Genomic DNA, 130713 nt, shown 5'->3' with positions numbered 1-130713 from the left:
GTAACAGCTTTACTACAATATAAGCTAACGTTTACACCGTAACTTTAAGCTAGCACCATAAAGACGGTAAAACACGTAATAATATCTACAAATGCATCTTAAAGCTGTTATATTAGCTTTTCGGTGTATTACTAACATAACCACATTAACATTATTGACACTCGCTGACTTTTAATAGTCCTTCTATAAATGCCGTCCGTTTAAATGGTCTTACCTGTAACACTGCTGTATCCACCGGATTCCAGCCAGAGTGGATTCTGGAGTCTTCCCACGCTCCTGTTAGTGATCCTCCATCTGGATGGATGAGAACAACCTTCTGAACAATCTAGCAGGTGGAGATGGTCCATATCTATGGGACTGATTTCTGCTAATAACGCCCATTGTATGGACTGATAACAGCCGAAGCGGGTGAATAAAGTCACCGTGTCGCTAGCTGTGCCATTACCCAGCATACACCTCTCCCTCCATAAATGCAATAAACGATACAAAAGTAATGGCCTATAATTAATGTATCTGCTGTATCTGCTGTTTCTCAGGTAGTTGTTTACATTGTATAATATATTGTGTTCAGTACAGGTCACTACAATGTGATTTCGGAAATGTATAAATATACGAACAACACGCTCTTCCGCGGCAATCTCTTGTCGTCAATAAACAACGTTTAGGGAGCAGCATAGTATTCAATAGGAGGACCCTGCACGTCAATTCTCGACGCGAGGGGGGTACCCTGCGCGTCGATAAGTGAAGCAGAGGGAGCCTGACCATGCGTCACACATTTGACGAGTTGGGAGTGAGAACGTGTTGGTCACTCCACACCCCGCTCAAGCGTTGTGGGGAGCCCTTCAGGAGCCATCAGGAGAAATAGACATCACCTCCAGCCAGAATTCACACCAAAGTTACAAACCCCTAGTACACCAGTCAGACCAACAGAGAGTGCCTTGCCTGCATCAAACCCATCGACACCTACAGCTCTGACTCCAACGAGAGCTGACCCAGATCCTGTCAGAACTGGGTTGGCAGGGTTGTCATAAAACCATAAAGACTAAACTGATGAAAAGAGTTTAAAAGTAAAGAAAAGCTTAAGAAGAAAGAAAAGTTTCTATAAAAGGTTCCACGAAAAAAAAGTTACCAGTCTTAAGAGAATATTTACTGCATATGTGAAAGTGGTGTTTCCAAAGAAAGGAGGATGTGGTGTAACCTGTCTTATTGTGAAAGGTTTAACAGAAATAAACGTCCTCACCAGCAGCTTGCAAAATAGAGAAATGGTTCTGACAGTACTAGTAACTAAGAAATGTATGTAAAAATTACCTTAAATAACTGTAAAATGGCAATGGTAAATTACCATTAAATCAAAAAGAGTAAATGATTGTAATATGTATATTAAATTTCTGTAAATTGACAAACGGTGATTTGCTTTTATTGTTACACTGCTAATATGTTGAAAATATATTAATTTACAGTAATATGGCACATTGCTTCGAAAACAACAGGAAAAATCTGTAACATTATTTACAATTAATGACCCTACAATTTACATAATAACTGTATGAATGACAATCTTTCCTGCTTTTTTCATTTGAATTTACAATTTTCAACTGTACTGTACCGTACTTTTAATTTTAACAAAATGTCAAAACATTGTTAGAATTATTATTATTATTATTATTATTATACAGAATGCTTTCTAAAACAGATGAATCAATATCACTTCCTATTGCAAAATGGGAAGCGGATTTATCAGTTAACTTAGACCAAAACTTCTGGTCTCAGATTTGCTTAAAAACCTTTCATCTAATTAGAAACCCAAGTCTTCAATTAATTCAATACAAAATACTACATAGAGTGCACTATACAGGTCATCGGATGTTCAAGATGCACTCTAATAAATAAAACATTGGTTCAAATAAAAAAAAACATGTTAACGTTTTCCACTAGAATTTTTGAGTTAAGCCAACTTCTGGCAGAATAACATTAATTCAAAGCAATATTTTTGAGTATGGTGAAGTAGCTTTTTTGGCCACAATTAAACACATTCCTAAGTAAAATTAACTTAATAATTTTTGACTAGAACACAAAAATTTAAGTTGATCCAACGTGAATTTTATGTATAGTGAAGTTACTTTTTGGCCACAAAAAAAAACACATTCTGAGTAACATGAACTTAATAATTGTCAACAAATACACAGGAATTTAAGTTGATCCAAGATTATATTTATGTATGGTGAAGTAACTTTTTGATCAAAATAAAACACATTTATAATTAAAATGAACTTAACTGTCGGCATAAATAGTATTTATGTTGGTCAAATATGATATTTTGGTTACAGTGTAGTAATTTTTTGGTCCTACAGGAGATTCTATAAGGGCATTTACCTGTTTCCCAGCAGGCTAAGTCACTCCAAAATACAACCTTGATCATTTGGCTGTGTCTTATAACCATGACTACCGCGTGGGCAGGCTCATGCATGGTGGTGCCTGCCCACAAAGAAGTCAAGGTTCTAAGACCTTATAAACTTGTCGATCACTTTTTTCCCCAAACGAAGGTCAGTCTTAACATGCACTGTGTGTGCTCTTGTGTCATGACCTTCAGAAAAAGAAATGGATGTTGTGTGTATTTGTTTGAATGCGGCAGATGTGATGCCAAATACCTGGACATCAGCTAAGGGACTCGTACCTGGTGCTCAGAAAGAATAGAAATTCAGACAGATGTATTCAAATGAGTTAGACCCATTTAATTACAATAACAAACATCACAATTCTTTAACGTGTGATGCATAAGTGCAAGATTTGTGGGCTTCAGTTTCCTAGAACACAAATTGCCCGCTGAAACTTAAGGAACTGTGTATTAAAATTGTAATACAACCTACTACTTGAATCCTCTTTTTTTTTACTTTAACATGTGACAGTGAATCAAAACAAAAGATGACAGGCTGCTATACATTAAATGCACTAATTTAAACATAAAATGAGCAAAGCTTCTTTCATTCAACTTTGTCAGCACTCTTACAAAGTATTCTTGATTCTCTTCTATATTTGACTTTTCACCCTCAAGATTAAGGCCAGCTAAAGAGGGCATTAAACAAACTTTAAAACACACCAGTACCCTTAGAGCACAGGTCATGGGAGAAATGAAACGCATTCCTTAAAAATGTGCAAATAACAGCATTTAAGACACGGCAAAACATTAACTCAGAAGACTTAAGAACAGCGCTTTAAAATTTAGTAAAACACAATGAAGTAGTGCCAGAAATGCAGGAATAAGGTTTTTGTGAAACTCACGAATGGTCTATCAAGTCTGCTCTAGAAAATACCAAACTTAAGATTCATTACTTTAGGGCTGGCTTTTTGTCCATCAAGCTCAAGGCATAGCTTTTGAAATACCTCAAAGGTAAATTTCAGCTGCTTGGGATAGGAAAGGTTCAGAGCGTAGATTACTCCCATCATCAAAGCACAGGATCTGGCAACATCAATCCTCTCCAGGATCTTGGATCCCTCAACGATGATGGTTGCAGGCCCATCACCAATGATAGCAATCTTCATGATTTGCATTGCAAGGTCTGCGTTGAGCTCCTCCTCATCCTTGTAGGAGAAATTAAATGTTAGGATGTATAAAATACATAGCTCAAGCACTTCAGGATGACGTGCATAAGGGAATGAACTACTACAGGTAGGAAAATAAGCTAAGCACTCTTTTGCAAGAATATCAGATTACTCAATTAACTGGTCAAAATCTACAGTCCTTCCGATTAATTGCTCCTTCCATAATTCCTCTTCTACTCCACTGCAATCGGGAAATATAAAATATTTAGGTATTAATGTTTCTCCCAAGCTTGCAGATCTAGCTAAATTAAACCATATCCCACTTTTAAAGAAAGTAGAAGGTGATCTGGCTAGGTGGAAATGTCTACCCATATCACTCATGGGAAGGGTTGCCGCTATAAAAATGATGGTATTACCAAAAATAAATTATTTATTCTCAATGATTCAATTCAATTCAATTCAATTTTATTTATATAGCGCCAAATCACAACAAAAGTCGCCTCAAGGCGCTTTATATTGTACAGTAGATAGCACAATAATAAATACAGAGAAAAACCCAACAATCATATGACCCCCTATGAGCAAGCACTTTGGCGACAGTGGGAAGGAAAAACTCCCTTTTAACAGGAAGAAACCTCCGGCAGAACCAGGCTCAGGGAGGGGCGGCCATCTGCTGCGACCGGTTGGGGTGAAAGAAGGAAAACAGGATGAAAGACATGCTGTGGAAGAGAGACAGAGATTAATAACAGATATGATTCGATGCAGAGAGGTCTGTTAACACATAGTGAGTGAGAAAGGTGACTGGAAGGGAAAAACTCAATGCATCATGGGAATCCCCGGCAGCCTACGTCTATTGCAGCATAACTAAGGGAGGATTCAGGGTCACCTGGTCCAGCCCTAACTATATGCTTTAGCAAAAAGGAAAGTTTTAAGCCTAATCTTGAAAGTAGAGATAGTGTCTGTCTCCTGAATCCAAACTGGAAGTTGGTTCCACAGAAGAGGGGCCTGAAAACTGAAGGCTCTGCCTCCCATTCTACTTTTAAATACTCTAGGAACAACAAGTAGGCCTGCAGTGCAAGAGCGAAGTGCTCTAATAGGGTGATATGGTACTACAAGGTCATTAAGATAAGATGGGGCCTGATTATTTAAGACCTTGTATGTGAGGAGCAGGATTTTGAATTCAATTCTGGATTTAACAGGAAGCCAATGAAGGGAAGCCAAAACAGGAGAAATCTGCTCTCTCTTTCTAGTCCCTGTCAGGACTCTTGCTGCAGCATTTTGGATCAGCTGAAGGCTTCTCAGCGAGTTTTTAGGACTTCCTGATAATAGTGAATTACAGTAGTCCAGCCTGGAAGTAATAAATGCATGAACTAGTTTTTCAGCATCACTCTGAGACAGGATATTTCTAATTTTAGAGATGTTGCGCAAATGGAAGAAAGCAGTCTTACATATTTGTTTAATATGTGCATTGAAGGACATGTCCTGGTCAAAAATGACTCCAAGGTTTCTCACAGTGTTACTGGAGGCCAAGGTAATGCCATCCAGAGTAAGAATCTGCTTAGATACCATATTTCTAAGATTTTCAGGGCCGAGTACAATAACCTCAGTTTTATCTGAATTAAGAAGCAGAAAGTTAGCGGCCAACTAAACCGCCGCAAGATTGGTTCAGATCTCTAGATTCATATATGTCCAAATTCCTTTGGAAAAATAAGCCCCCACATATAAGCTTAAAAACACTACAAAAGACCAAGGATAAAGGAGGATTAGAACTACCTAACTTTCAGCACTACTTCTTAGCCAACAGGCTTCAGTTTATCTCAGGATGGCTAAAACATACCCTCTTAGATGAACCTTGGCTAGATGTAGAACAAGCACTTTGCAATAATCTAGAGATTTCAGATCTACCATTTATCAGCTCAAACATCCAACGACATGAATGCTTCAAAAGCATCAACATCAGCTCTTCTCTTACAGCATGGTGGGAGTTTCTGAAGTTGACAGAGTCTTCATTAATCCCATGCAAACGTACACCTATCTGGAACAACCCTGACATATTACAAAACAATAATATGATAAACTTTCCAGATTGGAGTAGTAAAGGAATCAAATATTTAGAACATATACTAGAAGGAACAGACTTTATTTCATTTGACAGACTAGTTACACAATATGGGATCAACAAGAAAAGATTTTTAGAATATCAGCAAATTAAATCCATAATAAAAAAGAGATTTAAACCGGGTCAAGTTGAATTACAAACACCACCAAGTGTGGTTCAATTTCTGACTCTTAAAACCCCCAAATTACTATCCAAAATATACAGAATGCTTTCTAAAACAGATGAATCAATATCACTTCCTATTGCAAAATGGGAAGCGGATTTATCAGTTAACTTTGACCAAAACTTCTGGTCTCAGATTTGCTCAAAAACCTTTCATCTAATTAGAAATCCCAGTCTTCAATTAATTCAATACAAAATACTACATAGAGTGCACTATACAGGTCATCGGATGTTCAAGATGGGCTTTACGTCTTCCAACAACTGCTCACACTGCCAAACCAATTCACCGGACAATTATATCCACGCTCTTTGGTTCTGTCCACCAGTTCAGAAGTTTTGCCGCGAGATATGTGAAGACTTATCAAAGTGTCTGAAATGTAACATTCCAACTTCCCCTTTAGTGTGTTTGTTGGGCAGTTTAGATAATGTCACTACAGAAAAGAATATAGCCCATATGGTTTTCACTGCCCTATGCATAGCCAAGAAAACAGTCCTCATGAACTGGAAAAATAAAAATAATCTTAATTCTAACCAATATAGAAATTATCTATTAGATTACATTAGTCTTGATACAGCCTCTGCCACCACATCAGATCAATTGCTCTGGGCTCCTTTGATCAGCTCCATCACCTAGTGGGGGTGGGGGGTCTTAGTTTGGTCCCACCTTCACTGTTGTGATTGGTGTGAGGGTAGGGACAGGCTTAGGGCATCGGGGGGTTCCCCAGGAGCATCTTCCTTGGGGGGCTCAACCCGGGGTAGCGGTCATGGCCTATTAAGGGCTCTGTTGGCTCTTGGGTGACGGTTTCCTCGTGGCTGCATGCAGCAGGGCTAGGGGAGGGTCTGTGCTGACGGACGTGGGTTACTGACCTGGTAGCCTGGCTGCCCCTGGGTGGGTCCGGGATGGGCGTGAGGTTCTGGGGGCGTTCCGTCTCTGGGCTGGGGCCCTGGCCGGGCCTCAGGGGCCTGGGTCCTGGTTGGTGTGTTGCCGGGGTTGTGGGCGGGTGGGTGTATGGGGGCCCGGTCCTGGCGCAGGGTGCCGCCGGTGCATCGAGCCACCTGGGGGGCTCTTCAACTGGTGGGGGAGGTTGTCACATCCTGCAGGAGCTTTCCTCTCTTCAGGAACTCTCTCTGCAGGAGGGGGAGATACAGGAGAGGTGGAGGAAGATCTCAGCCTGGGCGTCTATTGTCTTGTGTAGTCTGGAAGATGAGTGGATGATGGGGTGGGTGTAGTTTTCTCTGTGGTGGGGTCGGGTGGACTGTCCCGGGCTCTGTGGGGCCGGGCGGCGCTGCTTCACTGGGCCCCGGTCCGGATGGGCCTGGGACCCCCTTTCCCTGGCGGGTTGCAGAGTATGGGGGTGCCTACTGGGGTCAGCGGGGGAGCTGGCCCCAGGGAGGGGTCACTTGCCCCTCCCTTCCTTCCCTCCCCATCTCCAGCTGCCTCCCTCTTCTCGCTCCACCACAGTCACCCACACATGCAGGGCCTTGGGGTAGGGGTGTGTCACCAGGGTGCAGGGGAGGCATCCCCCCCCTCTGTCCCCTTCTGGCTGCCTCTGCCTCAATTTTATCCCACACCTTAGACATTCACATTACTCACACTCTCATTACACATACATATAGGATCTTGGGGGTGGGCACGCTACACGGATTCCAATCACCATCAGGGTGTACACCTCACCCCTGGCGTCGTTGCCCACCTCTCAATTTTAAATACACGTAGACATTGAGGGCTAGCAGGAGGGGCTATGTGCTTACCTGCTGCTCTGGCAGGTAGCTCCATGCCCTCCTGGGTTTTAAATGCACCTTAGAACACACATGCATCAACACTACATATGAGCGAGTGGAGGGAGGTTTGGAGTCTTCACACACGCCCGTTCTCTGCGGCCTGCTGGAGCGGGGGGGCTAGGAGGAGGAGTTGGCCGTCCGACTGGGGTCTGGAATGTGGGGCCTCCCTGCTGCTACGGAGTCGGGGCGGTCTGCTTCTCCCCACCGCAGGGAAAAGGGTAACACCACCTGGGTCTGGGTGCAGTTTCCCCCTCCAGGGGCAAGGGTACCCAGACCCGGTTCTTAGAGTACGCTTGGGGAGAGTGATTGTGTGTACAGCGTCTCTTTATGTCTGTCTCCGCGTTGGTTGAGTGTGGAATAATTGCCTATGAGAGCATGAGGGTGGGAATGGATGTTTGTATCTGTGTGTGCCTGTATGTCTGTGTCTATATGTCAGGTTGGGTATCAGACGCCACCTCTCTGGGGACATCTCAGGCCCTCCAAGGTTTGGAGGCCTATCTCCCCCCACCACTTCCCCTGCTGGTGGCGGATGCCCTCAGACATCGTTGCGTTGGTGGTTCTGTGTGTCTGGGGGTGGGCGCCCAGGTACACACCGGCTCACTCCTTGGCGGCTGCTTATCGGGGCATGGAGCCTGGGGCTCGCTCGGGCCACTTCGGGGGTGGGGTGCCTTCGGCCTCTCGGCCCGGAGCTCGGTCACTCAGGCACAGCTGGCTGCCGGCGGAGCTCACGGGCACGTCACTGCAACCCCCCCTGGCTTCTGCTCCGCGGCTGCTGAGTGACCCCTCATCTGGGACTCTCCTCAGCTCTTTCTGGGATAGTGACGCGGCTGCCCCTCTGTTGGTCTTCCTTGGTCTCTTGTGTTCTGGGGGCCTCTGGATGTCTGGAGTTTTGATCTCCTCCATACCTGCTTCATGCCCTGGAGGACGGGCAGTGGCCCCCACACCCTCTAGCAGATCATTACATGAAGGAACCTTTTAAAAAAAAAAAAAAAAAAGCTGCATGCGCGTTCATGCTCACAGGTGTACACAGGTGATCACACACACAAACTACACCCTTTTTGGCTCTTACCTCAAAGCACACTGTGCGCTGTCGATCTTACGTGCTGCACAATAATGTTTAATATTTAGTATTTACTGTCATATTCCCATATATCATTGTGATGATGTTTATTACTCTCGTTTTCTTCTGCTTGCTTTCTTCTTTCTTTCTCAACAGGTGATCCAGATGATCGATATATGTATTTTTTGTCTGCTTATTCTGTTGGTTTTTGGTTTTTTGCCCTTTTTCCCCGTCCCTCTTCCCCGCTGTTTTTCTTTCCCTCTTTCCTTCCCCCAGTTAAGTCTGTCCCGTATTCAGCAAGTGAAAATAAAATAAACAATAAAAGGTGAATCAAATGGACCATTACGGCAAGGCTGGGATGGTCCATTTGGTAAAGTAAATCCGTTGGGCATCTTTCTTCGCCTTTAGACAATAATTCTGATGGCAAAAGAGCCAAACGGGACAGGTTAAAAAAAAAAGAAAAAAAAAAAAGAATTATTGTGAAAATTATAGTGAAATCTTTTTTATATTAACAAGCTCAGACTGTTTGATAAAGCAGTATATCTTAACAGTAAATACGATCAATTGTTAAAAATAAAAAATATGTATATTTCTTTAAGTTCTACAGGCTCACCATGTATATAACAGCTACTAACAATGAAAACAAAAATATTTTGTGGCATAATTAATGGCAAAGGGCCATTTTCTACTGTAGAACCAACTACCCTAAAAATAACACCGTCTGTGTGCTTTTACAGTGTTCTTTAACCCTCTGATGCACATCATGAGTCACAAGTGATTGTGTTTTCATCTTCCTTATCATTGCAAAAAAATACATTCAGATATAGAATGTCAGGGATTCATCAGTTAACTTGGTTTGATCATTAAACATAGTTATTCTTATTAGTTAATTGCTTACTTGAATTCAAACTTCCACCATTCATGTCTATCCGTTTATGATCACTGTGTACCCATCTTCTGATGACTACTTCCAGAAGGATGATGCACCATATCACAAAACTGTCATCATGTCAAACTGGCTTATTAAACATCACAATGACTTCACTGAACTCCGTCAACCTCCACATTCACCAGATCCCAAACCAAGGGCACCTTTGAACAGTGGTAAATCCATGATTTAAATCTCCTGTTCCACCACATCCCAATCTGTTTGAGTGTGATACCACCTGCTGAAATTAAAAGTAATTGATAAAAATGAAATACCAAAAAAATAATGAAATAATGTTAATAAAATAATTGGTGTCGTTTGCAAGGTCACGAGCAGTCAAAGAATTTATTATAAAAGCTGTAACAATCAGTTTCTTTAAAAAGTTTCATTTATATGCACGTTTTGGAGACATTGCATCACGTGTCTAAACCGTTACCTCTATATTAAAAAAAAGGAGGGTACTATTATTGTCACAGAGAGATAGCTGTCTGACTGTGAGGTACTGCAACAGCAGAGGGCACCAATACTCCTTGGTGGCGTGTAGTCCACCAAACCAACGAAGAAGAAGATAGCGCCACTTCTAACGGTGCAGACTGACTCAGCTCAGCAAGGGAGCCCAGCAGCACCCTGCACTGAACCAACAACCTTCTATTTCAATGTAAGTATATAATTAGATGTGAAACGTATATCAGCTGTAACCATAGTTCGCTTGGTCAGTTTTCTTGTTGCATTGAAAGTGTTCCTCTGTTACAGGCTTCGCCTTCAGTCCTGTTTAGTTTTCTGGAAAGTTCATGCTAATGCAGCAGGTTGAAGATTTTAGCTAGCTTTACTGTGAACCAAACACCTGTTTAATTTACCAGGAGCAGCTAAAGACAATGTTCCTTTTTGATTTCTGTGGCAAGTCAGTGAAGTCACTGAGGGGTTATTTATTTCATTGCGACCTGCTTCTGCCATCCTGACCATTGTAGAGGAAATTTTAAAAAATACATGAGTTGGGTCAGTCATATACTCTGAATAAACTACACTTCTTAAAACTGAAACAACATTATCTGATGAGGGTATTTCCAAGCTTTTTGAGGCGGTCAATGGATCCAGGCTGTTTTCTGCATGTCATAAAGGGCCAGTGAGGACAACATACTCCAGAACACAGTCCTTCATACACATGTTGAACTATGTGGAGCCCAAGAAAAATTTTTTAGGACAAAGTGAGAATAGAACAGATCAGTTTGCATACTATGTACCTCTAAGAGAGACTTTGAAATATTTGTTAGACTCTGATTTGTGGCAGAGATGTGTAACAGGTGAGCAATCAGCTGAGTCTTCATCAGATGTACTGTGTGACATTAGTGATGGTCAGATATTCAAAAGTAGTACTTTTTTTTTTTTTTAACCAAAATCCATCATGTTTCAAACTACTGCTATACCAAGATGCCTTTGAAGTTGTTAATCCTTTATGGAAATAAATAAATAAAACTGTAGTTAAAGGAACCATGTTTTGCATGCTGGAGATAATTTGGGCTCACATTGCACTGGTGGCTTCTGCTTTAGTTGTACACATCATTTCTGTAGATACTGTTTAATGACGCAATCTGTTTTTCAGGGTGGTGATCCAAATCAGTGTGGAGCAGAATGCACCATAGAGATGTACAACTCTCCTGTTGAACACCTCAAGACTGAAGGTACACCAGATATAGAAGGAGTAAAGTTTGAGTCAGTTTTCAACTGTTTAAAATATTTTCACATCTGTCAGCCAGGTTTGCCATTTTGATTAGGACACAAGATTTATATGGCATTTTGTCATATGATGTTGTGTTTCTCTGTGTTTTTTGTGAAAAAAAAAAAAAGAAAGAATGGTTCACCCACTCCATTCTGAATCAGAGCATTAAACAGTTTAAATACTCTGACTCTGATACCTCTTCAAAGCCGTGTGAGGTCAGTTCCAAGGTTATTATCGTTAACGAAAACTAACGAAATAACGAATAAAAAACATTTTCGTTAACGGAAATAAAAATAAAAACGAGACTTTGCAATAAAAGGAAAACTAACTAAAACTGAAATGACCGTTCACAAAACTAACTAAAATTAACTGAATTTATAGAGAAAATGTGTTTAGTTTTCGTTGATGTGTATGTGTCATACGTTAGTCTAGGGTGAGAATGAAGTGTATTTTCCAGGTTATGTTCTTGCTGTGCCTTATTATGCCAGCAGGTGGCAAGTACCTCAGTCGGGTCGTCTGTGTTGCTGCTCCGTCCACGCGTAGCATCATGTCAACAAAAGTCTGGAGAAAGCGTCAGAGTCCAATTTGGGATTACTTTGAATATGACTGTGTTTTGGATAAAGCAAGTGTCTTGTAGTGGAACGAGACAAATTATGAGGACATTTCTAAAGGGAAAGAAATCCCACAAACCTTAAAGTGCACTTGAAAAGCTCACACAAGAAGGCTAACCTAGCTTACCTGGGAAGGTAAGGGAGCACACTCAACCCTCATCCCCAGAAACAGAAGCTAACCCCAGGCAAGGCAGCGTGATGCATCCCGAGACAACAGGACTGGGATATCTACATAACTGTGTGAGTCAATTCCCTTAACACCCGGTGCTGCAAGAGTTAATAGTCTCATTGGGGCCAAGATATACATTTTATAGTTGCCTGGTATCAATGGTTGTTCATCTGCCTTTATTTATTTATTTAAAGAACCCATAGGTGGGAATGTGAGTTGTCTGTCTCTGCGTGTTAGCCCTGCGACAGACAGGCGACCTGTCCAGGGTGCAGGGTATGGTAGCTGGAATAGCAACATACCCAAGGATAAGCAGAAGAGAATGACTGATATGATGAAACTGGGATTTTGTTACACTTAATTATTGCAAACACAACTAAAACTATAACTGAAACTAATCAAAACTAAACTGAAACTAAGGATTTTCAAAAAAATAAAAACTAAACTAAACTAGCAAACAATTGGTAAAAACTAATTAAAACTAATATAAAATTGAAAATCTGAAGTCAAAACGAAATAAAAATAAAAACTAATGAAAATTGCAAAACTATTAAAACCCTGGTCAGTCCTCAACAAACTCTCAGCACAGTTAATACAAAACTGGAACTTTTTAAGGCTGTTGCCTCTCATAATTGGTGACAGAGTGGAAGATGGAACAGATGATTTTTACCCCACTGCATCCAGACTGCAAATGAATCGCGCATGTACGAAGCCACTGTTGGCATGTGATGCGCAGCAGCAGAAGAAAAGGACCTGTGAGGCTCAGTAACAGAGATTTTATTAGAAAACTACAGACATTTTGCACCCAAAAAACTATTTTTTTTCGGTATCAATACCTACTCAATGTTTTCAGTCAGTACTAAAAAGGTGTTTTGGTACCCAGCTCTACTCGCATTTCTATTCAATTGCAATTATCATGTCAACGATACAATTCAATATCCCAATGCATCACGCTAACTTCATTTCAGTTTGTTTCTTTTCATCAACAAATAAAGGAGGTTACATATAAGCTACTTTTTTTATTGCTCAAAACTTGTCTGAACAAAAACTGCACTTGTTGGTCCACTGTGATGTATGTGGCTGAAGAAAACAAATTGCTGTTATTTTTAGGTTGTACAGTCCTGATTAAAATGGCAAAAAATCATATTTTGCATGGTTGGATCTTAACAAGGTTCCAAGTAGAGCTTCAACATGCAACAAGAAGAAATAGGAGTAAGGCAAAACATTTTTTTGAGCATGTAATTTATTAAAAGCAATCTAGTAATGACTTCATGAACTTCTTCACAAATAAAATTCTTATCATTAGAGAAAAAATTACCAATAATCATCCCACAGATGTAATATTATCTACAGCTACTTTTAGTACCATTGATGTTAAGTTAGACTCTTTTTCTCCAGTTGATCTTTCTGAGTTAACTTCAATAATTAATTCCTCCAAACCATCAACGTGTCTTTTAGACCCCATTCCTACAAAACTGCTCCAATTTGTACATGTAAATGGAGAGTCCTCTTCACCCACTAAGGTCAATTATGGTGTTCCACAGGGTTCAGTGCTAGGACCAATTCTGTTTACATTATACATGCTTCCCTTAGGCAGCATCATTAGAAGACATAGCATAAATTTTCACTGCTATGCAGATGACACGCAGCTCTATCTGTCCATGAAGCCAGGTAACACACACCAATGAGTTAAACTGCAGGAATGTCTTAAAGACATAAAGACCTGGATGGCCGCTAACTTTCTGCTTCTTAATTCAGATCAAACTGAGGTTATTGTACTCGGCCCTGAAAATCTTAGAAATATGGTATCTAACCAGATTCTTACTCTGGATGGCATTACCTTGGCCTCCAGTAATGCTGTGAGGAACCTTGGAGTCATTTTTGACCAGGACATGTCCTTCAATGCACATATTAAACAAATATGTAAGACTGCTTTCTTCCATTTGCGCCACATCTCTAAAATTAGAAATATCCTGTCTCAGAGTGACGCTGAAAAACTAGTTCATGCATTTATTACTTCCAGGCTGGACTACTGTAATTCATTATTATCAGGATGTCCTAAAAACTCCCTGAAAAGCCTTCAGCTAATCCAAAATGCTGCAGCAAGAGTCCTGACAGGGACTAGAAAGAGAGAGCAGATTTCTCCTGTTTTGGCTTCCCTTAATTGGCTTCCTGTTAAATCCAGAATTCAAAATCCTGCTCCTCACATACAAGGTCTTAAATAATCAGGCCCCATCTTATCTTAATGACCTTGTAGTACCATATCACCCTATTAGAGCACTTCGCTCTCACACTGCAGGCCTACTTGTTGTTCCTAGAGTATTTAAAAGTAGAATGGGAGGCAGAGCCTTCAGTTTTCAGGCCCCTCTGGGAAACACATCAAACAGCATCTGAGTGCTCCCGCTGGGAGCACTGTGAAAATCATGTTCTTTGATTTCTCCAGTGCCTTCAACACCATTCTTCCCTCGGTTCTGAAGGACAAGCTGGAGAACTCTGGAGTGGACCATCACCTCACTACCTGGTGTTAGGTGTAGGCTGTGTGCAGGCAGGAGTGGTGGTAAGGAGGACCCAAAGTGCAGACTCTCGGAGGCAAAAGGGTGAACTCAAAAACAGCTTTAATGCTGAACTCAAAGTAACAAACTTCCAAAGTGCAAAATAAACTCAGGCAAGCAGACAGAAACACACAGCATAGTAAACGGTAGATCACGACAGAGAGCACAGGAAAACACGGGGCTTAAATACACAGAGGGAGCAATCAGGGAATGGGCAACAGGAGGGAAACACAGCTGGGGCAAATCAGGACTAACGAGACAAGGAGAGCAAAACCAGATACACTAACATGAGACATGGACTTTCAAAGTAAAACAGGAAACATAACACAGACTCACAGGCAGGCATTATAACAAAGGGAACAAAGACGTGGGACCAGGGCAGACAGACACTGACTGGACGTGGGGATACAGCAAACAGGGGAGACAGCAACTCAGAATCACAGACAGAAAACCAGAACACTAAAACTCTAACAGAACCCACCCAGAGAACCCAAACTAAGAATAATCCAAAAACCCAAAAAGCAAAACTAGAATATAATGAAATAACAAACTCAAAGAACCAAAACACAAACCACTGGGTCGATGACACAGGGATCCTAACACCTGGATTTTGGACTACCTCACTGACCGACCACAGTATGTGAGGACTCAGGGCTGTGTGTCGGACAGGGTCGTCTGCAGTTCGGGGGCCCCACAGGGAACGGTTCTGGCTCCGTTCCTCTTCACCATCTACACTGCAGACTTCTCCCACAACTCCACCCAGTGCTTCCTGCAGAAGTTCTCTGATGACTCTGCAATAGTCGGCCTCATCACTGATGGGGACGACAAGGAGTACAGAGGACTGACCCAAGACTTTGTGGACTGGTGCCAGCTGAACTACCTCCACATCAACACCAGTAAAACCAAGGAGCTGGTGGTAGACTTCCGCAGGCACAAACATCCTCCACTGCAACCACTGAACATCCAAGGTATGGACATTGAGGCTGTGGACAGCTACAGGTACCTTGGTGTTCATCTGAACAGCAAACTGGACTGGACTCATAACTCAGACGCCCTCTACAGGAAAGGGCAGAGCAGGCTGTACCTGCTCTGCCCTCTACAGGAAAGGGCAGAGCAGGCTGTACCTGCTCTGCCCTCTACAGGAAAGGGCAGAGCAGGCTGTACCTGCTGCGGAGACTCAGGTTGTTTGGAGTGGAGGGCCCACTCCTGAAGACCTTCTATGACTCTGTGGTGGCCTCAGCCATCTTTTATGGTGTGGTCTGCTGGGGCGGCAGCATCTCTGCTGGGGACAGGAAGAGACTGAACAGGCTGATCCGAAGGGCCAGCTCTGTTCTAGGATGCCCTCTGGACCCAGTGGAGGTGGTGAGTGACAGGAGAATGGTGGCTAAGCTGTCATCCCTGTTGGACAACATCTCCCACCCCATGCATGAGACTGTGACAGCACTGAGCAGCTCCTTCAGTGGGAGACTGTGGCACCCACGGTGTGGGACGGAGAGATTTCGCAGGTCTTTCCTCCCCACTGCTGTCAGACTCCACAACAAAGACTTTGCAAGTGATCAAACACACACATCCACAAATGTGCAATAACACTAATGTGCAATAATCTTTTCTGGCATCGTTGTATTTTTACTCAGTTGTATATAGCATTTGTACTCTATTTTTATCTCATTGTATATTTTATTCTATTTTATTCTACTGTATATAGTATTTTATTTATTCTATTCTGTACAGTTGTGTACTGTATTTATTCTTATTTTATTTTATTCTAATTTTTGCTTCATAACTTTTGCACTGTCCACTTCCTGCTGTGACAAAACAAATTTCCCACGTGTGGGACTAATAAAGGTTATCTTATCTTATCTTATCTCTTCTGTGGAACCAGCTTCCAGTTTGGATTCAGGAGACAGACACTATCTCTACTTTCAAGATTAGGCTTCAAACTTTCCTTTTTGCTAAAGCATATAGTTAGGGCTGGACCAGGTGACCCTGAATCCTCCCTTAGTTATGCTGCAATAGACGTAGGCTGCCGGGGATTCCCATGACGCACTGAAGTTTTTCCTTTCCAGTCACCTTTCTCACTCACTATGTGTTAACAGACCTCTCTGCATCGAATCATATCTGTTATTAACCTCTGTCTCTCTTCCACAGCATGTCTTTATCCTGTTTTCCTTCTCTTACCCCAACCAATCACAGCAGATGGCCCCGCCCCTCCCTGAGCCTGGTTCTGCTGGAGGTTTCTTCCTGTTAAAAGGGAGTTTTTCCTTCCCACTGTCGCCAAAGTGCTTGCTCATAGGGGGTCATATGATTGTTGGGTTTTTCTCTGTATCTGTTATTGTGCGATCTACTGTACAATATAAAGCACCTTGAGGCGACTGCTGTTGTGATTTGGCACTATATAAATAAAATTGAATTGAAATGAACTAAAAAGAAAGCTTAAACTGAAACAGGCTGTTTTACAGCTGATCAAGAGTTTAGGACCACACCTCCAAAAAACATGGGTAAACCCCCAAAACAGAAATCAAAGTTCCAAACTTGAACTCAGTAATGAATAGGTTCACTGTTATTGTAGATCACTTCATGCAAGCGTTTCCATGAGGTGAGTGGGAACATTTCTCCAAGTGGTGAAGACACGAAGGGTGTCTACTGTCTGGAACTGTTGTCCATTCTCAGTTGGATTTAGATCAGGGAAAGACGCAGGATGGTCCAAAAGAGTGATGTTATTCTCCTGGAAGAAGTCCTTTGTCCTGTGGGCATTGTCTACTGTGGCGTTGTTCTGTTGAAAAACCCAGTCGTTACCACACAGATGAGGGCCCTCAGTCATGAGGGATGCTCTCTGCAACATCTGGACATAGCCAGCAGCCGTTTGACACCCCTGCACCTCCTGAAGCTCCATTGTTCCACTGAAGGAAAAAGCACCCCAGACCATTATGGCGCACCCTCCACTGTGGGGCGTAGAAAACATCTCAGGTGGGATCTGCTTGTCATGCCAGTAACATTGGAAACCATCAGGACCATCAAGTTAACATTTTTTTCTCATCAGAGAATTTGTTTTTGAAGCCCTTCAGTCTCAGATGCTGTTTGATGGTTATGGGGCTGCAGTTGGCACCAGTAATGGTCTTAATTTGGGTTGAGGATTTTTTTGGGTCTTCCACTTGACTTTTTTGTTCCATAACCCCCAGGATAATTTAAGAAATTCCAAATGACTGTCTTACTGCGTCCCACCTCAGCAGTGATGGCACGCTGTGAGAGACCCTGCTTATGCAGTTCAACAACCCGACCACGTTCAAAAAGGAAAGTTTTTTTGCTTTTGCCATCAGAACATCATGAGAGTCTGACTACCTGACAGAAAATGACAATGAATCCACATTTTTGCACAGATATGGCCTTTTAAAGGCATGTGGTCCTAGACATTTGATCAGCTGTAAAACAGCCTGTTTCAGTTTAAGTTTGTTAAATGAAAGTCAAATGTTTCGTCTCACTCCTATTTCTGCTTGTTACATGTTGTTGGAACCTTGTTAAGATCCAACCATGCAAAAGATGATTTTTTTTGCCATTTTTCAAGTGGTCTTAAACTTTTGATCGGGACTGTATTTAATAATCGTTTAGTTTCTTCTGAATGGAATAAGAATGCTTTATGTCTATGGCGTTATTTTTGTGCCACTATTCTGAGCGCACGTAAAAAAAAATTTGCACGTGCAACTGTTGCATTTTGAAGAGAAATTTATTTTGAGTGAAGAAAAGCTAAATTTGAGTGAACAAAAGTCATTGCTGCGTGCAAAAAATGTATTTCAGTGTTTGCTATTATCCATCGCCCAATAACAGAAATAACAGTTTCCATACAGCAGACAGACAGACTTGTCTCTTTAAAGTTCCATGAGCTGCAAAGAGCAGCTTTAATCAATCATAAATCTATTGTACAACTTTTCTAAAAAGCATCTGTACAAATAAAATAAAAATTATATCAATGTTTGTCAGGCAAAGCATTTTCATTATAAATTTTGTCCATAAAAATAGGTCGTTTTATTGATGAATAGTCTAAAAAGTGAAACTTATTGGTATTCAAATCTATGTTCTTGTCTCTGCAATTCCAGCAGGGTAAAAGAAGCTTATCAGCATTAACAGCTGGACTTCATTCAGTAGTATTAGTAAGATGCGATTCATTTCCCATTAGAAAATCTATGTAGCATTTACGGTTTACTGTAACTACAACAGTTAGAATCTAGCACTACCAGGTAATTTTAAATGTAACTTTGGACAAGTGTTCTGCATATCACTGTAAAAAAAAAATTGTAGAATTTACGGTGAATTATTGGCAGCTGTGGTTGCCAGAATTTCACCATGAAAAATAAACCATAAATGTAGAACACAAGACGGTATTCTATTTTGGTAACCATAAATTTCACAGTAAATAATATAAATTTTTTACAGTAAATGACTATGAATTTAAAAATAAAATGTAAAATTGTTTATGGGTAATTCATGTAAAAACAACAGACATTCCATTAACCTGATTACAATCTTACTTAAATATAGTGAAACTGTATAAAATAATACGGTACCATACTAAAAAGTTGAATATTATGATAAATTATTGGCAGCTGTGGTTGCCAGAATTTCATTGTGGAAAATATAGAGATAATGTTGAATATATAACGGTATACATTGTTGATAAATGTAAAATTCACAATAAAGAATCATAAACCTGTTCATGGTAACTCATGTAAAAACAACAAACATTCAATTAACCTGATTACAGTTTTGCATTGTGAAATACAGTCAAACTGTATAAAATAAATATTAAAAAGTTCAATATTACGGTAAAATACTGGCAGCTGTGGTTGCCAGAATTTCACCGTGGAAAATAATGTGATAATGTAGAATACATAACGGTATACACTGTTGATAAATGTAAAATTCACAGTGAACTTTGGTTTTTGTACAATAATTACATTGAAATAAAAAACTAATATAATGTAAACCAGTTAAAATACATTTTAATAAGCTTGATTACCGTTTCCTATTGACAAAGCACAGAAGAGCTGTATAATACAAAACATGTTTTTTTATTCAAAAGTTCATATTTACAGTAAAGTTTTGGCAGCTGTTGCAGAATGTCGTCTAAAAAATTAAGGTCCAACAAATGAGGTAATAAACATAATAGGGCTGATTGGCGTAAAATTGACATTCTATGACTTTTTGTTATAATTTGCTAGAAACATTAATGAAAAACCAAAACAGACAATGATTAAATTAAACAGTTGATATTAAATAATTAAATTAACGACTAAAAAGGCACTGATCTAATTAATATCAAACTTAATACAACCAAAAACAAATAAGTACATAATAAACAGTCAAATAACATTTAAAACACTTGGTACTTACAGTGGTTGACAAAGTTTCTTTTTATCCAGACTTGATAGTAGAGGGCTTTCAAAACAGTCTCTGATGGTGTCTGAGGAACTGGAACAGGTTTTGGATCCAATGTGTTTGAGGACTTGCATGTTGTTCTTCAGATGCTCGGTGTAGATTAGCGTTCTTTCCTTGCAGTCTGAAAGCACAATAAAGCAAACTGGCCATTTCAAAAACAAATAGTCATGTATCAAGCAAATATACAATCTTACATTTAATAGAGCTGACACAATTAATCGTATAATGATTTACAATTGTGATACATTGTAATGCGGACATATATGGTGTTATTTTTGTGCAACTATTCTGAGCTCACGTAAAAAAAATTTGAGTGCACGTAAAAAAAATTTGCAGGTGCAACTGTTGCATTTTGAGGAGAAATATATTTTGAGCAAAGAAAAGCTGAATTTGAGTGAACAAAATTCATTGCTGCATGCAAAAAATGTATTTCAGTGTTTGCTATTATCCATGTACACACACAATAGCAGCCCCTCTCGCTCAGGTTTTGCATTTGCTCTTGCTTGGAATGTGTTGCTTGCGCTCTCAACTTTTCTGCCCCTGCGCGCTCAACTCTTTCTGTACGCCGTTATATTTTTGCCACAAAACCAACCAATCACAGACTTGGATGTAAAAAATTCTGATTGGCTGTTTTGGTCTCCAATCAGCTCGAAATGATGAAATGCAATATCCCAAAATGCATTTCGTCCATAACTCAAACGAAGCAGTAGCGAAGGAGCACAGAGTGGCGGAGTTTGAAATATTACTTTAATTATTTAATTATTTTTCTGCATGTTTTTGTGTGTGTTAGAGCTCTGACTTTAGTTTAGGAGATGAAGGTGAGGAGGAAGAGGATGATGTTTTATCCAGATGCCAGAAGTGCTTACGAGTTCTCTTCTCCTCCACCTTTGGCATACTACCCGTGTTGCTGGTTTCTTGCAACATACATAAAATACGATTAGACCGAATCATGATGTCCATCTCAAACAGTGTATTCATAATGGTGAGTCAATATTGCATCTTCTACAAAACAGCACATGCCAAGGAGGTTATGATTTTGGTAGAGTGGTCGAGGGGTGTGTGATCAAACTTTGTGAAGGTGTAGAATGGGGTCATGTTAACAGTTTATTCAAATTTGATTTATATTCACCGAGGTCTTCATAGTCAATTCAATTCAGTTCAATTCAATTGTATTTATATAGCACCAAATCACAACAACAGTCACCTCAAGGTGCTTTATGTTGTAAGGTAGACCCTACAATAATAGATTCAGAGAAAAACCCAACAATCATATGACCCCCTATGAGCAAGCACTTTGGCGACAGTGGGAAGGAAAAACTCCCTTTTAACAGGAAGAAACCTCCGGCAGAACCAGGCTCAGGGAGGGGCGGGGCCATCTGCTGCGACCGGTTGGGGTGAGAGAAGGAAGACAGGATAAAGACATGCTGTGGAAGAGAGACAGAGATTAATAACAGATATGATTCAATGCAGAGAGGTCTATTAACACATAGTGAGTGAGAAAGGTGACTGGAAAGGAAAAACTCAATGCATCATGGGAATCCCCGGCAGCCTACGTCTATTGCAGCATAACCAAGGGAGGATTCAGGGTCACCTGATCCTGCCCTAACTACACTGAACAAAAATATAAACGTAACACTTTTGTTTTTGCTCCCATTTTTTCATGAGCTGAACTTAAAGATCTGAAACATTTTCTACATACACAAAGGGCCCATTAGTATAAAATATTGTTCACAAATCTGTCTAAATCTGTGTTAGTGAGAACTTCTCTTTTGCCGAGATAATCCATCCCACCTCACAGGTGTGGCATGTCAAGGTGCTGATTAGACAGGATGAATATTGCACAGGTGTACCTTAGACTGCCCACAATAAAAGGACACTCTGAAATATGCAGAGGTGATATATTTGATCTGAATTAAGAAGCAGAAAGTTAGCGGCCATCCAGGTCTTTATGTCTTTAAGACATTCCTGCAGTTTAAATAATTGGTGTGTGTTACCTGGCTTCATGGACAGATAGAGCTGCGTGTCATCTGCATAGCAGTGAAAATTTATGCTATGTCTTCTAATGATGCTGCCTAAGGGAAGCATGTATAATGTAAACAGAATTGGTCCTAGCACTGAACCCTGTGGAACTCCATAGTTGACCTTAGTGTGTGAAGAGGACTCTCCATTTACATGTACAAACTGGAGTCTATTAGATAGATATGATACAAACCACTGCAGTGCAGTACCTGTAATACCTACAGCATGTTCTAATCGCTCTAATAGGATATTATGGTCAACAGTATCGAACGCTGCACTGAGGTCTAGCAGGACAAGCACAGAGATGAGTCCACTGTCAGAGGCCATAAGAAGATCATTTGTAACCTTCACTAAAGCTGTTTCTGTGCTGTGATGAGCTCTGAAACCTGACTGAAACTCTTCAAATAAGCCATTCCTCTGCAGATGATCTGTTAGCTGTTTGACAACTACTCTTTCAAGGATGTTTGATATGAAAGGAAGGTTGGAGATTGGCCTATAATTAGCTAAGACAGCTGGGTCTAGAGATGGCTTTTTGAGTAAAGGTTTAACTACAGCCAGCTTGAAGGCCTGTGGTACATAGCCGATTATTAGAGATAGGTTGATCATATTTAAGATTGAAGCATTAATTAATGGCAGGACTTCTTTGAGCAGTTTTGTAGGAATGGGGTCTAAAAGACACGTTGATGGTTTGGAGGAATTAATTATTGAAGTTAACTCAGAAAGATCAATTGGAGAAAAAGAGTCTAACTTAACATCAATGGTACTAAAAGTAGCTGTAGATAATATTACATCTGTGGGATGATTATTGGTAATTTTTTCTCTAATGATAAAAATTTTATTTCTGAAGAAGTTCATGAAGTCATTACTAGTTAACGTTAAAGGGATGGTTGGCTCAGTAGAGCTCTGACTGTTTGTCAGCCTGGCTACAGTGCTGAAGAGAAACCTGGGGTTGTTCTTATTTTCTTCAATCAGTGACGAATAGTAAGATGTTCTGGCTTTGCGGAGGGCTTTCTTATAAAGCAGCAAACTATTTCTCCAGGCTAAATGATGATCCTCTAAATTTGTGACACACCATTTCCTCTCCAGCTTACGAGTTATCTGCTTTAGGCTACGTGTTTGAGAATTATACCACGGAGTCAGGTACTTCGGATTTGAGGCCTTAGTTTTCACAGGAGCTACAGTATCCAGAGTCGTACGTAGTGAGGAGGTAAAATTATTAACAAGATAATCGACCTCTGTTGGAGTAGCGTTCAGATAGCTGCTCTGCTCTGTGTTGGTACAGGGCATTGAAGATGATAACAGTGGGTGGATTATATTCTTAAACTTAGTTACAGCACTTTCAGAAAGACATCTACTGTGATAAAGTCTACTCTCCACTGCTGTGTAATCAATTATTGTAAATGTAAATGTTATCAGGAAATGATCAGACAGCAGAGGGTTTTCAGGAAACACTGTTAAATGTTCAGTTTCTATGCCATATGTTAAAACAAGATCTAGAGTGTGATTAAAGTGGTGGGTGGGTTCTTTTACATTTTGAGAGAAGCCAATTGAGTCTAATAACAGATTAAATGCGATGTTGAGGCTGTCATTTTTAGCATCTACATGGATGTTAAAATCACCCACAATAATTATTTTATCTGAGCTGAGCACTAAATCAGATAAAAAGTCTGAGAAATCAGAGAGAAACTCTGTAAGGCCCAGGTGGATGATAGATGATAACAAGTAAGACTGGTTTCTGAGTTTTACAGCTGGGGTGGACGAGGCTAAGCATCAGGCTTTCAAATGAATTAAAAGTCTGTCTGGGTCTTTGGTTGATTAATAGACTGGTGTGAAAAATTGCTGCCACACCGCCCCCTCGGCCTGTGCTTCGAGGTTTCTGGTAGTTAGAATTAGAGATGGCACGATACCACTTTTTTATGTCTGATACCGATACCGATATCATAAATTTGGATATCTGCCGATACCGATATGAATCCGATATAGTGTGTTTTTTAATCAATAAAACTGTTTTTAATATCTTGTTGCATTTTGTATAAGTTCATACTCAAGTTTAAATAAACAACAACACTAAAGCTATTCTGTTATACCTGTATGTAAAAAAAAATACACTGCGCCCAAAATATTTCATAGTTCAGCAACACTGATCAATCTAATAAACTTAAACCTGCTCCATCCTCCCTATTCTGGTATTTTAAAGAGTACTTAGCAGAAATATTAAGCAACCTAACTAATAGGGTTGCAAACTCCCAGCAAAAAAAAAATAGGGAACCACCCCCCACCCTCCACCTCATGATGCTTAATCGACGTAATCAACTTTAATTTGATGCAGTGTGAAAAAAAAATGCACAGAATTAAATTATTTTTCAAGAATAATTAAATAGACTCAACATCTTTCTTCAACAGAATTGCAGACTGCACAGATGGTACCTTCCCAAAGGAAAAAGTACTATAGCTTACTAGGGTATATTAGACTTAAGAGTTACTATATACAGTAATGGACTTCTATACATTTGACATCAGATTAAAACTTTGGGTGTAAGATTCAGATAATTATTTATTAAAAGCGAGACATTTTAAATGAGAATAAGAAAGAAAAGTATGTCTTTGTGCCCCTTTTCCTGTTCATGCCCTATCGGCCCCCTGGCTAAACTTTGCTAGATCCGCCCCTGCACAGTTACCAGCCGTCAGCTACGTAGAAAAGGATCCTGGTGTAGAAAGTAATATTAAATAAATTCTAACAACAGCTTATCAAGCTTCAACGTGCTGCTGTTGTTCAGCCGCTGGTTTCCTCTTTCTGGTGCAAAGTGGGCCAAAAACAAAGAAGAGAGACGGACTCGCGACAGAAAAGCCGATCAGCTGATCGTTGATCAGTTTCACGATTGAAGTAGCAGCAGGAGAGAGAGAGAGAGAGGCATTCGCTCCATATATCGGTTGTTAAGCTTAACGTGGGAACGCTTTACAAACATTCAGAGATGAACTTACACACTTGCTTTACTTCTCTCTGGGATAACTTCCTCGGAGATGAAATGCTGGTTTGGTAGCGAGGCTACAAATACACACAGCCGCTCTATCACGTGAGCACACTGCTCCGACGTGCTACGGTTATGAGCCGAGTTACGCCGTGTCGCAAGTTTTGTGAGGTGCTTTTTTGATATTTAATGGATCGGATTACTTTTTTTTTTCTCTCCGATATCCGATCCAGTAATTTAGGTCAGTATCGGACCGATACCGATACATAATATCGGATCGGTCCATCTCTAGTTAGAATGACTTGGGGGTGTTGATTCATTTAAACTAACATAATCATCCTGCTGCAACCAGGTTTTTGTAAGGCAGAGTAAATCGATTTGTTGATCAATTATTAAGTCATGTACTAACAGAGACTTGGAGGAGAGAGACCTAATATTTAATAATCCACATTTCACTGTTTTACTCTTTGGTTCAGATGTGGATACTGTATTGTTCTTTCTTTGTGATTTTTTTATGTTTAAGTTGTTTATTGCTGGTTTTTAGTTTGTCTTTTGTCTGTTTGGGAGCTGACACAGTCTCAATGGAGATGGGTTTTTGGGGGGGTAGCAGGAGGAGAGAAGCTGCAGAGAGGCGTGTAAGACTGCAACTCTGCTTCCTGGTCCCAACTCTGGATAGTCATATTTTGGGGGGTTTAATAAATTGGTCCATATTTCTATAAATGAGAGCTGCTCCATCCAAAGTGGGATGGATGCCGTCTCTCCTAACAAGACCAGGTTTCCTCCAGAAGGTTTGCCAATTATCTATGAAGCCCACATCGTTTCTGGGACACCACTCAGACAGCCAGCAATTTAAGGAGAACATGCGGCTAAACATGTCACTCCTGGTCTGATTGGGGAGGGACCAGAGAAAACTACAGAGTCCGACATTGTTTTGGCAAAGTTACACACCGATTCAATATTGATTTTAGTGACCTCCGATTGGCGTAACCGGGTGTCATTACTGCCAACGTGAATTATGATCTTACTGTATTTACGTTTACCCTTAGCCAGCAGTTTTAAATTTCCTTCAATGTCGCCTGCTCTGGCCCCTGGAAGACAATTGACTATGGTTGCCGGTGTCTCTAACTTCACATGTCTGAGAACAGAATCACCAATTACCAGAGTTTGACCCCCGGCGGGTGTGTCGCCGAGTGGGGAAAAACGGTTAGACACATGAACAGGTTGGTGGTGTACCTGGGGCTTCAGTTTAAGACTATGCTTCCTCCTCACCGTCACCCAGCCGCCCTCTTTCCCCAGCTGCTTGGGGTCTGCCGGGGAACAGCTAGCGGGGCCTACGCTATCTTTGGCTGCACCAGCTACAGGGGCCTGGCTAGCTACGGGTGAATGAAGGGTGCGAAGGTGAGTCTCCAATTCAGTAATCCTGGCCTCCAGAGCTGCAAATTTACAGGTATCAGTTACAGGTATCATTACTGCTAAAGGAGGCCGAGGAGTAGCTAAACATCTGACACAATGAGCAGGAAAGTGCAGGAGGGACGGTTGAAGAGGCCATGCTGCTAGCGAGTCGGCTACGAGCTAAGCTAGCGAAACAGTAAAGAGACAGTGAGTGAATACTTTGGCTATAAATTAGGAAGTGAGTACACAGAAAGTGTGCTTCGGACGAAGCACGTGAAGATTATACTATGAAAAAAGAAGTTACCTAAAAGTTTTTAATTAAATTGCTAAGCAGATAATCTACTTAAACACACCACTGTGTTTTGGAACAGGAACAGGAAGTGATACTCTACCGCAGAGAGAGCGAACACCAAGTGACAGCCAACTTAATGCTTTATTGTTCAGGAAAAAAACCTCATACATCAGCTTGAAAACTATAATTCATATGCAGTAAGTGTGGTGTGTATTAACAACATATAGCAAGTACTGTATAAAGATTTAAAATATCATGTCACATTTGACCTCTTCTCTCGAGTCGAAAGATCTAGGGTCAAAGTGATAAAAATCCTATATAAAGCTATTTAAAGCTGTTTGTCCTTGTTTGTATTGACAACATGTAGGCATATAAGGTAATTATACATGGAGATTTTGAAGATCAACTTTCTACCACAGCATACAGAGGTCACTTGCACTGGATCTCCATCTCAGGAGTAGTGCTTTTGTTTTAATTAAATGTAATTTCATACACAGACAAAAAATATCTTATTTATTTATGAACAGAAAGGGTCTCCCAAGGCAAATTGGTCCTGGGTGAGGGGCCAGACAAAGAACAATTCAGTTGACCCCTAAGGAAAGAATAAAATCAAGGGACCAGTGTATCCTGCCTAGCAAAGTGTTACTGGGGCCTTACCTTGGAGCCAGCCCTTGGGATGGAGCTCAAGGGAGAGTGTCTGGTGGTCAGGCCTTAGCCCATGGGTCCTGGCTGGGCACAGCCTGAAGAAACATCCTACTGGGAGACTTCAACACTAAACATGGACAGCAACAGTGAAGATGGTGGAGCAGACCTGCCTGATCTGAACCCGAGTGGTTTTCTGACTTTTGTGGATAACAAGGACCATTTTGGAACATAGGGATGTCCATAAGTGCACGAGGCAATAAGATGCCCTAGGTCGCTGATTTTTGTAATCATACCATCGGATTTGTGCCCATATGTTCTGTACACTTGGGTGAAGTGAGGAGCTGAGCTTTCAACTGATCGCCAGGTGGTCAGTTGCATCAGGTTTCAGAGAAGGAAGCTAAACAAAGCTGGTACGCCTAAATATATAGTGAGGGTGCTCTGGGAACATCTGGAAGAGGCCCCAGTCTGCACGATCTTCAACTCTTTCCTCTGGCAAAACGTCGACAGCATTCTGGGGGAAGTTGGGGACATTGAGTTCAAATGGACCATGTTCTACACCTCCATCGCTGAAGCAGCTGCAAGGAGTTTTGACAGCAAGGTGGTTGGTGCCTGTCATGGTGGTAATCCCTAAACCAGATGGTGGACACCAGACCTAAAGAGAGCTATCAAGCTGAAGATGGAGTTCTGTTGGGCTTGGTTAGCTTGTGGGATTTCAGAGGCAGCTGATGGGTAGAACAAGTGCAACATGGCGCAGGTAGGGAAAGCGGTGCTGCCCTTACGTGGTGTGCAGTAGAGGTAGGGTGGTGCTGACTTCAACTGGGGATATAGTTGGGCAGTGGAAGGAATATTTCAAGGACCTGCTTAATCTCACAGACACGCCTTCTGTAGAGGAAGCAGAGTCTAGTGACAAGGGGAAGACCCGCCCATCACTGGGGACAAGATCACTGAGGTAGTTAAACACCTCCTTGGTAGCTGGGCCCCTAGGTTTGACAAGGTTCCCCCTGAGTTCCCAAAAAGCTCTGGATGTTGTAGGGCTGTCTCTGCAACATCACATAGAGATCTGGAGGGTGGTGCCTCCAGATTGGCTGACTCAGTTGGTGGTTCCCATCTTCCAGACAGGGGACTCGAGGCTGTGCTCCAACTACATGGGGATCACATTCCTCAGTTTCCTCTGAAGGATATCTGAGGGTGCGTGGAAGTTTGCCCAAACAGTCTACACATGTTTTGTGGGCATGGAGAAAACTTTCAACCGCGTCCCACGGAGTGTCCTGTAGGGCGTGTTTTGAGTATCAGGTGTCTGGCCCATTGCTACGTGCCTTTCAGTCTCAGTACAACTGTTGCAAGGAGCTTGGTCCGCATTGCCAGGAGTAAGTTCCTGATGAGTTCAAAACTTTGCCAGGGCTGCTTTGTCACTGTTTATTCTGTTCATGATTTTTATGGAAAGAATTTCTAGGCAAACCCAGGTGGTGAAAGGATTTCACTTTGGTGGCCTCATTGCTAGTGATAGCCTCCCACACTGAAAGGTTCGCAGCAGAGTGGGAAGTGGCAGGCATGAGGTTAGAACCCCCAAATCTGAGGCCATGGTCTTCAGCCAGAAAAGAGTATATAGTGCTCGCTTCAGGCCAGGAATGACTTGCTGCCCCAAGTAGAGGAGTTTAACCCTCTGAGGTCCAGGGTATACTTGGCTGTTTTAATTACTTTTGATTTTACCTCTATATTTCACCTTTAAAAACTATTTATCTTGCCTTGTTTGGCATCAACACAACCTCACATGTCTGAATTTACAGCAATTTCTTCAATTTTGACCAATTTTATTAACACAGTTGATCTAAAATCAGACATAAAACATAAAATCAGTGTAAAAAATGTATATATTTTTTACTGCAAAAACCATGAACATGTTTAATGAATTATTTTTTGTTTAAAATGAAAATAGAAATTGTACATTTTAAAAACATATGCACAAGTTTTGCAGACAAAGTTATATGCAACTGTTTTCCTAAAAATGCAGCCAAGGCATCAGGTGTTATTTTTTTGTAACCATTTAAAACAGTTTACAGAACAGTCAGGTGTTTTGTATCAAATAAGATGCTGCACAAATTATTTGTGCCACTCCAAAAAAATCATTTCTGTCCACCATAAGACAGAGGAGCACATAACCAGCCTGATACCTGCAGGCCTGGAAGCAGGAGGTATTTTGACACACAAAACAAAACAAACAACTACACTAAATACTAACTACACAAGACAACAGACTAACTTCACACTCCAAACACACTAAACGTCACAAATCTCTCACATTTCAAAACTGGCTATCTCGCTCTTTCTTTTGCTCTTGTGCTCTTCTTCCTGCAGTAAACATTACGATAGTATTCAGGAAAAAAACATTGCATATTTTATTTAATCCTAACTCTGGTATTACATGGCCTATCAACACAATTTAAAAACTGGTATATAGTTTGAAGTCCACATTTTCAACACAAGTTAAAATGGAGACTCAGGGTGGCTCCAACTTATTGCTCTGTCATCTTAAATTGGTCATGTGATTTGGATGCGCTGGCGCATCCGTGGACCCCAAAGGGTTACATATCTTAGGGTCTTGTTCATGAGTGAGGGGAGAGGGAAACAAGAGACTGACAGAGAGATTGGGGCTATACCAGCTTGTCATAGTGTAGAAGGCTAAGCTGTCATACATACATCCCTATCCACACCTATGGTCACAAGCTCTGGATGGTGACTGAAAGAAAAACAAGAACACAGAAACAAGTGCCAGAAATTAGTTTTTTCCAAAGGGTAGCTGGCCTCTCCTTTAGAGAGAGTGTGAGGAGTTCAGTCTTTTGAAAGGGACTCAGAGTAGAAGCATGGAGCCAATTGAGGTGGTTCTGGCATCTGATTAGGATGCCTCCTGGGTGAGGTGTTTGGGCATGTCCCACCAGAAGGAGGCCCCAAGCAGACCCAGGACATGCTGGGGGAGATTACATCTCTCAGCTGGCCTGGGAAAACTTGGTGTTCCCCTGGATAAGCTGAAGGAGGTGGCTGGGAAGTGGGAGGTCTTGGCGTCTCTGCTTAGAATGCTGCCCACGCGACCCATGCCCAGATAAACAGAAGATGTTGGATGGATGGATGGATGGATATTTATGAACATAGAACTTACATGAACTGTACAAATTTTGGACAACTATACATTACTCTTTTTTTCTTCTTCTTTTTTTGACCTTTTACCATGGTACTCATGTTTAAATTTGGTCTACTGACAAAATGAACTTTGAAGATTTCCACTTGGGTAACTTCTGAATTTGAAAGCAAACAAAAAGAAACAAATAATGATTTCATGGGCAAATTTTATAGCAAAATAATCAGCATGTATGCATTAAAGAGTACAGAGAAGTGACCTGAAGAAAGGATTCTTGAGATCCAGGATGTTCCCAGATCTGAAGCCTGATTGGTCCACTGTAGCTGTGATGTGGATGTCATAGCTTTGTCTGGAGCGAGAAAGATACGGGTTGGTACAAGTTGAAATCTGTAACCTGGGAAAAATGTGTTGTTGAACCTTTATTGATCCCCAACCCCACTGACTTGTCTGCGATAAGTCAGTGCCTTTATTTGCCCACAAGGCAACTGACAGATAATTCACTGGCGAATATTGTATCATTTATATTTATAAGTAACAAGGCAGTCTGAATTTGTTGATTATGTATTTTTCTGTGAGTTTCTCTGTTTTCCTGTGAAAACTTGTCCAACTGGCAACTCGAGCACTTTAAGTGCGTTTTAGAAACTGGAAAATCAGGTGATAATGAAAATAAATATATTTTTTAGGCTTACAATCTTGTTGACATGTTCTATGTCAGACTGAAAATAATGAAATGAAAACAGCAAACATTATAACAAATGAGCTGAATATAAATGAAATCTAAATCTTGAATGTGTCTCTTTATAAGAAATGTAAATCACAAGTCATTTAACAGCTTAAACTGTTGTGTATATTTTGGACAAATTTCTGTTGAATCAAATTATGTAAGCCTAACTCATGTGGAACTAAAGCAGGGTATTAGGGCTCCGTTGCTTTTCCCTATTTGCCCTATTGGTAATGTAGCCCTATGAACCGCACAGATATACCTGTTGTTAGCAGCCAGTTGGACTGTCCCAGACAAAGTCTGTCCAAGCTTGGCAAAGAGCGGCGTTTGAAGTAGACATCTGACCTGGGACCAGCGGGTCAGAGGCTCTGTGGGAGCAGTGGAGAACCATACTGTGGCCCTACAAAGAGAGTGAGAGAGATCACCTCCATACTGAACGACTTCAAGTGAATATACCTATTGAGGGGGACATGGCTTAATATTTTGTTTGCCAGATTCAAATTTTCTGTGTGTTTGAATAATCAAAGTTTTTCTGTTGCTATACCATATTTTCGTTCCATGCATCCTTCCATTTGGTCTGCTCATTAAATCTTAGAAAAGAAAGCATCGGATTACTTACTTGGATCCCAGGTAGGCCACATCAAACCAGAAGGCAAGTCCATGGATCAGACCAGACTGGAGCAGAGTAAACACAAAGGGAATCTCTATTCTGTAAACACAGATTTTGTTTTTCAATTTTCATCAAATAGTTAAAAAAAATTATAAGAAAAGTGTTGCACACAAAGGTTTTTGCATCCAGTGTTTGTTAATATGTCATTAACTTCTGTTTTTCTCAAACTGTTTGGACTATCTAGCATCACTGGTGGACCACAATACCTTACTTTCCAACCAGAAAAAGTAAAACATTAAGTAATAACATACGTAAAGTATAATAAAGTATTAAACCATAAAGTAAGTAAGTCAATATGGTAAAAATGGCCTGTATTTATATAGCGCCTTTATGGTCCCTAAGGACCCCAAAGCGCTTTACATACCCAGTCATTCACCCATTCACACACACATTCACACACACAATAATTCAACTTCGAACATTAAAAAAACCCTTGAAATGGCAAAGCTATCATTTATAGCACACTATAACAAAACCAACATAAAGGAAATTGATGTACGCTGTTTTTTTTATTCAGGTATGATTCTTTTATTTATATAACCACTTATCTGTTTTCTGCCTACAAGTACATTCCAGTCACATCTTAAATCATCAATAATGTGACATAATCACTGCATAGATGAGGTGTAGATACAATGTTTCTGATCAGGCATTAGCAATCAAATATGATTCAGTGTATAACCTGAGTAAATCCTCTTCTTTAGCTTCCATGAAATTGATGCAGTGCTTGACAGACCTGGCCATCAGGATATGAACATCAAATGTGTCCTGGAACAAACATTTAAATGTATTACAATCTTTGATCACAGTATAAAATTTAGGAGGAAAAAGAAACTACCCAAGCAACAATGCCAATTATCACATAGAGTGATGACAAATTAAAAGAGAACACATTAAAAAATGTCACAGTAAGTGTTCATTCAGAACGGGTCCAGGGCTCCTTTGCACTGATTCTTTGTCCCTTTAGGTTTGAACTTGAACTTCTGGCTCTGTGGACGCATTCGTCCAAAAGACATTTCCTTGTTTTCCTGTTTTGATGTCATGCACAGAGAGTGCTCAGTTATGTTGAGATGGAGGAACATATTAGTCATGGTCCTGGGTCCGTTCACGCAGCGTCTTGCTACACTTTGATGTTTTTGTTTTAAATTTTTAAATATTTTGTGTTTGTTTTGTGTACCTTGCCTTCAGCTTTGCCTACTGTGTCTTGTCTCCTGTGATTTTGTTTGCCTTTGTCTCGTCCTCCCTAGCTGTTTCCACTTGCCCTAGTTACTCTCCATTATATATATTGTCTCAGTCTCCCTTTGTCAGACCATCAGTTCACCTTCCCCTCATGTCTCCCAGCTTCAGTGCTCCCATCCCATCGTGTTCACTCCCAGTTTAGGTTTGTGTTTGTAGAGGTTTTTAAGTTCCCTTTTATATTTTGCGTTTCACCTTTTATTTTGTCTTTTTCCATCAGTCTAACAAATGGCTTGCTTTTAGTTCAACACGATCCACCTGCTTTTGTCTGCTTTTGGGTCCTCACACTCTTTGCACTCCACAATTCTGACAATATTATTTACATCATTTTGATCAAAACCATCCAATGAGCCCTCGATAAAACAACTTTATCTTTTGTTTTTATCATAACATGATGAGGAAGACAATCAAAACAACTGGGAATTGATCTGCAGTCAATTGAAAAAACTAATCACATGTTCCTGGTCATGCTGACCATATTATTCCCTGCTTGGTTTAGCCTGTTCGCACACTATATTTTTCAGTAAAAATGAGGATGGTCTCTGGGTTCAAGCCAATGACCCATCTGTGAGAACGATTTTCATTGCTAAAAGTGGAGTCAGTTTAACACAGAATTTGGCATTGACTGATGACCATAAAACCCTGAGCATGATTAATCTTGTCCAAACTCAAATGCTAAATACGATCTGGCCTGGTTAGTACTCGAATCGAAGAGTACTTTGATGCCATGATCCAACCGCCATAGGCAGAATCTGGACTCAATGCTGAACATTATGTTGCTCCACATGTTCAGGTTCCAGTGCACATGTTGCAAACACAAGCACAGATGGGCCTGACAGTGAAGAGCAGTCATGGCAGAGCTCCTGGCAGCTATATGAGACCAGAGATTGGCTGAATTGTCTGGGTGGAGAGTCATTGACTATATCATCCTGCGGACTTTGACTGCAAATCTGTAGAAGACTGCCTACAGTTTCTTTGTGGGAACAGGGTGAGGAAATAGTTGGCTTGTGGTGTCTTCATGGGAGGCTCACATCATGGACTGTCTCGGACACCTCTCATTATATGGAACTTCACCTTCAATTTAGAGATGGTACTAGGGCTAACGTGAAATAATTCTTGATTTTGCAGAAGATCAAGTTGTAGTTGCCAGATCAGCCAAATATGTCATGCTTGGATAAGATATCTGTTGACTGTTGAAACAGGGTCCATGCTAACAGGTCCTGAGTCAACGATACAATAAGCTGACTGGAAATGGTAGTGCAGATTTGGTAAGTTTTTCATGGGTGCAACCCACTAATACATTTTCCTTACAAATGTGGCACCATTTAAGATCACAAATATCCTTACTTTTTGTGCTAAGTTTAATGTTTATTAGACATTTACTATTTATCTATGTGTATGTTTTGTATCATACAGTGCACCATACCACTATAGGCTGCCTGAATAACTCTTCCACCGCAGCATTGTGAAGAGCACTCAGGTTCACACCATAGAAGCTCCTCTGCTGCCTAAAGGGAAACATGTAAAGAGCAGAGATCAAGTTATTTGCAGTCGACTGATTGGCACAACTGGTGGTTAACACTGTACTCTGTAATTTTACCCCTCAGTTTCTAAATGCGCTCAGATTGAAGCTTAATTAGTCTGAGCAAAATATTTAACAATAGTTTATACATAGTGTGGTGTGAAAAAATGTTTGCCCTCTTCCTTTTTTCCTATTTAGATAAAACATAACGAAAGTAAACACAACATGCAGTTTCTGAATGAAGGTGTTTATGATTATGGACAAAAAAAATCTACATCTACAACCTACAAAAGTAATTACCCCCTAAACCTAATGACTGGTTGGGCCACGCTTAGCACCAAAAACAGTAGTCAAGTGTTTGTCATAACTGGCAATGAGTGTTTTAGAGTGCTGCAGAGGAATTTAGGCCCACTCATCTTTGCAGAATTGTAATTCAGCCACATTGCAGGGTATTTTTAAGGTCGTGCCACAGCATCTCAATCAGATTCAGGTCAGGACTTTGAATGGTTTAAGAAAAACAAAATGAAGACTTTGGAGTGGTCTAGTCAGAGGTGGACTTGCTGATGTGTTTGGATCATTATCCTGCTGTAGAACTCAAGGTCACAAACAGATGGTCGGACATTCTCCTTCAGTATGTTTTGGTAGACAGCAGAATTCATGGTTCCATTTACCACAGCCAGTCTTCCAGGTCTCGCAGCAGCAAAACCGCCCCAGACCAGACCCCCAGGGCCATGTAGGTTTTGATTTTTTTCCCCCTATAATAATAAACACATTCATTTTGAAATGTTGTGTTCACTTGTGTTAACTTTGTCTAATATTTAAGTTTGTTGGATCAGAAATGTGTATGAGAAATACACAACCCCGAACCCCCACCCCCCAAAAAACAGGAAATCATGCAGAACTTCACAGGATAATTAATGTTATTGTAAATGTGATTACAAAGATTAAAATTGTCAAATGTGTTTCTTCTACTGCTGAAAAGTGAGGGAAGATAAAGTAGAAACTGATGGAAAACGTTTACAGTTTACATTCATTCCTCACTGCTGACTGAGCCTGACCTGCACATAGTGGTAAAGCAGTGAGGGGAAGAGAGCATAGCAGCACTCACATACACACACATGGTGGTATGCATGCATGCACATGCAAACTCCAAAACAGAGGTGGTATTGTTTGCAGGCTGAACACATCAAAGGCATGGAAGCGATCGTGAAGTCAGGGATCTAATAATCATGTTCTGTGAACTGGCCAAAGCATGCTGGTACATACAGGCAGTGTGAAACATGGTCCATCAGGCCTGAGAGCCGAGTAATTAGGGCTGTATCCACATGAGTCAGGTGCTCAGAGCAGAGAGTCCCTTGTATGATTTTCTTTACCTCTGGTCTAGTATTCATGTCATTTTCCTTATTTTCCACTTTGTCCAATATCACATCAAACAAATGTTATAAAAACAAGAAAGAAAAGAAATATATAAAAAGGAGCATTGTGGCCTTGCTATATGTATGTCTTTGTACTACATTGTTGATGCTCAATAAAAAATTAGAAACCCCCCCAAAAAACCAAGAAAGGCATGCTGTCTCATCATGAAAGTTCTTTCTGTTCCTTTCTTGTTTTGTGTCTTCAAAGTATATTTCTTCTTGTGTTAAGATGAAATGATGGGTCTAGGTGATCAGAAACATTCCTGCCTTAGCTTAAATGTTTGTGGTTTTGGGTTAAAAAACCAAAAAATCAGAAGGTCAAAACTAGGGTCCAGTTGTGTTTCAGAGAATAAGGTTTAAATACTATTTTGAGAAAACATCTCTATTTGGGAATTTGTGCTAATATGCAGATTACAGTTGTTGTTTCAAGATAAACTGCCATGGATACTATACCCTTTACGAAACGCCTTATGTAGATGATTAGCCGTCTTGTGATAGAACATACGTCCTTTATTGCACGAGGGTGGAACCGTTGATAACCTTGCATCTGTGCATTACCAGCCATTTCATTTTGAACAAATCCACTCTTCCTTGTTTGTGAGGTTGACCAGATGGAGCTTTTTGCACCATCTTATTAACCACACTGTGTCTATGTGCAAAAAGAGAGATCATTTCCTTCCTTGCTACTAAAAGCGATTTCACTCACTCAGAGGGTACAGCAACCACGGCAGTTTGTCTTGAAACAACAACTATAATTACTTTTATCTCAAAATAGTAATTCAACTTTTTTTCTTAAATACAATTTTGTCTTTTTTCTAAAAATAGATTTTCTCAAGATTTTGACTTTATTCTCAAATGATCAGTAATATATATTTTTTACATCTTGTCGACCCCACCCCTCTGTGTTAGGTGTGTCGTTCCTATATTACTTTCTATGTGTTAATTAGATTAGTTTTTTGTGCCTTGCATTTGGTTTTACTTCCCCTCCTGTCTTGTTTGTCCGGTTCAGTTCACCAGTCCATTGTTTTCCCAGCTGTGTTGCCTCTCTCGAATCACCTCCTGTGCATATTTAAGCCCTCAGTTTGACTTGGTTTTTTTCCTCGTTTGCACCCTACTATATGTTCCGTGCCTCTTCGGCTTGTGACTTTTTCTTTCTGTCTTTATGGACTTTGACTGATACAAAAAACCAAAAACAAATCCATTTTGTTCTGTATGAGTCAGGACTGGACTGTCAAACACGTGAGATATAAAAAGGAACCAGTGTGTTCGTGTCCCCAGGAATAGAGTTATGTCTGTGCATCCGTGAGTGAGTGACAGACCAGAAATTGGCCCGTGCGTAGTGCTCAAAGTACAGCTGGTCATCACTGAAAGGAGCCACGTGAATGTCTCCATAGGAGGGAAACATCACACCTGGAAATTGAGAGAAGCGGACAATAATAGAAAGGCAGAGAAAATGAATAAGTGAAAGACAAAAACGCTAAGACATTAAACAGAGGAAGATATAGTAGCTCCTGTTCCACTGCAGGCTCAAGGTGCAAATATTCACAAGAACAGTTTCATAAAACTGCTTCAGCCAATGAGTTTCTGTCAGCTTTGACCATAAAATAGAGCCCAAACCTTGTCAGTTAGAAAAACAGCAGAGGAAATCAAGATTTCACTGCATTGCTGTTTATTACTTCCATCAATAAAGTGACAGCAGCAGTTTTAATTTGTTATTCCTCTCATGTAAAAAAAAAAAATGCACTGAGCTGAAGAGCTGAACTAATCAGCCCAGCCCTGCTCAGCACTTTTTGAGGTGCCACTTAGAACAAAGTACCTTCTTACTCAGAACTTGTCCAAAGAGAATTCTTGCAGTTGAAACTCAATTAAAGGTGTTCTTTTTCTCAGTGTTTTTAATCACATCAATAGTGGGTTATTCAAATGATGCCTAATTATATTAAAACATGGTTTAACCTCGATATCTGGATTCCTACCATTGGGTTTGAGCCATCTCCTGGCAAACAAGAAGTTCTCCATGAGCCTTTCGTTAACTAACATATAACCCATGGGCTCAGAGATGATGACATCCACCATGTCAGGAAGATTGACCTGCTCCACCTCCCCCTCAAAGACCCTGATGTGCTCAGAGAGACGGTTATCCTCGACCAGGATCTGAACAGGAGACAGAAAATATCTCCTGCTTTAAACAATTCACTGTAAGACTACATGACTATTAAAGAATATTAACTTCACTCTATAGCACCAGGACACTCTACCACATACTATACTGTACCGTGCAACACTCTGGAAACATATTAGCAGACATTCCTATTTTGTCTTATGTTTGTATCCCAGTCATTATTAATTTTGTTTCATAATAATTAAACATTTTAACCATTGTGAACCCTGCTTTTTAGACAAGTTTGTCTCCAAATAAACTTTCATGTTTATGAGAAATAGTTTTCTCAAGTTTTGTTAACGGGACTTTAGCTAGGGTTTTATTAAACTCTTTTGTCTCTGGAATGGACTTTTGTAGTCTAAAGCCTGCAGTACTAAAGTACTTTAGCCTACAAGCTACATGGCCAATTTGGAATTACCAGTTCACCTAACACGAATGTCTTCTAACTGTGGTAGGACGCCAGAATATTTGGAGGAAATCCATGCAGACACAAAGCAAGAATGCACACACAGAAACTCTCCTACTGTTAAAGTTTGCATTAATTATTTAACCCAAAGAGTTTTTACAAATAGCTGTCCTTTTCTGATTACATTTTTAAAAAACACTTTTGCATGACAGTAGTATTGTTTCAGTTACGAATGTATCATTTCCAGCACTGGTGTAAGTCTGTACTTGTGCATCGGCATTCTGCAGCCCCTATCCTACTAAACTCTTGGCCACATGTTGAAGCAATCCATTAACTCCTGAGAATGCCACGCTCTGCATCTCATGTATGTGCCCTGTGTGCTTGCACGCACGACTCTGGTCTCACTTAAGACTTTATCAAAGCCAAAATGCATATAAACTGTTCTCCAAGCCCTTCATTTCTTTAACTCTTACACAACAAAACTTCAAATTATGCTTGTAGGTTAGTTAGAGAATGCTAAAAAATGGCTTCATTATTGCAAGAAAGGTTTTCAAACAAACAAAGAGTTAAACCTGCACAGTTAAGGAAAACAATATAAACGGTAAAAGAATTAACCACGCTGACCTGTGTATACTTGGCCATAGGGCTGGACTCAACAGCATACACTCTGGCAGCCCCTGCCTGGACTGCAAAAAAAGACAGAATACCAGAACCACAGCCCACATCCAGAACCACCTACAGAGACAAGAAAGCATGCAGAGACCAAGTCAAACTTCCCATAGGATAAAGTCAAAGTGAATACCTCAGACCAAAAGTGAAAAGAAAAAGAACTGAAAGTGTCACAAAGCAAATTGTTGGTTCAAACTGTAGACAGCTTTTCGGCAAGAGCACAAAATTTATATCGAAAACAATAAGAAATCAGGAAATGGGAAAACACGTTTTCACAACAGTGTAATAAGTAAACTGTATAGACCTTGTAGACATAATTAAGGAACGTGCTATAACACTATCCATTCATAGAAGTGCACCTTGTCTCTGAAGTCAGCCTCATTGACTAAAATGGCTTTCTGATAGGTGGCATTCCTCAAGTAGTCCTGAAGCAGGCTTTGCTGCTGGGTCAGACAGCTGTGGAACTGCAAACACAGAAATATTAAACGGTGTTCGAGTGTCAAATTTAAGGTTAGAATTCTTGGTTCGGTTACCTGGTAGCACTGTGCAGGGTTCTTTTCAATCCTTTTGTTAAACATTGTTGGTCCTCTCTCTGCATCCTTATTGCCTCCCTGATGTACTTCAATCCAACCTTTCCCGTTCTCTTCATTTTCCTCAGTCTTCAGTAATCTCTGGAAGTTCTGCATATCTAAGGAGTCAAAGACAAGTTTCTTTCAGCATTCTACAAATAAGAACTTCTCAAGGTAGGAATTATTATAGAATATACTCTACAAACCAGCTGGAGTTTTGAATTGCAGCAGAAGACTGAAGTTGCTGTTGTTGGTGACTAAGAAGGACTGACCTCCAACCTGGCAGCAGTCCATCTCCTCGGAAACAGTAAACTGGAAAACCAATGCTTTGTTGGCTGAAAACACATTCCACACATAAAGATGACATTTAAAAACATTAAGATTTGTATCCACAGTATGGGTTTTCAGTGCCTTGGTACAACCTTAGTGATTACCAGTGTGGACTTGGAGTCACACCGTATCTGGGGGAAAATGACACTCCGCTATGCTCTCTTGTCTCTTTACACTGGACGCCACCGAGATCAGCAGCTGTGAGTCATTTAAAGAACACGTCATAGCAACTGCATTGACACCAGACATGGTGCAGTATTCAGCTTCTTCAGATCATGACATTTCCCCTCTGGGACCGTACAGAAGCAGGGGCGACTTTGTGAATCAGTACCAGAGGGGAGGATGGAAGTCAACTGACTAATGTGTGGCGCAAGGTTTTGCTGGCCATTCACTGTCCAAGGTCTATGGTGGTCTTGCCTTTTCACTTGTTCACCATGAAGGTTGCTGTAAGGGCTTTTAGGTGACTTGGGATTAGGAAGAATGATTCATTAGATGAAAAGCCAGAGTATGATCAACACTGGCTGGGCCACCTAAGTGAGCTTGAAAGACCCCAAAACCCATAAAGACCTCAGAAACATCACTGAGGAAAACTAAATACAAGACAGCAACGTATTTCCATGAAAATTTTACTTAAACAAAAAACATAAACTGCTAATGCTACCCACTCATATGCAAAGTGTTACAGCCAATGTGTGACCCACCTGCACCTGGGACACAAACTTCAACACAAGAGCAGTAAATTTAGGTCAGAACTAACCACCTTCTATTGCCAGATGATAGTCACTTTTTATATAAATACATATATACATACTTTCAATTACAAACTGACTTTCTGTTATTACTGCAGCTAACCACTGGTCTAAGCAAACATAGTGTGTTTGTATATTTGTGTATGTGTTTTGCTTTCCCTTGCGTACTTACCATCCTGCACAGTTACCTGCTGAACTTCCTGTCCTGTGGTGAGATGAAGAGTGAGTTCTTGGTCGTTTCTCTGTCTGCATACATTCACATGCTGGTCTCTGCTCACCTCTCCTTGAACCTGCTCCTCCTTCAGAACCCAACCACAGCAAAGTGTTTAGCTCTGTCTTCTAAATCTTAAGTTTGCCTACAAGTAAACTGCATTATGTATAACTGCATTATTAGTTATAGAGCAGAATTTGCTAACTGAACAGAAAAAACAATATCTATCTTGCACGGACAAAACTATATAAAGTTTTTGCTTTTGTTCACTGGATAAATTCTTAACCACGGCAATTTCAGTGATGGGAAATGCCATGGTGGGAATTTCCACTTTCAAATTGAAGGTTTAGCTGGTCGTTCTGATGCTGCTGACTTGGCCAATGCAATCCCTACAGTGAAGCATGGTGGTGGGGCATCATACTGTGGGAATGTTTGTTTTTGCTGCAAAAACAGGGAAGACTCGTCAGTGAGTGGTCCAGCCAGAACCCAGACTTTAATCAAATTTTCATGTGATGTCAGAGCTACAGGGACACGCCCACCTTGTGGGCAAAAAGTACTGCAGTCCTTTGCCCTCCAGCCATCCTTTGGACAGTTTTGGGTTTAACTTGACCAAAATTCCAGATAGCTGCTGTGCTATACACTAATCAGCATTTATTTATAGCTGCCAGAATGGCATAGATCATGGCACTAACATGTGAACACACCTCTCCTAACCCTGCCTTACAGGCCATATTGCACCAATCCCTGCTTCTCCACAGTAACACAGGCTGTCAGGCTCATTTAACCTGTAGGAATGATTTACCTGACACCAGAAAAAATATTCTGTCAACCTTATTGTTATAAAGTGACATTAATATGACAAATTAACACTACTGGAATTTTTCAGGCCCTATACTGTAAATGTTCAAGTCAACAAAATGTAAGATTTATGTGCATCTGTTAGTTTAACCTTGCTTTAACAATGAACAGTTTCTTCTTCTTCAACCTTTGACGTTGCGCCATTATTTACCCAATGATGTCAAGAATGCATGTAGCTGTTGGTACTTTGAAAGCTTTCATCTTGGCAGCAGAGTAAGGTAAGGGATTCTCTACAACAGCGGTTCCCAACCCCCGAGCCATGGACCGGTACCGGTCCGTGAGTTGTTTGGTACCGGGCCGCGACAGTTGAGGCTCCGGTGTGAAATTTATGGTTTTCAGGGTTTTTATCATTTTTTATCATTATTTTTTTGTCGTTTTTATCGTTATCTCGGTTTCCCTGGGTCTTTTCCGTGTGTTCTTCATTTTTTTTGGTACCGGTACTGGTTTTATTTTGTTGTATTTATCAGCGACACTATAAGAGCCGGTCCATGAAATTATTGTCGGACATAAACCAGTCCGTCGTGCAAGAAAGGTTGGGGACCGCTGCTCTACGAGATACAGGTAGATGTCACTGAACAGGAGCTCTGGAAGAGGGATTTAAATAAAGCTGCCAAGTTCTCAGAATTCGTAGTTTGTCTTCATATCTTGAGTTTTTCTGCATGGATAGATGACCCAAGTAGTCTCAGCTTAAGAAAAAGTCTGCACTTTAGTCCTGCAGTATTGCCAACTTCCACTACTTGTGTTCACATTGGAGTAATGTTTTCCCGCCAGGGTAGTTAGTCAGGCACAAGACTGAACTCTATGGATTGAACATCTTTGGAGAGATCTGAAAACAGCTGTGGACCAGTACTCCCCATCCAACCTGATGGAGCTTGAGAGGTTCTACAAACAAGCTAAGCTTGTAGCATCACATTCAAGACTTGAGACTGTAATTGCAGCCAAATGTAGCAAATGTATGTAACAAAGTACTGAGCAAAGGCTGTGAATATTTATAAACATGTAATACCATTTGTTTGTTTGTTTTATTTTTAATAAATTTGAATTTCAAGTAAGCATTTTCACTTTGTCATTACAGAGTATTGTAATATTTCAGAGCTGTGAATACTTTCTGGATACACTGCAAGTACCAGTCCATTTACAACATCCCCAACACATCTGGCTAAACTGGTTTAACTGCAAAAAGATGACAGAGCCTCTGCTGACTTTTACAGATGACTGTAGACACATAATTCGACGACTCTCCAGACCTCCTTTGTACATACTGATGATGATTTGAACCAAAACTTTCACTGATTTTCATTTCAGTTCTTGTGTAATTGTTCTTCTTAACAGTTAGATAATAAATAAAAAGGCATGTTTTTTATGCCTCATTATACAGAGCTGATCCTACATTCTCCACAGCAGCAGCCTGTTTGCTTTCACTTCCACAGCAATAGCAGATTGTATTCATGCAGAATTACAGCTATAGTAGCCAATGCCAGTGCATGCAAAACACTTAGAACAGTTTTGGAGGTGAAAGAGTGCACCTCTGTCACCTCCAATATCACCTCTTTATGTGTATCCACGCATGCTTCAGCTCTCACCTTTTCCTGCAGAGTGAAGACCCTGACAGAGAAAGCCAGTGAATGATCACTTCTCGCCTCCATTTTTCAGTGTAAAAGGAAGCTGCTCTTTGGAAAGAAAAACAGAAAAAAGGAGGAGGAGGCACAGAAGGAATGGAAGAAAGAGGGAGGAGGGATGAATACAGGGAGTCCAGCAGGGAACATAAATTACGTAGAAATCCAGAACTAACTAACTAACATAACATCTGAGCAGTAGCCTGGCTGACTCAATTGTACGTTGTGGTATAACTCCCAAAGAAAAAACGAAAGTTAGTCTTGGAATACTGCATTCAGTACTTGGCTGTACACAAGGAGTGTGGCTGTTAAAGGAGCATGGACTAGGAATCGTGTATTGTAAGGTAGAGGTGTTAAATCAGCGTTTCAGTCTCAGTACAGCTACACCCTGCAGATGAGCTGGAGCACAAACAGTGTTTCAAAGAGAAGAATTGTTTTCTCACATTGGTGTTAAAGTTAGGTCAGTGGAACTTTACATTATCGACAGGTTCAGAAGTGGATTATTTGCTGCTTGTTCTTATATTTGGATTGATGCTTGATACGTCTAAGATTTGGACAAGACACGCACTGAAAGTGTATTTCTGCTCTGCTCTTTAAAATTATGTTGACATTAATCATTACTATTGCATTTTTATAAAACAAACAAATATGATTTATGGTGACACAACAATAGTGAAAATAGTCTTCTTGCATTTTTAAATTAATCAAATAAACTGTTAAAACTCTTTATTAGTATGATTAAAATTATTATGTCGATTTCTTTGTGACATTTTCATTGACTAATCACAGCGTAAGTAAATCCTGGTCTTCTCACTCAGAGTACAAATGTTGGTGTAAAACTACTCTCTGTGAGCAGACTTTTTTTTTTACAGTGCTTGCAAAGAATAAACTATTTAATTAATTAGCCCAGTGTCATTTGGGGACGATATAAACCATTAAAATCTTGACACTTGCACAATATCAACAATATCCAAAGACCTTTTCTGAAACACCAAAGGTTTTATACACGAGTTACTCAGACATGTTCAATTCAATTCAGTTCAATTCAATTTTATTTATATAGCGCCAAATCACAACAAAAGTCGCCTCAAGGCGCTTTATATTGTACAGTAGATAGCACAATAATAAATACAGAGAAAAGCCCAACAATCATATGACCCCTATGAGCAAGCACTTTGGCGACAGTGGGAAGGAAAAACTCCCTTTAACAGGAAGAAACCTCCGGCAGAACCAGGCTCAGGGAGGCGGGGCCATCTGCTGCGACCGGTTGGGGTGAGAGAAGGAAAACAGGATAAAGACATGCTGTGGAAGAGAGACAGAGATTAATAACAGATATGATTCGATGCAGAGAGGTCTATCAACACATAGTGAGTGAGAAAGGTGAGTGGAAGGGAAAAACTCAATGCATCATGGGAATCCCCGGCAGCCTACGTCTATTGCAGCATAACTAAGGGAGGATTCAGGGTCACCTGGTCCAGCCCTAACTATATGCTTTAGCAAAAAGGAAAGTTTTAAGCCTAATCTTGAAAGTAGAGATAGTGTCTGTCTCCTGAATCCAAACTGGAAGCTGGTTCCACAGAAGAGGGGCCTGAAAACTGAAGGCTCTGCCTCCCATTCTACTTTTAAATACTCTAGGAACAACAAGTAAGCCTGCAGAGCGAGAGCGAAGTGCTCTAATAGGGTGATATGGTACATGTGATTTCACATATTTGACAGATATTTTCCAGAAGCGTTTTGAATTCATCTATACAGCCTCTCTGGATTTCTGGTTCGTGAAAAGACTACACCCAAACCCAAAACGACACCCAAAAGACTACACTCAAACTAGGCCACACATTGTGTTGCCATCAGGTGTTCGAGTTTAATCTGAATATAACTGATGCCTGCTTATCAGACCGCTTCCCTGTCATTTTTATGCACTGCTCCATGTTTCCTGCACCTAACACTATATTGGACACATTACGCTGATCAGGTTGTATTAATTCCTCTACTGCTAAGAATTTTGGTGAGGCCTTTGAAAGCATCTGCCTCCAGCTCCCTCGCCTTATCAACTTATTCAGCACCACTTGCGCCACAGTTATTGACACCATTGCTCCGTATAAACTGAGTAAACCCAGGCCTAAAAAGTCACCCTGGATCAGTGACACTACTGGAGCTCTCAAGACAGTGAGGGAGGAACAAGTTTCAAGTTTTGTTTTCAATTTTGGAAAATAACCCAGAAGAAATCTGTAAATCTGCTGTTGTAAATATTTCTTTGAAAAAAATCACAAAAAACTCCAATAATCCCATTATGAGGATTTTGTTCTCCACCACCAACTCTGTTATCTCTACCTCCTCCAGTGCCTTTTTAGGATGCCTCTGCTGACAAATGTGAAGAGTTTTACTAGTAAAGTTCAGAATATTAGGAGTAGTATTACTACCTCCCCTCACATTTTAACTGATTCTTTCTTCTGATCTGTTTTCAAACCACATTATCCTATTCTTCTTTCATTAAATCCACAACCTATCCACTAGACACTGGTCCAAGCATTCTCTCAATCATCAACAATTCTGTCTTTCAGTACTGGTTCAGCTCTCTTCAAGCAGGCAGTTGGACCTCTGATGAAGAACAATAACCTAGAACCCACCTTACCAAAAAAACTACTGACCAATCTACAAACTTCCAATCCTCTCAGAAGTCTCAAAAGTTGAGTTTCGGATAGTGATGGCCAAATGAAGCTTTCTGAAGCACTGAAGCTTGTATTGAAAAAGGTTTATTGCTCAAAGCTTTTCAACACAGTCCTCTTTGGTGACATCTGGTGGCCAAAAATATGAAGAGCAGCTTGAATCTACAAATTAAAAGGAACTGCTTCATTATGATTGCCCTCTCTACCAAGTTGACAGCTTCAGTTTAACATCATATGACATACCTGTGTGATATCAGGCTATCACACAGATATCACACATGTGCTGCTTTGAGTATAAATTTTTGGGGGAGAAAATAAAATGTTTTGTCTGTTTGGTTAATAAATCATTTTTGATGTGCCGTGCTGTGTTCTCCCTTTTCTTGCGACTTCTTCTTTTGACACGTGAAGCTTCAACTTCAAACAGACCATCATGAGTATCAAGTCAACCCGTAGCATAGAATAGAAACCACAATATTCTTGTACAACGCCTGCACTTCAGTGCTGGTGTCAGCGGCACAGCACTACACTGGCTCACCATTTTGAATTCTGGATTTAACAGGAAGCCAATGAAGGGAAGCCAATACAGGAGAAATCTGCTCTCTCTTTCTAGTCCCTGTCAGGACTCTTGCTGCAGCATTTTGGATCAGCTGAAGGCTTTTCAGCGAGTTTTTAGGACATTCTGATAATAATGAATGTCCTTTTTCCTTCCCACTGTCGCCAAAGTGCTTGCTCATAGGAGGTCATATGATTGTTGGGTTTTTCTCTGTATGTGTTACTGTACGATCTACTGTACAATATAAAGCGCCTTGAGGCGACTGTTGTTGTGATTTGGTGATGTATAAATAAAACTGAATTGAATTGAAAAGAATCAAATAGATGCCACTCAGATGAAACATTTTTTTTGACAAATGCAAATGGAATCATTCTTATATCGCGCTGTTCTACTCTACCTGAGCATTCACAGTGTTTTATACAACATTCCTCATTCACCCGTTCACACAAGCACTTTTAAAAAAATGCTTTTTCTATCTAACATTCACACACATTCATACTCTGATGTATGAATTGGGGTTAGTATCTTGCTCAAGGATATCTGAGATGCAGAATGGAGCATCCACAGATCGAAGCACTGACCTGCGTTTGGTTAACTGTTTGTCTGTTTTGTTTTAAATGCCTTTGTATTTTTGTGTGAAGAACTTTGTGATTATTTGTCTTGAAAGGTACTATATAAATAAAAGTTTACTTATGTTACTGATCTACCACCTGAGCTACAGTGACCCACAACAAACTGCTGAAGAGACCATTAATGTCATAACTGTAACACAGTGACCCATCAGCATTGAAGAATCCCAAAAAGTCGATTCTGTTCATGTGGAAGTTTTCAGTGGCAGAAACGTTTCGTCACTCATCCAAGTGACTTCTTCAGTCTGAAGAAGTAAATAAGGGGAGACAGCTGGATCAAAGAAAGGGCTTTTTAAGGAATGGTTTAATAACGTCCACCTTGAAAGCATGCGGTGTCTAATCTGTTAGTAAAGAAAGCATTAATTAAAGCTAAAATGTCTTTGAGAAGTCTTGAACGAATGGAGTCTAGAAGGCTCATTGATGGTTTAGAGGAAGAGATTACTGAAGTTAACACAACAGAGTGAGGATACTAATTTTTCTGATTCTAGTGGAAGGCTTTCGAACGGTGTTTATTTACACTGTCAAAACGTCCTGCCCACTGTGACCAAAATATTAAAATTTCACATACAGGAAAAACACAAACCTCATTCAAATGAGTTCGACCAGAACTCCTTTAAACAGTTCAGAAATATACTCAAACTTATATGTGTAGTACAGACATATACACTTATTGCAGGACAACGACACAGATAGAATTAGATGGTGACATATGTATTCACGGTAACTTATTATTTATTTCAAAAATAATAAAATTCTAGTAAAAAAGAAAAAAAGTAGCCAAACTACCACAGTGTCCAATTGTGAGTGTCTAAATGAAAGGGAAACAAAATAACAGGACTAATGGCGCAGTTACAGCCTGTTAAGATGCTCGACTGGCAAAGACAGACACGTTTTCAGGTGCATGTTCATTTTTAGATTCTCTTCAGCATCACAAAGTGTCACATGGCCCTAAAGTTACATTTACAGGTTGAAACAAACAAGTATGTTGTGATTCCTATTATACAGAGTTAAACTGGGATATATAGCATCAGTCCAGTTCTGAAATGTTCATGTAGAGGTGGCAGTCCTGTGTTATGAATTAGCTACACAGATTTGAGACACAGCGTTTGAACATCTGCAGCTCAGGACTATATAGCAGAAAAAGCTAAGCTAGTCTTATAAAAACTTCAGAAATGTAGACATATTAAAAAAATAGCCAGTGCTGCCCCTTAGCCTCCTAGTAGATACACTTATGGTATCAATGTGAAACAAGCCATCTCGCTTCGTTCAGTCAGTGAATACTTCTGTCCCCCCAACGTCTGCCAGCCCATACCGGCAGGGTGACAATGATGCCACGTTCACGGCTGCAACATTTTTGAAATCAAACAACAATTAGTTGGAAATTGCTGTAACCCTACTGATGCAACAGCAACACAGCACTTAGTACATCTTTGAAAACACACAGTCAAACATGCACACAACAGAGCCCTGTACTACGAAGCAAGTCCAGTATATCCCATCCTTTATTCTCTTACTGGAATATCTGAAATCAGGATAAAACTTCCCATCACTGGTCAACCCAGGATTTCTCTGCACTATCACATGAAAGGGATGGTGTTGCCCAGTCAAACATGGTCCGTAAACAGCCAGCAGAGCAGCTGATTTTACAGTGCTACCCCTCAGCCTCCTATGGTATCAATTTCAAAAACCTATGTCACCTCATTCTGGAGTTATCGCTTCACAAACTTGGGCCTGTCCACTCGGCAGGGTGACCACAGTCTCCATCAGTCTATTACGGCTGAGAGTTAAAAAGGAAGATAAAAATATAAGAAGTTAAACACATACAGTAACAGAGCTGCTGTACACTACTTTAGTATTAAAATTATATGAATAAAGTTTAGCCTATTTGAAACCAGGAAGAAAAGCTGCCAAAACTGCTGACAAACTTCTTAATATCACAACTCTATCATTAAGACATCTGAGAATCTGATGGATTATAATGTAATGCAATGTGTGCTTGAAAGAGTTTTTATTGTATCACTGCAGCCTGACAGTGAATAAATACAAGAGCAGAATTCATTTGATACAAACTGAGTGAGTACAACAAGGAGCTCCATTTTGGGATCATACACTAACCTTACAGAACAATGAAACTGTTTTGAAATCGATTGCAGCGAACATGTACAAAAATCCTCATGTGCACCTAACACACATCAGGGAAAAACAGACTTCATACACTAAAAAATAATTTAGACCCTTCCAGTATCCACACACAGAGGTCTGAGGGACCACACAAAATAGGTGGTGATCTGCAATCTCTATCATAACCTCCTTTTATAAGAGGTTAGTTACCATGAGTACATGGCCAGGTAGGCAGTGGATATATACCACGTCTTACTGCACCATCAAAGTAAAGAAAATCCAGGGTTAACCCCGAGATGGCCTGGATAAGACAGTTTTTATCTTGACCATCCTGCTTCATACACTGCAAAAACTCAAAATCTTACCAAGAGTATTTGTCTTATTTCTAGTCAAAATCATCTCATTACACTTAAAATAAGACAGAATCAGCTAAAGGGCAACATTTCAGCAAGCTAAAGGAACTTGTTTCAAGACAGTCAAAGGAGTTTGCAAAGAAAAGCGTCTGGACTTCTTTGAGTTGCTTGAAGACGTTTCACCTCTCATCCGAGAAGCTTCTTCAGTTCTAAGGTCAAATGGCCGAGAGTCCCAGATTTAAACCCAGTGGGAGTATCCCCCCAAGGAGGGACAAAGGACCCCCTGGTGATCCTCTAATCACATGAGCCAAGGTTTGACTACGATGACCTGGATGACTGAGAACCTTCACAGACATATTGTTTCAAGACAGTAAATCTTAAAAGTAGACAATTTTCACTTGTTCCATTGGCAGATTTTTTTTTACTTAATACAAGATATTTTAGCTTGAAATAAGTGAAAAAAATCTGCCAATGGAACAAGTGAAAATTGTCTAGTTTTAAGATTTACTGTCTTGAAACAAGTTCCTTTAGCTTGCTGAAATGTTGCCCTTTAGCTGATTCTGTCTTATTTTAAGTGTAATGAGATGATTTTGACTAGAAATAAGACAAATACTCTTGGTAAGATTTTGAGTTTTTGCAGTGTAGTAAAAGCCTTAGGACATGAGCTGGATGTGCCACAAGTACAAAACAGGCCTCAAAATAACCGGCAGCTTGTTTGGGCCCTGAGTCACTGGTTGAACAGCAGCACTCCCACACATTGGCAGAAAGACATTTTTCAGAATACTATTTAACCCCCACATGGCAAAAAGAGTCATGTTTTTTTTAAATGACAGCACGACATGGTCAGTGACAGTAACAGGTAAGTGTGGCATTCTTAAGTAACAGATAAACATTTGTTGGATTTTAAGTCAAAGAGTAAACGGGCGTCCACGCAGGATGTGATCACTGTGTTGTTGAGAGTCAGCGGCCTGCAGACATTCAGGTTCTTGAGGGTTAACTCCAAACTGGCCCGCTTCACGTCATCAGCAGCCATTTTGATAGTTGTTGCCTGAAGGTCTCTGTCACTACAAATCACTTCCTATGTGGGTGCCTTTAATAACAGCTGTTTGCTATAAGACAACCAAAACACACACAGAATATAGAAAACTTCAAACACTATTTTGAAGAGAATTCCAGGAACTGGGTGCAAAACTGTCGCAGCAAAGACTGTAAGACAGCAGGAGGCCAGCTTTGTTTAGGCCAAGCAGATACATCAGACAACAGTGCAGAGCAATGGACACTGTCATGACTTCATGCTAGTGAGCACACAAGCCACTAAAATGTGAAAAAGCTGAAGCAGGTTGCTTCACACCTTAATAACAGACAAATGGAGCACCAGAGCAGATAGCAACAGTCGTACAGTAAGTCCATTTAAACCATTTCCCTCTTCGGTCTGTCGAACACGACACAAATGCAGCATGCAATTCTAATCATTTGCTTCAGCTGGATATCGCAGCACCCACAGACGCCTTCTCACAGTCCCACAGCTTTATCCAAATCTCTGCGAGCATGTTCAGCTCCTGATCGTTGGAGACGCTGACACAGTACAGATTCCCCTGTAAGCACCGCTCACTGCTCAACTCTAGGTGTGTAGTCAGGCCGTCGAGTCTGAATGATCTTTGGTCGTGGTGGGCGGGGCTTGTCATCCTGGTCGCTGTCATCGGGCGCTGAGCTGTCACCGCGATCGTCGTCGCACACATGGACGACCACGCTGGGAGTGGTTGGTGTTGCCGTGTGAAGCTCGTACTTCCCCCCTAAGAATAACACAAAAACGGTCAAATTGGAGGACATGTACCGAGTCACTGTGCAGTGATGATGTTTCCCTCTTCGGCTAAAGGGATGATGCAAAATGGAGAACAAAGCTGATATCAAGATCCTGACGACCTGATGAGCTCAGTCTTAGATGTCAATGAGGACATCTTGGAGCCTGTCTGACATCAGCTGGCAATTTCAAATGTATCAAAGAAACTATTTTAATCATTCAATTTTAGGAAATATTGCTTTGATATATCTGGAGGCAGAATCTAGATGCTTTAGCCACATCAGCCGACACAGCATTAACACACCAACTCCTAACCCATACTACCTTTACTTCTTGTAACTTTGACATTGGTGGTGTGAACAGCATTAGCATGTGGAGCTGCAACAGGACCAGTCTGAATAGTTTGAACAGTCAAATATTCCATATGTTATACGTTTGTAATTTGTAATGAAGACTCAAGTGACATTTAAAGTAATAGGGAACAGCTTTACTAAGTGACAAACGTGTTTCGGGGTGTGGCCTTCCCGAATCCGGTCTTTAAGTCTGACGTCATTAGCCATTCCCGGGTCCAAACTCTGCTTCAGGTCTCAAAGTCAGACGATCACTGCAGCATCTCTGAGAGTTACAAACTGTCTAAATTCTTTCTTTTTTAATAAAATGATCAGCGTTGCTGCTTTACCAGGTGTAACAATTAAGTTTAACATCCATGAAAACAGGATTTATTAAATTTAACAGAGTTAGAAGTTAGCAGGAAGTTAGCTCGCTAGCTTCCACCTAAACATGATATAGCATGTTCTGACTGAGAGATTCCTGAAACATTCAAACGTACAGCTCTGCTATCACTTCCAACATAAATGAAGACAGAAACTAAACAGCAGTGATGTTTGTAGGGTTACTGAAGTTGGGCTAGCTGCTATATAATGATGTGCTACGTGATCCTAGCGACACAGCTATGTTAGCATAGCATAAACACAGTGAAGCTGGAGGGTGAACGCTAACTTTTTTCCACTCAATAAAAGCTAACGTGAGGGTTCCCGATGGTTAGGGACAAATGGAATCGCATGGCAGGATGCTGTAAACGGACCAAACTTCAGTCAGGAGAACAGCTGAGATAATCCATCCACAATACCAGGTTAGTCATTAATATACTGCTGCATGGGCTGGGCTGTAGTTACATTGTAAGGGTTTAAACACTGAGCTTTAAAATGAACAGTGGTGATAAAAACCGAGAGAGGCCGACAGTGATCACTGACTGTTTTTAGGGGCTTGTAGATTACATAGAGCAAGATACAAAGCACTAAAACAAGTTAAAAACACAACAGCCTTAGTGAACACAGAGTAGTTTGGGCTAGGATTTATCACGTCATCACTTAAAGAACGGATTACTTTAAGTGTTGCTGGAGTCTTCAGGTCATCAGATCTTTGTCTTGTCCGTGCACCTTGGAAGAAGGTGAAGTTGTGCCAGAAACATTTGTTGATATAGGTTTCTAATCCTCACTGCTTTTAAATGTGCTGTGTGTCTATGCCTAGCAGACGTGCATGATGTGTGGGTTTCCCATCACTTCCCTGAGCTCAGTGTCACCCATTTCTCTCGAGGAGCCAATTCACCTGTATTATTGACCAATTATCATTAAACTGACCTTGAAGACCTCAGTGAACGTTACCCAAATGTCAATGGTTTGTATCATAATTCATTAAAAACTATCAGGGACTCAGCTTCCTGAGTATCTGAAATCTAGTATGCACTGTTGCTCTATTTACGTCATGTCATCTCGATCCCGATCTGGGACATCTTTTCTCTTAGGAGATTGTTTTGTAGTACATGGTCCCTGTTAAATAAAGTGGAAATGAAAATGAAACACTGCAATGAACACCTACCATAGCGCAGCTCCTTAAGTGCAATAGATGGTTCTTTTGTCCTTTTTAAATCTCATTTTATAGTTTTTCTCTTATTATTTTTGTTCTTTTCAGTGCAGCAGGGACGGCACTTAATTTTGTTGTATTTGTTTCAGTGACAGTAACGATGCTCTGATGGCAGTGTTGAGTTTTCCCTCTAAACACGACACCTGTCTGCAGTTCTGCTGGCAGTCAGTGCTACCTGGCTCCTGACTTTGAGTTGTAGGTGTTGATGTCAATATCAGTGTGGAGACAATCTCACACACTTTGCACCTGTAATCAGTTATGATGAATTTATCGACATAAAAAGGTAAGATTAAAAGAAGTGGAACACCGTTTTAAATCATGTGCCACTCAGCTTCATTCCAAGCCTGTAAAGAGCCTTCAGTTTGTATTTGAGGCTGCAGGAAGTGTCGATTGTGTTTTACAAACCTGTCACACATTCACACACAGATGGAAAACACAAATCATAATGTGTTGTATACCTGGCCCCAGTTTAGAGATGGCACAAAGCAGGTCATAATTGATGACCGGTGTGGCGTCCTGAGACTGTTCCCAGCCGACTGGAGGGGAAGCAGGAGGTGAGATCAGGAACTGCTTCTCTGGCTTGGGAGGCTCCAGACGAGGACTCCCTATGTGAACAGACTACACAGTGCAAAGGCAGGGAAGCACTTTAAATAACCAGCAATATATCACAGGTTATACTGAAACTGTCTCATCATATAGAAAGAAACCAAAAGTTAGTCATTGCCAAAGAAACGGATTGATGATTATGTTTATGTCACCTACCTACCCAGCTAACTAATGGACTGACATTTATATAGTGCTTCTATAGTCTTACCACTGAAACCACATAGTCACATTAAACCGTAGATTCATTCAGTGATTTATTGGATATTTTTTTCTGTGTATTTCACCAACTTTAACTACAGTGAGAAAATTATTTATTCAATCCCTTTCTGACTTTGTAAGTTCGCTTCATTCTAGTAGAAGAAGACGGAAAAAACATTGCAAAAGTTCTACAATGATTTGCATGTAACTGAGCATGCAACTGGCATCAGCTCGTCCCACTGCTCCAGTGTGAGTACCACCCAAAGAACACCGTCCCCACAGCACACATGGAGGTGGAAATCCTATGCTTCCGGGATCCGCCCTACTGTGAAGTGGAACGTCTAATCACTGCCCACTGCGTCATTCACCACAGGCGCATTGTGTACCAGTCACAGCAGATGGCCCCGCCCCTCCCTGAGCCTGGTTCTGTCGGAGGTTTCTTCCTTTTAAAAGGGAGTTTTTCCTTCCCACTGTCGCCAACGTGCTTGCTCATAGGGGGTCATCTGATTGTTGGGTTTTTCTCTGTATGTGTTACTGTAGGGTCTACCTTACAATATGAAGCACCTTGAGGGGACTGTTGTTGTGATTTGGTGCTGTGTAAATAAAATTGAATTGAAATGTTTATTATTTTGTAGCATCAGAAAGGATGAATTAATCAGCTAGCTAACATAAAGCAAGCTAACAACATTGTTTAGGTAGACAGAATGTAACACCCTTATAAACTACACTAGGTTATTCTATTCTTATAAACATATACACAGCAGCAGCTCCATTCATATTAAACTGAAGCTAACATGTCAAATGTAGTCTGGAGGATGCTGATTGATGTAACAACACGTGAAAGTACGAAAAAACAATTATGAACATCTCTATAAGAGAAAAAAGTACAAGTTGTTTTTTTAGTTATTTCATTTTTCATTTATTATTCCAAACTCTGGGACAACCATAGATGACAGTCAGAAAGTGTATCAAGAGCTCTGCCTGGTTTAGCCCGTTGAAGGTCTGAAAAAGTTACATTCATGTGTCTGATAGATCTCAGCCTACAGATATTACCTGAGCGAAGTAAAGTCTCATTTCTTTGCCGTTGAAGTCCGTCTTATGTAGTCGGAGTCTCGCCTCCGCTGCAGCCAGAGCATCTCTGAAACTGATCCTGATCCGGCGAAACGACTTGAAGTACTGGAACTGCACTTCTGAGTCGAATGAACGGAACAAAGCCTCAAAGCCAGCCTGGAAACAAAGAGGAAGCAGACAGTAGGAAGAGACTGAAGTAATGACTGAAATCTCTGAATCGTCTTACAGACTTCAACTCCGTTCAGCCCATTTAGCACTTTCTTCACTTTTTAGCTAAAAATATTGAGCAAGAGCCAGTTAGAAATAGTTATTTGAAGATGCTATGAATAAAGCCACAGACATCTGATCATGCAGACACACTAAAACGATCGATATTACCTAAACGCCTAGAGATTAGCACACATTAGTGCAGATGCAGGATTCATCTTTTTCTTAACACTGTTTTATTATCCAGTTGTACCAACAGCTTAAGGAAATCCGTTTTAAAAAGCACTGCCATGCTGCAAAATCCTCATTAATGTGTTTTACAGTCAGTCTTGGCTGTCCATTACACCATCTAACAGTCGAGTTGCTACATTACTACTGAAAAACAGTTTTTAGAGGGTAGTTGAGCTGGATGCTTGGGTGTATTCAGCTGTAAAATCAAGTTTAAGCAGACCTCTCAATAGTTACATTACATGACGAACTGCACATAAAACCTATATACAGTCAACACAAAATGCAGTTGCCAGCTGCCAGTAGATCCTGGAAGCCAGTAAAGATGTCTCAGAATGCATACAGGGTCAGCTGCCTCGGTAGTCAAATTCCAGGAAATCCTTTAGTGACACCGTACTGTTACCTGCACCTCAGAGTGGTGGAATAACTCCCGGTTGGTCACCGAGGCCACCAGGCAGAACCGGTTACATTTAGTGGTCTTAATGTGCATGACAGGCGACCCGCCGATCTGCAACCTTTTCCACCTGATAACTGAGTTCAGGGTGCGATGCAATGCTGTAACAGTCAATGAAGTTGAGGAAGAGGAGGGACGAGGTTGGAGGACTGTTGCTTTCCCCAGGGTGACGGACAAGCAGAGACAACGGGATGGTTCCAAACAGGACCGTAGTCGGGTTCTTCCCCAGCACTGGCTTCACATGCGTTTTTGTTGGAAAACACAGCAGCAGTTTTTCTCCTTCGGTGCCCACAGTACATCAAGTCCACAATGTTAGAGACAGCACATTCCAAGATTATGAAATAAGAATCTAAAGTTAGAAATTGAAAACAATCTGCGTTTTCTTCTGGTGCTGCTGCAGCTTGTTCCTGTCTCGCTCAGCAGCAGACTGAAAACTCACGGAATTTTCCAGAGATTTGGGTGTGGAGAGCTGAAAATGTCACTCACACTTTAATCTCTCTCTCTCTCTCTCACCCAGCTCCACAGCCTATGACGCATTGCCCACAGTCCCCTCCTCTCTTCTTCCTGGTCTCATTCACTGCAGGCCAATCATCGGTGGAAGGAGGAGGGAAATCTATTTTCTTCTCTCTTCCTATTCCTCCACTGACAGATACAAGCCAACGCTGACTAATCCTACAGAATGAAGGGCAATGACTGTGTCTGTGCGAGAGAGTGGGAGAGACACAGTGGAACACTGACATCACTCTGCCTCCTGATACTGTTTATTAGTGGAAACTATGACAGTGAGCCTCACTTTGGATTCCACACGTAGAACAAAAACATACATTCATATCTTTTCTCTTTGTATATATGACTGAAGGACAGAGAAATGACAGATGTAGTTGGGAGACTGACACCCAAAGTAAAAAATAAAAGGGGTGAGGGAAGGGTAGAAGGACAGGACTAGTGAGAAGCATGAAGGGATCCAGAGGCAGCAGGAAAGTCTGCAGATAATAACATGTTTCTGTGAGGTATTAATAGCAGAGAGCTTAAAGCTTCACACAATGACAGACAACACTGTTTCTGACTGCTCATACAGTCAATATCATCATCATCATCTTTATTGATAAAACACTTTAAAACAACCAAAGTGCCGTACACTGGAACTAAATAATACAGTTACATAAGATATAAATAAAAGCCAAATAAAAGAAAAAGTAGAATCATTAATTAGTTAGATATTAACTACTTTAATTACAAGAAAAACGTCTCTCTGAGGCCAAAAGCCAAAGAATAAAAATGACAGTTGACATATACAACATACATGATTTCTTCTTTTCATTTCATTGTGGGGAAAAAAAAGCCACAATATTTACAAAGATCACCAAGAAGCACTTAGAGTGCAGATGTCTGCTAAATCAATTTGACTGACCTTGAAGGAGAGGTCAGAGGTCAGTGTTTTGAACAATGACCTTGGAGACTTTGGTAGATCTGAGCCAAATTTGAACGGATTGTTAAGACTCTAAAAATCATGTTTACGAACACCACACCATGAAGCTACCAGCAGATTACTCCAACCTGGAAGTTCCTCTCAGGCACTGTAGCAACCAAGCTGAGTACGCACACGTTTCCTTTACACTGTACAAAGCTAATAACACACTGATAATATTCATGGGGAACTCAGTGGGATTGTAAAAAACAACTCTGGATGCCAATTCAATTCAATTTTATTTATATAGCGCCAAATCACAATAACAGTCGCCTCAAGGCGCTTTATTGTGCAGTAGATCGCACAATAATAAATACAACTGGCCAACAGAATGTTCTTGCTGCTGTTCTACATAGACCTCAATCCCCTGATCATCACCGACATCTGTCACACATCTGTCACACATCTGTCACACTTGGGGTGGCAGTAGCTAGGTAGAACAGGTCATCTACTGATCAGACGGTTGGTGGTTCAATCTCTGGCTCTTCCAGTCTGCATGCCAAATATCCTTGAGCAAGACACTAACCCAAAGTTGTTCTCCGGTGCATCAGAGTATGAAAGTGTGTGAAGCTTAATTAAGTTACTTGGGTAAGTCTAAATTGCCCATAGGTGTGAACCTGAGTGTGAATGGTTGTCTGTTAGCCCTGCGACAGACTGGAGACCTGTCCAGGGTGCACCCTGCCTCTTGCCCTATGGTAGCTGGGATAGGCTCTAGCTGCCCTGCAACCCTGACAATGAGAATGGGTGGATGGATGGCATGTTGTATAAAGGACTTTGAGAGTAGAATCAGTCCATTTACCATTTAACAGTGGACATGGCTACAGATTTTGCAGTGGAGCAACCATCAGCCAACTACTGTACATGGGTGACAAGCTATAAGCCAGGACACTGACTCACTGATCCACATCACCAGGATGTACAGTGAAGGCATCAGGATGTTATTCAGACTGGATAAGTAAAGTCGAATGGCTGCAAAGACAGGCAAGCTCATCCGGACTGAAGGGTGGAGGCACAATAGCAGATATAGTACAAAAGCTACACATACCTGGAAATCCCACAGGCCAGTGGGAACCTGATGAATATGCAAAAAGGTCAGCCACAGTCAGGTAAAGCCAGAAGGACAGACAGGTGCTGACAAGCCAGTTGAATGGTAAGAATAAGCTCCAAGCTATTGCTTGGATGCATATGTCCTGTAACAATAAGCAGGCACAGAAAGAAATAGGGAAAACCCTCCACCCAAAGTCCATGACCACGACACTATCTCCCAATAAAAGAGGGAGGACAAGGATTATTAAGTGTCAGAGCCACAATCCAGGACCTCAGCCCCAAACTATGCAAAGCTGCCCCGGAGACTATCCAGCACAATGCAGCAGGATGTAGGATGCAAGCTGTGACAGTGCTCACTGAAAGGCACGACCAAGTAGCTTGATTGATGTACAGGATCATCTGTGTGGCACATGGACAACACAGTCCCAAGTCCTGATGGCAGCCATCAACAAATGCTGTTGAGAACAATGAGGCTAAGGTCCTGTGGGACTCCAGACAAGCAGCTGTTGGACAACCAACCAGACACAGCGGTAGCAGAGAACCATAGCTGTTATAGATCCTGGTCCAGCTTAGAATATCAGGAAGAACGAGCATGGGAAAATCGAGAGGTACCAGGGCTGAGGGAACAACTGAAGCAGATGTAGAAAGGTCTCTGAGGAGCTCTGATAATGGCTGTGCGTCAGTGCTCCCCATCCAACCTGTAGGAGCTTCAGAGGTGCTCGAAAGCAGAATGGGAGACACTGTCCAAAAATAGGTGTGCCAAGCTTTCAGCATCATACTCAGAAAGACCAAAAGCTTCAGCAACGTATTGTGCAAAGGCTGTGAATTCTTATATACAGGTTACATTTCTGTTTTTTTACTTTCAATAATAAAACATGTCACTTTGTCACTGTAGAATTTTGAGGTGAAAAATGTCATTCATTTGGGACTAATGCTATGACACGACTAAATATGGAAGAAATGAGTTCCCAGTTGCACTGTACATGGTAAGGCATGAATATACAAAGAATAAGAAAAAAATCTAGTGACTGTCTTTGTGTGAAATAAATTAGCTAAAATACTGGAGAAGAAAAAAAGTATCCTAAGAGGAAGCAGATTGCTACACATGCCAAATAAGCAAAGACACAACCGGTGAGAGAAAGTCCACACAAGAGGTTCACTTACAGGAAAATCCATAAAACAAAATGACCAAAACAGAAACGCCAAGACGGAAACAGCATGCACCATTTATGGCCAGCTGAGCATGGGTGTAAATGCACAGTGACTCATGTCACCATCCTGTGTGTGTGTGTGTGTGTGTGTGTGTGTGTGTGTGTGTGTGTGTGTGTGTGTGTGTGTGTGTGTGTGTGTCAGTGTCAGACAGAAAATGTGCAAACAGTGCTGTAATATTAGTGAGCCACCTGACAGCCTGCTGATGCTCCCATGTCCATCGAGTGTTGTGTATTGATGTTGAGCAACACAGAAACTACAGACATGCACTAATCACCTCCAGGTCTCAGCCTCACCCTGCTGCAGCCACTGTGTGTGCAAGCCCAGCCCTGCATTTTTTCCATCCCACTGTTTTTGTTTCATCTGCACATTTTTTTCCATTGCCTCACCAGGCAGACACAAAACAAGCACACATATTTTTATTGCACCATGCTCTCCTTTCGAGCGCAGAAATACAACTTGCACAGCTCAGCAGACATTAGTATTTAAATTGATACTGAGCTACAGTGATCATGTAGAGACAGGCCTCTACTGCCCTCCTGAGGCCAGTAGGTGCATAGCAAAACTATAATAGAAGATTTGGAAAATCATCATTTTGCTGATAATACTGACAAGCCTTCAGGTCTTAGCTGGACACTAACTTCATTTTTCTCTAACTAGGTAAGTAGAACCAAGAAAGTTTAGAAAACTGTTTAGCAGAACCTTACTGTGTCCACTAGTTAAAAACATTTGTCCAAATGTTTGTTTGTTAAAAAGATTTTTCAGTGTTTTGCACACCTTTGTAGGGCTGTGCGATATGACCAAAGTCTCATATCCCAATATAAGACATTTATCGTCCCGACAACGATATTTATCACAAAAATTTAACATTTTCAGCTAATTCTGTGAATCTCGTGTTCCATAAGTTGAAACAGGCGCAATTTTCTTTTTGAGTATTTATTACACGGCATGCTGTGGGGAAAAGCCTGCTCTAAGGTGTATTTTTTAGCATCTGACAGCTCTTTTTGGCCTCTCATCCATAAACACTCTCCATACTATTTCACATGATTCAGTTTATTTTGAAAAATCTCAACAGAATCTTCAGCTTTATTGTGAAAGGTTTATGTGGAAAATAAACAAGCGGACAGCGGAGCCACACGATCGTTGTTGCTAACGATAACACATAAAAACAGGCGCTTGTCCGTCTGTAGTGTGGTTATATTAAATATAAGAGAACAAGAGAACTTTAAGAAATTCTACAGTGACCATCAAAACGATGAAAAAAATATTGCCGTAAACAGTTTATTTTGCGACACAACAAAACAAACGATAGCGTAAAATGAAACGACAGACGTTTTTATATCGTGAGCCGATGTACAGTGGCGTGCAAAAGTATTCGGCCCCTTGAACTTTTCCACATTTTGTCACATTACAGCCACAAACATGAATCAATGTTATTGGAATTCCAGGTGAAAGACCAATACAAAGTGGTGTACACGTGAGAAGTGGAACGGAAATCATACACGATTCCAAACATTTTTTACAAATAACTGCAAAGTGGGGTGTGCGTAATTATTCAGCCCCCTGAGTCAATACTTTGTAGAACCACCTTTTGCTGCAGTTACAGCTGCCAGTCTTTTAGGGTATGTCTCTACCAGCTTTGCACATCTACAGACTGAAATCTTTGCCCATTCTTCTTTGCAAAACAGCTCCAGCTCAGTCAGATTAGATGGACAGCGTTTGTGAACAGCAGTTTTCAGATCTTGCCACAGATTCTCGATTGGATTTAGATCTGGACTTTGACTGGGCCATTCTAACATGGATATGTTTTGTTTTAAACCATTCCATTGTTGCCCTGGCTTTATGTTTAGGGTGGTTGTCCTGCTGGAAGGTGAACCTCCGCCCCAGTCTCAAGTCTTTTGCAGACTCCAAGAGGTTTTCTTCCAAGATTGCCCTGTATTTGGCTCCATCCATCTTCCCATCAACTCTGACCAGCTTCCCTGTCCCTGCTGAAGAGAAGCACCCCCAGAGCATGATGCTGCCACCGCCATATTTGACAGTGGGGATGGTGCGTTCAGAGTGATGTGCAGTGTTAGTTTTCCACCACACATAGCGTTTTGCATTTTGGTCTCATCTGACCAGAGCACCTTCTTCCACATGTTTGCTGTATCCCCCACATGGCTTGTGGCAAACTGCAAACGGGACTTCTTATGGTTTTCTGTTAACAATGGCTTTCTTCTTGCCACTCTTCCATAAAGGCCAACTTTGTGCAGTGCAGGACTAATAGTTGTCCTATGGACAGATTCCCCCACCTGAGCTGTAGATCTCTGCAGCTCGTCCAGAGTCACCATGGGCCTCTTGGCTGCATTTCTGATCAGCGCTCTCCTTGTTCGGCCTGTGAGTTTAGGTGGACGGCCTTGTCTTGGTAGGTTTACAGTTGTGCCATACTCCTTCCATTTCTGAATGATCCCTTGAACAGTGCTCCGTGGGATGTTCAAGGCTTGGGAAATCTTTTTGGAGCCTAAGCCTGCTTTAAATTTCTCAATAACTTTATCCCTGACCTGTCTGGTGTGTTCTTTGGACTTCATGGTGTTGTTGCTCCCAATATTCTCTTAGACAACCTCTGAGGCCGTCACAGGGCAGCTGTATTTGTACTGACATTAGATTACACACAGGTGCTCTATTTAGTCATTAGCACTCATCAGGCAATGTCTATGGGCAACTGGCTGCACTCAGACCAAAGGGGGCTGAATAATTACGCACACCCCACTTTGCAGTTATTTATTTGTAAAAAATGTTTGGAATCATGTATGATTTTCGTTCCACTTCTCACGTGTACACCACTTTGTATTGGTCTTTCACCTGGAATTCCAATAACATTGATTCATGTTTGTGGCTGTAATGTGACAAAATGTGGAAAAGTTCAAGGGGGCCGAATACTTTTGCAAGCCACTGTATATATCGTTATATCGAGCAGCCCTACACCTTTGGCTAAAATATATAAGAGGATCTATTAAAAAACTGCTTCCTTGGTAAAACCTTCAGAAACTCTGTCTGAGCCAATCTGCATTTTTCTGATGTACATTTTAAAGATATTCAACTTGTTTCCAGTTTTTAAGCTTTTAAAACTCAGTCACATTACGTTATTTCTTCCTGCTGCTTCCTGCATCATTTATTTCTAGGCCAGAACTGCATGCAACTATGCTTTTTGCCATTTTACAAATTTAATAGTGCACTCTTAGAATACTTCCATGAAATACACATTAAACATGACCATAACTCTGTGTGTTCCAACATCAGTATCACCATTAACAGCTATGACTTATAGGTGAAAGATTCAATTCATAGCAGCAATTAGGACATGTAAATATGTTTTTAGAAGGTAGAACAATGCAATGAATTTAGAATCTTTGTTTTAGAACTTCTTTAAATCCCAGTTCCAGTGTCAAATCTTCATGGATTGGACTTGTTTGTCCAGCACATCCCACTGATGTGGGATGTTGGACTGAGATCTGGGGAATTTGGAGGAACACTTAACACCTCAAACTCCTTGTTATGCTCCTCAAACCATCCCTGAACCTTGTTTCCCCCTTTATGGCAGGAAGCATTAACCCACTGAAAGACACTGCAGTCATCAGAGCATAGAGTTTCCATGAAATGGTGTACATTTGTCTGCAACCATGCTTAGGCAGGTGGTACGTGTCCAAGTAGTATCAACATGGATGACAGGAAACAAGGTTTCCTAGCAGAACATTGCCCAAATTGTGATTGTGATATAACATGAACCTGAGTCCTATTCCATTCTTAATCCATAGTGTTTAATATGAGGTTGGCCCACGTGGTGCAGGTATAACATCTACAAGTCTAGAACCCATGGATATCACCAAACGCTGTTCTTCTTCCTTTAAAACGCTCTGCTAGGTCTTTACTGCTGTCAGCGACTATCAAGCAATCAATCAAAGCTTTATTCGTCACATGCAGGTTGCCCTGCAGTGAAATGGGACCCCCCCCCCCCCGACCTTACACACACAACACAGACGTTACATGGGGATACAAGTCGGAGATCGGTAGCATTGCAGAAAAAAAAAAAAAACACAAATGTACACTACAATGGGAAAGTACAAGAGGAAAAAAGAGACCTCTACTCATGCTGTGCTTCCATTGTAGGACAGCATGAGGACAGGAAACAAAAAAACTCCTCTGCACAAAAAGCACATAAATGTCCACAGCACAACATTGTAAAAGACATGACAAGCCACAGGGTTGGGTGGGGGTGAGGAGTAATCCGAAGCGAACACAGCAGCCGCCCTGCACAGCGCTACCATTCCAGCGCGGCACACAGACCCGCCGTGTTCCCCCGCAGGAAACAAGCATCGAAGGCGTTTGGAAAGGGAGGGGGGATGAGTGTGTTCATATCTGTGTGTGTGTGTGTGTGTGTGTGTGTGTGTGTGTGAGTGTGTGTCCAGAGTTCAGCTGAGACAGTGTCCTTCGCCCTGCCAGGCTAAGTAAACAGTCGTCCAGCCAACCCAGGTGGCCTTGAATAGAAAGGGAAGAACAGTCTCAACACAGTCGTTATCAGGGTGTTGTTGTTCAGCTCCAGCCTTGAGACCGCAGCTGGTGCCGAAGTGGTCTCCGCATGAAATGGTGGTTTTTACTTTAGTGCGAACAGCTCATATGAATTTCAAAGCTGTTCTAACAGTCCGACACTGGTCTCTCAATCTCCCGTTGGAGAGCCGCGAGCTTCTCCATGATGTTATCCAAACTTACGCTCCGTGGTGTTGTCATTTCTTGTGGTCAAAGAGCCGGTTCTGAGAACTCACGACCGCGGTGCGCTTCCCAAGATGTGATCAATTTGCGCCCAGAGGTGTTATTCCGAGCGAGCCCCTCCAGATGTAATCCAGTTTGCACTCAGAGGTCTTGTTCTGAGTATTCACGGCAGCCGTAAGCCTTTCTAAGATCTTATCCGTGCTGACTCAATGAGCCCATTTTGAGAAACTCACGCCTCGTCCCATCGTTTCAATCCCAGCGGGCAGCCTTGTGGGGGTTTGAACAGCCGGTTCCGCTTCCTTAATTCTTCGATAAGTCAGGGCCAAGCCAGCTCCGATCAGCAAGAACCCTGTTATCATGGTTCCGAATAGGTAGATATCTTCAGCACTCAGGCTCACCCAAGCCCAGACTTCTCGTTGAGAAAGGGTGTCAATAGCAATCAGGGACCAGTTGATCAAATCCATAATTCTCTTTTAGGTTTTAGAGAACAGACTGTGAGAGAGTGTTCCAGGGAAAAGTAATACAAAAAACACCAGACTAGACAAGGACACAAGAGGCTAAGCAGGGAAGCTAAGGGAGAGGAGGAGGAGGAGAAAAAGTGTGACCGCCTTCGCTGAGAGCCAAACGAGAAACTGGCTAGACTATTTATGTTTTGGGTGTTTCTGCATTCATTTTTGTATCTAATAGGTGAAACGTGTGCTCCATTGGGTTGAGCTTCTTGTCTTTGAAGAATACCCTAATTCTTTAGGTGGGGTGGTAGCGCAGATCACCTACTAATCGGAAGGTTGATGGTTCGATCACCGTGTGCTGAAGTCTGCATGCCAAATATCCTCGGGCAAGATACTAACCCTGAGTAGCTATGTGATGCAGTGTGAACGCACATGAATGTTAGATAAGAAGCACTTACAGACAAAGAGCATAGAAACCCGTGACTGAGGCAAGTTGTGTAAAGCGCTGTATAAGAACCAGTGCATCTTACCATGACTTTACCTTGAGAACCTTTAGGGCTGCTTTTGCAGTATTTTTTGATCTTCCATGTATTTTGTCACATTTCTCTTGTTCCTGGTGAACTCCACAATGGGATTAGGGTGTCGCTCCCCTCCCTGTTCAGCCTGACACAGTATACACCACAGTAAAAGCAAAACTACAAAAGCAGCCTAGGTAGTGTTTGCCCTAGAAACATTTTCAAATCCATTTAATGCTGGCATGTGTTTAAACAGACGTTATTAAAACATTTGCATGTACATACATATTAGCTGCCTAGCTTAAGCTTTTCTAAGGAATATGGACCGTGGAATGCACTTCATACTTGCTCACTACTGACTTCCTGGCTTTAAATATATTATCTCCCCCCTGCTGGTAATGTAATTATTGCGTGCAGTAATGCAACTTCTGCATGCATGTCTATTTCACGTTTTGGAGAGGCAAAGCATGAAATGTAGAGAATATTGAGCTTTGAAAGAGTGAATGACTTCTTTACATTACATTAACAACAGCATGATGGAAAGAGGGCAGGTCCAGTAAAATAAAGCAGACGAGCTGACCAAAGTACAGGCTCAGCAGTAGGGCTGCACGATTTTGCATAAAATGAGAATCACGGTTTTTTTGCTTAGAATTGAGATCACGATTCTCTCACGATTTTCTTTTCCAATATAAATATTTATTCCACTTATTAACTGCACATCAACTTCGTAACAGTTGAGACTGAACATAAAAACAACAAATGTCTCACATTTTGTCGTTGCTGCAAAATGTTGTGCTGCTTGTAATTCCGTCTCCACCGTTGCTCGACACTGCGTGTATAGAGCAGGTAGTGCAACAATAGAAAAATAGTTGCGGCACTGTGTAGCGTTTGTCTAGGGTGTTGATCATTTTCCTAAATCCCTCGTTTTGCACAGTGTTGATGGGAGCCATGTCTTTGGTCAGGTGATAAGTGATAGCCTCCGTAATTTCTTTGTGCCTGCGGGAGTTCGACGGGTATAGTGTTACCGCACCAGATCCGCGGCTCCGAACCGTAGTAAGGAAACCTCTGGCAGTTACTTGAAGGTTTCGTGACTGGCTCGTAGCCGGCAACTAGCTTACTGTACAGGTCAACTCCGCTAGTAAAAAGATCGAAGGAGGCGTAGGAAAACTTCTTCTCCAAGGCACGAAGGTTCCCGTTATTGATGTTTGGGTGGTTGACCGGGACGGATTTTCTCCTGTCACTTTCTTGTCATCCCTGACGTGTTCTCCGTTGTTTTTCCTGCCAATTTGAGCATCACGGCACAGCTTCTGTATCACGTGGTATAAGGCTCCGCCCTTGTCATTTGTTGAGCAGGAAGAGTGAGCGCTTGTTTTCATGCAGATTACGTCCCGGATCAAAATGCGGTACAATCGTCATCGTCGTCTTTTTTTTTTTTTTTTTTTTCGTTGTGATTTGGAAATGAGATCGCACATAAGTATGAATCGAGATCGCGATTTTCTAACGATTACCGTATTTTCACGACCATAAGACGCACTGTATTAAAAGGCGCAGTCTCAGTTATGTGTGCCATTACTGTATTTAACACACACATAAGGCGCACTGGATTATAGGGCGCATACAAGTACCGTATGCGTATTTAAAAATAAAGCGGGAGCAAACCTGAGTTTGGTACCTTACTCACATTTTTATTACCGGTAATCGTCATCATCAACAACACACAAGCATACAAGTGTGCGTATTTAAAAATAAAGCAGGAGCAAAATAAAGTTTGGTACTCACATTTTTATCATCAATCAAACCCATCGTCCTCATCCTCTGTGTCTGAATTGAACAGCTGCGCTAAATCTCCACCAAACATGCCAGGTTCACTTTCTTCACTGTCAGAGTCACTTTCCGTGCCGTGCGGCTCCTCGGAAATGATGCCGGCTTTTGCGAAAGCTCGAACAACAGAGCCAGCAGACATGTTAGCCCAAGCATCTACAATCCATTGACAAATTGTGGCGTAACTCGCCCGGCGCTGCCTTCCACTCTTGGTGAAACTGTGGTCTCCATCGGTCATCCATCGCTCCCACGCCGCTCGCAGCCTTACTTTGAACGGCCGGTTCACACCGATGTCCAGCGGTTGGAGTTCCTTTGTCAGGCCTCCCGGAATGACAGCAAGCTCACAGTTCATTTGTTTCACTTGTTTTTTCACATCAGCTGTGAGATGGGCACGCATAGAGTCACAGATCAACAGTGATGGTGATGCGTGGAAAAAACCACCTGGTCTCCTTACATACACCTCCCTCAGCCACTCTTTCATCATTTCCTCATCCATCCAGCCCTTTTCATTTGCCTTAATGATGATTCCTGCTGGAAACTTCTCTTTAGGCAAAGTCTTTCACTTAAAAATCACCATAGGCGGCAGTTTCTGTCCATTAGCATGGCAGCCAAGCACAACAGTAAAAGAAGACTTTTCGTGCCCTGTTGTGCGTATCGCTACCGTGCTGGTCCCCTTCTTCTCCAGTGTGACTCACCGGGATGTCAAAAGTGAGCGGGACCTCGTCCATGTTTGTGATGTGGCTGGGCTGGATGTTTTTGTCGCCGATGTGTTTGCTGCAGTAGGAGCGGAAGATGGCCAGCTTTTCCTTATACCGGTAATCCGCTGGAAGTTGCTGCGCTACCGTAGTCCTGGTCCGGATGGAAAAATGGCACCGTTTCATAAAACGAAAGCACCAAGACGGACCTCCTTGGAAATGTTCAATGTTCATCTCTTCAGCTAGTGAAACTGCTTTTAGCCGAATGGTGACCGTCGAAACGCTTCTCCCGCTCGTTCTTTGCTCGATGATCCACCACTCGAGTCTTTCCTCCAACTCGGGCCACCTCGCCTTATGTCCGCGGAAACTCAGCTGCGTTTTCTTGACCTGCCGGAGCTCGTTTTCTAGCTTCCTCCATTTGCGAACCATCGATTCGTTAATCTTAAATTCTCTCGCCGCTGTTCGATTTCCATGTTCCTCCGCGTAGCTGATGGCCTTCAGTTTAAACTGTGCTTCATAAGCGTGTCTCTTTGCCATTTTCAGGGTTGTTAAAACAACGATGTCCTGCATAACGCACATACCTGTTCTTTTATACAGGTATGTGCGATAAAGTCAACGCCCACACTTCACCCTTTAGCGTTCTCATGGTGTTCTCTACTACGTCCTCATTACAACACACAGGGCGCACTGCGCTATAGGGCGCGCCATACTTTTTGAAGAAAATCTAAGACTTTTAAGTGCGCCTTATGGTCGTGAAAATACGGTAATCGTGCAGCCCTACTCAGCAGCACTTTCAGATTAGCATCTATAAGAATGGCTGAATAGAATAAGTTTAATCAGCGCTATATCAAATTTCAGTGCTATATAAAGCATATATAAAGTCCTATATAAGAAGCCATTTCATTAAAAATGGCTAGAACGCTTAAAACTCCTAAAACCTAACTGAATAAGCTCAGATTAGGTGCCTGTTGGAAGTATTTTCCCACTTTGTAGTGATCAGTGTTGAGGTCATAACCAAGGCCAAGTGGGACTACCAGGACAAAGTCCACAGGAGTCCACTTACCGCTCTTCTGACCCCAAGCAATTATGACTATGCTGTATCACTGACCTGGTTTTTCTTTTATTAGTCAGTGTTCAGTCTGTCACATCTCTCCCAGACAAGCTAAACACCCTCTATGCTCACTCAAACACAGTTTCATGTCCTCTAGTGGGGAGTGAGGCTGCCACAATGGCCTTCAAAAAGGTCAACCTATATAAAGCTCCAGGACCAGAAAGCTAGGGCTGCTCAATTAATCGAATTTTAATCTCGATTACGATCTGGGTTTTCAACGATCATTAAAAATGACTGAGCCGATTATTAGCACCTCCCTCGTGCTCCGTGTGGCAAATCGAGCGCACCTCTCTGCGTTTCGAACACACGTCACAACAATTAAGAGGACCCGAGGGAAGCTCGGAAAGCTCGGAAAGCTAAGCAGAAGTTATTTGGAGAGGAGAGGATAATGGCTGCTGAAGAAAGAATGCCGTTGGTTGAAAAGAGGTGAAACGACTTCAGTGGTGTGGGAACCAATGTTCCTCTAAGCTGCGCATGCGCATGATTGCGCACTGCTGGCACGGTCTCTGCGCACAGAAAATCTGCGTTGCGCACAAAAAAAATCTAACCTGAATTGAAATTAAAATTAAAACTTTAACAATCCTGTTTTGCAGTGTTAGTCAGTGAGTGACTGGCTGCTCCTGTATGTGATTAGAACGATGCCACCTTATCCTGTAGTCCAGCCAATGATGCGATTCACATTCGTATATACGCAGCCAATCAACGTCGCTGACAGGCTATGACAGCGTCCTTATGTGCAGACACCGGTGTTTTAGCGAGCAAAGCGGCGTGGCTGATGTGCAGTGAAGCCACATTAATGACAACGTGTCCAACCATTGGAGATGTGAGCAGGACAGACGAACAATTGACGGAAAAAGTGGGGACTTTATACCAGTTTTTAAATTGTGTTGATCGGCCACGTAAAACCAGAGTTATGATAAAAATATCTGCAATGTTTGGTTTTCTTCCTGAATACTGTCGTTGTTTATATTTACTGCGGAAGAAGCGGTAAAAGCGGCGTTTTATAAGGAAAACGCCGAAAGCCTGTGAGCAAAAACAACACCAAAACCCCCACCCTTTCCTATTGGTCGAAAAAAGTACCTGTCGACCAATCAAAAAATGATATAACAACGTGGCATCTAGTTGTTAAGAAATGGGGAAGTTTTAGGAGTGTGGCGGTGTTCTGAGATGTGAGAGATTTGAGACGTTTAGCACAAATCTTGTGTAGTTAGTGTGTAGTTAGTGTGTAGTTAGTGTGTAGTTAGTATGTAGTTAGTGTGTAGTTAGTGTGTGGTGTAGTCAATAGTTTTGTTGGTGTGTCAGAACAATGAGGCGGCTGCTGAATGTTACAGGTGTTACAGCAGTGATACATCTCCTGTTGTCAGGCCTGCAGGTATCAGGCTGTTGTTCTCCTTTATCTCATAGTGGACAGAAATTAGTTTTTGGAGTGGCACAAATGATTTGTGTGGCATCAGATTTGATGCAGAACAGCTGATTGTTCTGTAAATAGTTTGAAATGTTTATTTAAAAACGCCTTGGCTGCATTAAAAAAAATAAATAGCTGCAAAAAACTTTGTTGTTTGCCAAACTGAGTTACTTTTTTGAAGAACTATATAATTAATTGCCCAACATTGGTCATTATATACTGTATTTGGCAGACAGAGTTACAGACTCTCTCCCAGACCACAGACTCATGATACAAGTCAGAGCTTTATGAAAAAAATAAACAAAGAAAGTTGTGTTTTCAAAATTGGAGTTCAAGTTATTTTTACTTCCAATAGTGTTAACATACTACACAGGTCAGGAACAGGATTTTTTACATTTTCATTGTAAGTGGGCTAAAGCAGTTAATTAAAAGTAGTCTAACATAAATGTAAATGCTGTAATTTGATTATTTTAATAAACCATGTAACTTGGATGGATTCGATGCTGGCGTGACCACAGTGCACACGTCTGATGTCGCTCACAGTGGTCCAAGGGACGCTCAGGGAGTTTGTGTGTTCGCTCAGACACATGAAATATTAGAGGGAACATTGGTGGAAACATTATGGGTTCGCAGAGTCAGACGTGGATCAAATATTATGCAGTATTTTGAAGTTCACTAAACATAGATGTTTACATTTTTCATTTATTTTTTATATTGCAAACATTTGCACTGTAATCAGTATTTGCACACTATTTTAGATTATTTTTTGACAATCTTTAAAGCCATTATTCAATACATTGTTATTGTTAAATAAATATCGTCAAATAATCGAGATCTCAATTTCAGTGAAAATAATCGTGATTATCATTTTTGCCATAATCGAGCAGCCCTACAGAAAGCATTCCTGGTCATGCTCTCAGAGCACGTGTGACCAGCTGGCAAATGTGTTCGCCAATATCTTCAACATCTCCCTTCAAGGCGTCCACCATTATTCCCATCGCCAAGAAACAAGTGGTCTGTCTAAATGACTACTGCCCTGTTGCACTAACATCAGTCATCACAACGTCAACAGATGGTTAGACTACACATCCAGTCTACCTCCCTTACACGCTGGTCCAATTTGCCTACAGAAGAAACCGAGCCACAGACGTTGCCATTGCTTTGGCCACACACACTGCCCTGCCCACCTGGAAAAAGGGAACATATATGTGTGAATGCCCTTAGCTGACTACAGCTCAGCATTCAACATGATAGTCAGAGTTGGAAAACACACTAACTCCTCGCTCATCACAAACACAGTACAGTACAGATGTAGCACAGATGATATGACCACCACGGGCGACAATGACACAGTCTACAGAGTGGATGTGAAGGGACCGAACAACTGGTGCTAGGACAACAACCTCTCTCGCAACATCAATGAAACAAAGGAGGCGATAGTGGACTACAGGAAACAACAAAAACAAGTTGACCTTGGTGGCTGTTAGATGAGCATCAAACATCCAAAGAGAAGTTTTTGATGTTTGTCTTGTTACTCAACTGAGTCTCTCACCAACTGCTGCACATTGCTGCACCCAGCATCCACAGGAGAAACTGCTCCCAAAGGTGAAAGTGAAGTAACTGCACAAAGTATTAGTATCACACAGTCCTGGCTTCACCAGCACAAATCTGTTTTTCCATACAGCACATGTCCACTGGGACTGAATACCCCCTGCCTCCCTCAGAATGATTCTTCTGGTTTTATTTTCATTATGGCCATCAAATATTAATGCAGTAACATTTCTGATTTACAGGATGGGGAGTCCATGGAAATGCTCACTGATTTGGGATTTGCCTTGGTGACAGAACCACCTCTTAACCTGCTCACCTCCTTCCCCCAAGAAGCTGCAGGAAATGTAGGAGACCATCCATGACGTCTTTCATTTTAGCCATGTTCCCCTGTGTGACATCAACGAACACTCTGACTTTTCGGTTTAATCCAGGAGCATTTTGGGTCTGAACCCAACTGGACCTTCTTTTCTGACTAAAGCTAGCAAACAGACTACAAACCCGAGGACTCCAAGGTCCCAGAGACGTTTTCCAGCAGAATCAGTTTAGGGGCGTGACTATAGCTGTCACTAGTCTTTAATGGAGCTAATTAACTGATTTTCATGTATCGATGATAGTAATCCATCTGCCACCAGATGGAGTGATGAAACCACATAAACCTGTGGCTCTCCTGCACACACATCTTTCTCCTTTAAGGCTACTGTGCTCCATAGATTCAAGTTTATCTCCTAGGTAACCGTGTGTGTTTCTTTCTGTCATACTATCAGATAGTTCTTTGTTTTTAAAGCAAAATATGGAATTATCTCTAATGAACTACACTACACAAAAGCACCAAAGCTATTGGTTCATGTTTCACGTTCATATATGATGTAAACACTGTTTAGCCGCACACAGGCCAGTGCCTGACAGCTTACCTTAAGCCTTTCCTCGTTGAATAAATCCTCCGCCACTTTGCAGGCCACCAGGGCGTCCGGTAAATCCGTGAACTGAACATCTACCGGGGCCGCCTCCTCCTCGCCGCCATTATCCGCCTGCTGCATCACCCAAATATCTGGAAACATCGACAGCCTTCCGTCAGTACCGACACATGCTGATTGCTGCCTGACTCTACACCTATCAGTGCTTTGATACGCCGCGTACCAAACCCAGGACATGAAGCTATTTTTCGTGGTTAAAACATATTATTATGACAAAGGCGTCGCTGCGCTGTTTACCCACCGGTGTTAGCAGCGATGTCCTTTCTGTGTGTGCCTTCAGGCAGCCGCTGGCTCCTCACTGTGCTCTCAAACCCGAACTACTGTCTGATATCAGCTGTACTTCAGCTACCTGCAGCTACACGGAACAGCGGAAGCATTTCCGGGTTTTCTTTTTCGCCGGGCCTTCGCGGCAGTCTACATCCTTTCCCGGTGCGTTACTGCCCTCTCACGTTATTTAGCGGTCCGATGACTTACCTCCACACTCAGTCACATGTTGGTTCCCTATAGTCATCTCATCTGTTTTTTCCTGTTATCACTCTGTTCATGGACCCTGTTTCTCGCCTGCTCGCCTTTGTATTACATGTAAAAGTCGAACTTTTATATCATCATGCCAAACCTTTTGCTATTTCTTTATTAATTCCTGCTACCCTTCAGACTTCCCTCCATCACTTGTTTCCTTTATTAACAGATGTCTTTGTTTACCCTTCTCATTGTCTTACTGCATGAATATGATGTTTTTACCTTTAACTGATGACTGAAAGAGTTTCACAAACAAAACTCAGCTGGTTCTTGACTGTCTGCTTATATCTTAATGAGTGACTTGCTTTTTGTTACACCACCTCTTCAAGTTCATCTACAATCAAAATGAACTGCCAAAAATCCAAAGCTTTATACTCTTTCTTGGCTAACTTCGTATACAGACCCTTTCCAAAAAATTAGAATATCATGGAAAAGTTTATTTATTTCCATAATTCCATTCAAAACGTTAAACTTTCTTAGATTATAGATTCAGGGCCCACAACTTAAACGATTTCATGTACTTAGTTTTTTATTTGTACATAATTTGGGCTTCCAGCTCATAAAACCCTCAAAAATAGGATTTCAAAAAACTAGAATACTGTCAAGACATCACCATCTAGTTCTCAGTTTTTGCAGGAAAAAAGAAGAAGAAAGAAATTAGGATCACATCAAGTCAATCAAAATGTGGTACTTTCAAAATGATATGTCAATCTTCAATACTTGGTTGGGAATCCCTTCGCGTTAGTCACTGCTTCGATGCGCTGTGGCATTGAGGCAATCAGCCTGTGGCACTGCCTGGGAGTTATGGAAGCCCAGATTTCCTTGATACTTGCTGTCAGCTCTTCATTGTTTTTGGGTCTGGTGGACCTCATTTTCCTCTTGATACCCTATAGATTCTCAATGGGGTTTAGGTTCGCCAAGTTGGCTGGCCAGTCAAGCCCTGTGATGGCATGGCCATCAAACCAGGTTTTGGTGCTTCTGGCGGTATGGGCAGGGGCCAGGTCCTGCTGAAAGATGAAATCTGCATCTCCATACAGATCCTGAGCAGAAGGAATCATGAAGCCCTCCAAAACATTCTGGTAGACTGTTGCGGTGACCTTGGATTTAAGAAAGCAGAGTTTACCAACACCTGCACTGGACATTGCACCCCAAATCATGACTGACTGTGGATATTTCACACTGGACCTCAAGCAGCTTGGGTTCTGTTCCTCACCCATCTTCCTCCAAACACTTGGACCTTGATTCCCGAATGAAAGGCACACTTTACTTTCATCGGAAAAGAGGACCTTTGACCACTGGTCAGCAGTCCAGTCCATCTTCTCCTTGGCCCAATGGAGTTGCTTCCGACGTTGGCTCAGGCTCAGAAGTGGTTTTGAAGCTGTGACTCCTGCCTCATCCCACTCTTTCTGGATATCTGCCAGATTTTTGAATCTTCTGTCTGGTAATCCGCTGAAGGCCACAGTCATCTCTTCTGCTGGTGCATCTTCTCCTGCCACATTTTGCCCTTCCACTAGACTTTCCATTGATATGCTTGGACACATCACTCTGTGAACAGCCAGCCTCACTAGCTATGAACTTTTGTGGCTTACCCATCCTATGGAGGGTACCAATGATGCTCTTCAGGCCAGTTGTCAAGTCTGCAGTCTTGCCCATATTGAACTTAACAGAGACAATTGAACCAAACTGAAGCAATTTAATGACACCTGGGAAAACCTGTGCAGGTGCTTTGAGTTTAGTAGATGAGTTGTGTGTGACACTCAGTTTAAAACATTCATGCCCTGTAAAATTTGAGCTGATGTCTTGACAGTATTCTAATTTTTTGAAATCCTGTTTTTGTAGGTTTTATAAGCTGGAAACCCAAATTATGTACTTAAATAAACAACTAAATACTTGAAATCGTTTAAGTTGTGGGCCCTGAATCTATAATGTATGATAGTTTAACGTTTTGAATGGAATTATGGAAATAAATAAACTTTTCTGTGATATTCAAATTTTTTGGAAAGGGTCTGTATATCTTTAGGCCTCTTAGTTCTCTAACCTTCTTACTCAAAAAGAACACACTTTTTCTTATATTTGTTTCAGCTGAATTAAAACAAAAACATTTTTCTGTTTCACATGTCTGTGAAGCTTCTCAGTCATCCAGGTCGTCGTAGTCTAAGGAGCTTGGAAAGAAAAGTGTCTGGACTTATTCAAGTTTCCTTGATATCTTAATATCATCTATTAAAGATACTAAGAAGAAAAATCACTGATAGTATGACAAAATGAAGACAGCATTTAAACACATTCATGTAGTAAACTGGGCTGAGAGTGCTTCAGTAAAATAGTTCTGGTGAACCTGCACTGTACAAATAAAACTGAAGTTTATTAGATGTTGTATATATGGCTTTGTCTATCTACTAGAGGCTATGTTTCATAGATGTAGCTGTGATGTGTCGTTGAATGTGTTAAGAAACTCCAGATCAAATGGTACTGGTCTCTGGGTGGCAGAGTTTAAGCTTGTGATCATGTGGGATCAGCCTTGGTTTAATCCCTTAGAGTGAGAGGGAAAGAGAGAGAGAAGAAAGCGAGGAGGCGAAACGTACTTATTGATGTGGAACGGTGCCTAAGGCACAGTGCTGATGAGAGAGCCCTATAACCATCTTTCAGGGGAAATCTGGATTTTTCTCCTTACTTTACTTTGGAAATTTGGAACCTCGGGATACAAGCTTAAAACTGGGACTGTAAGTTTTACTCTTCATCCCCATCTTTGAACTTTTCTAGAACGCCAGATCATTTTCACAAATTTTACATGTTATAAAGCTGCACATTTATCCTGGAAACTTGGACACCATCATTTCTTTCTAAATAAGTTGTGTTATTTTCCTAATGGCTCAATTAAGTTGTAGCCAAAATCCAGACCTGCCAAATGGAGCCATTGTCCACAGCCCACAAGGTTTGTGTTCAGACCTGGATACACACAGAATCAAAGACGACACAGAAGAAGAAGAAGATGATGATGATGAGGTGGAACTAGCAGAGGAGGTTGGGGAAGATGTTTTGATGGTTGCTGAAGCAGAACAAATTGAAGATGAAAGTAAAGAAGAGAATGATTGGCAGAAAGGAGAGATTACACAAGTGACCCTGTTATCAGATGGAGAAATAGGAGAGGGGGAGGATGAATGTGAAGTACTGGAAGAAGAGGGGAATGGAGAAATGGGAGCGGGAGATGGACATCAAGAAATAACAGCCACACTGACAACAGACAAAGAATCTGAAGATACAAAGATGGCTGAAAATCTATCTCTTTCTCCTCTATTGGTTGTGGTTGAACGAGGGAAACAGCAAATATTAAACAGCAATGGAGATGATGAAAAGGATGGGGAAACTGAAGAAAACAAACAAGGGGGAGTAACAGCAAGTGCAGGAACAGATGTAAGGCAGGAAGACATGGACGAAGGCACCGACGATCATGTGTCCTGTCTTCAGGACAGAGGTACTTCTGTGTGGGAGTCAGGAGTGGGTACAAAGTCATGTACTGGTGACCAAGACGAAACAGAAACTGCTACTTTGCCCACTGCTGGCAACATAACAGAGGTTAATCTGAACATAGAAGTGGCTCCTTTTTCTACTGGGATAAATGAACAGGCCAGCATCCAAGCTTCAGCTCTTGGCACTGATGACATACCAGTCGATAGAATTGCTACAGCTGAAGAGGTGGCCAATCAAACCTACCAATTAGATGTTGAGAGTCAAAATGAAATAAAAAACAATGATGGAGAAGATCCCTCAGAATCCATAAAACAGGAGGTTGTTATTGATAATCTTACATGGCAATGCCAGGGAGTCCTGGAGGGTGTATATCCTGGCTATGAGTTCCCCGTGAGAGCAGGAACCAATCAAACGGCACAAGAACCAGAGCTGACGGCCCTAACTTCTGAAGAACAGCCACAGTCAGATGGAGACACTAAAGCAAAAAGGACTGAAGACGTCACCCAGAAGGAGCAAGCAGAAGAGCAAGTTAACAACTTGGCAGAGATGGACGGGGGAGGAAAGAGTTCAGAAATGGAGGAGACGATAGCCAGTAATGTTGCTGGAGAGTTAATGGGCCAAGAAGAGCACAGAACAAGAAATGATCTAGAAATGCAAGAAGAGAAAGCTGCTAAGCTTGAAATCGAAGCTATAACAGTTCCTCCAGAACCAGTGGGCCAGACTGGAGAAGAGGTACATACAGACACACAGGACCAGGTGGAGGAAGCTTCTCTATCTGAGAAAGGCATCAAGGTGAAGCTTGACGGGTCTGAAGGAGAGGACAAATCAGAGAAAAATGAATCCACAACAGAAGGGGGAAGTGCTTTACAAGAGCATCCTTTGCAGCTCCTGAAAGAAGCAGACACAATTTGGAGAAACAACACAAAAGAACTCCCACAGACAGAGATGCTTGTAGAATTTGAGACTGGAGGAAGAGCAGTAGAAGAGTCAATGGAAGGAGAAGTGGAGATGGCAGAAGAGCCAGTCACCGTTCTAGATGATGAGACTGAAATGATGGAGGAGACGCCCAGTAAAAAAACGGAAGAAGTACATCCTTTCACCATTATGAGCGGTTCTGATGATGCCATAGACAAGATAAAAGATGAAGAGCATCAAGTGCTGCCAGGAGACAAGGCCATACTGGGTAAAGAGGACATGGAGACACAGGACGTCAAGCTAAAAGTGCACAACAGTGAGGCAGAGGCAGATCTAAATGGGAGCATTAAAACACTGAAGCAAACAATGGAGAACGGGTTCTTGTGTCCTGAGCCACAAGGTCTTAGGAAAGATGAACTGGGGAAAGTAAAAGTGCTGTCATCCAGGAGAAAAGATAGAGACTGGATTAAAATAGATCAACCAGAAGAAGAGAAGACTGCTACTGAAAGGAAGGACTGGAGTAAAGAGCTGAGGCACATCAAAAAAGAGTTTTGGGAGAACGAGCGGGGAAGGAAAGAATGGGTGGATAAAGAAACGTCAGCAGAAAAGATCAGTTCACCGAGGAAGGAGGATTGGATAAAAGAGCTGAAGTCAGTTATCAAAGATGAATCCCTGCCCAAAAAGAAAGACGAGCAGGTGAAGAAAAAGAGAGTGGTGCTGCTGGAACATGGTTGCTCATATGTCCCTCAGCGAGAGGCGATGACTGCAGAGACGATGGAAGAGATCAAGTTGACCTCCGACAGGAGAGCGGACAGTCCTGTGGTCCCTGTGGACAGTAAAACACTGGAGAACCAGCCCTATGAAATCTCCCTGTATGTCAAGGTAATCACTTTATGCACACACGACACTGCATGTCTATAACTCTTCCATGCTTCCTTTGGTGGTAACAGACTGTGATGAATGCCAGACGGATAGTTATTACTATTATCATAGTGGGGATTTACAAAGAGCATGTTTGTCATAATGAATAATGAATTAGGCTCTATGGAGGAGTTCATGATACAGCAAAGTGAAAGTGCACAGAGCAGAAAATAAGCAGAGAAAATAAAGTTCTTCTGAGAACAGGGAGGACTTTATGTCATGGCTGTGTGCAGGCAGGCAGAGAGGAAGGACCCAAAACGCAGGACTCACGGAAGCGAAAGTAACTCAGAATGAACTGCTTTATTGCAGGCTGCTTACCAAACAGAAGACTAACTAAACTGGAAAATATAAACTAACAGGCAGGCAAAAACAGGTAACAGGACACACAGCAGAAACTGAGGGCGAGTAGACGTTGACGATGCGACAGAGAACAAAGGTAACACAGGGCTAATATACACACGGCAGTAATCAAGGAATGAGGCACAGAAGGGGAACACACCTGGGAGAAATCACAGCTGACGAGACAGGGGAATAGTAAACCGAACACACTGACACCAGACACGAACCTCCAAAGTAAAACAGGAAACAAGAAACAACTTACAAGGAGGCAGACAGACACTGCACTTAATCTAGAATAATAATCAATACTATAGAAATATACCAAAATATAAAGAACTGAAGAAGCTGGGTCAGAATGACCCAGAACCGTGACACTTTAGTACAAGAGAAAATCTGAAAATTAAGAATACACAAAAGAATTAGGAAAGTGGGGAACAAGAAACACAGATAAAACTAATAAAGACAAAGATAAAACGTTATGAAATGTTAGCTTCATATATCAAAGACTTTTTGTTTTCTTTAGAGGCCCATCCAACTCACCATCAGGCCTCCGTCTGTGCACAGTGAACTCTGAGTCAGTGTTTGAACATGATACAAACCTGAAGATGACTTCCTTAACATCAAGATCAGAGTCCTGGCTCCATAAAATATGACGAAAAAACTTCAAGCTGTCCTGACTTAGAAAATCATTTTGACAAATATGAGACCTATGTTATAAAAGTATATTATTTGATTGTTTTTTCAATTATTGTAAAATATTCGATGCTTCTAAATGCTTGTGTAAAAAACAAGTATGTGAAAAATTCCACACTCTTTGTAAGTCTTCCAGAATCTGCAACAGTAAATACCTCAGTCATAAAGAATATGCATTTATCTTATTATTTGTTATTATTATGTTTTTGGTAAGCAATTTTATAAGCTACTAAACCATCAGTGAAATTAGCATAATTATAGCTTTTAATAATTTTCCATGTTACACCATTGTTACCATTTATGCTGTGAAAACTTCCTTAATTACACAACATATCAGTTAATTAACAAACAAATCTACACAGAGACTAAACGTCCTTTATTGTTAATATTTCACTGCCTCATATGTTATGAATGCATTTGTCGTATTAAGTAGAATTTATGCTTAGATGTGTTTTTACAATCTTTTTATGTGGTACAAAAAGGATCCTGACTTTTCCATGGTATTTTACTTTAGCATTAAACATACTAATTCACTGTCAGTGTAATTTATTGAAATTTCATGTACTTCAAAAAATACAGTCAATTTGTGTACCCCAATCCAATTTTATTTTTAAAGCATTTTAAAATAGCCAGCACACGATCAAAGTGCTGTACAGGAAATTAGTTAAGAACAATTTAATAAAATAAAACACATAATACTTAAAACAGCCTTATATTTTTTTAAAAACCCAACAACATAAAACAACATAGAATTAACTAAATAAAATAAAATAAAATAAAATAAACCAACAATGGAGCTGCTACAGCAAAAGCACAATCAGGAGCAGCTGATCAGCTGACCTGAGAGAGCGGGTGGGTGTATAAGGCTGTAGCAGCTCAGAGAGATAAGATGGGGCGAGACCATGGAGAGCTTTAAAAGCAAATAAAAGAATTTTAAAATGAATCCTAAAAGAAATGGGCAGCCAGTGAAGTGAAGCTAAAATAGGGGAAATGTGGTCAAACTTTAGACGAGCTGCGGCATTTTGCATCCTCTGTAGATGACTTCACATCACAGTCCACTTTGACCCCCAGGTTTGTGACAGCTGGCTCATTATACTGGGCCAAGGTATCTAAATACACACTGGGAGTCTCAGTGGGGCTACCAAACACCATCACCTCAGTCTGTTTATCACTGAATTTTAAAAAGTTAAGAAACATCCAAGCCTTAATGTTATCGAGTAGTAATGGCTGTGTGGAATATGAGCCTTTGTTCTGTAGAGGGACATAGATCTGACAGTCAGCAGCATAAAAGTGGAAAGCAATGCCGTGCTTTCTCAGTACAGAACCAAGAGGAAGCAGATATAAAGAGAAGAGGACGGGCCCGAGAACTGAGCACAAACAAACACAACACTGGCAGTGACAGACGGCACACACACACCGGCGCCATCTTGGTCAAATCCAGACCAGTGTTTGCAGTGCAGCAGAGAGGGTAACAGAGACCATGAAGGCTGTGACAGCAGCTCAGGTGATACCTGCTCAGTAAAGTGTGTGGAGATGTCACTGGTGTCTATAACTTGTTACTCACATGTAGTGTCACTGGTGCCTGAAACTTTGAGGCTGTAGCAGCTTCATCAGTATGTTAATCAAACTCTGACTGTTCCAGAACAGCTGAATTAGTTCAATAAGCTGAGTGCTCAACTTTGTGTGAGTACGCAACAAGGTTATTATCGTTAACTAAAACTAACGAAATAACGAAAACTAGAAGTGAAAAAACATTTTCGTTAACGGAAATAAAAAATAAAAACGAAAAAAGGAAAACTAACTAAAACTGTAATGAGTGTTCACAAAACTAACTAAAATTAACCGAATTTATAGCAAAAATGTGTTTAGTTTTCGTTGATGTGTGCGTGTCATACAATAGTCAAGGGTGAAAATGAAGTTTAGTTTCCAGTTTTTTTTCTTGCTGTGTCTCATTATGCCAGCAGGTGGCAGTACGTTAGTCCAGTCGTCTGTGTTGCTGCTCCGTCCACGCGCAGAATCATGTCAGGAAAAGTCTGGAGAAAGCACCAGCTTCCAATTTGGGATTACTTTGAATATGACTGTGTTTTGGATAAAGCAAGTGTCTTGTAGTGGAACGAGACAAATTATGAGGGACATTTCTAAAGGGAAAGAAATCCCACAAACCTTAAAGTGCACTTGAAAAGCTCACACAAGAAGGCTAACCTAGCTTACCTGGGGAAGGTAAGGGAGCACACTCAACCCTCATCCCCAGAAACAGAAGCTAACCCCAGGCAAGGCAGCGTGATGCATCCCGAGACAACAGGACTGGGATATCTACATAACTGTGTGAGTCAATTCCCTTAACACCCGGTGCTGCAAGAGTTAATAGTCTCATTGGGGCCAAGATATACATTTTATAGTTGCCTGGTATCAATGGTTGTTCATCTGCCTTTATTTATTTATTTAAAGAACCCATAGGTGGGAACGTGAGTTGTCTGTCTCTGCGTGTTAGCCCTGCGACAGACAGGCGACCTGTCCAGGGTGCAGGGTATGGTAGCTGGAATAGCAACATACCCAAGGATAAGCAGAAGAGAATGACTGATATGATGAAACTGGGATTTTGTTACACTTAATTATTGCAAACACAACTAAAACTATAACTGAAACTAATCAAAACTAAACTGAAACTAAGGATTTTCAAAAAAATAAAAACTAAACTAAACTAGCAAACAATTGGTAAAAACTAATTAAAACTAATATAAAATTGAAAATCTGAAGTCAAAACTAAATAAAAATAAAAACTAATGAAAATTGCAAAACTATTAAAACCCTGGTACGCAAAGAGAGCCATGACTGGTGGAGCTCCACCACATTTCACCATAGGAAGAGGAGTGACTCCACGTTAATACAGCATGCTGAATTAAATAAAAACTCTTTGAATAATTAAAAAAAGTCATATTTCTATATATAGAATAAGATTATTTCTAGTTGTACTGGATAAAAATGTGTAATAAATGTAGAGAAAAAGTGCTTAAATGTTCCCCATTTCTAAGCTCTTCTAATATTCAGCCTTCACTGATAGATGGTGGCGTGTGACTGCTAGTGCTCAGAGTTCACTGAAAACTTTCCAAGTCTTCAGTTTTATCAGTAAATGTGCTGTAAGAAATGTCTCTGCTTTTACAGAGTTTAAATATTTCAATATAGTTTTGGGAGATCGAGCCTGTTCTTGGCCCAGCACATTGCACACACACTGTTTCAGTATTCACAGTGTTTGTTCACACAGTTGCCTGTTCAGGCCAGTGTTGCCCAGTCAGCCGTCAGCTGCCAGCTCATCTCCCTTCTCCTCCAGGTCCCAGCATCCATGTCTAGATGATGGCTTGCTGTCACACTGGGCAGATCTAGACAGGATGACCTGGGAAATGACCAGAGCCAAACTGAATCTGGTCTTGATCTGGTCTGAATTTGTGACCCATCCATGCCATGCAAGTGGAATCTGATTTATCAATCAATCAATCAAAATTTATTTATATAGCACATTTAAAAACAACAGTTTAGATGAATTTCAGTGGATTTCCATGTTCAGACTCTGAATTTCAGACACAGAAACCTTCAAAATGTTCTTTGATATCATGATTTACGATGGAACCTCAATCTGTGAACACATTTCAACATGGGAACCTAGCATCACGAGAGTTAGAAGGATGCAGACTACATAGATTTTATTCTGAGCTGGCTGTTTTATTGTAGGGTTGTTATCTTACTATATAAAATGCCTGGAAGCAACTGAACTCAGGGGATGATGAATCCATGATATAACTGCTGATGACTGCACACAAAATAGAAAACTGATATCTAATTGGAATTTTTGTAAAAATGTAAAATATGAGTTTGGCAGAAATGTATGAAAAAGCACGGATGTCTGTCAGCTGGTTCACGCACACTCAGACAAACTTGTTAGCTAAGCTTGCTTCCTGGAATAGAGCCATAAACTTAAACGGGCTGCATGTAAGAGTCACTAATGTCTTATTAATGTGGCAGAACCACAGCTACAGTTAGGTGTCAGAGACTGGACAGCAAAAATTACTAAACTGAACAAGAGCTGAGCTCTCGCAAACTGAAGATCCGAATCTCAACAATCTGCAAAAATGAACAACAAGTGTGAACAAACTGGAGCACAAACCCAGGACCGTGATGTGACAGAGAAACAGCAAGTGAAAAAGCTAATCTTGATCTGCTTATCTTATCCCATTAAGACAGTGCTGTTCTAATCCATCGCCATGGTAACCTACATTACTTAATGCATGTAATTTTAAATGAGATTTGAAAAAGATTCAAAGTAAATAAAGCTTGCACTTTTGTGACCCTTATGTGCTTAGCTCTGTGCTCTGGTTCAGCAGCAGCCTGAGAATAACTTTCATTACCTGAGAGATTTAGCACAAATACCTGAGTGTCGGGCCGTGTCCACGTAACAAGCTTGTTCAAACAATGCCTTCCTTTGTCACGGGCCCTGTGGGCAGCACAGATGGAGGTAGATAAAAATATTATGTAAAAGTTCAGGTTTCCTTCTCTGTGGTCTAGAAAAGCTGTAAATCTTCACATCTGAGGATTTCTTTAAAACAGCACGATCATAAATATCTTAAAATATGCATTTTACTTTCAACTTATGCTGAAACACAGTTTCTGCTTTTGTTTGTAAAAGAGTACAGAATGAAATAGTCTGAATAGTGCTGGTGTGCTATGTTAATCTCAGCAGTCTCCCTGGGTAAGCTGATTATCCTCCTGTTTGTTACTGAGAGCTCAGAGCTGTTGCAGCAACATTCACCTCCAGTATGAATTCTTTACTGACAGGAAAACTGTTTTACACAACACTCATAGCATAAAGATGAAGCACGTTGCTTAAACAAGTTATTAATCACGTTACTCTTTGCATTACTCCTCTGTGAGATAAGTTTTTTAGAATTTCTTTCCAGTATTGGATCTCTTACAGTGACCATACTGAAATATTTATCCCAATTCAGCTAAAAATAGGACACAGACACATTTTAGTTGTGTTAGATTCACCTGAATTTTAACAGATAGCTGATGTGCTTATGTATTCACATGGGAGAGAAACAGGAACTCCATTATCATGCAGAGGATATTCTTCTGTACATCTCTGTTAAACACAGTCCAGATTTATTCAGTTAAATAAGTTATAATATGAAAAAAGAGAAAAAGAGATGTAAGATCTACACTTACACCGTATTGTTCTTTTGGGGTTTTTATTTCTTTATCTGCTTCCTTCACCCACTCATTTGTTCTGCTGTTCATTAGTGAAGCACTACAATTTTTATAAATGTTCCTAGATCACCTGCAGGACACTTGATGACTGGTGTTTGTGTGTGTAGGCAGGAAGTGATGGACAGAGCATCGGAAACTGTCCTTTCTCTCAGAGACTCTTTATGATCCTGTGGCTAAAAGGAGTCATTTTTAATGTCACCACAGTCGACCTCAAGCGGTAACATGGTGCTGACACATACATGTATTCATACAGTGACTATGATATACATGAGAGTAACCACATGCGCTTGACTTTTGGGTTATCAGGAAGCCGGCTGACCTCCACAACCTTGCTCCAGGAACCAACCCTCCCTTTGTGACCTTTAATGGTGAAGTCAAGGTTGATGTCAACAAGATAGAAGAATTCTTGGAGGAGAAACTAACTCCACCCCGGTATGCAAGCACACATTGAAAGATATGTGTGTGCGATGGGAAGCCGTGTTGAGGTTAATTTCAAATTTCTCCATTTTGTCTCGACCAGATATCCCAGACTGGCTCCCAAACATCCGGAAGCTAACACAGCTGGCATTGACATCTTTGCCAAATTCTCAGCGTACATCAAAAACACAAGAAAAGACACAACGGATGGTAAGAAGGGACACAGTTAGGTTGGAAACATGTATTCAACAAAGCTAGTAAGGTGTGTGTGTGGTTTGTTTGAACTTGTGACTGCAGCATTGGTCTGTGCTTGCTGACAACAGTTTTCCTGAATGCATGAATCACAGTGGTGCCTGAGGACTTACAGGTCATGGCCATGCAGTGTTATATAGATGTTAAAGTATATTAAACTATAGAAGATGGAATACGCAGACTTTCTTCTCGCTTTATATTGGAAAATTGAAACTATTTAAACTAAAACTGTTTTCCCATGCCATACCTCTGCGGGGAAACCCTCACCATAACTTACTCTTCTTCTTCTTGAATAATCAGGCTCAGTCTCATGTGACAGAGCTCATGGTGTCACCCTAACAGAAAACTCTCAGACTGTTGACTCACTTGTGCTTCTCAGGATATTTAAAAGTAGAATGGGAGGCAGAGGCTGTTTTTGTGGAATCAGCTCCCAGTTTGGATTCAGGAGACAGATGCTCTTTTAAGATGAGCTTAAGACTTAAAACTCTCCTTTGTGATAAAGCATATTGTTGGGAGGCTAGCTCAGGTGACCCTCAGGTGACTGCTTTTGCAGTCTTTTGCTGTTCTGCTCAAACCTTTTTAAAGGTGTGAAATTTAAAGTAATCATATATTTTTTGAAACATTTTTTGAAACATGTTGAACAGTATTCAATATGTTTAAACTATACGGTTTAAATGATTTGCAAAAAACCCCAAACAAACCTGCAATTATTTGCACTGTATTAAAAGGCTTTTGGAAATGGTGAATACTGGTGTATAAATAAGGAGCTGGTTGTTGTGGAAAACATCAGTGTTTGTTCAGATAGCTTATCCTAAGTCTCCTGCATTATCTCTGTCAATCAAATCAGCTTGTTCTCTACCTCTGACTTTGTAGCCTTACAGAAAGCTTTGTTGAAGTCTCTTCAGCGCCTTGATGACTTCCTAAGGACTCCCCTGTCTGAAGAGATTGATGCTGATGTCTTAGGAGATGTGCCAGAGTCAACTAGGAGCTTCCTAGATGGGCCAGAGCTCACCTTGGCTGACTGCAACCTGCTGCCCAAACTCCACATTCTAAAGGTTTGGAGCTTATTTAGGTTGCTAGAACTTTTACACGAGCCCAATCAGAAGGATCCATTGTTGGTTATTTTCTGTGCCTTTTTTCTCAGGTTGTAGCTAAGAAATATCGTGGCTTTGAGATTCCTCAGGAGATGAGAGGCGTGTGGCGGTATTTGAACTGTGCCTACCAGAGAGAGGAGTTCACCGGCACCTGTCCCGCTGAGAGGGAGATTGAGTTTGCCTATTTGCATGTTGCAAAATGAATTAAACAAAATGTAGGGCAGCGCAGAAATCAAGGAAATCAAGAAATATGAAAAGAACATAAGGAAAACTAGTAAAGAGGAAAGCACTAACACACGGGTGTGTGTGTGTGTGTGTGTGTGTGTGTGTGTTCTTGTCTAGCTATCTTTGTGAGGACCGAAATCTGCATTCTACTATACTTGTGAGAACCAGCAGTCACTTGTGAGGACACACAACCCGGTCCTCACATTTTTGAAGGCATTTAAAGCCATTTTTGAGGCTCAAAACGTGGTTTTAGTGTCAGGGTTACAATTAGGTTATGGTTAGGTTTAGGGTAAGGGGCTAGGGAAACCATTATGTCAATGAGGGTCCTCACTAAGATAGCTGAACGGGGTTGTGTGTGTGTGTGTGTGTGTGTGTCATCTCTATCTTGACCATTTTAAAAATGATGACAACACAACTACTTCACTTTTCAGATAATGGCAGGACCGTGTCACTGCAACACTGACTCTGACCGTTGTATACTCTCTCTCTCTCTCTCTCTTTCACACACACACACACACACACACACACAGCGAGAGAGTGAGAGAGGCAGTCTCAAAGATAACAATTATCGCAGCCTTGACTTTGTGATCAATAAAAACACTCAGTTTATAAGAAATCAAAATGATCTTTTCATCTTTTATTTTATTTAAATTTAAAATGTTAATAATGTTCATTTTGCACACCATTAAAATGCTTCCCAACATGGAAAGATCTTATTTTTCCAGTGTAAAATGTTTACTCCTTAGGTAGTGATTCAATTCTATCACTGTTGATTTATAATCACTGCTCATGATTTACTTCATGATAATAGAAAATTAAAAATGAATACACAAAGCATTTGTTAGGTCTAGTAAAGAGCACAGTGTGTCTTAATAAAACAGATCAATAACACACTGATGTGTGCTCATGCAGTGGGACTCTTTAGTCTAATAATCTTGGAAATACTTTGAATCTTATGCTTGTCGCTAGCTGTGTGTGGCCAGGCTTTGATTCTGGATTTGTCTACTGTAAATGTGTTTTTGATGGATACAGATCACAGTTCACTCTAATTCAGCCGTGTTTGTCCTAGTATTAAAATTGCTTTGTTCTTCATATACATGCTCAGCATTAGAATCTTTATTAAACTGATTTGATCACTTTGTGGACTTTCTTTGCCTTTGCTGTCTGTGTTTCAGCCCTTTTATGTAAGGTATACATTGGATCTGAGGGTAATCAAAGTGAAAACATTTTCTGAAGGTAGATCTGATGGTGCATTGTTAGAATGGTGAGGAGATTAAAAGGAGTCAGCATTCATAATGGTATTATGGTCTGTACAGGGGCGTAATTTCCAGGGGGGTTATGACTCCCCCAATAATCAAACCCAACCAATATAACCCCCCCAATAAAATTATGAATTATCTTGCATAAATAGGCTGTTGCTTTTCTTTACTCATTTTGGGTATTACCAGAAAAAGAGTTGTATGTTTAATCATCTGGGAATTTACCCAGATTTATTTATTTATTTAAACAGAGATCCTGACCCCCCCCCCCAATGTTCGGCACAAAGTTACGCCGATGGGTCTGTATCTTTAAAGTAGTATGTAGATTTTTGTTGTATTATGACATCCATAAAGTATCGCAAATAATTTTATTTTATGACATCAAACTGTATGCCAAGAGTGAACGTGACATCAGTGCACTGATCTACACCACCAGGATCTACAGTAATAACACTGGAATGCTATTCGGACTAGAGAAGTGTAGTCGGATGACAACAAAGGACAGCTCGAGGAAATCGAAGACAGTACCTAAGTTCCCAAGTACCTGGGAACTTGGGAACAACAGGCAAATAGAAACCATGAAGAGACTGCTAGGAAGCTGCAACCTGCAGAGGGTGAGGCAAGTCCTGAGGAGTCAGATGAATGGTAAGAACTAGATCCAGGCTATCAACACCTACACCCTGCCTGTGTTCAGGTACCCTGCTGGGATAATAAGCTAGCCAAAGAAGGAGATAGAAGCCACTGACATCAAGACAAGGAAGCTCCTGACCATGCATGGAGGGTTTCACCCCAAGTCCAGCACCCTGAGGCTGTACGCTAAGCGGAAGGAAGGGGGCCGGGGACTGGTGAGTGTCAGTATCATGATCAGTGATGAAACAACAAACCTCTATCAGTACATAAGAAAGATAACCACATGCTTATTGAATACCTCAGGTAGTAGAAACCAGAGAAAGAAGAGGAGCAACAGGAGGAACCATCATGGAAGGACAGGCCCCTGCATGGTATGTACCACCGGCAGATAGAGGACATCCAGAAATCCTACCAGTGGCTGCACAAAGCTGGACTGAAAGACAGCACAGGAAGAAGCTCTGAGCACAGATCCATAGAGGCTGGGGTCTATCACACCAGGCAAGACCCCAGGTGCAGGCTGTGTAAAGATGCCCCAGAGACAATCCAGCACATAACAGCAGGGTGCAAGATGCTAGCAGGCAGGGCATACATGGAACGCCATAACCAAGTGGCCGGCATAGTGTACAGGAACATCTGTGCCGAGTATAACCTGGAAGTCCCGAGGTCAAAATGGGAGACGCCCCCAAGGGTGGTGGAGAATGACCGAGCTAAGATCCTGTGGGACTTCCAGATACAGACGGACAAAATGGTGGTGGCTAACCAACCGGACATAGCGGTGGTAGACAAACAGAAGAAGGCGGCTGTAGTGATCGATGTAGCGGTTCGAATGACAGCAACATCAGGAAGAAGGAACACGAGAAGCTGGAGAAATACCAAGGGCTCAGAGAAGAGCTCGAGAGGATGTGGAGGGTGAAGGTAACGGTGGTCCCCGTGGTAATCAGAGCACTAGGTGCGGTGACTCCCAAGCTAGGCGAGTGGCTCCAGCAGATCCCGGGAACAACATCGGAGATCTCTGTCCAGAAGAGCGCAGTCCTGGGAACAGCTAAGATACTGCATGAGGACCCTCAAGCTCCCAGGCCTCTGGTAGAGGACCCGAGCTTGGAGGATAAACCCGCCCCGCAGGGGCGTGCTGGGTGTTTGTTTGTTTGTTATATATATATATATATATATATATATATATATATATATATATATATATATATATATATATATATGTATGTATATTACAGGGAGTGCAGAATTATTAGGCAAATGAGTATTTTGTCCACATCATCCTCTTCATGCATGTTGTCTTACTCCAAGCTGTATAGGCTCGAAAGCCTACTACCAATTAAGCATATTAGGTGATGTGCATCTCTGTAATGAGAAGGGTGTGGTCTAATGACATCAACACCCTATATCAGGTGTGCATAATTATTAGGCAACCTCCTTTCCTTTGGCAAAATGGGTTAAAAGAAGGACTTGACAGGCTCAGAAAAGTCAAAAATAGTGAGATATCTTGCAGAGGGATGCAGCAGTCTTAAAATTGCAAAGCTTCTGAAGCGTGATCATCGAACAATCAAGCGTTTCATTCAAAATACTCAACAGGGTCGCAAGAAGCGTGTGGAAAAACCAAGGCGCAAAATAACTGCCCATGAACTGAGAAAAGTCAAGCGTGCAGCTGCCAAGATGCCACTTGCCACCAGTTTGGCCATATTTCAGAGCTGCAACATCACTGGAGTGCCCAAAAGCACAAGGTGTGCAATACTCAGAGACATGGCCAAGGTAAGAAAGGCTGAAAGACAACCACCACTGAACAAGACACACAAGCTGAAACGTCAAGACTGGGCCAAGAAATATCTCAAGACTGATTTTTCTAAGGTTTTATGGACTGATGAAATGAGAGTGAGTCTTGATGGGCCCGTGGCTGGATTGGTAAAGGGCAGAGAGCTCCAGTCCCACTCAGACGCCAGCAAGGTGGAGGTGGAGTACTGGTTTGGGCTGGTATCATCAAAGATGAGCTTGTGGGGCCTTTTCGGGTTGAGGATGGAGTCAAGCTCAACTCCCAGTCCTACTGCCAGTTTCTGGAAGACACCTTCTTCAAGCAGTGGTACAGGAAGAAGTCTGCATCCTTCAAGAAAAACATGATTTTCATGCAGGACAATGCTCCATCACACGCGTCCAAGTACTCCACAGCGTGGCTGGCAAGAAAGGGTATAAAAGAAGAAAAACTAATGACATGGCCTCCTTGTTCACCTGATCTGAACCCCATTGAGAACCTGTGGTCCATCATCAAATGTGAGATTTACAAGGAGGGAAAACAGTACACCTCTCTGAACAGTGTCTGGGAGGCTGTGGTTGCTGCTGCACGCAATGTTGATGGTGAACAGATCAAAACACTGACAGAATCCATGGATGGCAGGCTTTTGAGTGTCCTTGCAAAGAAAGGTGGCTATATTGGTCGCTGATTTGTTTTTGTTTTGTTTTTGAATGTCAGAAATGTATATTTGTGAATGTGGAGATGTTATATTGGTTTCACTGGTAAAAATAAATAATTGAAATGGGTATATATTTGTTTTTGTTAAGTTGCCTAATAATTATGCACAGTAATAGTCACCTGCACACACAGATATCCCCTAAAATAGCTAAAACTAAAAACAAACTAAAAACTACTTCCAAAAACATTCAGCTTTGATATTAATGAGTTTTTTGGGTTCATTGAGAACATGGTTGTTGTTCAATAATAAAATTATTCCTCAAAAATACAACTTGCCTAATAATTCTGCACTCCCTGTAGTGTTGGGAAGGTTACTTTTAAAATGTATTCCACTACAGATTACAGATTACATGCCCCAAAATGTATTTTATAACGTGTTCTGTTACGTTACTCAATGAGAGTAACGTATTCTGAATACTTCGGATTACTTAATATATTATCATGCCTTTTACAACTACATGAATGTACTATTGTTGTGTGATTTATTACTATTACTGAAGGTTACTCACCATACCAATACCAACTAGATTTTTAAATCTTAATTTAAATGAGTAACAGTAGGTGGACATTAGGTAAGGCTGCACTTTTTGCAGCGATCTCCTATAGAAAGCCGGTTTTAAAAAAAGTAATATGTAATAAATAGTGTTGTGTATATACAGTTGGGTTATTGCACATAGAATTGGTATTGCACACGGTGGTCCATAGAGGAAGTGGGAAGAAAAAAAAATTGGGGGCGGGGGCTGTGTTATCGGTGCATGTGTGAGTTCAGGGTGGTTATCGCTTTGGGGAAGAAACTGTTTTTGAGTCTGTGGGTTTTTGTGCAGATGCACCTGTAGCGCTTCCCTGAGGGAAGCAGGCTGAACATGTTGAAGCCAGGGTGGGAGCTGTCCTTGATGATGTTCGCTGCTCTGCTGAGGCAGCGGGAGGAATAAATGTCCAACAGGGAGGGGAGAGGGCAGCCGATGATCTTTTGTGCTGTCTTGACCACACTCTGAAGCCTCACTCTATCCGCCTTGGTGCAGCTGCCGTACCATACTGTGATGCAGTAGGTTAGCAGGCTCTCAATGGACGAGCGGTTGAAGGTCAGCAGCAGGTTGGAGTTCAGCTTGTACTTCCTGAGGACTCTCAGGAAGTGCAGCCGCTGTTGGGCCTTCTTGACGACCGCTGAGATGTTGTCTGTCCAGGAGATGTCAGCAGAGATGAGGACACCAAGGAACCGGAAGGTGTGGACCCTCTCCACACACTCCCCGTTGATGTAAAGGGGGGCTAAGTCAGTGCTGTGTCTCCTGAAGTCAACAATGAGCTCTTTGGTTTTCTTAGTGTTCAGTGCCAGGTTGTTTTCTGAACACCATGCTGCCAGCTTCAGGACTTCCTCTCTGTAGTCTGCCTCGTCTCCCTTTGAGATGAGTCCGACTACCATGGTGTCATCAGCAAACTTGATGATGAGAGTGTTGTTGTGAGTCGAACTGCAGTCGTGGGTGTAGAGAGAATACAGGAGGAGGCTCAGCACACAGCCCTGTGGGGAGGGTTCAGTTAATACTAATTCATATTAGTTGATATAAGGACAAAAATAATGTAAATATGGTAAGAAAATTGTTAAGAGGTTATTATTTTTCATGTTATATTAATGACTTTCATTTTATTTAAGAGAACTGCAATCTATACATCACTGATCGGCTAGTAAGCCTTTTCTGGGATCGATTACTAGTGTCTCTATTCTCCTCGCGCGCTCTCCTCATTGCAATAAACAACTGCATGAGAGAAGCAAGTCAAAATCACTCCCGTGATTCTTTTCCCCCTGTTTTTAGGTAAAAGTGTTTAAAAGTTGATATATTTGCAATCTGTACATTGTTAAGATATTTAATAGGTAACCCTTCATTGTTTTGTAAGCTTTAGAAGCATTATATTACAGTTGTTTTGTGCACATAGACACAGTGGTTTTGAGCCTCAGTTTTATACTGTATAATGTCCATTAAGCTAACGGCAGGAGCTAGAAATGTTGCTATTGTCAACCATTTTGTCAGGAAACCTATTCAGGTATATGTATAGTAAGCACTTTATTATTTTGGTTTATTATTTAGCTTTTCCTTCCACCATGTGACATTAAGCAGTAGAAATGTGAAACATTTATGTTCATTTTGATTGCTATACACGACTGCATGAGAGAAGCAAGTCAAAATCACTCTCGTGATTCTTTTCCCCCTGTTTTCAGGGGTGTGACATTTGGAGGCACTGCTGGGATGGCTGCTTAGATGTCCGATGTCCACAATCTGCACATCGTAGTCCAAGCCAGCCAAATCCCCCCACTACAACCCAGGCAGACTGCAGTGAGGAAAGTGTTGCTGTCGAGGCGAGCTGGTCGCTGTGTTTCAGCGCATGTTTCCTGGAGCTAACCAGAGCTCATCAGGGGCTGCGAAACCCACTCAGCTCAGCATCACCTGTACATGCAAAATTCCTCCTGTCTACTGCCACAATGTCTTTGGTGGAAGAGCTACGAGAAGAAGTTGTGTGTGAAATGCACACTCTGTCCAAAGATCAACTAGTGTCAATGGTAAATGGTAAATGGCCTGCATTTGTATAGCGCTTTACTTAGCCCCTAAGGACCCCAAAGCGCTTTACACTACATTCAGTCATTCACCCATTCACACACACATTCACACACTAGTGTCAATCTATGAGTTCCTTGGCATTGCAGACAAAATAGATGTTAGCAGAAAAACACATCTGTCACTGCTAACACACATCCAAATACACACTGAAAGAGAAGATATATCAGTACTTGAAGATGAAGGAATGTCAGAACTGTTGTTACTTAATGACAAGATTGGTGAAGTAATGAAAGAGACAAATGTTGAGACTGAACCAAATGCAAATGAAGGGGACAACTCAGAGCATAGAGAGCAACCAAATACTGCAACTTTGCTGGTAACAGAGACTGCTAACGTAGTTAACACAGTGGTTACTCCTCACTCCCAAGCTCATCGCCTTGTCCTTAACTCATCTGTGTCAAGTGTCCCCCAGCGACCAAGCCTTTACTGGCAGAAAGATTTCAAAATATCAGGCCAGATCGGCGAACCAGGTCAAAAAGATAAACTGACATTTTCCAGTCTTTCTCACCAGATCGAAAATGGACTGAGCAGAGGCTACTCAGAGCTTGACATTGTAGATGCTGTCATCAGAGCTATCTTGCCAGGTCTACAACTGCGCAACTACTTGGAAGGAAAAGCTCAACTCACCCTTCCGACTCTACGCCGCATCCTGCGCTCCCATTTCCAGGAGAAGAGCGCCACCGAACTCTATAAATAACTTGCCTCTGAGGTACAGACCCCAAAAGAGACTGCTCAAAGCTTCCTGATGAGAGTTTTAGATCTAAAGCAGAAAGTCTTATTTGCTTCCCAAGAATCAGAGTCAGGACTCAAATACGACCCAGCTTTAGTCCAGCGTATGTGTTTGCACACCATGCTCACAGGCTTCCAGAGTGACAGTGTCAGGATAGATATGCAGCCACTCCTGTTAGACTCTAAGACACCTGATGAACTCCTGTTAGAGAGTTTGAATATGGCTTGTGGCAATGAGGCAGAAATAAAGAACAAGAAAAGATGTTTAGCATCACAGACGGCTACAAGTGTGAGTGCACTGCAGTCAGATGATGTGTCACCTGCTAAGAACCCCATGAAAGAAGTTAGGGCTAAGATACCACCCGAGATTTTAACTGAGTTAGCAGAGCTTAAGACAGGTGTAGCCTCCCTGAAAGGTGTCAGTGCAGAGATAGCTCAGATTAAAGAGACTCTACAGCAGCCGGTGCCTGGTCCTCAGTCATATGTCCCACCACCAGTTATGCAGTATGATAGGGACCAGCAGCAACAGCAGTATTATAGCTTTCAGGGCCCCTTTCAAAGACCACCCCACCCTCAGTAGCCTGTACAGCACTACACAGGTAGTCCAGCCCGCCGTGAGAGGAGATGCCACATTTGCCAGCAGAATGGAGTCAACGAGCGCTGCACGCACTGCTACCTCAATTCAATTCAATTCAATTCAATTTTATTTATATAGCGCCAAATCACAACAAAAGTCGCCTCAAGGCGCTTTATATTGTACAGTAGATCGCACAATAATAAATACTGAGAAAAACCCAACAATCATATGACCCCCTATGAGCAAGCACTTTGGCGACAGTGGGAAGAAAAACTCCCTTTTAACAGGAAGAAACCTCCAGCAGAACCAGGCTCAGGGAGGGGCGGGGCCATCTGCTGCGACCGGTTGGGGTGAGAGAAGGAAAACAGGATAAAGACATGCTGTGGAAGAGAGACAGAGATTAATAACAGATATGATTCGATGCAGAGAGGTCTATTAACACATAGTGAGTGAGAAAGGTGACTGGAAAGGAAAAACTCAATGCATCATGGGAATCCCCGGCAGCCTACGTCTATTGCAGCATAACTAAGGGAGGATTCAGGGTCACCTGGTCCAGCCCTAACTATATGCTTTAGCAAAAAGGAAAGTTTGAAGCCTAATCTTGAAAGTAGAGATAGTGTCTGTCTCCGAATCCAAACTGGAAGCTGGTTCCACAGAAGAGGGGCCTGAAAACTGAAGGCTCTGCCTCCCATTCTACTTTTAAATACTCTAGGAACAACAAGTAAGCCTGCAGTGTGAGAGTGAAGTGCTCTAATAGGGTGATATGGTACTACAAGGTCATTAAGATAAGATGGGGCCTGATTATTTAAGACCTTGTATGTGAGGAGCAGGATTTTGAATTCAATTCTGGATTTAACAGGAAGCCAATGAAGGAAGCCAAAACAGGAGAAATCTGCTCTCTCTTTCTAGTCCCTGTCAGGACTCTTGCTGCAGCATTTTGGATCAGCTGAAGGCTTTTCAGGGAGTTTTAGGACATCCTGATAATAATGAATTACAGTAGTCCAGCCTGGAAGTAATAAATGCATGAACTAGTTTTTCAGCGTCACTCTGAGACAGGATATTTCTAATTTTAGAGATGTTGCACAAATGGAAGAAAGCAGTCTTACATATTTGTTTAATATGTGCGTTGAAGGACATGTCCTGGTTAAAAATGACTCCAAGGTTCCTCACAGCATTACTGGAGGCCAAGGTAATGCCATCCAGAGTAAGAATCTGCTTAGATACCATATTTCTAAGATTTTCAGGGCCGAGTACAATAACCTCAGTTTGATCTGAATTAAGAAGCAGAAAGTTAGCGGCCATCCAGGTCTTTATGTCTTTAAGACATTCCTGCAGTTTAACTCATTGGTGTGTGTTACCTGGCTTCATGGACAGATAGAGCTGTGTGTCATCTGCATAGTAGTGAAAATTTATGCTATGTCTTCTAATGATGCTGCCTAAGGGAAGCATGTATAATGTAAACAGAATTGGTCCTAGCACTGAACCCTGTGGAACTCCATAATTGACCTTAGTGTGTGAAGAGGACTCTCCATTTACATGTACAAATTGGAGTCTATTAGATAGATATGATACAAACCACTGCAGTGCAGTACCTGTAATACCTACAGCATGTTCTAATCGCTCTAATAGGATATTATGATCAACAGTATCGAACGCTGCACTGAGGTCTAGCAGGACAAGCACAGAGATGAGTCCACTGTCAGAGGCCATAAGAAGATCATTTGTAACCTTCACTAAAGCTGTTTCTGTGCTGTGATGAGCTCTGAAACCTGACTGAAACTCTTCAAATAAGCCATTCCTCTGCAGATGATCTGTTAGCTGTTTGACAACTACTCTTTCAAGGATGTTTGATATGAAAGGAAGGTTGGAGATTGGCCTATAATTAGCTAAGACAGCTGGGTCTAGAGATGGCTTTTTAAGTAAAGGTTTAACTACAGCCAGCTTGAAGGCCTGTGGTACATAGCCGATTATTAGAGATAGGTTGATCATATTTAAGATTGAAGCATTAATTAATGGCAGGACTTCTTTGAGCAGTTTTGTAGGAATGGGGTCTAAAAGACACGTTGATGGTTTGGAGGAATTAATTATTGAAGTTAACTCAGAAAGATCAATTGGAGAAAAGAGTCTAACTTAACATCAATGGTACTAAAAGTAGCTGTAGATAATATTACATCTGTGGGATGATTATTGGTAATTTTTTCTCTAATGATAAGAATTTTATTTCTGAAGAAGTTCATGAAGTCATTACTAGTTAACGTTAAAGGGATGGTTGGCTCAGTAGAGCTCTGACTGTTTGTCAGCCTGGCTACAGTGCTGAAGAGAAACCTGGGGTTGTTCTTATTTTCTTCAATCAGTGACGAATAGTAAGATGTTCTGGCTTATGGAGGGCTTTCTTATAAAGCAGCAAACTATTTCTCCAGGCTAAATGATGATCCTCTAAATTTGTGACACACCATTTCCTCTCCAGCTTACGAGTTATCTGCTTTAGGCTACGTGTTTGAGAATTACACCACGGAGTCAGGTACTTCTGATTTGAGGCCTTAGTTTTCACAGGAGCTACAGTATCCAGAGTCGTACGTAGTGAGGAGGTAAAATTATTAACAAGATAATCGACCTCTGTTGGAGTAGCGTTCAGATAGCTGCTCTGCTCTATGTTGGTACAGGGCATTGAAGATGATAACAGTGGGTGGATTATATTCTTAAACTTAGTTACAGCACTTTCAGAAAGACATCTACTGTGATAAAGTCTACTCTCCACTGCTGTGTAATCAATTATTGTAAATGTAAATGTTATCAGGAAATGATCAGACAGCAGAGGGTTTTCAGGAAACACTGTTAAATGTTCAGTTTCTATGCCATATGTTAAAACAAGATCTAGAGTGTGATTAAAGTGGTGGGTGGGTTCTTTTACATTTTGAGAGAAGCCAATTGAGTCTAATAACAGATTAAATGCCATGTTGAGGCTGTCATTTTAGCATCTACATGGATGTTAAAATCACCCACAATAATTATTTTATCTGACCTGAGCACTAAATCAGATAAAAAGTCTGAGAAATCAGAGAGAAACTCTGTGTAAGGCCCAGGTGGACGATATATGATAACAAGTAAGACTGATTTCTGAGTTTTACAGCTGGGGTGGACGAGGCTAAGCATCAGGCTTTCAAATGAATTAAAAGTCTGTCTTGGTCTTTCGTTAATTAATAGGCTGGTGTGAAAAATTGCTGCCACACCGCCCCCTCAGCCTGTGCTTCGAGGTTTCTGGTAGTTAGAATGACTCGGGGGTGTTGATTCATTTAAACTAACATAATCATCCTGCTGCAACCAGGTTTCTGTAAGGCAGAGTAAATCGATTTGTTGATCAATTATTAAGTCATGTACTAACAGAGACTTGGAGGAGAGAGACCTAATATTTAATAATCCACATTTCACTGTTTTACTCTTTGGTTCAGATGTGGATACTGTATTGTTCTTTCTTTGTGATTTTTATGTTTAAGTTGTTTATTGCTGGTTTTAGTTTGTTTTTGTCTTTTGGGAGCTGACACAGTCTCAATGGAGATGGGTTTTGGGGGTAGCAGGAGGAGAGAAGCTGCAGAGAGGCGTGTAAGACTGCAACTCTGCTTCCTGGTCCCAACTCTGGATAGTCATATTTTGGGGGTTTAATAAATTGGTCCATATTTCTAGAAATGAGAGCTGCTCCATCCAAAGTGGGATGGATGCCGTCTCTCCTAACAAGACCAGGTTTCCTCCAGAAGGTTTGCCAATTATCTATGAAGCCCACATCGTTTCTGGGACACCACTCAGACAGCCAGCAATTTAAGGAGAACATGCGGCTAAACATGTCACTCCTGGTCTGATTGGGAGGGACCAGAGAAAACTACAGAGTCCCACATTGTTTTGGCAAAGTTACACACCGATTCAATATTGATTTTAGTGACCTCCGATTGGCGTAACCGGGTGTCATTACTGCCAACGTGAATTATGATCTTACTGTATTTACGTTTACCCTTAGCCAGCAGTTTTAAATTTCCTTCAATGTCGCCTGCTCTGGCCCCTGGAAGACAATTGACTATGGTTGCCGGTGTCTCTAGCTTCACATGTCTGAGAACAGAATCACCAATTACCAGAGTTTGACCCCGGCGGGTGTGTCGCCGAGTGGGGAAAACAGTTAGACACATGAACAGGTTGGTGGTGTACCTGGGGCTTCAGTTTAAGACTATGCTTCCTCCTCACCGTCACCCAGCCGCCCTCTCTTCCCCAGCTGCTTGGGGTCTGCCGGGGAACAGCTAGCGGGGCCTACGCTATCTTCGGCTGCACCAGCTACAGGGGCCTGGCTAGCTACGGGTGAATGAAGGGTGCGAAGATGAGTCTCCAATTCAGTAATCCTGGCCTCCACAGCTGCAAATATGCTACATTTGTTACAGGTATCATTACTGCTAAAGGAGGCCAAGGAGTAGCTAAACATCTGACACAATGAGCAGGAAAGTGCAGGAGGGACAGGTGAAGTAGCCATGGTGCTAACGAGTCGGCTACAAGCTAAGCTAAGCTAGCGAAACAGTAAAGAGACAGTGAGTGAATACTTTGGATATAAATTGGGTAGTGAGCACACAGAAAGGGTGATTCAGATGAAGCACGTTAAGATTATACTATGAAAAAGGGATGTATCAAAAGATTTAAATTAAATTGCTAAGCAGAAAAGCTACTCAGAAACACCACTGTGTTTGAGCAGGAACAGGAAGTGATACTCTACCACAAAGCGAGCGAACACCAAGTCTGTGGAAATAGAGAACACTTTCAGGCTGGATGTAGAAGCAGAGGTATGAGACCATCTAAAGAGAAACATTTAAACCAGCAATGGTTACCACCGAGAGACGAGTGTTAACCATGCCCATCATCCACAAGTCCCAACATTGCTCCAACTGTAAACGAAAGAGGTCAGGCATGAGACAGTGTTCAGCATGTAAAAATGCACTTTATTGTTCAAAAGCATGCCAGAAACAACACTGGAGACAACATAAGAAACAATGCACTGGCTTAAAGACTAACAAAGACAATGAGACTGTCCAGGTACCACTGCCGCCAGCTCATGTAAACACCCCTCACAAAGTCACATCTCTGGTGGGCAGGCAATGTCTGGTTGAGTGTCTCCTGGACGGCCAGAGGCTTCAAGCTCTATGGGATTCAGGCTCACAGGTGTTGATCATCGATGAGAAATGGAAAAAGGACTATTTGCCACACACAGAGCTGAGAGATGTAGCAGATATTATGGACACATCTGAACTCACCCTGACCGCAGCAAATGGGACCAACATGCCGTATCTTGGGTGAATTGAGACAACCTTCCAACTTGTTTCCGGGACTGAACAAACTGAGAAACTGACCATCCTCATGTTGGTAATGAAAGGTTTTCAGCTCACATGCCCTATTATAGGCTACAATGTCATTGAATACATTGTGAATAAGACTGACCAAGCTAAACTGTACAGCACAGTGAGAAAAGCATTTCCCAGCCTCAAAAGACACGAGGTGAAAGCTTTTATACAGGCTGTTAGTGCAGATACAGTTCACGAGTACAAAGTGATGACAAAGAAAGACTGTATTACTGTACCTAAACAAAGCCACATGCATGTTGAGGGTCGTATAGCAGCAGGGCCATTTAAACAAGATATGGTCATGATATTTGAGCCAGACTTAAACCCTCAGTGGCCAGACAACCTTGAGTTTTTTGACACTTTGGTTAAAGTTAAGAAGGGTACTTTACCCGTCATAACACTAGGTGTCTCTAACCCCACTGACTGTGAAATTGTCATTCCAGGCCATACAGTAGTTGGCTCAGTTCAGACTGTTACAGCTGTTTTACCTGGCCAGGTGTTTGAAAAAGCCACATCTGTAGCTACTGTTAACCAGACAATTACACAAGCCCAGTGTAGCTCTAGTGAAGAGTGGGACCCACCTGTAGATCTTAGCCACCTGGGTGAAGAGCAGAGAGTATTAGCGAAACGGATGCTCAGAGAGGAATGCCATTCTTTCTCTAAGACAGACAATGATATAGGGTGCATTGAAAAACTGAAAATGACCATTTCACTCAAAGACAACGAACCAGTCAAACGCACATACCTGTCTGTGCCACGGCCGCTCTACCAAGAGATGAAAAGTTACCTGCATGATTTAATAGCACAAGGCTGGGTCAGAAAGTCAGACTCGTCATACTCCTCACCAGTCGTTTGTGTTAGAAAAAAAGATGGTACTTTAAGACTGTGCATAGACTACAGAGACCTGAATCGGAAAACCCATCCGGATCGCCAGCCCATCCCACACGTCCAGGACATTATGGACAGTTTGGGTGGAAACTCCTGGTTTTCGCTTTTGGATCAGGGGAAAGTGTACCATCAGGGGTTCATGTCAGAAGAAAGTCGTCCACTCACTGCTTTTGTGACCCCCTGAGGATTATATGAGTGGATTTGCATCCCCTTTGGACTTATGAATGTCCCTGCAGCATTTCAGCGCTGTATGGAAGAGTGCCTGGATGGGCTGCGCAACAACATCTGCATCCCCTATCTGGATGACACATTAGTTTACAGCAAAACGTTCAAAGATCACTTGGAGGACGTGAGAAAAGTGCTCCAGAAATTGAGAGGCTTTGGTATAAAACTTAAGCCAAGTAAGTGTGACATGTTTGAGTCTGAGGTGCGCTATTTGGGCAGAATAGTGTCTGCAGAGGGCAGTAAAGTTGATCCTGCAGACTTTGAAGCAGTCAAAACACTCAAAGGTATAAAACCACAAAATGTTGGTCAGCTCAGAAAAATGTTAGGCCTTCTCTCCTACTACAGACAATACATAAAAGACTTCTCCAGAAAAGCAAGTTGTTTGTATGAACTGTTAAAAGGTGAAAAAACCACAGAGAACTCAGACACCACAAAAGGGCCAAAGGCAAGACCAAAGAGAGCCAGTCAAGTTGTGCCCTCCTCAAAGTGCATCAAAGTGCACTTGAGGAACTAATAGACTGTTTGCTCCACCCACCAGTGCTGGGATTCCCAGATTTCACACAGCCGTTCATCGTACTGTTACGACTGTTGTTGTAATTTTAATATGCAAATCTGAGTGTGCAGGTGCCTTTCCATGATTGGTGCATCCAGGGGGACGGATCGTACCGATTGGCTATCGACCAGGAGGCAGCATATAAGAAGACACCGCCATGGACGGCCAGTCATTCATCCTCGGCCCATCCCAACCGGCAAAATGTGTGTTCACTGTCTAGTAATGTTTGTTTAATGCAGAAGCATGCAGGGGTGGACTGCCTTTTTGTTTGATTACAGTTTTCTCCTGTTTTTGTTAGTTAGGGAGGTAAGTCATTGTCGTTTGGTTTAATTCTTTTGAATAGGCAAGTTTGATTTATCCCTGAGATAGGCTCCCTTTTGTTTGTTGTTTTGGCCTTAGGTTCACCCCAAAGTTATAATTCGCTCCCTTCCTTTGTTTCTAAATTCACTCATTGTAAATAAATCACTGTCAAAAAGTATTAATTGCGTGATGTGCTGCTTGGGGTCGGACGGGGATGGATCACCCTTATGTTATGGTCTGGCCACGCCTAGATGGGCCATAACAGTACACACAGACGCCTCACACGAAGGGCTAGGCGCAGTGTTGTACCAGAGACAAGATGGTAAGCTGCGAGTTAATTGCTTATGGCTCCCGTACTCTAACAGCAGCTGAAAAAAACCACCACTTCCATGCAGGCAAACTGGTATTTTTAGCTTTGAAGTGGGCCATCACGGACAAATTTAGAGACTATTTGTACTATGCCCCGACTTTTACTGTCTATAGTGATAACAACCCACTAACATACATTTTGTCAACAGCCAAACTGAATGCAACCACATCAAGATGGGTTGCCGAGCTTGCTGATTTCCACTTCACCATTAAGTACAAACCAGGGAAGGAAAACAGTGGGCCATATGCTTTATCGAGAATGCCACTTGATGTAGAAACCCTAATGAGAAACTGTTCTGAGGAAGTGCCACCGGACACTATCGCAGCTGATATCCAGGCCACTGAGGTACAGAAAGACACACCTGCCACATGGACACTGTCAGCTGCAGCAATGTCAGTCACAGCAGAAGGTGCGCCAGCAGAAGCAACATTGACAACCATACCAAAAGAAGAGCTTAATGAAGCGCAAAAGTCTGATCCTGTTATAAGTCCTGTATTACAGTGTAAACAGACAGATTCAAAACCACTGCCCAAAGAGCTGAGAAAATTTGACCCTAAGACAAAATGCTTGTTCAGAGACTGGGGGAAGTTAATCCTAGATAACAATGGCATCTTGTACAGAATCACTTCTGCCCGTAAACAGCTAGTCCTCCCAGATCAGTTCAAAAAGACTGTACTCGAAGAGCTGCACAATACAACACGTTCTCACTCCCAAGTCGTCAAATGTGTGACGCATGGTCAGACGTGCAGGGTCCTCTTATTGAATACTATGCTGCTCCCTAAACGTTGTTTATTGACGACAAGAGATTGCCGCGGAAGAGCCTGTTGTCCGTATATTTATACATTTCCGAAATCACATTGTAGTGACGTGTACTGAACACAATAAATGATATAATGTAAACAACTATCTGAGAAACAGCAGATACAGCAGATAAATTAATTATAGGCTATTACTTTTGTATTGTTTATTGCATTTATGGAGGGAGAAGTGTATGCTGGGTAATGGCACAGCTAGCGACAGGGTGACTTTATTCACCCGCTTCGGATGTTATCAGTCCATACAATGGGCGTTATTAGCAGAAATCAGTCCCATAGATATGGGCCAGCATGGGCCATCTCCACCTGCTAGATTATTCAGAAGGTTGTTCTCATCCATCCAGATGTAGGATCACTAACAGGAGCGTGGGAAGACTCCAGAATCCACTCTGGCTGGAATCCGGTGGATACAGCAGTGTTTACAGGTAAGACCATTTAAACGGACAGCATTTATAGAAGGACTATTAAAAGTCAGCGAGTGTCAATAATGTTAATGTGGTTATGTTAGTAATACACCGAGTGCTAATATAACAGCTTTGAGATGCAGTTGTAGATATTATTACGTGTTTTACCGTCTTTATGGTGCTAGCTTAAAGTTACGGTGTAAACGTTAGCTTATATTGTAGTAAAGCTGTTACTGTTTAAACGATGTTGGGACAGAAATATTAGCTTCTGTCATGACTGATGAAGTTACTAGTTAATAAAGTTTCCAGTAAAGAGATTAATTGCAGCCACAGATTGACAGTAAATATCCCGATTAGCTTCAATGCATCTGTAATAAATATGTGCAAGTTTCAGTGCTTCGTTTAAACTGTATGATACTTATACTGACCCAGGGTCAATGTTAAATACAATCCTAGCTGTGTGAACCGAAGCCAAAACGTCTCTATCGCCCCCTGGTGTCTGGCTGCAGTATAGGTCATAAACCCCGCCTCCTCCATGTTAGCGGATGGGACTGGGGTCAGACTAAAATAAATTAATTCTCCTCAGATAATTTTTTTCCAAAGATTCTTTCTTTTGTTATCAATAGTTCTCATCATGCTGATTGATGTCCAAGGGTCTCCTTTTTCCCATAAGTTTGATTCTAATTCCTACCGCGGTGACGTTAAATTGGGGTGAAACGTCATCATAGCAGCTTTGACTGGCAGCTGCAGTCACGGAGAAACTTGCGTATCTGTGTTCGGGAATAGCAGATAGAGCGTAGGCTCTGAGAGGAGGACCAGCGTTTACGCTACGAAAACACGACCTAGTGTTTTAACCTGACAGCCTGAGGTGTTCTTCAGTAAACTGGACTACCCGACAGAAGGACCCGAGGCCCTGCTGCACTTTTTCGGTAAATTAATCGTGTTTGTAAGCTAATCCGTAACTACCGTCCTTAGCTAGCTCCTGAGACCTAGCTAGCTAAAATGAGCACTCGGCTGTCGGGGTTCGTTTAGCTAATCTGTGCAGGTGAATGAATTTACTAAAGAAATCAAGAGAAACGCCCCGGGCTGCTCAGTCACTAATTACCGTTACTGTACTTTTATTACAAGTATTATACTGTAAAAGCAACAGGCTGCACCCTGCTGCAGCTCCTGTGCAGAGCTGAATATTAAATATGTGCAAACAACAGCATGTTTTCAGTCTCTTGCCACATCTGTAAAGACAGTAACATCTTTTTTAAAAGCTTGTACTTCAGTAACTCCTCATTAATCAGGAACTATGGATTAAAGTACTGTAGTGTACTGTAATACTGAAAAAATGTAAGAGAAGAACTTCAGATCCTGAGTGTGTGAGGACAGAAGAATCAGCTTTATTTCAATTTTGAGGGATAAAATTTATATTTGAGTTTGATGGTTCTGTTGTCTTTGTGATTACAGGAGCTGCCCTCAGATTCAGACCTCAGCACCACCCAGTGACAGCAGACAGATCATCCAACATGTTAACTGCAAAATGAACTGATGAAAACAGTGCAAAAAAGTACCACATGTGCTGTAGTGAAAACTGCAGCTGTTTTATTGATAAAGTTAAAGACAAAAAACAAAAGGATTAATCACTCATGTAACTGTGTCACTATATATCAGCATTAACAGGACCTCAGTTTGGTGTTTCACAAAGCTGCTGATCTCAGACCTGCACAGCTTCCGTTTTAAACACTTGATGTACTCAGCTGCATGAAGAGCACATTAGATTTTCTCTAACACAATTAAATAAAACCTGATGAGGGTCAAAGGTCGTCACTTGTATGTAGAACTACAAACTTGTCATCTGGAATTCTTTCACAGTTTTTTGCAGATAGTGTGTTATTTACCATAAAGTGATTCAGAGTTATTCATACCAGAGTAACCAGAGAGGATCATATATTTTTAAATATATAATTTTCTATAGGACTGAATATAATATCTTTATGTAAAAGTCTGGAGCCTCTGGGGAGTATCCGAGTATTTATAACATTACACAAACCAAAGGTCTCCATCACAGTGTTCATGAAATGCTGGGTGTATCCATCTCCTGGATCGGGCCTACAGAGGAGTGCTGAAGATTTCCCTGTGAGGGAGCTGCTGGTGAAGATCATGAGTCCTGCTTGATCAATGCGATGAGCTTCAGTCTTCCTGGTGTTTCTTAAATGAAGCCTCTCTCAGTGGGTCAACAGAACATTTGGCACAGGACAGCTGTGATGAAGAAAGGGAAGAAGTTTCTCCAAACCTCTGGACCCAGGAAACCCAGCTTGGTCCTGATGGTCTCCCTCACTAGTTTCTCTCCAGGGTGAATGTAGCTGTTGATATAATATGGACTCTATTATTAAATGAAAAGAACAAATTAGACTACACTACTGAAACGTTCTGCTGCTGTTTTTAAAGTTTCCATGTTACCAGGCTGTAGAGGGCTCTGAAGATTTAAACAGTTTTAGATCCATTACACTCACAGTCTTATGTTGAAATCTCAAAGGACAGCATTATATTTTTGATATTAACAGTAACTCTGGGCTTCTGTAGAGTGTGCAGATGATCTCATCGCTGTCTAAAAATGGATAACAAACATAAGAAGTGCTGAATCCTTCAATAACACAGACTATTAGAGTAGCAGGTGCAGGTGTGTAGCATCGCTAACTAGCTAGTAGTGATGGCCCGCTTGAAGCTGACGCTCCAGAGCGTGTGTCGAAAAAAACAACAGACTGGTTCAGAAGCACTGTGTCGAGGCTTGCTTCGTTTGGCAAACGTCACGTGACCAGTGACGTCCGAAGCTTCATTACGCACGTAACTGCTTCGGTACCTGATTCAAATGGAACGAAGTGAATCATTTGCGGGATTTGTGGAGTGTTTTGATGGTGACAGATAGTGAACCACTGATCATTCTTCTGAGAGATTTGGTTCTGTTGTGTGGGAGTATTTTGAGTTGATTCTGGTCAATTGGGTGGGTTGTGCAGCTTTGTGTTCTGGCTGTTTGCTTTTGTTTTGTGTGTCTTTATTTTATCTGAAAACGGGAAAAACTTGAAATGTCAAAAATCTGCTTTTCATTATATAAATATCATTAAATAACTTCCATTTGACTCGTAACATTTAATGTTATAAAAAGATATATTTTCTTTAAAAAAATAATCTTAAAATGTTAGTCTACAAAATGTGCCGCAATTTAATTTATTATTATCCTCTTTAGCTGATAGTTTGTGGAGCCATAACTGCATCTCTACCAGTTTCCCTGCACTCCAGCCTCTTCTGTGCCATGTGAAGGGATTTTCCTTAAGGCAGGAGAAATTATCTCCACGAAAAGGAACAGATTCGGCCATCGCACAGTGGAACAAATTCTCTTCTTAAATAAAAATGAAAAAGGGTTACCTTCAATGCATCATGTTTTTAATTTGCAAGTTCATGAGCATTTCCCTTTCTATTTCACAATCAATTCTACCCCCAAAATATCAAAATATCAAAAATATACACCGGTAAAAATATGTACAGGAAAATTTCCCTAATATAATATTATTTATAAATATACCCATCTAGCGATTAACTGCGCAAGTACATGGAGGCAGGACCTCACAGCAGATGCATACTCCATAATGTGTTGTACATTATTATATGTATATTATATGTAACGTGGTATTTTTCAATTATTGTATTTACCAACATCAAGAAGTCACAAGCAAAGAAAGACCAAACCATGGTGCATGTTTAAACAAGGAAGGTTTACTGGTCAAAATTATTTATTAAAGAAATAAACAACATTTTTGTCACCCCCAAAAATACACGTTTAAAGCAACACAACGGCGACCCAATATCAGACAGAACTCCACTCTGTAGAGTGAGCAATCATTATGAAGCAGTCGGTTTTATTTTGTGGATTCAAGCTGCTCTTCATATTTTTGGCCACCAGATGTCACCAGAGAGGCCTGTGTTGAAAAGCTTCGAGTAATGAACCGTTTTTCAATACAAGCTTCAGAAAGCTTCATTTGGCCAACACTACTAGCTAGCAACAAGCCTCCAACACAGTGCGTATGCTAGCGGCTAATCTAGTTAACGAATTAACAACAGAGTGATTTTAGAACTATAAGACGATAAGCTGTGTGTCTTTTTTTATAACAGTGACATGGTTGTATTTACCGTAATTAAACGAGTCGTCAGTCGCGGTAAACCAGCAAAGAACTCGAGCAGCCGGGCTACGTAAAAAGTGTAGGGGGGCGTGTTTGCGGTCACGTCCAGCGGGTGTGTGGGCGGGAGCGTTACACAGTCGCTCCACCTCAAGTCACTACTGCGCAGACTCTGGCTGTGTCCGAATTCAGGGGAAGGATGCTTAAAATGCCATATTTGGATGCAATGACGTCATAGCTACACGACAAGGACTGTCCGAATTCAAAGAGCACTCAAAATGTGGCGACAAATGCGTCCTACTTTTCTGCGAATTTGAGGCTTAGCTGTGTCCGAATTCAGAGGAAGGATGCTTCGATGCCATATTTGGAGGCAATGACGTCACGGCGATGCGACGAAGGGTGTCCGAATTCAAAGAGTACTCAAAATGTGGCGACAAATGCGTCCTACTTTGCCCTGAATTCTAAGGATGGTCCGATGTATCCTTCATGTCCTACTATATCCCAGGATTCATTGCGGATCATAGAGGAGATTTGTTTCTGATAACGATGGTGGTCGAAGCAGGAGAGGAAAACACTTTCAAATGTAAGTATATGAAAATCTGGTTGTATAAAAGTTAAATTGTTATAGCGGTCGTTTTGTTAAGCTTTGGGCATCTGCATAGACATGTTTCTTTTCTTTAAAGTAACCGTAAACCAGCTTGTATCGGGGGTCCCGCGATTTTTCATGTATTGCCGCTTACATACAGCTAATTTTGATTTTTTCGAATTGGTGATATGTTGTGGGGAACAAAGACCAAATGGCTTAATTTATTAAAACGAGCAGAAAACGATCACCTCTTCACTGGGGTGAAGAATTGGGCCGCTACGGCGTGGATGTACAAGAATACATCAATTTACACATCATATTCATATGAGTGCGGTCCTATTAACCCTCATGCTGTACAGCAGCGGTCCCCGACCTTTTTTGCGCCACAGACCGGTTTATGTCAGACACGGAGCCTTTAAGGTATCGCGGATAAATACAACCACATAAAATGATCCGACCAAGACAAAAACTGTGGTATTTTGTAAATATAATAATAAACGTGAATGTACTGTGTAATTGTGTAACTTTATTAGCAGTGTCCTCCTGAAAATGCGCCAATATTGACAGTAACATCCTCCTCTCTGCCGCTTAATGCTCTCTGGTCGCTATGGTAACGTGTAAATATTTCTTTCAAAATAAGACACACAACTACAACAAGGGAAAGACTCAGGGAAACCGAGTTAACGATAAAACCCCTGAAAACCATAAATTTCACACCGGAGCCTCAACTCTGTGGCCCGGTACCAAACGACTCACGGACCGCTGCTGTACAGAACCTGTGATGTCCAGACGGTGTTCCTCTGGTGTTCTGCTGTGAAAACCTGTGGATTTAGGGATTAACATAGTTGCCATGGTTTCCTTTCTTCTCTTATTTGTTGTGTGTGATCAGGACAATTCTGGAGAGGATGGACCTGCAGGGGAAAGTCACCCCCTTGCAGGCCAGAAGACATGAGATAACTTTAAAGAATACAAAGTACGTATGTGTGTTATCAAGAAGATAATTCTCAAGAACACAAGTTAATAAATGTGCAATTACTAAGAGTTGTTGTGGTGTTTTTATTTGCCTGCTGTCATTTTTGATTTCCTCTGCCTTCAGGATTGCAAGTATCCAGGCTCAGGAGAGGGGGTCAGTGGGAAGCCCACTGCTGCTACTTGGCCCTGGTTTGCCCTCATGGATGAGGTGATAGGACAGATGCCTTCCATTAAGCCTCCTGTCCTAAACACTCCAGGGCCAAGCACAGCAGTGGGTGACCAAAACGACAGCGATGACGAAGCGGCTCAGCCACCTATGACAGGGAGAAAGAGGAAAAGAGACAGGGATGATGAGCTGCTAGACCTCATCAGAGAGGACATGAGGCAGCAAAGAGAGGCTGAGGAGAGGAGAGCAGGAGAGGACGGACAGACTGTTTTCACTTCTAGAAAGATTAGTTCCCAAATGAGTTATGTATTGAGAAATTTATTTATTTGAATATATTTGTTACATTGTTATATGTGTTGCATTAGTTTAAAGGTTTTATGTTATTAATAAATTGATTCAAACAAACAGTAATTGTCACTGAACTCAATTTGATTTACAGGCATTTGTAACACGTATGAACATGACGCTAACTTTGAACAATATTACTTGGATATTTATTTGATAGCAATAAAGTAAATAACAATAACAATTAAACAAGAATATTTCAAATATACAGTATGTAAAGATGGAAAAACAATATTTTCAGTTGTTCACACAGGATTAACCTGAGTGACCTGTTCCTGGACCGTTTCTTGAACAACTGTAATAGATTACAGGAAGTCTCTGGCAGTGTTGCTGAAGCTGCCCGAGCAAGATCAGACGTGGATGAGCTGCTGCAACTGAGACCTGCGGTTTGTCTTTTCTGGTGGGCGAGTGGAGAATCACACAGGGTGGTCTGCAAAGAGAGCTTCAGGATGCTTCCTCCCACTGTCCACTGCATCCTCCATCCACAGGGTTTGCAGGGCTCACTCATGGCTGCCACACCACTAAGATGTTTACAGAGATATGCAAGCAGGAGATGGTGGATATTATTAGTATAATACTTGTAACTCTGTAGCAGACAACAGTTTGATAAAGTGCTATGTAAAAAAACAAACAAACAAAAGATTAGATTCTATACGTTTCAAAGATATTTAGTTTATATATTTTATATGATACAGTACATGTGTGAGAATGACCGATGTTGTGGCAAAAAATGATCGTCTGCCAAAAACTGATTTCCATTTTTTGCCCTAAACCGATTGCTCGTATTTAACCTGCTATGAATAACTTGTTGGTCTATAATACGTGAAACATGTCAAATGTTTCCCTCATTAATGATATCAAGTCACTTTGAGCCACCAGCAACATTCCTGTAACAAGGTAGAAGCTGCAATCAGTTTTTGGCAGTGACTTTTATATATCCTTTATTTATCCAGTTAAAAAAAAAATCTTATTGACATTAGAAATTTATTTTTTAAGAGTGATCTGGTCAAGAGGACAGCAGACAGCGCAACAAATATATCAATTGTACCTACATTATAACCAGAGTTATAAAGATACTTGAACAACAGGTAATTATTGTATATATAAAACCCCTTAGTAAACCATGTTCACCGAAGTCTATTTACCAACATACATAAAGATATTTCACATATTACACTCGGAAACATTGGAAATCAGTTTTGGCAGGCGAACACTTTTTTGGCACAACGTCGGCAATATTTCAATTATCCGTGTAATTAGCTACGTAATTCCTAAATGCGTGTAGATTAAAGGAAATTATTTTACCTGGATATGATTGTATCTGATGAGCCTAAGGTACAAAACGTGCGGGCGGCGACGATAAGGTTTTTCTAGCTCCTCGAGAAATAAAATTGTCCAAACAACGGAGCAACATTTCTGGGTCAATTTTAAAGTTTTCGTGCTGTGGCGCTAGCGTCCGGAAAAACACGCAAGTAAGGGCGGAGTTGAAGGCTAGGAGGCTGTCCACAGCCCGTCTGTTATGTTGGATACTCATTGTTTGTTCAATAAAGTTTCTATGGAGAAAAAAAGGGGGCTGTCCAAGCCGCTCACTTCCTGACTACCCGTCCGTCTAAGGACACTACCTTGTGACGTAGGTAGGTAGTGTCCTTATGAGCATCCTTCCCCTGAATTCGGACACAGCCTCTGGCTCCAAATTTGCAAGATGGCAGCCTCCACAAGCGGGATATTTTGGCTTCATTTTTGCACAATGGGAGGAGGCGGAGTCGCGTCGTCCATGTTTTCTACTGTCAATGGTGTGAACGAAGTCTGGCTCCTTTAATCCTGCATGACAAACCTCAGGATGCAGGTTATTATTACTCTTTCCTGCTGGCACACCTGTCACACCTGAGAGTCAGCTAGAAACTTACAGTGACGTGGACATCATGGAAAGACTGCCAGACTCTGTAATACTGTAAATGATCAGTGACTCAGGTTAACACTAAACTTTAAACAGTCCCTCTGTGTCTCTGTGTGTGCTGAACATCTAGAATTAGGAGTGAGTCAGGCTGCATCAGCAGAATCTGTTATATGTAAATATCAGTATTTTCTATTCAGGTGTCGGGAAAATATGTAAGATTACAGTGAAGCGATGTACCAGATTAATCCCTGGCCAAAGGTATCGTACTTAAATCAGACTACTGAACCAGCCACATCAGCCTTTTGTCTGTTTAAAGTAGACTTAAAATGAACTGCAGGTTCCTGAGAGGTGGACTGTGAGCACAGAAACACATGTTCATACATACAGCTGCAGCAAGCTTACATTAATTTTAAATCGATTTGTTACTCTGATGTCTGTCTCTCTGTTAGTCCTCTGACAGACTGGTACCTGTCCAGGTGTGCTCTACCTATGACTACTGGGACAGGCTCTAGCCCCCCCCCCCCCTCCCACTGTGAACCTGAATTGAATATTCAGAAGAAAATGAATGGATAGACTGACATTTGTTTAAATACTTCTAGAAATCTGAGCTGTTGGTGTGTCCTTGGATTGTGTGGTAATAATATTAGAGCTGGCAATCTTTCTTACTGAATCTCTACTATGAGTCATGTTACCTGAGATTAATTCTATGTTTACCTGACAGCCTGGACAAATGTGCTGTGTGAAGGATGTAAATCAAATCAGATCTTAACTGCTTACATTTAAGGAGCCTGGTCATATTTAATTGTAATATGAACCAATGATTTTCTGATTGCTGATTCTAAGAGAGTCTTTGTGGAAATCCTGTTTGGCTTTTTGTCATTTTAATTCTCTTTTCCGTTTGCCAGAACAGTTCTCCACAGTCGCTGTCTACATGGGTCAGTGGGACCAAGAAGCACTCTGCTAATGTGGGACTCTGACCAGCAACATCCAGCAAGACCCAGGTAGCGTTTTCTATCTCCCAGCTGGAGTTTTTTGTTTGTGACGGGAGAGTCAGATTTTTGTTGAGGCTGGAGGAACAGCCTCACACTTGCAGAGGTAAGTCAGTTTGCAGAGATCCCTCCCACCCTGGCTTTTATGTGGCAGATTTCATATCTGAAACAGTAATATTTCACTGACTGCTGCTTATACCACAGGTTAATACACGCTACTGATCCCTGATGGGAGAATCATCACCTCTGCCAACAAAGAAGCCTGGTGGATGTTTGTTTACAGTCTGATGATGGGACACCATGCTCTGCATCTTCAAAGTTTGTCTCTTGCTTATTATTCATACACAGTAATGTGAAGTATGCTTATATCTAGTATAACTGGACCGACCTGGTGCTCTTCATTTATGGAGGCTGTTGAGTCTGAATGTTGGATGTTGTGTATCTCGTGTTCTCTGGGCTTTGTTGTCCTCAGTCTTTTTGCAGGCTCAGAAAACAAAACCAGGAGACCTGTAAATGTTTCTTCTCCAATTGGATGATGATAAGACTGTGACATGGGATGCCACCTTTAGTCTTGTGATGAAGCAAAGCTCAGGAAGAAGTGTGATTAAATGGTACCCACATGTGTGCTGCTGAGAAGGATGTACAGGGGCACCTGCAGCCAAATCCAAGCCTCAGGTTAGTTGTAGTTGCAGAATGCTTTAGGCCTGAGACAGCTGAGGCATCAAATGTTTGATTAAAGCGATGAAAAAGAGAAGTTTCTTCCCTGTAATTATCACTTTTTAAAATCTTTAGCAACTTCAAGTCTGTCAGCGTGCTGAGGTCACAGAAACAAGAAAAGCAGCTTCAGACTTCAGAGTGTTGTTTACAGTTTTCTGTCATCATGAGCTCCCCTGAAGTTTATCACTATTAGGCAAGCAGTAAGTCCACAGTACTGTTTTACTTTCTGAAATCTGTATTTGAGAATGAAGAATGTTGCAATGTATTTTTGTTCAATATTTAATTCATTCAAGAAAATATATATTCTTACAATTTATCAAAGTAATTTATCAAAAAAAAAATATACATATATATATGTATATTAGTTTTGATAAATTACTTTGACACCTGAATTGAAAATACTATATTGTATTCATACAGAATCAATATGGTATCATTGTCTGTCTGTTCACTGATTGCTGAAACTAAGAGCTAGTTTGATCTGTGTAGATCTAAAGTATCCAAACCCAAACACTGATGTTTCTTCACCCCTGTGTGTGTGATATGTGACTTCCTACATGCTGGCGGAGCCGCAGTTTGTGCTCACAGATGGTGACGGTGTGGAGAGACGGTGGTGTTTCCTCAGAGGAACTAGCAGAGTCACAAAGGGCACCAGTCCATCTCACCACCTTGACTTGCTGACTGATGCTCGTCTGCACTGCACAGAGGAAATCAACTGACCGAGGTTTGTCCAGTGAGGTGTTATGAAATGTATATTTTACATCTTCTATGCTCATAGATATGTTTTTGTTGACAGAGGCTCTGCAGAGGTTAGACAAAGCAGAGAAAATTACAAGTCTGATCTCTCATCAGAGGCTGCAGATAAACCACACACAGCTAAAATAGAAATAGTTGTGAGTTTTAGTATTGAATGTTCTTTATACAGCCACATGTTGTACACAGTATACGTGCTTTACACCTTACTGTGATTTACTGGGATATTTGTTGCCTGATGTTCAGCAGGAATGGAGAAACTGAATCAAAGGGAAATATTTTTGCTGATTTTGTAATGTTGTGAGTAAATCTTCAATATTATTTATTTGCTTGGTTATTTTAGGAGTGTTTCTGAGTGAGGGAGAGAGGAGTCATCATCCAGGTAAAGTGACGTGAATCAGTGGGTAAACTTGTCTCTGCTTTCAAAGGAGATACTCTTAGAGAGAGATGATCCGAGTCATCCTTAAGTGTTAGTGCTTTCAAATACACAAACATTTTGACTGTAATACAATTAAATCTTTGCATGTGTGTTTTCAAACTCTCAGATGGGCAGGATATCAGTCTTGGACTGTCTAACCTGCCGGAGCAGCACTGAATGATCACCACACATGAGCATGTTCCTGCAACATTCAGCATCTGATCCTTGTTCATCTGTGTGCTTCTGCTTTTGGTAAGTAGAGTTACCTAACTACAGTAACTCCAAACACATGCCATCCATTTCTAACGGCCTGGTTACTTCCTGTCAGTTATTTTAGAAACCATGTGGTCACCTGACCTAACACTGTTTCTTCTTCTTCCCCTTAATGTTGAAGTGTCAAATGTCAACCAGCTGGAGAGGAAACTACACCAGTGTACTGGGATGTTTCAGCAACACGTGCCAGATGCTGTTCCTTCATGGTGACATCACCAGAGACAGCCCCGCCCACCTCAGGACCTCGCCATTGATCATGATGATTATAATGATGACAGCGAGCGGAACTAAGACTGTAAAAATCCACGACCAGAATGTTTAGATGCTTTCTAATTATTCATGAATACTGAGAGCCTCTTTCTGTGTTTTGTCTGGTTTGGTTTTTTACCTCATTTGTTACTAACAAAGTTCACCAAACTCACTCAGTTTACATTCTGTATGTTTCCATCTTTACCAGCCACACTCTAACTGCATTTAAGAAAATAATCCTTAGAAATTGTCGTTTTTCTCTTTTGTAATTGATGATAATTCAGTGAATATACTGCGCTGCTTCCTTTTATTTCGTCTCACATTGCTTTAAGTTTTTCAGTGTCCAGTTATTTTTTACTGCTGTTTGAATTCTCTGTATGTTTGACCTGTAGACTGTCTGTGAAGGTTCTCATTCATCCAGGTCATCGTAGTCAAAGGAGTTTGCAAAGAAAAGCGTCTGGCATTCAAGCAACTTAAAGAAGTCCAGACGCTTTTCTTTGCAAACTCCTTTGACGACCTGTAGACTGTTTAATGGACTGCTTGTCTTCCTGTTTGTAACCGCCGCCTGTTTTTGACTAAAGATTAGATTTCTGACTTTAACACAGCCTCTGCGTGTCCTCCCTTTGTGTCCTCTTCCTCTGTGAATGTGTTGCATGTGTCACAGATTCATTTATTAACAGCTTTCCCACAGTGAGTTGCATCAGCAGTCATTCACAGCACATTTCAGAAGGATTCAGATTAATACAGTGATCTTATAGTCAGAATTATCCTGACAGACTGCCACTGTAAATTATCTTTCATCAGGTCAATTTTAAAGTTCAGTATTTCAAAGCAGGCGTTATGAAAAATCATACTGGCATTAGGACCAATGTTCCCTCTGATTTTTCATGTGTCTGAGCGAATACACAAACTCCCTGAGCGTCCCTTGGACCACTGTGAGCGACATCAGACGTGTGCACTGTGGTCACGCCAGCATCGAATCCATCCAAGTTACATGGTTCATTAAAATAATCAAATTACAGCATTTACATTTATGTTAGACTACTTTTAAACTGCTTTAGCCCACTTACAATGAAAATGTAAAAAAAAATCTAGTCATTGACCTGTGTAGTATGTTAACACTATTGGAAGTAAAAATAACTTGAACTCCAATTTCGAAAACACAACTTTCTTTCTTTTTAAAAAAAGCTCTGACTTGTATTATGAGTCTGTGGTCTGGGAGAGAGTCTGTAACTCTCTGTCTGCAAAATACAGTATATAATGTCCAATGTTGGGCAATTAATTATATAGTTACTCCTCAAAAAAGTAACTCAGTTTGGCAAACAACAAAGTGTTTTGCAGCTATTTTTTTTTAATGCAGCCAAGGCGTTTTTAAATAAACATTTCAAACTATTTACAGTTGCCACACAAATTATTTGTGCCACTCCAAAAAATAATTTCTGTCCCCTATGAGATAAAGGAGAACAACAGCCTGATACCTGCAGGCCTGACAACAGGAGATGTATCACTGCTGTAACACCTGTAACATTCAGCAGCCGCCTCATTGTTCTGACGCACACAACAAAACTACACACTAACTACACACTAACTACACAAGATTTGCGCTAAACGTCTCAAATCTCTCACATCTCAGAACACCGCCGTCACTCCTAAAACTTCGCCCCCGTTTCTTAACAACTAGATGCCACGTTGCCATATCATTTTTTTGATTGGTCGACACGGTACTTTTTTGGACGAATAGGGAAGAGAGCGGGGGGTGGGGGGTTGTTTTTGCTCACAGATGGAGAGTGCTTTGGAGCCTTTTTTCTTATAAAACGCAGTTTTTACCGTTTCTTCCCGCAGTAAATATAAACAACGACAGTATTCAGGAAGAAAACCAAACATTGCATATTTTTTTTATCACAACTCTGGTTTTACGTGGCCTATCAACACAATTTAAAAACTGGTATAAAGTCCACACTTTTTCCGTCAATTGTTCGTCTGTCCTGCTCACATCTCCAATGGTGGGACACGTCAATAACGTGGCTTCACTCCACATCAGCCACGCCGCTTTGCTAGCTAAAACTCCGGTGTCGGCACATAAGGACGCTGTCATAGCCTGTCAACGACGTTGATTGGCTGCGTATACGAATGTGAATCCCATTATTGGCTGGACTATGGGGTAAGGTGGCATCGTTCTAATCCCATACGGGTGTCATGTCTGTGTGTAGGCAGGCAGGAAGAGAGGACCCAAAATGCAGGACTCGCGGAGGCAGAAGTAACTCAAAATACACAGCTTTATTGTGGGTAAGAAGCAGAACAAGAAAACACTAACTAAACTGGGGAAACAGAATAACTAGGCAGGTTGACAGGCTGGCGAACAGAACACACAGAGGAAGCGAGGGTGAACAGACGTTAACGACGCGACACCGAGTAGGGGAAGACACAGACACTAAATATAAGAGGTGAACGGAACGAAGAGGAAACAGCTGGGAGACACGGCTGACGCTGGTTACACTGACGAGACAGGGAGAGCACAAAGCTGAACGCACTGACATAGGACACGGACCTACAAAATAAAACAGGAAGCACATGACAGACAGAGACACAGACGCAGACTTGCAAGCATAATGACATCATGGACAGACAGAGGGACATACGGACAGAGGAGACTAAGCACAGGCAACCTAAACTAAACATGAGGACAAGATAGCAAAACCTAAACCAGAAATAATAATCATCATCATCATCGGACGGTTAAAGAATCAGGATATAATTATAATCAAAACAGTATCACCAAAGAATAAGAACTAATCCATAATGCAAAGATAAACCAAAACCTAAGGAACTCAAAATGCTGGGTCGAACCGACCCAGGACCGTGACAGTACCCCCCCCTCAAGGGCTGGCTCCAGACAGCCCAACAGAAACACAAAAACTGACCAAAGAACAGAAAACAACCCAACCAGGGCGGGCGGCGGGGGTCCAGGACGGAGGGACAGAGTCCAAAAACAAACCAAAAACCCCGAAGGTCAAGGAAAACAGATACAGAAACAGTTCAGGGGGCCGACCCGGAGGCCGACAGTGCAGGAGGCCAAAACAGTTCAGTTCCGGACGCCGGACGCGTGAACGGCAACGGCGGCGACGGACAAACAGTTCCGGGGGGCGGCCGTGCGGACGGCAACGGCAGGCAAACAGTTCTGGGGGCCGACCGTACGGACGGCAACGACGGTGGTGTAGAAATAGTTCTGGGGGCCGACCGCGTGCATGGCGGCGGCGGCGGCAGAGCAAGTCCGGAGGCCGGCCACGCGGAAGGCAGTAGCGGCGTTCAGGTGGTCGTCCACGCGGAAGGCGGGGGCGGCTACGGAAGTCCGGAGGCCGGCCACGGTGGTGATGATGCCCAACAAGCAGCCTGACAAATGACCGATGATGTCGAGGCGGCAGTTTGGGACCTGAAGGTGGCGTGATCCCTGCAGCACCAGACGAGGCCGAGGCCGAGGCTGGACCAGACGAGGCCGAGGCTGGACCAGACGAAGCTGAAGCCGAAGGGGAGGCTGCTGCAGGCGATGCTGAAGCAGATGAGGAGGCTGCTGCAGGTGACACCGTGGATGATGCTGAAGCTGGACCAGACGACGCTGATGAAGCCGGGGCTGGACCAGGCGACGCTGAGGATGAAGCCGGGGGCTGGACCAGGTGACGCTGAGGATGAAGCCGGGGGCTGGACCAGGCGACGGCGAGGATGAAGCCGGGGCTGGACCAGGCGACGGCGAGGATGATGAAGCAGGAAGCTCCAGCTGACGAGTCTTGGGGCTGGACCAGGCGACGGCGAGGATGATGAAGCAGGAAGCTCCAGCTGATGAGTCTTGGGGCTGGACGGGCTCCTCGGGCCCTCCAGCTGACGAGTCTTGGGGCTGGACGGGCTCCTCGGGCCCTCCAGCTGACGAGTCTTGGGGCTGGACGGGCTCCTCGGGCCCGCCAGCTGACGAGGCAGGAAGCTGGACGGGCTCCTCGGGTCCTCCAGCTGACGAGGCAGGAAGCTGGACGGGCTCCTCGGGCCCTCCAGCTGACGAGGCAGAGGGCTGGACGGGCTCCTCGGGCCCTCCAGCTGACGAGGCAGAGGGCTGGATGGGCTCCTCGGGCCCCCCAGCGAAAACAGTCTCAGAACCAGTGGGCACCGGGGCCCCTGGTACACACAGAGCTGAACCAGTAGGCGCACGGGCCTCTGGCAGGAACGGATCAGGACCAGCAGGCACACGGGCCTCTGGCAGGGACGGAACAGAACCAGCAGGCACACGGGCCTCTGGCAGTGACAGAACAGGACCAGCAGGCACACGGGCCTCTGGCAGTGACAGAACAGGACCAGCAGGCACACGGGCCTCTGGCAGGCATGGAACAGAACCAGCAGGCCCGGGGACCTCTGGCAGGCACGGAACAGGTTGCGCTGGCTTCTTTACGTCCAGGGGGCCAGAGCTAACCGAATGCTGATATCCACCCTCTGGGGAGGCCCTGGAGAGAGTAAGAGTCTCAAATGTAGCCAGGTCTTCAGGAGCAACGAAAGTCGGTGTGGGGCTATTCTCCTCCTGAAAATGAGTGGGTGGAGATGGTGGCAATACAAGAGAGTGCACTGAACTCGACTGAACAGGAGGAGACTGAACTGACTGGAGAACAGGAGGAGACTGAACTGGGGACCGCCGGGCAGCTAACTGAGCTTCTGGCTGAAGAGGTGTTTGTAGTGAGCATGAAGAGGGTGGTGGCCTATGTTCTCCTGAGCACAGTTTAACCCGCTGGATGGGCTCAGAGGAAACAGTTTTCTTTGGGTTCCTCTGCTCTGAGTGGAGAGGTAAAAAACAGTCTTTAGCAGGCAGGCTGAGCTCGTCTGGGTTCTTAGCAGAAATAGGGGGCAAAGACGGCTCGACTGAGCTGCCAGTGGGGGGGAAGACCAGGCTGCACTAGCCCAATAGTATCAGGAAATGCTAGTTTAGCAGCAACAAGCGCTTCTCTGGAATTTTTAGTCTCTGAGTTAACCTTCGGTTTATCAGGTATGGTTCTAGGCTCCAAAGGAGAATGAACAAAGTCCTTTAAATCCCCTGAGATGGAACAGCCCTCCTCAGACGAGACAGAGAAAGTGTTTTTGTCACTCACCCCAGCCGGCTGCTCAGAAGTTCCCGAATCCAGCTGAGGCAAGGGGTGCCGGCGGCATGAGCGGCGTTTCCTCCCAGACGAGGGAACAGAAGTGGCGGAGGAAACTGGTGATGGAGGAGGGATGAAAACTTCCTCCTCATCCTCTGACCACATCGCTGCCAAGAAGGAGGCCGGTGAATTAGGCTTGGAACAGCACGCGGAGGAATCCCGCGGCAGAGGTGTGGAAACGCCTCTCCCCCGTGATCGTCGCTGCTGCGTAGCGGGAAGCTCCGTGCTCCACGGGTGCTGCTGCGGTGGCTTCGGGTTAGCAAACTGGGAGCGGGCAAAAGCTGCAAGCTCCCGAGCTTGTAGCACCTCCTGGGCCTCGTGCAGCTGGTCCATATAGCCCATAAATCCTCTTAGCTGGCGCAGGTGAGGATTTCCCTCCAGGATGGCTTTGATAGCGTTAATCCCAACCGCCATAGTCTTAGTGTCTTTAGTGTGGGAAATCCGCTTCATCAAACCTTGGATGCGGGAGAGATCATACTCCCGGGACAAGTCCGCTGGGTCCTGGTTGTGGTCGCGTCGTTCTGTCATGTCTGTGTGTAGGCAGGCAGGAAGAGAGGACCCAAAATGCAGGACTCACGGAGGCAGAAGTAACTCAAAATACACAGCTTTATTGCTGGTAAGAAGCAGAACAAGAAAACACTAACTAAACTGGGGAAACAGAATAACTAGGCAGGTTGACAGGTTGGCGAACAGAACACACAGAGGAAGCGAGGGTGAACAGACGTTAACGACGCGACACCGAGTAGGGGAAGACACAAGAGGTGAACGGAACGAAGAGGAAACAGCTGGGAGACACGGCTGACGTTGGTTACACTGACGAGACAGGGAGAGCACAAAGCTGAACGCACTGACATAGGACACAGACCCACAAAATAAAACAGGAAGCACATGACAGACAGAGACACAGACGCAGACTTATAAGCAAGCGTAATGACATCATGGACAGACAGAGGGACATACGGACAGAGGAGACTAAGCACAGGCAACCTAAACTAAACATGAGGACAAGATAGCAAAACCTAAACCAGAAATAATAATCATCATCATCATCGGACGGCTAAAGAATCAGGATATAATTATAATCAAAACAGTATCACCAAAGAATAAGAACTAATCCATAATGCAAAGATAAACCAAAACCTAAGGAACTCAAAATGCTGGGTCGAACCGACCCAGGACCGTGACAACGGGAGCAGCCAGTCACTTACTGACTAACACTGCAAAACAGAATTGCTAAAGTATTAACTTTAATTTCAATTCAGGTTAGATTTTTTTGTGCGCAACGCAGATTTTCTGTGCGCAGAGACCGTGCCAGCAGTGCGCAATTGCGCACGTGCGCAGCTTAGAGGGAACATTGATTAGGACTGTAACAATATGTACTTACAAAGTCAAAGTTTTTTTAATTATGCTAGAATATTGGAAGACAATCAACTTTTAGTGTTTTCTGCATATGAATTATACTGAAATAGAGATGGTGACCCTAACTGTACAGAAGCACTAAACAACTGACAATCTAACAAACATTACTGGCCTGAGCCGTCATGCACAGTGAGTCTGATGCTGTGCTGTGAGAGTCTGACAAGCATGTTTCTGGTCAGTTTGGAAGAAATAATATCACAATGTTGATCTTTTTTTAATATTCCTTCTCTTTTACAACATAAACTGTGATCAAAGCTACTTATGTTCACAGCATGTAATAATAGTGACAGTCCAGTGCATTGTGGTCTGTTGAGCTAGGGTTAGGGTTAGCAATTCAGACATATGTAATCAATATTACTCTTGGTGGATACAACAAACACCCAGGAATTCATATTATAATTTGATTTTCATGAAATATTCATATTCAGTATCAGTCATTTTATATTATAACCACGTATCCACCCAGGCTCATGGTGGGGCAGGGCTCTGTCCTGGGATGCTTGAGTGAAAGGTAATGTACACCCTGACCAGGTATCCAGTCTGTCACAGTTGTTTTCAATATTTGGTTCTAAAATATGAGTGGAAACAAAAATCCAACTAGGATTCTTGCATATGATGGCTGAAGTCTGTCTTTGACTGTATTGTCCAGCTGATCCATCAAACCCCTAGCAGATAGAGCTGGGCGATATAAGATTTTTTCATATCACGATATGTTTTTTTCATTTCAGGCGATAACGATATATATCACGATATAAGCCAAATAACTATATTTGTAAGATTTAAATGTGCCGTTGCTCACAAGTAAAATGTGAAATAATCAGCAGCTTGTTTTGATTTAAATATTTATTTCCCATAATAAGTTCAACAGGGTAGATGTACTTAAGGAACATGAGACTTCAGTTTCAGATAAATAAAGGCAAATATTGCAAACTACACAAAAGGCAGCCGCTAAAGCGTTTAAGTTTCAAAATAGAAAGAAAAAAAAGAAAGCTTGGACACTGCTAATGGACAGGTTTTTGATGGGGCGCCCACGCAAATGCAAAGCAGGAGATGAAGCATCGCCAAATATGTTTCCAAACCAACTTCCTTCCAAGCCAAAGACTAGAAAATATGGTGAAGCATATCCTCCCTTTGGCTTCACCTGCACAAGTGCCAAGGTAGGTCTCCCCTGCAAAATTAGTTTCCCTTTGTCGGGAGCAGCGCTGGGCTCTCCAAATCACGGACAAACAGGATCCCACATTCTTGATTTTTAGTTCACAAACACTTCTTGTAATAACTAACTACTCCTGACATTTTGGACATGTTAGCTCTTTATGCAGTAAAGTTACAGCGGGATACAAATAATATCAGGCTGATCCTGCCGTAATTTGTTCCCCCGGTTCAAATCACGGACAAACAGTATCCAACAGCTGTTTATGTGTTTAAACCCATTTTGCACAGAGAGGCATTTTTTGAAAAATGTATTGACAGCAATGTTGAATATTATTACACAGGAAAAAAAAACAACTACACGTAAAATAATTACACCATGACGCCTCTGCCTTTCTAAATGGAGGGACAGTAACTGTGTGTAAGCGTGTAAAACCTGAAGATAGAGACAAAATACTGTTACTGTTAATCTGACTATCTGCCATTCTGCAATTCATCTCATGTAAACAATAACGTGGCGCACAGCGTGACGTGAAAAAAGAGGGGGTAACATTTTTCTTGTAAAACAAAGGGGGCCTGGCAAAAAAAGTTTGGGAACCACTGCTTTAGTCTGACAAAAGCCGAATGACGAATTAGCGCTTTCAGTCAGAGATCGAGCATGCACCACTTCATTGTATGTCCAGACTTGCTTTCGGCACAATTTACAGTGCGCGCTACTCTTTTTTGTCAGACTTGAAATAGCTGAAATACCTTCACACTACTGAACTTCTGTGGCCCTTCCGTTCGACAAGCTCTCCGGCATTGGAACCATCATCTGTTTTTTCTTCGGTAACCTTCGCTCACGCTCTCGGTTGATTTTTCTCTAGTCAGCAAACTCATTTCCTCCATTACCCGGGGTCCGTTCTTCGTACCTCGCTTACTACATCCAAGATCAAATGACACATCCAAGATCAAATCATCGCGCTAACTTTGAGCTCGCTAATCCGGTTCTCCGAACACACCTGTTGTTGACGATTAGTATAGCTGGATGAAGTAATCTGAGATCACTGGGTGGCTTAAAAGGGGCTACACATCGATAGTAGAAACACTGATCGGCAACCCTGTGATTGGTCGGCGAAGATGTCGAAGGAGCGCGCTCAGTATTTCACGGCAGCAGACCAAGAACTCTTGATTGAGGGATTTCAGGAGTTTCAGAGTCTAATTAAAACGCAGGGGAACACTGCAAAGGCTGCAAAAGCAAGGAAAGAGGGCTGGCAGAAAGTTGCTGACAAATTAAACTCGTAAGTGATCCATGATATTACATTATATCATGTGATATTATATTATACCACATTATATTATATTACATCATATCCTCTTTCACATTAGAGCCACAACAGGACCCACTAACATGGGAACAAGTAAAAGTGAAATATAAGAATATTCTACAGAATGGTAATATTTATCACTTATATTGCTTTTAGTCTCTTGAAAAGACCATGCAAGGGGTGACTGAAGCATGCACAGTAAGTTGGGAGATAGATATAGATCTCTCTCTCTCTCTCTCTCTCTCTCTCTCTCTCTCTCTCTCTCTCTCTCTCTCTCTCTCTCTCTCTCTCTCTCTCTCTCTCTCTCTCTCTCTATCTCTCTCTATCTCTATCGATCGATCGATCGAGAGAGAGAGAGAAAGAAAGAAAACCATACCCTCACGGGAGAATCGATATCTCTCTATGAGCACACTGTCGCGCTGAGCTAAAGGATCCTGTCTATCCCGCAATATCCGCTGAATTCTGAAAACTCTCCTTATCAATCTTGCTGTCACGGTGAGTTGTGTGGCTGTCAGTGGCTGGACCCACGTGCAGGACTCGGAGACAAAGCATGAACTTAAACGGCAGCTTTATTTGCTGGAGAATCACGCTTGGCATTACATAAACAACAACTTAAACTTAACTAGACCGGAGATGCTGACGGTAGACGACAATGAACACACACACAACCAATGTGGAGGACGCAACAACAGGCAGGGAAAAACACAGGGCTTAAATACATACTGAGGTAATTAGGGAATGTGAAACAGGAGGAGAGCACAGCTGGGACTCAGACATCACAAGACAAGGGGAGGCAAAACTCAACACACTGACATAGTACACAGACTTTCAAAGTAAAACAGGAAACTGAACAGAAGTAACAGAACCACAACCTAAGAACTAGAACACAAGAAATGCCAAGGAACTAGGGATACTAACAACAGAAATCAAAACACATCATGAAATCAAGGAAAACTTAATACAAACAGAAAAACACTGAGTCCACAGACTCAGGACCGTAACAGTACCCCCCCTCTAAGGGCTGGCTCCAGACAGCCCAAACCCAAAAACCAGAGACACAGAAAAACCAAAAACAACCCAACCAGGGCGGGCGGCGGGGGTCCAGGACGGAGGGACCAAGACCAAAACAAAAAGGGCACAGGAGCACAGAACAGTCCCAAACGGAATAGGCGTCAAGACATCAAAAACACCTAGATCCGGAGGCCGGCCCGGAGGCTGACGACACAAAAGCCCATCGCTCAACAGTTCAGGAGGCCGGCCCGGAGGCCGACGACACAAAAGCCAAAACAGTTCAGGGGGCCGGCCATGCACACAGCAACAGTGACGATAGGCAAACACTTCTGGAGGCTGACCGTGCATCCGGCAACGGCGGCGGCGAAACGAATCAGGAGGCCGACCACTGGGAAGGTAATGGCAGCCACTGAGCAGGTCCGGAGGTCGTCCTCGACGGCCATGATGCAAACTTAGAGGCCTGGAAAGCGGCCGGCAGAGGCGAGGCGGAGCAGGACGAGCTGGGCCAGACGAAGCAGAAGCAGAAGCTGGGCCAGACGAAGGCGGAGCAGAAGCAGAAGCAGAAGCTGGGCCAGACGAAGGCGGAGCAGAAGCAGAAGCTGAAGCTGGGCCAGACGAAGGCGGAGCAGAAGCAGAGGCTGAAGCTGGGCCAGACGAAGGCGGAGCAGAAGCAGAGGCTGAAGCTGGACCAGGCGGAGCAGAAGCAGAGGCTGAAGCTGGACCAGGCGTAGGCGGAGCGGCTGCGGAACCTGAGGGCAGCGGAGCGGCTGCGGAACCTGAGGGCAGCGGAGCGGCTGCGGGCGTGGATGATGATGCGGCTGCGGGCGTGGATGATGATGCGGCTGCGGGCGTGGATGATGATGCGGCTGCGGGCGTGGATGATGATGCGGCAGGCGGCGATGATGACGATGTGGGTGACGGCTGAACAGCCCTCCCCGGACCGCCAGCCGACGGAAGGATGTGCTGTCTGGGTCTTCCAGGACCCTCAGCTAAAGAGGTGTGGTGCTGGGTGGGCTCCACGGACCCACCAGCAGACGTGGCATAAGGCTGGACGGGCGACTCCGGCCCTCCAGCTGACGACACTTGAGGCTGGACGGGCGACTCCGGCCTTCCAGCTGACGACACTAAAGGCTGGCTGGGTTCTCCCGAACCCCCAGCTGACAACACTTGAGGCTGGACGGGCTCCTCGGGCCCTCCAGCTGACGACACTAAAGGCTGGCTGGGTTCTCCTGAACCCCCAGCTGACAACACACGAGACTGGACGGGCTCCTCGGGCCCTCCAGTTGACGACACTAAAGGCTGACTGGGTTCTCCTGAACCCCCAGCCGACGACACTTGAGGCTGGCTGGGTTCTCCCGAACCCCCAGCCGACGAGACATGAGGCTGGACGGTTGACCGAAACAGAAGTTGTAGTGGTGGTCGTGATGATGGTTGTGCTGGGTGTAGTGGTCGTTGAACTTGCAACAAAGCGAGTAACCGACTCTCAGCAACTCCTCTCCGGGGAACAGGGAGGAGTACTGGGCCCGGCCGAACATCAGCCATCCCCACCTGAAGAACAGATACAGGTCCAGGGAAGAGCTGCGTTCTGGCTGCCTTACCCCTTGGGGCCGGTGTGGGTGCAGGAGCTAGCTGGACCGCCGCTGCTCCCACCCGAGGAGCTGAAACGGGTGCAGGAGTCAGCGGGGTCTCAGCTGCCCCCACCCAGGGAACCAGAACAGGCACAGGCAACGACCAGGCACCCGCCATCCCCACCCGAGGAGCAGATACGGGTGCAGGGATGAGCGGAGCCATAGTCTGCCTGGGAACTGGAAATGGATGCGGAGAGCAGAGCAAAGGAGCTGTAACCGTCACAGGGAAAACCAGGTTTATGGTACCAGACGTGGTTCTAGAAAACCGAGACTTACGGCAGGCTGACCTTGGTAAGACTGCTACTCCAAAGTCGTCCAGGTTAACGTTAGCAGTTTTAGAAAAGATAAGTTCAGGGGTAGTCACAGGTGCTGGAGAAATCATACAAGCGGTATCTGAAGAAACTGGATGCGAAGCAACATTAAACACAGTCTTACAAAACCCAGCCTGGGAATTTGCACACACAGTGTCCAGGGCTACTGGCTGAAAAGCATGGCGCACAGAGTTGTACAGACATGATCGTGGAACCGAAACTTTAACTTGAGCAACCAACTCTGCAGTGTTCAAACCAAGCATTTTTGCCAGCTTGTTAACAGCAGATGACACCTTGTTGCTCTTAACCTGGACAGTCACAGAACCCATAGTCTTGAAGAGTTCACAATGAGCAACACAAACAGTCTTTGAATAAGCATACTCTGGGCTTGTGAAATTTAACTCAGGGGAGATTATGGAAACATGAGGTTTATCACAGGCAGCCTCAGAATGAACTGGCTGATGAGCCGCGTAACACATGGGTGAAGCAACACCAACAACAATCTCATGAGGTGTAGCCTGAACAGCATAGATGGAACTTGGCTGGGAAATTGAACTGTCCCTGTTTAGTTTAGGAGTAGGAGAAATTGTCTTTTGATCAACATTTTTAATGTCCTGAGTGAGATTATGATTGTCCAAGTCAGAAAATTCCATAACAGATTCACATATGTAATCTACACCTGAAAGCTCACAATCGACTAGTACTCCCGAAGCCATCGTTGTACTGTTAACTGATCCAAAAACAGGTGGCTCGGAATCAACATAACTTGGCTGAGAAGTGAAAACAGAAACCCTAGCCTTTTCAGAAAGAAACCCAGAAACACCACTCTCAGTTACAGAACACAAAACTTCTTTTGACTCTGAAATAAGGTCATCTGATTCCTGAATTCTCTCAAACTTAGAAGAAACAAAAGAAAAATCAGTAGAATGCTCAGAGTCCTGAAAGGCATCCTCAGAGTCAGCCATCTTAGGACCATCAGTTTCTAATTCAACAGACTCAGAGTTAACAGTCAAAAGGTTAACTGACTCTGAATTTACTGGCTCAGAGCTTGAAATTCCCCGCGTGGAAGAGGCCGGGTGAAAATTGTTCTGTTCACTCACCACGTCCACCAGTTCAGAGCAGGAACTGGACTCGGGTTGCGGTGAGGGACGGCGACGACGAGAACGCCGCCTTCTCTTGGAAACGGGAGCGGCAGAGGAAACGGAAGGTGTCGGAGCAACGGTGACCAGACCCTCATCCTCCGACCACATTCCTGCCAGGCACGAGGCAGGTGAAGGGTGGTCGGAACCAGACGTGAGGGAGGAAAGAGTCCGATGCTGCGACTGCAGCTGCTGCAGCGGGGCTGAAGAAAGCTCTGTCCGCTGCGGCGGCGTGAGAGGGCTTGCTCGCTGTGACTGAGGCAGTGTGGATGAGGAGATGAGGGTGAATTGGGCCAGCTCCCGGGCTTTGACTGCCTCCTTAGCCTGGGTCAGCGAACGGCCGAACTCCGAGGCAATAGAAAGCTGGCGCAGTTGAGGACTTCTGTCGAATATGGCTTGTATGGCATTCAACCCGACTGAGAATGTCTGCAAACCGAGGCGTGGCTAATGCGAGTCATCAGTCCGAGGATGCGAGCAAGGTCCACCTCCTCTCGAGGTGAGCTGAGTCCGCTGGGTCCATGTTATGGTTGCGTCCTTCTGTCACGGTGAGTTGTGTGGCTGTCAGTGGCTGGACCCACGTGCAGGACTCGGAGACAAAGCATGAACTTAAACGGCAGCTTTATTTGCTGGAGAATCACGCTTGGCATTACATAAACAACAACTTAAACTTAACTAGACCGGAGATGCTGACGGTAGACGACAATGAACACACACACAACCAATGTGGAGGACGCAACAACAGGCAGGGAAAAACACAGGGCTTAAATACATACTGAGGTAATTAGGGAATGTGAAACAGGAGGAGAGCACAGCTGGGACTCATCAGACATCACAAGACAAGGGGAGGCAAAACTCAACACACTGACATAGTACACAGACTTTCAAAGTAAAACAGGAAACTGAACAGAAGTAACAGAACCACAACCTAAGAACTAGAACACAAGAAATGCCAAGGAACTAGGGATACTAACAACAGAAATCAAAACACATCATGAAATCAAGGAAAACTTAATACAAACAGAAAAACACTGAGTCCACAGACTCAGGACCGTAACACTTGCACCTTCCGCAATGGGTTGCTCGCGTACAAACGGACAGGACATGGCTGCGACAGACTTCCCAAATCCACCTTCGCTTTTATAGCCGTGGTCTCTCATCTTGATTACACGAAGTAATTTACTATTAAGACTCTAAAATATGAATTACATCTGACATAATCACATACATGACATAGCATGATTAATAGTACATTTCCCTTTTTTTAGGAAATGACCTGTATGTATCTGTATGAAATCAATGAAA

General features: G+C 42.2%; 3 protein-coding genes and 3 long non-coding RNA genes across 14 annotated transcripts in view; 3 read left to right on the top strand and 3 right to left on the bottom strand.

Moving 5' to 3' along the window:
* Positions 1-275, bottom strand: part of LOC120436469 — a 4356-nt gene extending 4081 nt beyond the window's left edge. For all 3 annotated transcript variants that reach the window (XR_005610462.1, XR_005610463.1, XR_005610464.1), the window contains exon 1: positions 215-275. This is a non-coding gene — a long non-coding RNA (uncharacterized LOC120436469). The remainder of the gene's footprint in view (positions 1-214) is intronic.
* A 9910-nt stretch (positions 276-10185) lies between these two features.
* On the top strand, positions 10186-42974 carry LOC120436473. Its single transcript, XR_005610469.1, has 3 exons — positions 10186-10249; positions 11192-11270; positions 42803-42974. It is a non-coding gene; the product is annotated as an uncharacterized LOC120436473 (long non-coding RNA).
* LOC116312392 (histone-arginine methyltransferase CARM1-like) lies at positions 29258-43745 on the bottom strand. Its single transcript, XM_031729808.2, has 14 exons — positions 43615-43745; positions 41135-41261; positions 40090-40218; positions 39848-40002; positions 39674-39778; positions 39270-39380; positions 38055-38232; positions 37401-37491; positions 34571-34652; positions 32591-32676; positions 31858-31947; positions 31501-31638; positions 30777-30866; positions 29258-30674 (listed from the first exon to the last, which is right to left on the bottom strand). Exons 1-14 carry the CDS (start codon positions 43675-43677, stop codon positions 30632-30634), a joined length of 1488 nt encoding a protein of 495 aa, XP_031585668.1. The 5' UTR covers positions 43678-43745; the 3' UTR covers positions 29258-30631.
* A 7612-nt stretch (positions 43746-51357) lies between these two features.
* LOC116312358 (calcipressin-1) lies at positions 51358-73849 on the bottom strand. 4 transcript variants are annotated; one of them, XM_031729756.2, is made up of 5 exons: positions 73690-73849; positions 73386-73522; positions 55551-55724; positions 54152-54311; positions 51358-51762 (listed from the first exon to the last, which is right to left on the bottom strand). In XM_031729756.2, exons 2-5 carry the CDS (start codon positions 73509-73511, stop codon positions 51578-51580), a joined length of 645 nt encoding a protein of 214 aa, XP_031585616.1. In that variant the 5' UTR covers positions 73512-73522; positions 73690-73849; the 3' UTR covers positions 51358-51577. The 4 variants fall into 4 exon arrangements, with proteins under 4 accessions (XP_031585616.1, XP_031585618.1, XP_031585617.1 ...); XM_031729758.2 differs by lacking the exons at positions 73386-73522; positions 73690-73849 and adding an exon at positions 56413-57084; XM_031729757.2 differs by lacking the exons at positions 73386-73522; positions 73690-73849 and adding an exon at positions 56407-57080.
* A 4761-nt stretch (positions 73850-78610) lies between these two features.
* Positions 78611-87719, top strand: LOC116312401 (chloride intracellular channel protein 4). 2 transcript variants are annotated; one of them, XM_039607485.1, is made up of 6 exons: positions 78611-79232; positions 85670-85779; positions 85869-85994; positions 86083-86189; positions 87105-87286; positions 87376-87719. In XM_039607485.1, exons 1-6 carry the CDS (start codon positions 78630-78632, stop codon positions 87526-87528), a joined length of 1281 nt encoding a protein of 426 aa, XP_039463419.1. In that variant the 5' UTR covers positions 78611-78629; the 3' UTR covers positions 87529-87719. The 2 variants fall into 2 exon arrangements, with proteins under 2 accessions (XP_039463419.1, XP_031585677.1); XM_031729817.2 differs by lacking the exon at positions 78611-79232 and adding an exon at positions 81721-81826.
* A 24975-nt stretch (positions 87720-112694) lies between these two features.
* Positions 112695-116679, top strand: LOC116321085. 3 transcript variants are annotated; one of them, XR_005610461.1, is made up of 8 exons: positions 112695-112829; positions 113791-113975; positions 114074-114544; positions 114662-114786; positions 115162-115310; positions 115683-115721; positions 115885-116009; positions 116152-116679. It is a non-coding gene; the product is annotated as an uncharacterized LOC116321085 (long non-coding RNA). The 3 variants fall into 3 exon arrangements; XR_005610460.1 differs by having other exon boundaries at positions 112696-112829; positions 113786-113975; XR_005610459.1 differs by lacking the exon at positions 112695-112829 and having other exon boundaries at positions 113416-113975.
* Positions 116680-130713: the final 14034 nt, after the last annotated feature.

This window comes from Oreochromis aureus, linkage group 23, assembly GCF_013358895.1.
Source record: "Oreochromis aureus strain Israel breed Guangdong linkage group 23, ZZ_aureus, whole genome shotgun sequence".
In the NCBI taxonomy this organism is placed as follows: domain Eukaryota; kingdom Metazoa; phylum Chordata; class Actinopteri; order Cichliformes; family Cichlidae; genus Oreochromis; species Oreochromis aureus.
The sequence above is the reverse complement of the archived record's forward strand: the minus strand, read 5'-3'. Positions and strand labels throughout refer to the sequence as shown.

Coding starts and splice junctions, on each gene's coding strand:
- LOC116312401 (XM_039607485.1), top strand. CDS start 78,630: ATGGAGACACAGGACGTCAAGCTAAAAGTGCACAACAGTGAGGCAGAG. Junction 85,995..86,082: donor GAGAAACTAACTCCACCCCG/GTATGCAAGCAC, acceptor TGTCTCGACCAG/ATATCCCAGACTGGCTCCCA. Junction 87,287..87,375: donor CCAAACTCCACATTCTAAAG/GTTTGGAGCTTA, acceptor CTTTTTTCTCAG/GTTGTAGCTAAGAAATATCG.
- LOC116312358 (XM_031729756.2), bottom strand. CDS start 73,511: ATGCAGCAGGCGGATAATGGCGGCGAGGAGGAGGCGGCCCCGGTAGAT. Junction 55,725..73,385: donor TCAACGAGGAAAGGCTTAAG/GTAAGCTGTCAG, acceptor CTTTGTTTCCAG/GCTGGCTTTGAGGCTTTGTT. Junction 54,312..55,550: donor TGAGACTTTACTTCGCTCAG/GTAATATCTGTA, acceptor TGCACTGTGTAG/TCTGTTCACATAGGGAGTCC.
- LOC116312392 (XM_031729808.2), bottom strand. CDS start 43,677: ATGGAGGCGAGAAGTGATCATTCACTGGCTTTCTCTGTCAGGGTCTTC. Junction 40,219..41,134: donor GCAGGTAACTGTGCAGGATG/GTAAGTACGCAA, acceptor ATGTGTTTTCAG/CCAACAAAGCATTGGTTTTC. Junction 30,867..31,500: donor CAACTGGCTGCTAACAACAG/GTATATCTGTGC, acceptor TTCTCGCTCCAG/ACAAAGCTATGACATCCACA.